Source organism: Patella vulgata, chromosome 4 (genome assembly GCF_932274485.2).
Source record: "Patella vulgata chromosome 4, xgPatVulg1.2, whole genome shotgun sequence".
Classification (NCBI taxonomy): Eukaryota; Metazoa; Mollusca; class Gastropoda; family Patellidae; genus Patella; species Patella vulgata.
Window position 1 is genome coordinate 84,457,985 of NC_065882.2, and position 144,179 is coordinate 84,602,163.

At 37.1% G+C, this 144,179-nt stretch overlaps 3 protein-coding genes and 1 long non-coding RNA gene across 13 annotated transcripts; 2 read left to right on the plus strand and 2 right to left on the minus strand.

Annotated features, from left to right (window-relative positions):
* The first annotated feature begins 17,200 nt into the window (after nucleotides 1-17,200).
* Nucleotides 17,201-20,848, plus strand: LOC126818306 (uncharacterized). Its single transcript, XR_007679191.1, has 3 exons — nucleotides 17,201-17,393; nucleotides 19,440-19,499; nucleotides 20,624-20,848. It is a non-coding gene; the product is annotated as an uncharacterized LOC126818306 (long non-coding RNA).
* A 3,182-nt stretch (nucleotides 20,849-24,030) lies between these two features.
* Nucleotides 24,031-53,969, minus strand: LOC126818286 (putative ankyrin repeat protein RF_0381). 4 transcript variants are annotated; one of them, XR_007679179.1, is made up of 4 exons: nucleotides 53,837-53,969; nucleotides 43,413-43,579; nucleotides 32,243-32,468; nucleotides 24,031-24,167 (listed from the first exon to the last, which is right to left on the minus strand). XR_007679179.1 is itself a non-coding variant. In XM_050545615.1 (4 exons), the coding sequence occupies exons 3-4, from the start codon at nucleotides 32,262-32,264 to the stop codon at nucleotides 28,523-28,525; spliced, it is 2,898 nt and encodes a 965-aa protein (XP_050401572.1). In that variant the 5' UTR covers nucleotides 32,265-32,468; nucleotides 43,413-43,579; nucleotides 53,837-53,969; the 3' UTR covers nucleotides 26,026-28,522. The 4 variants fall into 4 exon arrangements, 3 of the variants coding, with proteins under 3 accessions (XP_050401572.1, XP_050401569.1, XP_050401571.1); XM_050545615.1 differs by lacking the exon at nucleotides 24,031-24,167 and adding an exon at nucleotides 26,026-31,398; XM_050545612.1 differs by lacking the exon at nucleotides 24,031-24,167 and having other exon boundaries at nucleotides 26,026-32,468.
* Nucleotides 53,970-59,450: 5,481 nt separating this feature from the next.
* On the plus strand, nucleotides 59,451-73,904 carry LOC126818292 (fibropellin-1). 3 transcript variants are annotated; one of them, XM_050545626.2, is made up of 15 exons: nucleotides 59,451-59,524; nucleotides 60,063-60,144; nucleotides 60,880-61,011; nucleotides 61,714-61,845; nucleotides 62,242-62,538; nucleotides 63,623-63,736; nucleotides 64,802-64,909; nucleotides 65,044-65,172; nucleotides 65,946-65,960; nucleotides 67,186-67,302; nucleotides 68,361-68,459; nucleotides 68,936-69,043; nucleotides 70,898-71,014; nucleotides 72,790-72,922; nucleotides 73,833-73,904. In XM_050545626.2, exons 1-15 carry the CDS (start codon nucleotides 59,516-59,518, stop codon nucleotides 73,846-73,848), a joined length of 1,608 nt encoding a protein of 535 aa, XP_050401583.1. In that variant the 5' UTR covers nucleotides 59,451-59,515; the 3' UTR covers nucleotides 73,849-73,904. The 3 variants fall into 3 exon arrangements, with proteins under 3 accessions (XP_050401583.1, XP_050401584.1, XP_050401582.1); XM_050545625.2 differs by having other exon boundaries at nucleotides 59,452-59,524; nucleotides 65,943-65,960; XM_050545627.2 differs by lacking the exon at nucleotides 65,946-65,960.
* A 1,582-nt stretch (nucleotides 73,905-75,486) lies between these two features.
* On the minus strand, nucleotides 75,487-104,098 carry LOC126818294 (neurogenic locus notch homolog protein 1). 5 transcript variants are annotated; one of them, XR_008787903.1, is made up of 15 exons: nucleotides 103,961-104,092; nucleotides 103,423-103,510; nucleotides 103,030-103,170; nucleotides 102,613-102,750; nucleotides 102,124-102,282; nucleotides 101,037-101,147; nucleotides 100,530-100,643; nucleotides 100,275-100,382; nucleotides 99,513-99,629; nucleotides 98,360-98,452; nucleotides 97,735-97,833; nucleotides 78,704-78,811; nucleotides 77,587-77,696; nucleotides 76,264-76,390; nucleotides 75,487-75,513 (listed from the first exon to the last, which is right to left on the minus strand). XR_008787903.1 is itself a non-coding variant. In XM_050545630.2 (15 exons), coding segments are annotated over exons 1-15 (1,524 nt in total). In that variant the 5' UTR covers nucleotides 103,964-104,071; the 3' UTR covers nucleotides 88,720-88,737. The 5 variants fall into 5 exon arrangements, 4 of the variants coding, with proteins under 4 accessions (XP_050401592.1, XP_055956461.1, XP_050401587.1 ...); XM_050545630.2 differs by lacking the exons at nucleotides 75,487-75,513; nucleotides 76,264-76,390; nucleotides 77,587-77,696; nucleotides 78,704-78,811 and adding exons at nucleotides 88,720-88,738; nucleotides 93,194-93,320; nucleotides 94,160-94,276; nucleotides 97,016-97,123 and having other exon boundaries at nucleotides 103,961-104,071; XM_050545629.2 differs by lacking the exons at nucleotides 75,487-75,513; nucleotides 76,264-76,390; nucleotides 77,587-77,696; nucleotides 78,704-78,811 and adding exons at nucleotides 92,778-92,814; nucleotides 93,194-93,320; nucleotides 94,160-94,276; nucleotides 97,016-97,123 and having other exon boundaries at nucleotides 103,961-104,070.
* Between the last annotated feature and the right edge of the window lie 40,081 nt (nucleotides 104,099-144,179).

Below are 144,179 nucleotides of genomic sequence, written 5' to 3' on the forward strand. Positions count from 1 at the left end.
AGACCTTATGATACAGCGTGCACGTGCTAACCATTCGGCCATACCTCCCCGTAACGTTTAACGAATAGATATAGTAGACCACTGAATGAATCATTGGCTTGTCATGTGAATAAAAGTGTAATTAATAATTTATATAACATCGGAAGCCGGAACAAGATCTAAATTTAAATAGTCTCATATCTTTCATTTTGTTTACCTAGAATAATAAATTACCGTAGTATGTTTTCATTGCAAAAAAATATAAAAAAAATGAATTGGCTGTCAAATTCTCTTAACACTAGCCATTAATATAACTTACAATAAATATGTTTCCCTGTTTTTTAAATGTTTCATTGGTTAGACAAGATTTTTAACTATTTAGCCTAGATTTACGTAATTCGTCTAGTTGTCTATAAATACTTTACGTCACTAAATCTGGAGTCAGTGGTCGATCTTACCTTTGACGAATTTCAACAACGACAACAGGTAAGTCATTAACTTATTCTATGCACGTGCATTTAAAACTTTGGCAGTAATATACTTTGATCTTTATATATAGAAATGAAATGACCAGTTATCTGCACCTGCTTGTTTCTGCACCGACCGGGATATTGAAGACGGCTATAAGGGACATTTGGACACAACATTGGCACTATGGCTTACTCTTATTTCATATGTGTAACGGGTCCTTGATTTACCGTACCATCCGAAAGACCAGACACTGTATTTGCCTGGTCTCGTCCCGCTACATTGACAAGGGAAACCCGCTCTCCAGAAAATCCCGAGGAACTTTGTCCAACTTTGGAGTTCAAAATCCAAATTTCCATGTGATAACCCAGAGATTATAAGTTAGATTTGAAAATATGAATGGTACTTTTATGTGCAGGCCAATGGGTACACGGGACCACGCCTTTTCCTCCCCCGAGAACGAGGTAAACTTTTTGGGCCAACACCGAGATCGAACTAAACTAAACTAGACTTTAAATTAGTAGAACGATTTTACTAAAATATGGCCAAAATCTTGAGTTTATCTCCAAATCAGTAAACAATGCACACTGATTTGTATATTAGTTATGATATAACATACATATTTGTTTTTCTTATTAATAAGATCTTCTTTAATTCCTGGGTACTGGTAACATATGATTAGACAAAAATTATTGTTTCCTTCATTTGGGTACTTATTAGCATACATTAGAATATTCGATCTCCTAATGAAATTAATTGAGCCATTTAATACGGTATTTTACGGGACATTTCTCAATGAAAACAGTTGGAATCATTGCTTTTGAAATTTGTGTTGAAGAGCTTATTTCACTCGTCTAATGTGGAAACACAAAATAGATGATACAGGTTTCCAACCCATACATAATTGTTGTGTTTAGTTACAGATTTAATAAATCCCACAAGTTATTGACAATGTCATGCGACTTATACCGGTCATACGATAATTATGTGGTATATAAAAAAAACTCCACATATAATAATGATGACCTTGTGTTCTGAGACTCAGTTCCTTATAAGATGTTCGTATCAACTTTCCTCATTGTTGAAAGATATATAACCACGCGTTTGTCGAGAGAGTTAGAGCTTAGAGGAGTGGAGACGATCTAAGGCGAGCTTATGGACATACCCGAGTCCAGTTGCTGCCTTGGCAGAGGGGAGGAATCGTTGTGTTAAAATACTGATGTACCGTGTTTATGTTATTTGTTAAGTTCCTGGGTTTTTTTATGTTCCTGTTTTATGCATGTTCATGTTTAGTTCCCGGTCGAGAGAGAGAGAGAGAGAGAGAGAGAGTTTAACGTCCACTCGGCACAAACTAGGTCATTAAGGGACTAACATAGAGAAAACCGGAGGACCCGGAGAATACCCATGAGGCTGGACAGGCGACCCTACTCCTTGCAACGCACAACCAGGGGATTCGAAAGAATACCTTCCAAAACCTTAAAGATACATTATGGGAGATATTTATAGAGAGTTGGTCATTCTTGCTATAACAGTTCAAAGGTAGATGATGAAAGAAGAATATATTGAAAAATTCAGTCAAATTACTTTATTCTGAACATAGTTATCATCGTTGTAATATTTGCCTAGAAATGGTAGCGAAATGTGTCTTCACCGTCGCCGAACCACACTGATCCGCAGTGAATATTTGCTTGGCCGCGACAATCACTGATAAGGATGACATTGATGCGGCTTAATGAGCTAGAAATATTAACTTTTTTCCTGCGACAAATTAAATTCTAAAACTTTTTTTTGTATATATTGGAAAAATAAATAAAGGCGTTTGACGTAATTGTAGGTAAAAATTATTTCCTATTTAGTATAAATGGGTATTAAAATGACTAAAATGCAGCATTCTCTCCGAAGCAGTTATGTCTTATGTAAACAATGCACGCGTCATTCAGCCAATGATTCACACCGCGTGCTGTGACAGCACGTGTTAAGGCAGTCATCTATGACAGAGGTGTTATACGAGACTCGTAATTCTCTATGAAACAGATTGTCGCCGAACGTTTGATTGACAGGCGTTAACTCCACCTACATATCTCGATTATCAATTTAAGTTTTCAATGGCATACGGAAACGCTTTACAGCGGCCTCGCTAAGTACACTCTATCATTTAGCCTCGATCTAACTGACGTATTTTCATCAGGTTGCCCCTTATCTGATTTAATCAATTAGTGAAATCCTATTTAAATCCGAGCTGTAGCCGAGCCATCCGTGGGTCTACAGAGTTGATTTTGGTCTTGTTGTTTAAATAAAGATCTAATTTATAATTTCTATAACATCTGATTTAGCTCTCATTTAAAATCAGATTTAGCTCTTGCATAATGCATGTTTAAATAACTAAACATCCAATTCGGTCACTACCACTATATTCAGATAGGAGTGTTTCGATACTTGTTTCTCTGTGTATATGATCAAAATATTTAAAAGTCAAATTCATAATAAATATCCGTTTCAAAAGTCTAAAAGTCTAGCATATTTTCATATAAACGCAAATAATTTGTTTAAATGTCAGTCACGTAATTTTCTAGTGGTAGGGGGGGGGGGTCAACATAAACTAGGTTATTTCGGGTAGGTATATTGAGGTCTTTAGCTGTGGGAGGAAACCGTGGGACCCACGAGGTTAGAAAGGTGGAGAATCGAAACTTGACGCATTAGCAGACCGTATATGATCTAAGACGCACGCATTAGACCGTGGAAGAGGCCTAAACCATAAATATTTCAACCACCGATTCCAGACATTGAGCGTTTTCTTTTCTTTTTCAGTATCTAGACAAAGAATGGTGGATAGAAAACTATTGAGTGCGACGATGGTGTTTCTGTTGGTGGCAGTTTTAACCACGGCACCACCAACAGAAGGACAGATTCTGGGATGTTACAAGACATGGAGTAGATGCAGTCGCTGGAGTTCTTTTCTAACTGGAATAGGCTGGCTTAGTTGCAAAGACCGGTGTAAACAACTAGGCAAAAGGAGCGGACGGTGTGTTTTAAGAAATGCGCCTGAGTGCGGATTCACAAAAAAAGCCTTCCAATGTCAGTGTCGTTGAAAGAAGATGGATATTCGCGAAAATATGAATTGATATTAAAATAGAATTGAAAGCACAGAATTGAGTTTGTCTTGTAAAATCTCCAGTAAAATCACGTGACCATTAACGCCGATATTCCGTATCTCCAGTCGTATCGTTCCGTCCAATCATCTTTTTTTTGTTCACGAATTCAAGTTTAAATCTGTCGAACCAATCAAAAATAGTTCACACAACAGTCTTTATAGCGTCATTATTTACGTTTACTGCAATACAACAACTTGAACGCTCGATTATGAGAAGGTTCGCAAGAAATTTAATATCAAAGAAATGTCAAGCACACAAAACAATGTCCTAAAATATTTTCACAAAGTTTTCTACAACGATTCAGCGATCATAGTTGGACTCGGACTACCAATTATTTGCCCATTGACTTCAATGTTAAATGGCTGTAACATCACAGGCTGTAACTTTTTGCTCAACATTCCGTTGGTTCCAATCTTTATAGGAACAATGGGGTCCACATTTTGCAATCTCCTCATCATAATTTTGTAGGGGGTTGACCGTTTAGATTTTTTGCCACGGGGATTTGATGTTGACTGGGGTTAAAATCTCACTTCCGACACAATGATTGCTCTGCAGAAAGACACTTTACACCCCCTATCCCTCCACTGTAAAATCATTTGTATTACCCAAAACTGCTATGAAATTGCAAATTTGATCCCTTTTTTCCAATTCTAGACCAAAAAGTCAACCTAAAAATGCAGGAAGAGGGGAGAAAAACATTAAGGGAAAAATTGTCTATTTATAAATCGCACTCCCTTCACTTGCTATTGATGGAAATTTTTGATCGGTTGATACAAAATAGTACCGTTATCAAGCGTGTCCGAAAATGGTAAATGCTAGGGAAATCGCCGTTTTACGTCATTTGTTCTAAGTTGCATGTAGCATTGGTAATAAATTACTGATTTTAAATCATGTCTATATAAATAATTTTGGTGATTTAAAGGAGCTAAATCGCTAATATTTGGGACCTAGAAATTGACACAAATGGGTCGCAACGCATACAATAATGTAATATGAATGTATATAAATTGATTTACATTCAGTCATTTCTTTTTTTACTGTAATTTCTAATCAGTTAGGTTTGGCGACATACGCCAGTATTCTCAATATATCTAGCTTCTGGTTATTCAAGTCTACGCCGATAGTATTTATTGGGCATGCTCTCCAGATAAGAATATAGCGTCACCGTTTGACATGACTTGTGGAATATGCCTAGCCTCGTTTTTCGAGTCCCTTATTAAAAATAGCGCTGAAACGCATTATGGTACACGATTCGTGTACCAATAGTAAAATGCTTATTTTGTCTTAAATATTGGATATCAGAAGGCCATCTTTTCCCGGTAAGATCACAACATCAATGTTGATTTAAACCGACAAATAAATCGTGTTTTCAATGTCGAAGATTTTGGATGATATTGAGTTAGAGATTTAGCTCCTTTAATGACGATATACTGTGCTGTAGCAGACGATATATTAACCAGCCGACAGCTCTATGCATAAACCAAGCTGCATTGCTGTATAAATGAAATGACATGAAATGGGGTTTAACGTCCGAACTAGGCTAATGAAGACGGGTACACGCCATAGAATGTGCTTTGAGGGAAATTTGGCAATGTGGCGTATTCTTACATGTATATAGAATTCCAACTGCCAAGGGTCTTTTATGTGCGCCAATGTAAACACGGGACCTCGGTTTTTCGGAACCATCCGAACGACTAGGGGTGCGCGCTGTATCATAAGGTCAACTGGCGTGGTTTCGATTTCCCGGTTGCACGTGACAAGGAGTCAGGTCGTCTGTCCAGTCTCGAGGGTTTTCCCCGGGTTCTCCGGTTTCCTCCCACTGCTAAAGTGAATTATTGAAATAAAATTGAACCATATGTTAGTCCGAAATGACCTAGTTTGTGTCGAGTGGATGTTACCCCCCCCCTCTCTCTCCCTCTTTAGCTATGAGAAGGGCTATGAGGGAAATTTTGCCCGGGCGGCGGCGCGCTATGGCCTTCTCTTATATCGAGTTCCAACTGCCAAGGGATCTTTTACGTACGCACCAATGCATACTGTCCTGCATCACTGAAAAGGGGAAACCACGCCGGAAAATCTGGATGAACTTTCTCGGCGAATACAGGGATCGAACACCCGACCTCCAGGCTAGCGAACCAGCGTCTTACTGATCACTTAGCTACCTATAACACTGACAAGAGGAAACCACGTCGGAAAATTCAGATGAACTTTCTCGGCCAATGCAGGGATCGAACACGCGACCTCCAGGCTAGCGAACCAGCGTCTTACCCACGTAGCCACAACATCTCTAATTACAATAATCATTGTTCTGTGTAAAACACAACACCATTGTATGATTCTATTGAATGATGCCATTGTTGATAATGATGGCAGTGTATCTTAATTAACAGTATTTACGAATTCAAATAAAGCTGATAACTATATATATAATTTAATCTTTTAACTTCATCTATAAACCAGAACATCAGTTCATTAAAAAAGAAAAATAAAACCCAAGCAACTAGAAGAGTCTTTATAAATGAAATGGGGTTTAACGTCCTACTGTTCTGCTCCGAACTGGGCTACTGAAGACGGGCATACGCCATACAGTGTGTTATGAGGGAAATTTTTCCCGGGCAGCGGCGCTACGGTCTACTCTTATATCGAATTCCAACTGCCAAGGGATCTTTTACCTGCACGCCAATGTATACACGGAACACCCGACCTCCAGGCTAGCGAGCCAGCGTCTTACCCACTTAGCCACCCATGAGTCGTTATAGACATGCTTACTGGAAAGAAGTTATTAGTACCAATTAAAAATATTGTCTTCCATTCCATTAAGAGAACGTATTATGGATTTACTTGAGATGGTGGTCTCAACACAATCTCTCAAAAAGTTAAAACCCCATCCACTCCCACTGAATTTGTACAATGTGTACTAATGAAGTGGTCGCCTGTCCAACCTCGTGGGTTTTCTTCTGGTCCTCCGGTTTCCCCCCACTGCTAAAGTCCCCTACGCGCAAGCGAATTATTGAAATAAAATTGAACCATATGTTAGTCCCGAAATGACCTAGTTTGTGTCGAGTGGACGTTAAACCCCATTTCTCTCTCTCTCTCTCACTAGAGTGCAATCGGTAAAAAAACGACAATTTGAAATATTCAACGTGCACGGTAATTGCTTGTTACTCTGGTGTTTTAATGACAACATTGACACGCAAAACAATGAATGACATTTTAAACATACATTATGCAAGCGCTAAATCTGCCTATTGCAAGTTTTTATTTAGGCTTCATATGTTCAAGAAATTATTAATTGGACCGTTATTTACACGACAAGCTCAAAATCAACTCACGGATGACTTGCATACAGTTTGGATTTAACGGTCGTCCAAGCAGTAGTAAGAAGTTTTTGCATTATCCTTACTATCGCCGCAGTTTGTCCGTCACCACTACTCACCCGTTCTCTCTTACTACTCTCAGGCCATATCGAACCCAACCCAGGCCCAAATACACAAAACAATAACCGAGTCTCAGTAGTGCATTTGAATGTAAGGTGCCTTAAAAATAAACTTGATTTGATAACTGCAGAATTAACTAGCTATGATATAATAACATTAAGTGAACGTGGCTTAACAAAAACATCACATCTGGGTCTATAGCTTTATCTAACTACTATCTGCTTGTCAGGAAAGATAGAAATAACCGCGGGGGTGGGGTGATTATTTATGTTCGTAATTCCATATCATTCAAACGTAGAAATGACTTAGAAAATGAACCCATTGAATCTATCTGGATAGAAAATAACTCTGATCATAACAAGTTCCGCTTGGTACCTACTACAGACCACCCTCATCAACATCGAATATCAATCAACAGATTTTTAATTCTTTTCAACAAGCTATTACTGATCCAATTGATAAGTGCATAATCTTAGGAGATTTTAATATTGATCTGCATAGAAAAACAACTAGCTTTATCCACGATGCAAAAAACTTATTAGACCTGACTCAGTTAATAAATATATCAAACCATTATAGCAAAACCGGTACACAAAATTCTCTACTAGACCTGATGTTAATAACTTCAACCCTACGCTCAGTTGAATGTGATGTGTTAGATAATTTCTGCAGTGCCATTGCCCAGTCTTTTGTAAGCTCTCTTTTACTGTTCCTAAACAAAAATGCTTCAAACGAATGATATGGAATTACAAAAATACAAACCTTGAGGGTATACCCACAGAAACAATAAACACCAATTGGTACAATCTTGTTGATCGCTCTGATATTGATGCATTCTGTGTCCAATTTACTAGCAAATTGATGAAAATAGCAAGAAATAAGATATACCTAACAAATAAGTAACAATTAGGAAAAACGATAAACTTTGGATGAGAGAAAGAGAGAGAAATGGGGTTTAACGTCTACTCGACACAAACTAGGTTATTTCGGGACTAACATATGGTTTAATTTTATTTCAATAATTCGCTTGCGCATAGGGGTCTTTAGCAGTGGGAGGAAACCGGAGGCCCCGGAGACAACTCACGAGGTTGGAAACTTTGGATGAATAACAGCATTAGAAGAATGAAAAAAATAGACTACATAAGAGAGCAGTAAAAAGAAATTTGGAAACTGATTGGCAAAATTTTCGTAAAATAAGAAATGACTACATAAATCTGATAAGGAAATGCAAAAAAGAATACTTTGAGAAATTTGACACAAAAATTAATGATAAAGAAAATTTTGGCACTAAAAAATGGTGGAATCTAATTAACGCATACACCAAGACACAGGCTGTATCCTCAAACGAGCCCCCACCACTAAATGTTGGACATGATACAATGTTTACGCCCACCGATAAAGCAAATGCCCTTAATAATTATTTCATTCAACAAACTGAACTGTTCAGTAGTAACAAAACTTTTCCACTCCTCCAAATGAATACTAATAGCTTAGACTCATTGTACCAACCCCGGGATAAGTTAAGGACATAATAAATAGCCTAGATACATCAAAAGCTTCAGGTCCAGATGAAACAAGTTCAAAATTCTTAAAATATATCGTTAATGAACTTAGTAATTCCTTATGCCAACTTTTTCGTTTTTCACTAGGTACACACACTGATATTTAACCCCCTCAAGACAGAAATTTTGACCTTCACAACTAAACGCAGTATTGTAAAACCACCCCTTCTAATGAACTCAACAGGAATAAAGGAAGTAACTGAACATAAACACCTCGGACTTATCTTTCAAAGCAATTGTAAATGGAACAGCCACATTGATAGCATAATTAGCAAAGTATCAACATTAGTAAACAGTCTTCGCTCCTTGAAATGTCGTCTAAATAGAAAATCGCTACACACCCAATATTCTTCCTTCATTCTGCCACACTTTGATTATGCCGATGTTATCTTGGACGGATGCACTGACTTCTTATGTAATAATTTTGAATACCTTCAGTTTGACGCACTACGCACTATTTGCGGGGCAGTTAAGGGTACTAGCCATGCTTCCCTCTACGCAGAAACTGGTTTTATTCCACTCAAAAAAAGACGAAATCGACATAAATTAAAACTACTTTACAAAATCATCAATAACCTAACCCCTCCTTATCTTAAGAATCTCATAAATCTAACACCTGCAAACAAATTAAAAGAAACTCGCTGTCGTACTGAAATTTTTGCTAAATCATTTATCCCATCCAGTATAAGGGAGTGGAATAAACTCAGTACCCCTGCGAGGAATTCTAGATCTCTGAAAATTTTCTCCGATCATCTATCGAAATCTGATATCAAAGTTCCTTCGTTTTATTATAACGGTCAGCGGAAACCTCAAATAATCCATTGTAAATTACGACTTCGATGCTCTGACCTGCAGGGTCACAAATTCCTACGACATATTGCCGACAGTCCCGCGTGCCTCTGCGGTCATATATTTGAAGATCCCGATCATTACCTCCTGGTTGGGGGATCACGTGGCTAAGTGGGTAAGACGCTAGCTCGCTAGCTTGGAGGTCGGGTGTTCGATCCCTGCATTGGCCGAGAAAGTTCATCCAGATTTTCCGGCGTGGTTCTCCCTTGTCAGTGATGCAGGACGGAGGGGCTGACAAGGAAAGCTGTCTAGTCGTTCGGATTGGACGAAAAACCGAGGTCCCGTGTACACATTGGCGTGCACGTAAAAAATCCCTTGGCAGTTGGAATTCGATATAAGAGTAGGCCGTAGTGCCGCTGTCCGGGCAAAATTTCCCTCATAGCACACTGTATGGCGTATGCCCGTCTTCATTAGCCCAGGTTAGGAGCAGAACAGTAGGACGTTAAACCCCATTTCATTTCATTTCATTTCATTACCTCCTGCGATGCTCCTTACATTCAATTGCACGAACAGAAACCATAGACAAATTACAACACGATTTTAAAAATATAAACTGTCTTTTATTCGGCTCCACAGTCTACAGTCTTGATGTTAATTCTAATATTTTCAATCAGGTCCATAAATTTATAGATATATCAAACAGATGCTAATCTCATCTCGATCAAATAATGTTTTATTTTCTCTTTTATGTATGTATAGTCTCTCTAATGCTGATTATTATTAAAAGATTCTTACTGTACTTGCATATGTATAAATATTAACTACTATATATACTGTACATTTTCACCCATTTTATTACATCTATATAATATGTATGTGTTTGCCATTTTAACTATGTATATACACCCTTTTTGTATTAATAATATATATGTATATACAAATTATTTAGGGAGAGGGGTCTTACATAGGCTAAGCCTGTTCCTCAATCCCATTCAGTAAACCTGAATAAAAATATGGTTTAAAAAAAAGTGCCTGTGGTTGACGGTTAATAGACTTGAAGGACATTCCAGCAGATGTAAATTATCTGCCCTCGTTGCACCTCTGACTATATCCTTTTCAACATCTTCACAGACAATTAGTCAATGTTCGAAGAGACCGATTTTAAGACTCCGTATATATCCTGTTTAGGTCAGTGTCCATATTTAATTTAAGGCGGGGGTATGGTTTATGTTGTCGGTGCTTGCTGTTGCAACATCGTAGTCAACCATGATTGATGAACCTTTTACATGGAAGATCATTATTATATAAGCCATCTATACTAATATTTGTGAAGTTTGTCTGTTTGTCTGTCTGTTCGGGGTTGGCGGCTACACTAGGTCTTCCCCGAGTCTGAAATTTGGGGTATAGGGGTAGCTCGGACCGGGGAGTAACATAGGCCAGGTGGCGTTAGTCTACCACTTCCGGTTTCGGGGTTATGACCCCCGAGCGAAGCCGGGCATTCTTCTAGTCATTAATATAAATTGAGTTAAACTGATTTACATTCCATCGTTTCCGTTTTTACGCTGATTCAAATCAGTTATGTTCGGCGAAATAAGCCAGAAGTCTCAATCGAATGGCAATCTCTAGCGTATGGTTATTCCAGTCTACACCCATAGTACTTATTGCACATGCTCTGACATGACTTGTGGAATATGTCTAGCCTCGTTCTGCGAGTCCCGTGTGACAAATGTTGCTGAAACACATTATGTATACCTGTGTATACCAATAGTAAAATGTTTATTTTGTCTTAAATATTGGATATCAGAAGCCCATCTTTTCCCGGTAAGATCACAGCATCAATGTTGATTTAAACTGACAAATAATTCGTGTTTTCAATATCGAAGGCTTTGGATGATACTGAGTTAGAGACTGTGCTACTTTAAAATGAAATGACATGAAATGAAATGGGGTTTAACGTCCTACTGTTTTGGTCCTAAACTGGGCTAATGAAGACGGCTGTGCTACTTTAAGAAAAACGCGTTCTGCCTATGACGTCAGCATACTAATACACGTAACCTAATGTAACAATCATAGGTTTTAATAATAAAAGATTTTCATAGGATTTTTTGCCGAGCGCCCTGCCAATCGATCAATGATAAGCTCTGCTTAATTACCGAGACTAATTAACGTCTTCGATATACTACTTGAGATTTCAATTATTTTTGGTATTATTCTTATACAGAGTTGGTTCTGATAAGCTGCGTGCACCACGTCTTGAACACAACTATTGAAAATTACCCGTGATGTTTATGCAGTTGTTTATTATATGTTTTATGGTTCTACAAACAGTCGCCACATTTTTACCAGGCACTGATATAAAATATACCCTCCTGCACCAAGATAAAACAGGATCAACACCATCCAATACATTAACAGTTGATGATGTGCTTTCATGTACTATTATGTGTGAAGATGATCCACTCTGTGTAATTTTCTCTTTTCATGCCGGTAGACAACAATGTTATATTTATCACCGACTAATAACAGATTCAGAACTTCAACCTGATGCTGGGATGAGAATGTTCAAAATAGAAAATATTGGTAAGTTAGCATTAAAATGATTAAAAAAGATATTATTAAATGTTACTTTTTGGGACATTGCTGCTTAGCGACCACTATGCTTGAATTTGTATTAATTTACGCGTATCAGTTCTGTTTGTCCTATAAAATAGCAACAAGTCCAAGCAAACAAGATTCATTTTATCAATAAGATTTTAATCAGGCGCAACGTTAAACACGATTTTGAAAATTGCAACAGTTTAAACTTCGGTGCTACCAGTATTCTGGAATAATATTCATTGTTAACCTCTCCACAAGGTCACTTACATGTACTCTAACCAAATTCAGATATGATAGCCTATTAATTTCTAAACTGGAGTTTTAGCAATGTCGGGATTAAACAGAGATTGAATGAGTTTGTTACTTTGAACACCACTCAGAGCTAATTATTAAAAGTAATTTTGTGTATATCCTATAATTGATCTGGAATTAAGTGTCTCGTCACACCATACACTGGAATCATTAGTCTGTGTTTCGTCTACATGTGCGCTACTGTCAGATAGTCTATCGTCAACAATGGCATTGTTTGTTGTTTATTACAAATTTAACGTCCAATACTTAGTACACTGCATTCTTTAAATTACATCAACTGGATAATATTAAACAGTTCCTATTTACCGATAATCTGAAGCCACTCGTTCAATCCCTAGTCATGTCTAAACTTAGTCTCTATCATCCAGAAAAATATGGACCGGTTGTCAACATTTGAGAAAAATTGGCTAGATAATCCGGTCTTTCACATTATCATAAACAATGTCTAAGGGAGGTAACTCCTCTTAAAACAAGATGTTTACGCCCATGAAATTAATATAAGAATGTCATTTCAAAAAATCCATTTGATTGCATGCGAGTTCAATATCTAACACACTTAAATTTTTATTGTAAAATTTCTCTCTTCATGGGCCATATCTATGCTTTTAAAATTAATCCTAATTCGTCGTCACGATTCATGTTTGTTTATATTAATGCAAGAATTATGGGATTTATTGTGGGAAGGGGCGCAACTCTTACTTGACTTCGCTAAAGAGACTGGATAATCAACCACATTAAAAACCAAACTCCCGGTTACGCATGGGCAATGGACTTTACGTCAAATATTGACAACCTTCCCAGACCCTCCGTATGTTTAAGACTAGGAGGTTCTGGGTGACCGAGACTAGTCTAAACTCGACTACCACAACGCCGTCCTTTCCGGCGTTGCAGACTGCCACCTACCAGACTGCCACCTACCAAAGCTTCAACATCTTCAGAATGCTGCAGCACGGTTGATCAAAGGCACCAGGAAAGGGAATCATATAACTCCAGTATTGCACGAGCTTCACTGGCTTCTAGTTATATTACCAGGGCCGTAACTAGCTCAGAGCAACGAAGGGGGCGGGAAGTGTTCTCGGGGGTGCTGTAATATTGACGGACAATGTATATCTATTTTTTGTATGGTCGAAAATCTTTTCACAGCAGGGGCGAAACTTTTTGCAAAGACACCCCCCCCCCCCGACCCCTAGTTACGGGCCTGATTAATCAAAATCATTATCTATAGTTAGTCTAAACAGACAATGTTAACGATCGAACTCAGTTTCACCACTCTCCATAAGTAAGACTAAAAGTTATCTTGTCCCAAAACATCTACCAATGAAATTGCTTAGCTCTGTTTAGCTGTAGAGGAAAATGTTAACCATTGAACTCAGTAAAGACATTATCCTAATAAACACCTACACTAAGTTTGAACATTCTAGCTCATTTAGAAGGAGAGTCCCAAGTGTGACAGATAGACAGCCAGACGGACCGACCGACGGAGAGACGGGAGAATAGACGGACCTATTTTAATAGTCCCGTGGCGAGGTTCAATAAAATTATTGATATATAAAGGAGTAGTTCGGCGCCGACAAACCGTCTGGGTTGTTAAATATATTCCCAAATATACGCCTTGATAACCGAGTTAGTTTATTTAGGCCTTTGGTGGGGGGGGGCGAATGGTTAGCGCGTTTGTGCTGTATGATAAGGTTTGTCATTGGGTCATCTCACGAGGTTTCGATTCCCCGGTTGTACGTGGCAAGGAGTAGGGTCGCCTGTCTACCATCGTGGGGTTTCTCCGGGTCCCCCGATTTCCTCCCAATCGCAATCGAATTGTTGAAATAAAAAAATGAAATTGAACCATATGTTAATCCCAAAATGACTTCGTTTGTGTCGAGTGAACGTTATCCCCCCCCCTCTCTCCCTCTCTCTCTCTCTCTCTCTCTCTCTTCTGTATGAGTATGATCGAACGCTTAAATATGTTTTTCAGGTTACAACATAGCCTACCAGAAGCCGACTTATAAGAGTTCTATGAATGGAAGATTTGAAAGTAGTTTGGCTGTTGATGGTGACACCATGTCTACATGTTTCATAACAAGAGAGGGTGATTTCAGTCCATACTTAATGGTGGATTTATCCGATATATATCATGTATTATATGTCACCTTACATAATACCCTCGATTCAGATAATTACCGTGAGTAAAACATTATATTATTTACAACTAAACTGGTTTAAAGTAGCTAAGTCTCTAACTCAATATCATCCAAAATCTACAACATTGAAAACACGATTTATTTGTCAAATTAAATCAACTTTCATGTTGTGATCTTACCGGAAAAAGATGGGCTTTTGATATCCAATATTTAAGATAAAATAAACATTTTACCATTGGTACACGAATCATGTACCATAATGCGCTTCAGCCCCAGTTGTATCAAGAGACTCGAGGGAAGAGGCTAGACACATTGCACCAAATCAAACGGCGCATGTAGACTGGAATAACCAGACGCTAGAAATTTGCACTCGCTTGAGACTGCTGGCTTATTTCGCCGAACATAATTGATTTGAAATTGGAGTAAAACGGAAACCATTGAATGTAAATCAGTTTATATACATTCATATTACAGTATTATATGCGTTGCGACCCACTTTTGTCAATTTCTAGGTCCCAAATGTTAGCGATTTAGCTCCTTTAAAACAGAATTAAAATCAAAAGTAAATAAAAGAGATATTGGTTTTTAAACAAACCTATAAAAAAATCACCCGGCCTGTAAATTGCTAGGGGGGATGGGTGGCCGAATGGTTAGCACGTGTGTGCTGTATCATACGACCTGTCATTGAGTCAACTGGCGTGGTTTCGAATCCCCGGTTGTACGTGACAAGGAGTAGGGTCGCCTGTCCAACCTCGTGGGTTTTCTCCGGGTCCTCCGGTTTCCTCCCACTGCTAAAGACCCCTACGCACAAGAGAATTATTGAAATAAAATTAAACCATATGTTAGTCCCGAAATGACATAGTTTGTGTCGAGTGGACGTTAAACCCCATTTCTCTCTCTGTAAATTGCTATAAGGAATACCCTTGTTTTCCGAGGGTTAGCTCTCATATTCTCTGCTAGGTCCTTGCTTTAAGAATCAGATAAGTATTACAGGATCGCTGGTAATTCTGTTTTTCATCATGTGCTAACAATATTGTTTGTGCTTTAAAGAAATAAATCGTATAATCTAGTCATCACGCGGATATCACCAAGATATAGCATAGAATGGACGGATTCAGTTCGAGCTGAACACAAGGCTATAGGAACAAACGAACGAACAGGACATTGACACACTTACTTGTTTGCTACATAAGAACGACTTTCTCATTAGCATCTCTTGTCTGCGATAACACCTCGGTGAAAGCGGACGTTAAATAAAGCAATTTCACACACATTAGTATCCTCGTATTGTTTACAAGTCGACCTAATGTCTTTTTGCTGTATACCATTATGAGGATATCTACCGAAACGTTGTGCTTATATACTACGCCAGTTTATGTGATATCATTTAAACTCTACATTTATTATTTACTAAAAGAATGCCCGGATTCGCTCGGGGGTCATAACCCCGAAACCGGAAGTGGTAGACTAACGCCACCTGGCCTATGTTACTCCCCGGTCCGAGCTACCCCTATACCCCAAATTTCAGACTCGGGGCAGACCTAGTGCAGCCGCCAACCCCGAACAGACAGACAAACGACAGACACAAATATTAGTATAGATTTGTTCTGACGTGTTGGTATGGATACCACAAGTAAACAATGCATTGTTAATGTTTATAATGTTACAGTTGACTTATTTCATTCAAATCGTTCTTAACGAAGTCAACAACATAGCTTCGTTAACTTTTAATTAGATTAACTATTCAAAAGAGTGTGTTTGTAGAATGATCACGCCTGAATGACAAATAATTATAATTGTCCCGCAAGAATCTGTGATTTTTATAATGATGATTTTATCCACGGATATTTAATTATTTTAATTATTTTAATTATTTTATGACACAGAGGAGAGAGAGAGAGAGAGAGAGAGAGAGAGAGAGAGAGAGAGCGAAAGAGAGTTTTAACGTCCACCCAACACAAACTAGGTCATTTCGGGACTAACACATGGTTCGGGCGACCCTACTCCTTGTCACGCACAAACACGTCAGTTGACTCAATGACAGACCTTATGATACAGCGCACACGTGCTAACCATTCGGCCATCCAGCCCCCCAACGTTTAACGAAGATATGGGAGAGAGAGAGAGAGAGAGAGAGAGAGAGAGAGAGAGTACAACCTAGGTCATTTTGGGACTAACATGGCTCAATATTATTTCAATAGTTCAATTGCGCGTAAAATGGGAGAGAACGGGTGCCCATGAAGTAATCCCATGAAAGTCGAACAGGCGACCCTGATCCTTGTCTCATACAAGCTGGAAATCAAAACTACGCCACTCTGGACTCAATACCACCAGACCTTATAATCTCTATAGGGGATCACGTGGCTAAGTGGGTAAGACGCTGGCTCGTTAGCCTGGAAGTCGGGTGTTCAATCCCTGCATTGGCCGGGAAAGTTCATCCGGATTTTCCGGCTTGGTTTTCCCTTGTCAGTGATGCAGGACGGAGGGCCTGACAAGGGCAGCTGTCTAGTCGTTCGGATGGGACGAAAAACCGAGGTCCCGTATATACATTGGTGTGCACGTAAAAGAACCCTTGGCAGTTGGAATTCGATATAAGAGTAGGCCGTAGCGCCACTTCCCGGGCAAAATTTCCCACATAGCACACTGTATGGCGTATGCCCGTCTTCCTTAGCCCAGTTTAGGAGCAGAACAGTAGGACGTTAACCTCCATTACATTCATAATCTCTATAATATTTTTTTTAGCTGAACGTTTACATGATGTGAACATCGAACTGTACAACTATAACCCTTTGATGTATACTGGAGTAGATACTCCTAACTGTTGTGGCTTCATACCTGGACTTCTACCAACCGGACCAACCCTAATCGAATGTCAACATGGGGTTATGGGGCGATTTGTTAAAATTTTTATTGAGAAATCAGAGTTTATGACTTTATGTGAAGTTGAGATAACCGGTCATAAAGGTGGGTAACATTATTTTTATAGATATATTCAACATCATTGAAACAAGCAAAATAGCCATGAAATTATTTTTTAATTCCAGCTACAAAATCATTTTGGTTTGGCCTGTTAGAAGGGAAATAATGAGAAAATAATGCTTCACAAAAAAGCGCTTAAAACATATATGAATGCTCAATCGCTCAATGGACAAAATCAATTTGGTTTTGCCCGTTTGAAATGAAATGGGGTTTAACGTCCTACTGTTCTGCTCCTATACTGGGCTAATGAAGACGGGCATACGCCATACAGTGTGCTATGAGGGAAATTTTGCCCGGGCAGCGGCACTACGACCTACTCTTATATCGAATTTCAACTGCCAGGGGATCTTTTACGTACATTCCAATGTATACACGGGACCTCGGTTTTTCGTCTCATCCGAATGACTAGACAGCTGTCCTTGTCAAGCCCTCCGTTCTGCACCACTGACAAGGGGGAGGGAAAATAAAGAAGTAATAATGATCCACAAAAAAGTGTTTAAAACGACATGAATGATCAGTCACTTAATGGATAAGTTATGTGGTTTGTATGTCACTAAAAACAAACCACAAGATGTGACACTATTGACCCGTTTTGGGCGGCAGTGTGTCACGTCGTCGAACAATTATTATGATACTATGCGGTGTCCTTCGTCACTTTGGGGATCACGGTGGCTAAGTAGGTAAGACGCTGGCTCGCTAGCATGGAGGTCGGGTGTTCGATCCCTGCATTGTCCGAGAAAGTTCATCCAGATTTTCCGTCGGTGGTGTAGGACGGAGTACCTGACAAGGAGCGTTGTTTAGTCATTCGCATGGGACGAAAACCCGAGGTCCCGTGTATACATTGACGTGCACGTAAAAGATCCTTGTCAGTGGTATAGGTAGGAGGACCTGACAAGGACAGCTGTCTAGTCGTTCGGATGGGACGAGAAACCGAGGTCCCGTGTACACATTGGCATGCACGTAAAAGATCCCTTTACAGTTGGAATTCGATATAAGAGTAGGCCTAGGCCGTAGTGCCGCTGTTCGGTCAAAATTTACCTCATAGCACACTCTATGGCGTATGCCCGACTTCATTAGCCCAGTTCGGAGCAGAACAGTAGGACGTTAAACCCGATTTTATTTCATTTCATTTCCCTTCGTCACTTTGGACTTCTCTACGGACTTCACGTTGTTTGGACTTTACTATTTTACTTATCTGACAGGCAAAACTCGGAAAACATGTGCCGGCCTCGGTTTTTCTTTTTCTCGGGTTATTTTCTTCAGTCTTTCTTTCCACAGCATAACCTCAGTCTCGTGCTTTATACTACACATAATCCCCGATACGCATGAATGCTCTGTCTCCAGCAATTACACATGGATTGAATAACCTATCGCCCCCAATAGTGTTATACATGTTTATCACCCAATAATACATCCTACAGTAGATATCGCTTGTGTGATAAATTTCATAATCTACTGCTTTACATGAATTTGATTGGTCAGTTAAAAAAGTACTACCTTTTTGTAGTTTCAAAGAACAGTTCATTTTTTATTAAAAGAAACTCCTTTTTTTTTAAAAAAAAAAATGAATTATTTTTATTTAATTGAATAAAGGACTTTGCAATGGTTGAATTGCTGTCAAAAAATGATGTATCACTACGCCGTAATGTAATCAGGTTCAGTAAAAGTGGAGTCTATAGCAAAGAATTATATTTATTTATTTGTGCACGTAAGAAAGGATTGGGTGATAAATAAAATCTCCTACTCGTATTTCTTGATGTCAAAAAATATCGACACTCGTTGATAAAGTCAAAAACAATCGGCAGAGCCTCGTTTTTTGTTACTTTATCAACTTGTGTTGATATTTTTTGATATCAAAAAAGACTTGTAGGAGTTTCTCTATTTGATATAATTTAACTACAATATCAATAAACATTTTCTCTTATTTATAAATATATTTATAAACACTTGCTCTTATTTATTATCCGACTGTTTTTGTTCATACACCGTGTACAATTTCCACTTCAAAATAACGATTATTTTATCTTTTAGTGGACAACTTATCTGGTCAGCAGAACACGTATAATGTGAACGGATGTAAGAGACTTCCAAGTAAGTTAGGAAATTATGTCACCGGTTTTTATCCATTTAATATTATAATTATAGGGTCGATTCGTATCATTTTCTGTTTTATCACAACTGTAAATACCCCCTTGGTTTCAAAACTATTTCTCACATCTGTGAACACAGACAGGCCCTGTTTGTGAAACATGGGATAATTTTGGTTTTCTGTCTAGAGCATTTACAGTTATGGAGACGTTCTGACGAAGGTGGTATTGCTAGACAAGAATGGAAGTACATCATTTAACGAGAAATTTACAGTAATTTGTATTTGATTAATAAAGTGTGTCACGTGAGGAGTTGTGCCTAGACAACTGCCAATCAACACGTACCCTGCTTGGACTTCCAACTACCTCATGTACCCTTTCAAGTTTTACACCGAACCGCGGTTTGTCGTCTCAACCGAACGTATAGACATAGTTTTCTACAATCACCTTTATGAGAAATATCGAAAATCAGAAATTCACGAGCTGCAACCCTAATTTGCAAATTTTGTTTAAATTGATAGACATTGCAACAGACTATCCTTTAGGTTCAATGCTTATTGTCCATACCCATCTTATCTGTTATACATAAACATAAGACTAGGCTCGGCAAACAGCTTTTGTTAAAGTAGCCTTTAAATTCGACCCATTTTCGTCTACTAAAAGGGTGGGTTGGGTGGCCGAATGGTTAGCGCGTGCGCGCTGTGTCATAAGGTCTGTCACTGAGTCATCTGGCGTGGTTTTGATTCCCCGGTTTTATCCGGGTCCCCCGGTTTCCTCCCAATGCTAAAGACCCGAGTCAACCGGCGTGGTTTTGATTCCCCGGTTGTACGTGCCAAGGAGTAGGATCGCCGACCCAGTCCCATGGGTTTTCTCCGGGTCCCCCGGTTTCCCCCAACGGCTAAAGACCCCTACGCGCAAGCAAATTATTGAAATAAAATTGAACCATGTGTTAGTCCCGAATTGACCTAGTTTGTCTCGAGTGGACGTTAAACCGCATCTCTCTCTCTCTCTCTCTCTCTCTCTACCTCTCTCTCTCTCTCTCTACCTCTCTCTCTCTCTCTCTCTCTCTCTCTCTCGTCTAGTAAAGGTTTCATAGATTATGCAATATATCAATATCTATAATTTCAGATGGACCGAATATTGCCTTGCGTAAACCTACTCTACAAAGTTCAACTTTAGAAAATCCAAATGGGTTGTGGTCATCATCACTGGCTGTCGATGGTAATAGAAATGGCGATTCACACGAGTTAAGCTGCAGCCATACTGGCGGTAACGATGATAACCCATGGTTACAAGTTGATCTTGAACATATATATAACATTACTAGTGTTACCATAGTGAATCGTAGAGATCATCGAGAATGTAAGTTCATCATAATAGTTCTGTGTCCTCAAACCGTTATCAAATTACTGTGGCTAAGTGGGTAAGACGCTGGCTCGTTAGCCTGGAGGTCGGGTGTTCGATCCCTACATTGGCCGAGAAATTTCATCCAGATTTTCCGGCGTGGTTCCCCCTTGTCAGTGATGCAGAACGGAGGGCCTGACAAGGACAGCTGTCTAGTCTTTCGGATGGGACGAAAAATCGAGGTGTGCACGTAAAAGATCCCTTGGCCTCACCATGCAACATCTATATATTCATCCTAAGTTTACTAAATGTCATTGTGCTTGATAACGATAAGAGAGACAGAGAGAGAGAGAGAGAGACATAGAGAGAGAGAGAGAGAAAGAGAGAGAGAGAGAGTAGAGAGAGAGAGAGAGAGAGAGAGAGGGGGAGAGTAGAGAGAAATGGGGTTTAACGTCCACTCGACACAAACCAGGTCATTTCGGGACTAACATATGGTTTAATTTTATTTCAATAATTCGCTTGCGCGTAGGGGTCTTTAGCAGTGGGAGGAAACCGGAGGACCCGGAGAAAACCCACGAGGTTGAACAGGCGACCCTACGCACGATAACGATAAGAAGATACTTGTCGAAACTTTGTGCTTTTAGAATAAACCAGTGATTTTTTCCCATAAAAATTGTGTTCTGTTAATTTGTTATGTCTACTATGTATTTCACAGATATTTATAACAGAATGGTTGATACAAGTATAATGGTTTATAAGTCTGATCCAACTACTCCAACAACCACGCCTATCATCTGTAAATTCATACCGGGAATATTCGGTATGACTTCTCGGACATTTGAATGTGATGACGTCACTATAGGACGTTACGTCAGAGTAACTAAAGATAACATATATTTAGATGTTTGTGAATTGGAAGTGACAGGAAACTTGATGTAGATAAATACATTTAGTTATAGTAATTGCACTGTATTAAACCCTATCTTATAGTAATTGAACTGTATTATAACCACACCTTATAGTAATTGTATTGTATTATAACCCTACCTTATAGTAATTGTATTGTATTAAAATCTCACCTTATAGTAATTGTACTGTATTCACACCTTACCTTATAGTAATTGCACTGTATTAAAACCCCGCCTTATAGTAATTGCACTGTATTAAAACCTTACCTTATAGTAATTGTACTGTATTAAAACCTTACCTTATAGTAATTGCACTGTATTAAAACTTTACCTTATAGTAATTGCACTGTATTAAAACCTTACCTTATAGTAATTGCACTGTATTAAAACCTTACCTTATAGTAATTGCACTGTATTAAAACCTTACCTTATAGTAATTGCACTGTATTAAAACCTTACCTTATAGTAATTATATTGTATTATAGTCATTGTATTGTATTAAACCTTACCTTATAGTAATTGTATTGTATTAAACCCTACCTTATAGTAATTGTATTGTATTATGACCCCACCATATAGTAATTATACTCCATTATAAACCCATCTTTTAGTAATTGTATTGTATTAAACCCTACCTTATAGAAATTGTATTGTATTAAAACATTTCCTTACAGTAATTGTATTGTAATAAAACCCTACCTTATAGTAATTGTATGGTATTATAACCCCACCTTATAGTAATTGCATTGTATTATAACCCCACCGTATAGTAATTGTATTGTATTAAAAACTTACCTTATAGTAATTGTATTGTATTAAACTCCGCCTTATTGTAATTGTATTGTATTAAAATCCCACCTTATAGTAATTGTATTGTATTAAAAACTTACCTTATAGTAATTGTATTGTATTAAACTCCGCCTTATTGTAATTGTATTGTATTAAAATCCCACCTTATAGTAATTGTATGGTATTAAAATCCCACCTTATAGTAATTGTATGGTATTATAACCCCACCTTATAGTAATTGTATTGTATTAAACTCCGCCTTATTGTATTTGTATTGTATTAAAATCCCACCTTATAGTAATTGTATGGTATTAAAATCCCACCTTATAGTAATTGTATGGTATTATAACCCCACCTTATAGTAATTGTATTGTATTAAACCCTACCTTATAGAAATTATACTGCATTATAAACCCACCTTATAGTAATTGTACTGTTGGCTAGTCTGATAACATTACACTGCATTATATATTTCCTACACGTTTCTACCTCCAGTTCCTATGATTCCTTCCTGGATTTTTATTTTCAGGTGGGCCTATTCTTAATTTAACATATATTAATCCCTCTTGAATCCTTTATCCGCTGTTGTTACTATACTATGTGTTATTATAATTAAATCTGAGTATAATTACTTTAGTTTGTGTACTGAGATGAATTTATTTATTTCTTCGAGTTTTAACCATATTAGGGAGCCAAGGTGGGTAAGACGCTGGTTCGCTAACCTGGAGGTCGGGTGTTCAATCCCTGTATTGGCCAAAACATTTATCGGGATTTTCCGACGTGGTTTCCCCTTGTCAGTGGTGCAGGACGAAGGGCCTAACAAGGAGAGTCGTCTAGTCGTTCTGATGGTACGAAAAACCGAGGTCCAGTATACACATTGGCGTGCACGTAAAAGAGCCCTGGACAGTTATAAGAGTAGGCCACAGTGCGATGTTTAGGTGCGGCAAGGAACACAAAAGGTTGGAGACCACTGGCTTGGTTACAACGACCGATGTAAACAGCTGGGCAAGAAGGCGGATGGTATGTTGTAAGAAATGCTCCCGAGACCCGAGTGCCGATTCACAAAAACGCCTACGAATGTCCGTGTTGTTGGAAGAAGACGGATTCAGTAACGTCTTATGTAAACAATGCACGCGCCATTCAGCCAATGATTGACGTCGCGTGTTGTGATGTCACGTGTTGAAGGCAGTCATCTTTTACAGAGATATTAGAAGACTTTCGTAATCCTCTGTGAAACAGATGGGTGATATCTGTGTTACACAATGGTACAGGGAGATAACTACAGTTATCATTAGGATACAGACCACCATTAATTTCCCCATTGACTTCAATGTTAATTCTGGTCTTTTTGCACACCTCCAATTTTTCCCCAAATTTTCGTTGTGCTGATTGCTTTTCACTACAGACAGAGGAACAAATGGTCATGTCTTTCCACTAAAAATTTTATGAGGTTGACCACCCAAATTTTGAGACACACAAACTTGAAGAGGCATACTAAAAACATGTAACTATTTGCCGTACATATCACCGTAGCCAACCTGGTAACCCCGTTATGCTTACGTATCAAAATCATGAATATTTACCAAGACCTGGCAGAAATTCAAACCCTCTTCGTCCATTCTAGACCAAAACTGAAACAAAAATGGGCATGCATAAGGGGAGAAAAGAGACAGAGAGAGAATTGCTATAAATAGACGAACTACAATTTAATGGTGGTCTGCCTCCATTAGGGGCTACAGACCATAATTAATTTACATAGACTTTATCCCTGGCCTTTCTTGTCCCATTAACGCTGTCTTGGTAGTTGTAGGAAATCAATTTGATCCGAAGAAGACCCACGAAGTTCGGGAGGCGACCCTAATCTTTGTCACGTACAAGTGTGAGTTCAAATCCAGACAACTTGACGCAGTAACAGACCTTACGACTTCAAAGCCACGTGTTAGACCCCACCCACCCCCTTTTCTTTTATATTATTATTGAAGCACATGTGTGCGTCACTATGCTGTGTAACCTTTTCTTATATTACTTATATAATATAAATAACCTATTTGTATTTAATACAGGAGTAATTGTTACTCCTTAAAACTAGTTGCCTTTCTTTCTGGTCAGAGATAAATGGTTATAACCGGATTAACCGTACCTACTAATCCTATTGTTAGATTTAATCCCTTAATTCTCATCTTCGTTTTTCGGTTTTAGACCTTATCGGCATCCCAAGCGATATTGTTTCGTTCTATACAACAAACACAGAATGATACCACTGGGATATCGAGGATGGGTTTTACACTACGACTTCAAGCGAAATAACTAAATCATATATTTGACGGCAATTATCAACACGGTGTGTAGTAAACACGCAGACTAGAACTTTAATCGGATCACGCATTCACGCGCAACTATAATTAAACACTGTATGTTATTAAAGATACAGTATGTAAGATTTAGATAAAGACCTGATCTGATATAATAGTTCACATAAAGATAATGTAAAATGGATAATTATTATTTAAAATGTCATTCAAATTCTTATTGTAGGTGAAAGTAGTCGTCGTTGTTTTAGTAATTAGGCTATTCAGATTTTATATTACTCAAATGACAACGCAGTTTCTTCCCTTATATGGTCGCTCTCTTAAAATGTACACAGTTGGCATGTGTTCATAGGCATGTGTTGGAAGGTGCCGCCTTAGTACTGGCCTTGGTGTCTTCGTTTTCAAAATTGCCAATGTTTATACTGAGAATTAAAACAGTTCCTAAACCGTATACTGTATTATACGTTACCACCACCCTCTACCATTACACACATGACCATAGTAAACTGTGTTTACATTATCCCCCGGCCCCCTACCATTGCACACATGACCATAGTAAACATAGTTTACATTATCTTCCCGCCCCCTACCATTGCACACATGACCATAGTAAACATAGTTTACATTATCCCTTGGCCCCCTACCAATGCACACATGACCATAGTAAACATAGATTACAATACCCCCCTCCACCATTACACACATGATCATAGTAAACAGGACTGTAGACAGATAAATTAGAAGGAGTGGTTGGATATTTCGAAATAATAATTACTGAGGTCAGGAGAAAGAACTCTGAGTGCCCCCCAAGTCGGCGCTGTGGTTGGGTTTATGCGGAATCTGACTTAAGTGAAATCAAGGCCTATTTTGCATATCTTAAAAAAGAATAGTAATCAAGACGAACAAGAATCACCATATGACCTTTAATACTAAATACAAATTTGACGGCATTTTGTCCAGATCAATATTCGTGTTAGTTGAAGGGGAGACAATCTGGGCTAGAGTGCTAGACTATTTCCTTTCCCTAGCTGGTCCATAGAGTCATGTAGTTGGAATTCTTGGCTTGTCACACTTGTCAATTGGTCAATGTGTTTACTGGACGTCAACCATAGACGTTTCTGTTCTTTAATTTACATACATAGATCAGGTATATAGAAACTAAAATTATAAACAAACACAATTCAAACTTTCTATTGTTTTAATTTACATACATGCATTACAAGGTAGATGTTTATATACTATAATTTGCGGGAAAACCAACAATAGACGTTTCTATTCTTTAATATACATACATAGATCAGATATATAGAACTAGAATTTATATATATATAAACAAATACAATTACAACTTTCTATTCTTTAATCTAGACATACAATAGATATACACTGTATCCATTACAATAGACAATAGATAATAGGTATACATTGTATCCATTACAATAGACAATAGATATAGCTTGTATCCATTACAATAGACAATATATATACCTTGTATCCATTACAATAGACAACAGACAATAGATATACATTGTATCCATTACAATAGACAACAGACAATATGTATACATTGTATCCATTACAATAAATCATGCAGTGACTTTACAAGGTAGATGTTATTATCACAATTTACATATAATTAAAAATTATTATTCTTAAATTTACGCACACGTACACTAGGTATATAGTATAATGTATCCATTACAAGGTAGCTGTTATTATAATTTACATACATACATCAGGTATATAGTTTAACCATTTAGGATATAAACACTTCCTATTTTGCATTTAGAGAGGTGTTGTTGTGCATTAGAACCCAAGACGCGGGTTATAATGAAAAATACCCCTCTAAATGCGAAACAGGACGTGTTTATTGGCATTGTAACATGCTATTATTTAGAATTATAAAAGAACTTATTTTATTATGTAAACTTCAAACTTCGTCATCAAACTGCAAATCGGTTCCTAGCGCGAGCTGGCCGCCCTTCTACAACCAAAGCATCGCAACGTCGATCGCGACTCCGTGACCAGGTCCTTTTCGATTGCGGATAAACAGATAATAACTCAATTTGAAAACAAAAACAAAAAGATAGACTGGCACTGCCAGGCAGGATACGCCCACATTTTCGAGAGATGGATAGAGAACAATTAATACTGAAATTGATTTTTCCTACAATCAAAGGCAATAATTCATTAAGTTACAATTTGATATGGGCAAATATCGATAGGAACCAAGATCTTTGGGTTATAAACACGCATGTCAAGTTTCATCAATATCGGTTCAACATTGTGACCTCTATAGGGTCCACAAGCCTAAAAACGTGATTTTTCGTACAATCAGGGGCCATAATCCATGAAGTTTCGCTCCGATACATGCCAATATCGAAAGCAGCCGAGATCTTTTGGGGATAAACCTATATTTTTAAGTTTCGTCAAAATCGGATAACAATTGTGACCTGTAGAGAGTCCACAAACATTGTGGACGGACGAACGGACGGACAGGGGCGACGGCATAATACGTCCACATGAAAATGTGGGCGTATAACAACACCAAGGTGGTAACATTTGATCCGACAACAGATCCGATTGATACTATCATAGAAATAATATGTACATGAAACTCATGGAATATTTAGTAAATATATATATAAACAAATAACACGACACACTCGAATAGTAGTGGTCTGAATTATCAGCGGGTAACATATATACATGTGGTCAGTCATGTCAGTTTCAGACCCTCAACACAATTTTGTTGCTAGTTCTTTGTCTGACAAGAACAATTCGTGCTTAAACATCCCAAAATAACCAAAAAAACTACGTGATGCCTAGGATTCTAGCGGTTGCTATGTATATCGTTATGACGTGTTGTTAATCAGTGTCAATTTAAGCATAATTCTGGTTTATTTCAGCTGCTATGTCTACTCCCTTATCATAATGTACATACAAGCATAACATATATATTAGATTATGTATATAGTGTATCCATTACAAGGTAGATGCTTATATACTAGAATTGAAATACAACCAATCCCCTTTTGGTTATGTTAGTTAGTATAAATATACATACAAGACGTTACTTTGTGTATATAGACATACAAACATGCATTAGGTATACATTGCATCCATTACAAGGTAGATGTTACTATACTATAATTTACATACAAGAATATTAGGTATATAGTGCATATGTATATCCATTACTATACTATAATACTATATATTAGACCATAATTTACATACAGGAATATTATTTACGATGTTATTATAATATAATTTATTTGTATATAAACAAATGGTTTCAATACACATATTGTTTCTTTTTAATACTGTATTATATAGTTAGTTATACTGTGTATAAATCTGCTATAACAGCTGTCATACATTACATTAATCAACAATATATTAATGAACTGAAACACACATACTTATCTATTTGGACATCAAGATGATACAGTAATACACAAATATGTAGAAAACCCTTCAAAACTCCCCCACCCCTCAAAAAAACAAAAATAAATAAATAACTGCTTTCATTAGTTATAGTGTATTGCTCTATGCAGTAATTTCTACATGAAATCAACATTATGGTGACTTTAAAAACAATTCGCGCTTTAGCGTGTACTCGGAAATATGAACGGGCGACAACATATTCAGATACAGACGAAATATCCTGGTTTCTACGAAATCACCACCTGTTCACCATTAGGAAATTTCTGGGTTTTTAGGAAATCTTGTCTTAGTTCATAATCTGTATTGAGAGTAAAATACTGGTAGTTATATTGCCTATATCCAAAATCTCTATCTCTATCTATATCATAACCATCATAATCATCATCATCATCAAAATCATTACAACCATCATCAATATTATCTATGTAGTAATCTTGTGGATGAAGAACATCTTTTAGTAGAAGAAAATCATTTAATCCATATGGTAATTCTAGATCATTAACCTGTTCCTTTATTCCCAATCCCAACTTCTGTCTAATGATTCTTCTACACATGGACATGAGAGATATATTACTACAGAATCTAATAAATTTTTCTGTGCCCCGCGAGTGAAAGGTGCCTTTGTCTTCTTCATATGGTTTATTTTCCTCATCCAAATTTAATGTTGTCATTATTTCATGCCCTTCGGCGCCACTAAGATATAACAGTTTCCTCAGTTTATCTCTTTCTGGAAGACTTAACTCAATAAGATCAAATTGGTTATAGTTACTTTTAGCTGAAGATGTTACGAGATTCTTAATACAACAGTTTTCAGCAATTAGATATCTAATGAAACAAATGACGTGACGTGGTTCCCAGAAGAAGGGGAAACATAAGACCGTTTGGATAATCGTGTTACCACCCAGACAGGGTAAATTGAGAAGACCAGTATTACCATTAGATAGAAGTAATTTAAAACAAGTCAAATCAAATACACTATGATAAATATTAAGATATTGTAGAGCAGATCTTCCCGAATAGTCTAACATGGTAACTATGGCACCAGCTTGGAGTAGTTTCCTTATAAGAACTCTGTCGTTTTTCATTGCAGCCATCATTAAACTAGTTCTACCGACATTATCAGGAATATTTACATCTATTCCATCAACACCAAGTAAAATATCAATACAGGCCATGTATATTGGATATATCTGTCTACAATAATTCTTAACAACATCATTTACCTGTCTCTTGTTCAAACCATCTTTAAACATAGTAAATCCAAGGATGCATAGATGAAGGGCTGTATGGCCCTGGTTATTCTGTGCATTGATCTCTAGTCTAGGATGAAGTGTCAACAGTTCTAAATATTTACTGTTTAATAAAAAGGCAGCTATCATAGTAGGTGTGTTGGTTTTAGAACATTGATGGTTGATGTCTAGTTCGTTATTTAACAACCATTTAAACTTGTTTAGGGAATAATCATAGTTAACACCAGCTAAAAGATGGAGCATATTTTCTCCTTCAGCTGTAAGACCTTTAACAATCAACCTTCGCCCAATATAGTAATTGAACAACTCTAATCTCTTACAATTCAAAATCTTATGATATAACTTAACTCCGTTGTTAGGTGATATCAGATCTGAACCCGAATCTACAAAAAGTTTAAAGATGTTTGTAGAATTAATCATGTGATATTGAACACAATAACATAAAGCTGTATAACCATAAATATCAGCCAAACTTAGATCAGAATGTTGAATCAACAGTTTCAATATACTGGCATCAGCTTGTTGTTCTAAATGATGCATTAAAGCCGTTCGGCCCTTCTTGTTTCGATGGTTTACATTACAATCGGCTCCTAATAAACTGTTAATCAACTTACATTTCAATTGAACATGTGTGTCCTTTCCTCTCTGTAGTTTGAATTTTATTCCGTAAAGTTTAGACATATGGAACGGGGGCTTATCGTCAAGGGGAGGTCCGTTTACATGGAAATAGAACAACGGGGTGTTACCTTCATAGTTAGGTTGGTTTACATTTATTCCCAGGTTAATTAAGGTATTAACGAGCTGTATATATTTCTCTTCATATTTTAGGCAAGGATACATAAAACATAAAACATAGTGAAGGATGTTGCATTTATATATATCAACATAATGTACATCAACACCGTGTTCTAACAGATATATCCCAGCCTCATACAACCCTCCTCCTACGGCTATTAATATAGGTGTATATTTATGTGCATCCAACTTGTTTACGTCTACACCTGCATCAACTATTTTAACTACACATTTTAATAACAAATCATGTCTACCTGTATTGCCATGTCTGTTATAGCTATCCAAAACTATGTGTAACACATTTTTATGGCGCTCATCAACATAATGTTTATTAAACCCATGTTCTAACATATATAACACAACTTCATACAACCCTTTTATGGCAGCTCTACATATAGGTGTCTCTTTCACTGCATTCAACTGGTTGACGTCCACACCAGTATCAACTACCTTAACCAAACATTGTAGTAACATATCACGTTTACCTGTACCGTCATGGCTCTCATAGCTATCTAAAAGTATGTGTAGTAGATTGTTATGGCGCTCATCAACATAACGTTTATTAAACCCATATTCTAACATATATAACACAGCTTCATACAACCCTTTTCTGGTATCTCTACGTATAGGTGTCTCTTTCACTAAAGCCAACTTGTTGACGTCCGCACCATTATCAACTACGTCAACCAAACATTCTAGTAACACATCACGTCTACCCGTATTGTCCTGCCTCTCATAGTTATCTAAAAGTATGCGTAGTAGACTGTCATGGTGCTCATCAACATAATGTTTATTAAAACCATGTTCTAACATATATAACACCTCTTCATACCACCCTCTTCTAGCCGCTAAGTTTATATGCTCCTTTTCCATGTTGATGTCTAGATCAGCATCAATTACTTTAACCAAACATTGTAATAACAAATCACGTCTATCTGTATTGTCATAGATCTCATAGCTATTTAACAGTATGTGTAGTAGATTATTGTGGCGCCCACCTATAACATAATGTATATTATACCAATGTTCTAACATATATAACACAGCTTCGTATACATCTGCAAATAATAAGGTATATAATAAAGTAATTCCAATATTCATAACGTTTAGTTTGTGTGTTATTAGAATCTGTCCACCCATCTATAGCTGGTGCACACAATATACAGAAATGAAATGAAATGAAATGGGGTTGTTCTGCTCCGACTGGGCTAACGAAGACGAGAAAACGCCATGCAGTGTGTTATGGCCTACTCTTATATCGAATTCTAACTGCCAAGATATATATTGCTTTTTTTCCTATTTTATTTTTAAAAAAAAAAAACCTTTTTAACAATAACCATTCGTATACAATACAGTTCAGCAGGAATATATACCGAAAACGTACAAATAATGATGATAGTTTTCTTCTATTGAACAGAACTTGCACAGATTACTATCGCTAATCTTCCATTTGCATCTAAATATTTTTAGGTCAAATTTCCGTTGCACGCCAATGTATACATGGGACCTCGGTTTTTCGTCCCATCCGAACGACTAGACAGTTCTCCTTTTCAGACATCCCGTACTACACCATTGACAAGGGGAAAATACGTCTGGAAATCCCCATGAACTTTCTCGGCCAATGCAGGGATCTAGAAAGAGAGAGAGAGAGAGAGAGAGAGAGAGAGAGAGAGAGAGAGAGAGATGGGGTTTAACGTCCACTCGACACAAACTAAGGTCATTTCGGGACTAACGCATGGATCAATTTTTCCTTAATAATTCGCATGCGCATAGGGGTCTTTAGCAGTGGGAGGACCCGGAGAAAACCCACGAGGTTGCAGGGATCGAACACGCGACCTGATTGATAGCGAGTCCGCCCGCGTCTTACCCACTTAGCCAGAATAGCCTATTTAACATACGAACCTGTCACCGTGTGGCGACTCATCAACCATCCTGTTTATCTGTTATCTTTATGTAATATGTTTGCTTGTTGCCTATTCTCCATGCAGCATAACAAGTATTCCTCTTGTTAAACTGTTTTCTTTATGCGCATTAACTTCCTTTTTCCTTAGGTAATAGGTTTACGTGTTGGTTCAACCTCCATGTAGTTGCAGTATTCGTATCTGTTATGTAGGTGTGATTTTATTGCCTATAAATAAATAGTAAATACATATCACTAAAATGTTTCATTATAGGAGTGCTGTATGGAAAAATCATTTAATCCTTCCATTTTACTTATACCAAGGTCATTGTCGATTGATTTTGTACCGAGCCAAACAGCATCTCCAGAAAAGGATAACCAAGAACGATGTGCTTTGAAGACGTTTGACTATGCAGTTACATGAGGAATGTTGGATAACCAAGAATTAAACGCTCATACATCGTGCCGGTTAGATTGTATCCAAAATCTGAGAAATGAAATGAAATGGGGTTTAACGTCCTACTGCTCTGCTCCTATCCTGGACTAATGAAGACGGGCATGCGCCATACGGTGTGCTATGAGGGAAATTTTGCCCGGGCAGCGGCGCTACGACCTACTCTTATATCGAATTCAAACTGCCAAGGGATCTTTTACGTGCACACCAATGTTTACACGGGGCCTCGTTTTTTCGTCCCATCCGAACGACTAGACAATTGTCCTTGTCGGGCCCTCTTTCTTGCATCATTGACATGGGGAAACCACGCCGGAAAATCTGGATGAACTTTCTCGACCAATGCAGGGTTCCAACACCCGACCTCCAGGCTAGCGAGCCAGCGTCTTAACCACTTTGCCTCATCGTGATCCCCAAAAAATCTGAGAGAGAGAGAGATAGAGAGAAATGGGGTTTAACGTCCACTCGACACAAACTAGGTCATTTCGGGACTAACATGGTTTAATTTTATTTCAATAATTCGCTTCCGCGTAGGGGTCTTTAGCAGTGGGAGGAAATCGGAGAAAACCCACGAGGTTGGACAGGCGACCCTACTCCTTGTCACGTACAACCGGGGATTCGAAACCACGTGAGTTGACTCAATCACAGGCTTTATGATACAGCGCGCACGTGCTAACCATCCAACCCCCCACCCCCACAAAAAAAAATCTGAGACAAATGTGTCAAACTATTGATATGAAATGAAACGGGGTTTAACGTTCTACTGATCTGCACCGAAAGGATTATAAAAGACGGGCATACTCTATACAGTGTCCTACACGAGAAATTTTGTCCGCACAACGGCATTACAACCTACTCTCGTTTCGAATTGAAACTGTCAAGGATTATTTTACGTGCTTGCCAAGGGGCCTCTAGATCAACTATATACCATTCCTTGACATGGAATGCCCCATTTAAGTAATTATCACAATTCATTGGAATTTGTTTGGATTCTAGTTCTCCCTACACCAACGGAGACATATTTAAAGAAGCTAAGTCTCAATATCATCCAAAATCTTCGATATTGAAAACACAAATTATTTGTCAATTTAAATCAACATTGATGTTGTGATCTTACAGGGAAAAGATGTGCTTGTAATATCCAATATTTAAGACAAAATAAACATTTTACCATTGGTACACGAATCGTGTACCATAATGCGTTTCAGCGTCATTTGGAACAAGGGACTCAAAGAACGAGGCTAGACATATTCCACAAGTCATGTCAAATGGTGACGTTATATTCTTATCTGGAGAGCATGCGCAATAAATACCATCGGTGTAGACTGGAATAACCAGGCGCTAAAGATTACCATTCAACTGAGACTTCTGGCGTATTTCGCCGAACATAACTGATTAGAAATTACAGTAAAAACGGCAACGAATGAATGTAAATCAGTTTATATAAATTCATATTACATTATTATATGTGTTGCGACCCATTTGTGCCAATTTCTAGGTCCCAAATATTAGCGATTTAGCTCCTTTAATATCAAGAACCATAACTCCGAAAATCGTTGACAATCACAGCCCTCTTCGTCTCATGATCTTTAAAGTCAATCGGATATTATCTTTAGCCTCTATGGCGATCACGGGCCATAACTCCTTCAGTGATAATCGGAAATCGTTAATAATAAATAGGAATCCTCATCTCAGGATATTCGGTCGGTGTAGCCGCTAGAGCGGACGCAGGATATTTCATAACTTTGGCAGTAATTATCGGAAATAATTGAAAATGAATAGGATTCTTTGTGTAAAGATCTTAAACACTGTGTATTTAAATTTAAAGCTAATCGGATATTAACTTTAACCTCTAAAAGCAAGACCGACGGGTGGACCGACAGACGGGGGCGACAACAATATTCGACCCCATTTTAATGTGGGAATATAAAAAATTCAATTATCCCGAAAACAAATAGAGGTCCGTCCTTGACATAATAAATCTCCCCTACGTTTCAGAAAAGTCCGATAAGCAGGTAAATGTCATCTAATAAAGAAGGATAATTGGAAAGATAGAATAATACAAGCCAACAGTGAGGCCTATACCTTCCCCCACCCCCCACACAATATAGATGACACGTGTATCTTTTTGTAAAGCATGGAGAAAACAAACTTAACCTAAACAGAATGGTGATAATATAGTACAAACACTGTCGTTTAAAATCACAGGTGCTTGGCTTCCGTGTCATCTCCACCAGGTATAACTTTTGATGTCAGGAAGTCGCGGTGGTGATTTGTTTGTACGATGACAGTCACAAATTTAAATCGATTATTAAAACGAGTGTTGAGATTTAAGCCTCTACGTGGTCTACTGTCGACACAAAAAGCCACAAATTAAACTAGAATTAGTAAACAAAATGATTCTAGCCTAAATATGCATTATGTAAGAGTTTTATCTGCCTATCGTCGGTCTTTTGCATGTCTTCATTCATAATCAACTTGGCAACAAGAAATTTTTGCGCTCGAATACCTGCGTACGTTTAACCCAGTGATTCTCAACCAGTGTGCCGCGAAATTTTGAGCGGCACACTAAGAAAATATGAGAAAACACGTGATCCCAATAGAGTAGTCAATGGTGTCTACTGCTAAGTTCATAGCTGTGTTTTTATTCATTTAGTTTGATTCATTCTATATGTCTATGACTAGGGTTGTATTCCGTCTGACTTCCCATGTTTTTATTTTGCAAAATTCAGACATTTTTCATACATATTTAGTCAGGTGTACCACTATTTTTCGTGTGTTCCAAGGTGTGCCGTTATCAAAAAAAGGTTGAGAACCGCTGGCTTAACCGAAAATTCAGGAATTTGTAAATCCATAACTCTGTTCTATCGTTCAAATATGAAGGTGTTGACTAGTGGTTTGTTTGGCATATAAAACCAAGGTCTTCCCGTGTTTATATTACCCCCACCCATATTACCATTACACACATGACCATAGTAAACGGCTGTTTACATTACCCTCCCTACCATTACACACGTGACCGTGTTTACATTATCCCCCCTCTACCATTACACACATGACCGTGTTTACATTACCCCCCCACCATTACACACATGACCGTGTTTACATTACCCCCCCCCCCCACACACACACACACCATTACACACATGACCATAGTAAACAGTTTACATTATCCCCCTTACCATTTCACACATGACCGTGTTTAACTTACCCCCTCCTCCCCTACCGTTATACAAATGACCGTGTTTACATCCACCACCCCCCACCATTACACACATGACTGTATTTACATTACTCCCCCCCTACCATTACACACATGACCATAATAAACCTGACAGTAGAAGATCAATTAGAAGGAGAGGTGGTATATTTCGAGATGGGATATTGCCAGGTCTTGAAAAAGGCAGCTGTCTCCCAGTTGGGTTAGGCGGTATTAAACTTATGTAAACTGTTGACTCATTTTGCATATTTTTAAAAAGAATAGTAATGCATGTTGTAAGCCATTTGTCATGTTGCGTAGTTGAGGCATTGATTCCTTTATTTATTTTGTGTCTGTTAGTTTAGAATTTCGCCTCGCCTTATGTGACTAGGTTTATTAATAAGTCTCATTACATCCATACATCTCGTAGACTGGATATTTTTTTATTCTGGCTCAAGAAGTGTTTTTGTCAGCGTTTGTACGAAATGTTTTACTTTTACTTAGCCTTTACGTAGAATGGATATTTTTATCCTGGCTCAAGAAACGTTTCCGAAGAAAATGTTTTTAGCAGCGTTTTGAGAAAGTGTTTTGTAAGTGTTTATTATTACATAGTTAGAGACGACCACAAATCATTCCGGGACCACGTAAATCCGGATACCTGAATTTGACTTAGCCATCCCCAACCAAAAATTATATGTATCATAAATGTCTTTCCATTCTTATTAAAGCCTTTTTAACTTCCTGATATTATAGTTTTGTTTAATTTATTTAACTAACAGTGTGCGGGTAACATTATTAACTTTACCCTCTAAAAGCATGTGGACGCAAGACCGACGGACAAAAGGACGGACGGATGGACCGACCGACGGGGGCGACAACAGTATTCGACCCCATTTTAATGTGGGCGTATAATATTATTATTATTATTGTAAACAAATAATAATAAATGTTCCCGAAACGTCCGATAGAAACTGTGGGCATTCTTGCAGGAGGCGAAAAGAAATACCGATCCGCGTCGCCTCAGAATAGTTTACTAAATGTTTGAGAAAACTCCGATGACAAAGTGTGGACGGACCGACGGAACGAAGAAAAAGGTGATTACAATATACGTCCACATTAAAATGTAGGCGTATAGAAACCCGTTTTCATAATGATTCTGTATTCTAGTGGTACATTTTGTTCCTCAGTTTACAATATTAACTTGTGAAAGATGTAATATTTTGAAACTTAATTTATAGTGTAAATGATATGCGATTGATATATTTCTGGTTTTGCAAAGTCCTTAATCAAGAGTATGTCATTTTAAATAAAATGAAATCGGGTTTAACGTCCTACACTGATACTCGGCTAATGAAGACGGGCATACGCCATACAGTGTGCTATGAGGGAAATTTTGCCCGGACAGGGCCACTAAGGCCTACTCGTATATCGAATTCCAACTATCAAGGGTTCTTTTACGAATCCCCCGTTGTACGCGACAAGGATTAGGGTTGCCTGTCCAACCTCGTGGGTTTTCTCCGGGTCCTCCGGTTTCCTCCCACTGCTAAAGACCCTTACGCGCAAGCGAATTATTGAAATAAAATTAAACCATATGTTAGTCCCGAAATGACCTAGTCTGAGTCGAGTGAACGTTAAACTCCATTTCTCTCTCTCTCTCTCTTTACCTTCATACGTAAGACAAGTAATTCCATTTTATTCCATACTAACATGAAGTTCTCACAAGCCATGTTTCCGATAGATGGATGCCCCCACCCCCCAACGGCAAGAATTCACTGAAAGGCCCTAAAATAGGCACGGCAGTTTAAAGAAGCGGATATGGCCGAATACATTAAACTCAATAGCCTACATGAGTACACCTCCCCCCCCCCCAATCTTCCAAACACGATAAAATATAAAAAACACTCTACAATGCACAATATTGAAGCAAAATTTATCCATTCTGAACCAAAAAGCAAACAATAATTGTCATGTAAAAGGGGAAATATGGCCGAATACATTAAACTCAATAGCCTACATGAGTACCCCCCCCCCCCCCAATCTTCCAAACACGATAAAATATAAAAAACACTCTACAATGCACAATATTGAAGCAAAATTTATCCATTCTGAACCAAAAAGCAAACAATAATTGTCATGTAAAAGGGGAAAATGCTACACTGAAAAAAAACTCTTGTGTTGGATCTAAACACAAGGACTTGTGACAGTGTTACATAATGACAGATGTTATACACGCTTCGTGCCATCTTGACACGTGAAAGCGGAACTGATTTTATATCAACCTGTCTGCTATCGTCACCCATGGTGGTCCTGATGGCATTCAGTAGTCATTTCCATAATATAAGCTTATGGTTGGTCTGTTTTATTTAATTTCCTTTGACTTTTAAGCAAACTATACTGAATGTTAAATCTGATATGACGCAGTAGCCAGATGTGTAATGGGATCCTTTGTCTAGAAGGGTTTATAAACCCAGAGATGAGACGAGACGGAGGGCAGACTAGGCGAGGGCGTCTAGAAGTTAACCTTGGACCAGACAGCGGCCATGTAAGTTAGTCGGGAATTGGCACCCAAGGGACCATGGCTCTCTCAACACCAGCTAATTACGGAGTCTTAAGTTTTGTACATGATACGTTTGAGAGAGAGAGAAATGGGGTTTAACGTCCACTCGGAACAAACTAGGTCATTTCGGGACCAATATATGGTTTAATTTTTTTCAATAATTCGCTTGCGCGAAGGGGTGTTTAGCAGTGGGAGGAAACTGGAGGACCCGGAGAAAACCCACGAGGTTGGACAGGCGACCCCACTCCTTGTCACGTACAACCGGGGATTCGAAACCACGACAGTTGACTCAATGGCAGGCCTTATGATACAGCACGCACGTGCTAACCATTCGGCCATCCAACCCCCCTGATACGTTTGAAGAAGGATAAAAGTAGTATAAGATGTTAAGCCAGTGTTGTCCCCAAGAACATGAATTGACAAAATACTGTAACATCTCGTATTAAAATTATTCTACACAAGCTTGTCTAGATTTATAAAAAAAAAATTCATGTAACTAATTACGTCGAATTTTAAGATAACATTTATTCTGTTACATTATTATCCGTGACAATATGATTTCTTTTTTAAAAACAAACATTATTTTAATTGAGAAAATCGGAATAGGGTTGGGGAACTGGCTTAACCTATGTAAAACCTTTCTTCCTGAATTTGAATGTTGAGGAATTCATTCCAAACGTCAGGTACAGATCTCCATGCTACTTATCAGTGTATGTATAGTGCTATACCTGCAATATCTCCTACAACAACGTATTTTATAATAGTATACTGATATATTTATTTAATTAGACATAAAAGATTATTCTGATTATAATAATAATAATTGATTTATATAGTGCCAATAATTCAACTCAGTGAGCTGCTCTCGGGCACTTTACATAAGTACAACTAATATAAAATTACAACAATCACACGATATTAATCTATAAAAAAAGACAAACAAAAACAGGAAAAATCTGACACAAACTCAGCTAGAACCGTATTCCTTTGTTTATTTTTACATCTTGTCTCATGCAAATTATTACAATGTCTGCACTTGTAAAAGACTGATTGATATTCACCCAATAAACTTGATACATCAACGAAAATTCTCGGATGATGTAAAAATTAGAACAATAGTGTTATATTTAGGTTTAGAAAATGTCTGAATGGGCATGGAAAAAGCTGAGTTAATCTTTTCATTTAATTTTATTGGTACATTAATCGAAATTGGAAATTTATTGCTTACCTGTAAAAAAAAAACCAATCAAAATAAATTACTCTAAAACAAAAGTAAGAAATATTTATTTCAGTATTTTGCGATATCACTGTGGAAGCGAGCATTAACCCCTACTGTACTACAACAAGCCAACCGTGTCCTTAAGCAATGCTGGATTAGTATGGATTAATTACATAGCCCAGCGACACTGTTAGAACCAACCCCAACAGTGATATATTTTTGAACAAAGTATACAGAGAAAACAAGAATATCAGGTTTGTGATTTGTTGTTAATGCCATGTATTTGTAATGCAAATTTAGGAGTAATATTTTTCTTTTCGGTTAAAACCCCAAGCAGCTACACTAATTTTAATTTGCCGAAGGGCGTATGGCTTTGGCGGGCAAACTGATGATCAAACAGTATATTTCCAGGTATATAAGGTAGGCTAATTCAATATTCTATCATATCCTAATATTCATAATTGTTTTTCATTATGATTAATTATTCAAATAATCATTCTTAGGATGCACCCTCGACTCCAGGCAGTCCTAAATTGCAATGTTTGTTTTGTGTTCTGTTGTTTTCTGGGCGCCATTTTGAAAAACAGACATGATATACATACACGTAGATAGTTGATAAAAAACTGATTGACTTCCATTTTTCAGATTGCAGAAGATTTTAGTAATATAATTCAGTAGTAGTGCAGTCTAATTGCTTTAAAAGTAAATTTGAATTCGGACAAGGATCTGCAATAAAATTCAGTTGAATTGCATAATAATAAAAACTTATTTCTTCAGACCAAGAACATGCCAAATTGGTTATTGCCTTGTATCACTGCAACTATAAGGTACAGACAGTCCTGAGCAAAAATAATAATAAAATATATTATAGAAGAAGTGCACGTATAGGTTTAATATGGTTCTCAGATATGTAACTATGTAAAGACGGTGGAAACACTTGCTATTGGGCTATCTTTCTCACAGTGAAGCGGGTGTGTAATCATCACAAACTTCAAATGCGCATAGCTATTTGGACAATTGGCATATAATGCCACCAAAGTGCTCATTTGGTTCAATGTGCAAATTGGTGATGCATGTAAAAGATTACACAGCACTTTCAGTTTGAAGGGGGAGTAAGCAGTAATGTATTTAGTAAATACGAAAGAAAGATATCAACCCTACATTCCCATCAAATTCTCTTATAGATATATTGGCGGAAACCCAACAGTTATTTTGTCACAATTTGTTCTTAATGTCACATACCACACCCTCTTTAAATATTGTTTGTATATAGACTGCAGTGTAATCCTAAACACTAAGTATTGTGCTTGAAAACTTATTTTTCTTTTCAAAACTACAATTAATTTTCCTGTACCTTATCTATTCTCTTTTATGTACTGTATAATTATTTTTGTTAAATGTATACTCTTTTAAAGGGAATATTTCTTTTACTATCTTCCTTGTGTTACTATCTTCTTAAAGTGCATGTATGAGCAGAACAGTGTCGTAATTCCTGGAAATCTTGATGACTCTACTCTCAATTCAAACATAATGTTTACTCTTTGGTATTTACTTTTTAACGCTTTTAATCACTGAACCAATGTCGTCTCATCCCGTTGCTTAAGATTTGTATTTAAATATTTTGTAGATATTATTCAATGAGCGCCCCTTTTATGTACAAATGTTTTATTTTATGACAAAAGAGTTCTATACCCTTTTATAACTTCTGCATATATCTTTGGTTAGTTGTTCTGTGTATGCCTTTCAACACTATAAATATGTTGTAAATTTCTCTTATATTCCCTTTCAGTTTTGAAAGTATTTCAATTTAGTGCATACATAATCTTAATAGTGCATGCTTGGTTATTATTAACGATATTTAAATTATTTCTCTCTGGGGGTTGAAGTAGGGATATTGTATATACATCTATTGTATTTCCAGTGCTTGTTTTAGGGGTACTTAAATCCCTGTCTTTGTGATTGGGATGGTGGGGGGTCATTATATAACACAAGTTTATTAATATTGGAATTAACTTTGTTTATTAACATTCCACGTGTCTATTTAGTGTTGATTTCGCAGTATTATGTTCATTTTCTTATAATTAAATTGATAAATACTAATTCAACAAACAAATTTATTATTATGTCATTTATCAAACATTACAGTTTAAACAGAACAAAAGGAAGGGAGCTGCAGGAAAGGTTGCTATACTGGAAATAAATTGAGAAAATACAACACAAATTTTTGTTTGTGGCTATATATGAAACAACGCATGTTTCATAAATTACAACACAAGTTTCATAAATTTTAACACAGGTTTGATCAATTATAACACAAGTGATGTGTAGATTTTCACACAAGTTTCAACACAAGTCTGTGTTGTTTGATAAATTTTAACACAAGTTTTGTGTTGTTTAAAAAATTAACACAAGTTTTGTGTTGTTTCAACACAAGTTTGTGTTGATAAAAAGGAACACCTAACACAAGGTTTTTTTCCGCGTACATAACGGTTTCATGTTGACACATCGATCAATTGGGAAAACCCGGAAACATACCCCCGTCCACACACCCATCCGAAAAACAAAATAAAAACCAAAACAAACGTTAATAAAAAACACAAATACCCCAAAAACAAACGAAGATCTATAAAATATAAAATGATAAAAGATATAAAAAAAGAGAACAGAATCAATTAATAGTGCGGCAATTCGCGACAAATTACAATAACAACTGTACCTGCAATATCGATTAAAGATAACTTCAGTTTACATTACAATAACTTTACCTTGAATAACTGCACCTTAAATTATTTGTTTCGACAAGCTCTGATTACAAAGTGAATTGATACAATGTACATGTACAGAAATAAAGGACTTGATAGCTTAAAGGGCAATTCCCGATTATAATTTGGTGAAAAAAACTGCTTAATTTTGTGTTAAAAACCCATAATGCTCTACCTAGAGCCGAACAACTAACTCAATATATGTGATACATTTTCAAACACCTTAAACCTAAGCTGTATTATACTGTGTCTGGATAAAACAGGCTTTTAATTTTAAAAATAAGGTGTAGGTGAAATTTACAGTTCGTTATCAAATACAGCACATGGCCACCCAACGAAAAAAATGACCCGAAATCTTAAAATGGTTAGGTGTCCGTATAAGCGGTTTTCACGTTCACGTCCAAACGACTAAATATTTTTAGCTGAAATTTTGAGACAAGGTACATACACCATTTCTCTATATTTTGGCGGTTAAATTTCATATGTACACGGAATTTCATTTTTGAGCCTCTGTTCAAATCGGTATAGTCCCTTTAACAGTTAGTTTTCCCGTTACGATGAATAGGTATTGAGTCACGCGTCAGGAGTTCCAAGCGGTATAAAGATAGCTTGATTGATACGAATCTAGTGTCCAATGAATGTAGAATTTACCTGTTCAACCCGTTTTACACGTGTATAACGTTTCGAGTTCTTGTTGTAGTGTCACAATGATGGGATCGATATAGAAACTGTTCTAGTAGTTATTTAGGTTATATTTACCCCAGTTGCCATCGTCTTCTGTATGAGACAGAGCAGGTGCCCTGTTTGAATTACCCCTGGTACCACTTCTCATTTGGACTCACATGGCAGATAATTTGTTTTTACTTTAGTTGATAGAAAACAAGTTGTATTGGTATGTTTTAATTAAACGATACGAATGTATCAATATACCTTGATATTCTGTTTGACGTCACTACAGACTTTTAACATAACATAACAACTCACCTATATACTTGAACAATCCTGTAGTTGCCTGATGAAATATTTCTTTCCCTCTTTTAATGGCGATTTCAGAAGCAAATTGTCTTCCGTGTTTGGTTTATGCAAGGCAGATTATTCTATTTGAATGCTCGTGCACCCAGACTAGCAATTGTGTTCCCATTGACGTAAATCTGTTTTAAGAAATGAAAATGAAAATTAAATAGGGCTTAAAGTCGTAATGTTATGTTCTGGCTGGGTTAATGAAGACGATAATACGTCATACAGTGTGCTATGGGGTCATGTTACCCAGGTAGCGACACTATGGCCTACCGTTATTTCGATGATCTTATTCGTTATAAACACAAAGACCGCAACATAACAATCATTTAATCTATAGGCTGTTTACTTACTGATCCTTCCACATCTAAATCTCGAATATCCATCAAATCCTGACAGAAAAAGTAAATTCAAACACTCTTCTGTTGTATTTCAACTTAAGTTACTACGTAGATCGGAGAATATAATAACATATTGGTAAAGTATATGATTATTGTATTATTGTTATCCATGTAACATAATATCATATGCGTATAGTATATATTCAATTAAATACGTGAATATCTGCGTCATGCCCAACTAATTTAACACAAGTATAGGCCTATACAAGTCAAGAGGGTATTTTATTACATAATATATATTATAATTATGGTCCTTGTCAAACCAACAGTTAAAGGACAATGTTGGTGTCAGCCATTATTAAATATTTGATAGAACTGGTTAAACACGTTCCAAATATAATTTTAACACAGCGATCATTGCTACCATAGATGGGTAACGAAGATTTGAAGAAACGGAAGTGAAGAAAGCAGACGGAAAACACGAGTTATCCTTCTGACTGAAGTAACGAGTGATAACATGGGGGAATTTCTGCCGACTGATGATTCGGTTGAAGAGGAAAGATTGTTATATGAGACTGTGAGGATATCTGACATGAGAGTCGTTTAATCTGGGGTCTTCCCTGAAACTTTGGACAGTGATTTAAAGTATTAAAAACGGTGGAAAGTATGTTCGACTCCAAACAGTATTGTTTACATTGTATCCGTTTTGATAGCCTCGTTTGTCACGCAATCAGTTTTTCTACAATATTCTGCTATGCGCTGGTTAATTGGGCGTAAATTTCGTGAGTCATGGCATAACGTTATGTAAACATATTTGGTCCAATTTGGAGCTCTGTTTAAAGCCTAATGAAATTGTTACGAAGTTAGCTATTGGTTGTTAATCGACCAGTCATAATTTGGAACAGATACTTGCTTCCATTACAGCAGTGTTAAATAGGATTAGGTCTAATAAAACGAAACACTGCGAGTATGATTCACTCTATACTTAATAAAAACATGGTAATGTACGGACTTTTTCTATTTGTTTCGTTTTCTCTTATTAGTGACAGTTAATTCATTTTATAAATTGTCAAATATCCTCTCACAGTCTCATATAACAACTTCTGGTCTTCGAAGGAATTATTAGTGAACAGAAATTCGCGCGTGTATCTGTTATCGCTCGTTACTTCTGTGATGATCCGAAATTTCTGTTCTACGACTGTCTGTTGCAAGAAATCCCCGGCTCTAAAATTCCTAACCATTTCTTCAGCTTTTGAATTAAACGGCCAAAACTTGGTGACATACCTGAAATGTCACTCGTTGCTTTTGTCGTCGAGCCTTAACGCCTAGAAGTTCGATAAAATTCACTATTCCCTTGTAAATTTCACATTTTTTGACATTGTTTTATTCTCAGAACGTAAACATTACGAGTGCGTCTGCGTAAAATGGGAAACCAGCATTTCGCGTAAAGGGTAAACCGGAATCTCCAAATCGGGTACATTCGATTAAAAATGTTTAGTGAAATAAAATTCTCCGGTTTGTTTTGCGGTAGTAATACTTATTAGCGTTTGACTTGTTGGTCGGATTAATATTATGTTGTGTTTCAACTTGCTTATTTCGTAGAAATTCTCATTTACCCGTTTGGTTTTGGAGAGCGTGGTCTGGAAATGTGAATTTGTATAAACCGTTTATTAATTTTCCAAAGTATATAGGTTCTGATCAGCTGTAAATAAATATTACAAAATATTTATCGAGTTATCTCCCTTTGGCGATACAGTTTTTAGCGTATAAAATAATTATTCGATTGAGACAGAATCAACGGCATAATATACACGATGACGATAGGTATAAACATTATTAATACCTGATATTATTTTATCTCAATTTAGCTGATATATATCTGGATAGCTCTCGTAAATAAGCTGAGCAAATCGGGAATCGATTGTCGTACCCCGTTTTCCCGCAATTGTTATTTAACTTTTTCATATTTTAATATTTGTATTCTAAACATTTATATATACACGTAACGAAAATCCGTGTATCATTTTGAATTTTTGCCATTTCCAAGACTGACTAGCGGTACCATACCATAGAGCACGGTCGGGTTAATTCAAAGATGACTGATAAGACTGATACGTGAGTAGATTTGTATGAAAACTATTAACATATTGCCGATTGCCATTTCACCATGGACCGTCCATTTTATAGGGCCAGGTTAAATAAGCTAAATCGGTAATATGTGTGACCTAGAAATGGAAACAAATGGGTAGCAACGCATATAAAAATAATAGACCGCAAAATTTTGCTATTGAAAAGTTTGGTCTGGTTTTGTGCCCCCAGCACTGAGCCTCCAGACTATAATGTAATAGGAATGTATATAAACTGGATTACATTCATTCGTCTTTTATTTTACTATAATTTCTAATCAGTTATGTTTGGCGAAATGCGCCAGAAGTCTCAATCGAATGGCAATCTCTAGGGCAGTGGTTCTCAACTTTTTTTTGCCAACGGCACACCTTAGAACCAATGAAAATATAGCGGCACACCGGGCCAAATATATATGAAAACATATTTGAATTTTTCAAAATTAAAACATGGTAAGTCAGACGACATACAACTGTAGACAGAGATTAGTCATAGACACATAGAAAGTCTCAAACTAAATAGCGAAAAATAAACCCCACAGCTATGAACATCAGTGAATACTCAATTGGGAACACACGGTTTTTCGCATTTTCTTAGTGTGCTGTTCAAAATTTCGCGGCACACTTTGGAAGATCTCACGGCACACCTGTGTGCCACGGCACACTGGTTGAGAATCACTGCTCTAGGGCCTTGTTATTCCAGTCTACTCCGATAGTATTTATTAAGCATGCTCTCCAGGTAAGATTATAGCGTCACCTTTTGACATGACTTGTGAAAATATGTCTAGCCTCGTTCGTCTAGTCTCTTATTACAATGTTTATTTTGTCTTAAATATTGGATATCAGAAGCTAAACTTTTCCCGGTAAGATCACAACATCAGTGTTGATTTAAATTGACAACTCATTCGTGTTTCAATGTAGAAGACTTTGGATGATATTTTAACACCAAATAGGTAGTGAATGAGAGTTGGGGTATGAATGAGAACAACTTTGATTTTTTTCGTATTTTCTTGATAAATTTGACAGATTGTAGTAATATGGATGGCAGGAATTTGTGTTAAAAAACACATGTAGAATAATATTATGGTTTTGATTAATTATTCTCCATTGCCAAAATATTAGCTATGGTATAGGTTTATTTTGAAACGCAAATTAAATTGTTTATGAAATATTGTGAAAATAACAGGACATGGGGGCTAAAGATTAGGAATAGAGAAGAAATATGATGGCTGAAACAATATCGTTATCTTTAAAAATTATTGATTCTAAGTTCATAACCCAAAATATAGAAAGTATGCTGGTTATATAGATACGGTAACGCAGCCATAGTTTACTAAACAAGTCGGTCATTTGCATTTTTCAAGGATAAATTAGTATTGTTTGAAATACACGTGAGTGGAAAATTACTAATTAGCCCACACCATTCGGCACCTATAAGAGAGAGCGGGACTAGAATAGTTTTTTTTAGATTCGAATTGGATTCTTTAAAGATCAGACACGCATTGGGTTTTTTAAACGACCATTTTACGATGTAGTGGTTTCCTGAGTCTAGCCACGCTGGTTAGACTTTTACAGGAGTGGGGTTGAGAGAAAGAGATGTTAATTTTAAATATTGTAAGGCAGACTACTGTGTTACTGTTGTGACATTAAAAACACTATCGTTGTTCCTGTTACTTATTTGATTTCGGAATCGTAAGAAAAAGCAACGGTGAAGTCCTACAAGAAGAAAGATGCAACAGTAGCCAGGCCAGAGCCAAGCAACACCTAGACGATCAAGGGCTGTTCGTAAATATGTAGTACGAAACGATGCATGGGTTATACGTCGGATGTAGCAACCGGGTTTAGCGTCGACCTCTCTCCACGTCTGACAGACGACCCATGGTGTTACATATTTGATTTGGTAGCCGTAAGAGGATTCGACCTGGGTAAATACATTTTTTCAAAAAATTGAACATGTTTAAATTTGTTTAACAGACCAAATAATGCGCAGTAAAATTTTAATTATTAAATAAGGGTTATAACTTTATGCGTAGGAATATGATATATAATGAAGCGTGACCTGCAGGTTAATATAATTTCTGTAATATGATTACCTGTAGGAATGTCATATTGGAGTTATCTTAACTTAAAGTGGGCCTATAGGGAGTAGGTTACTAAATTTTAAGGGAAACGGAATAGGAATTAAAATAAAGAATTAATGGTGTCTCCGTATCAGAGAGAGAGAGAGATGGGGTTAAACGTCCACTCGACACAAACTAGGTCATTTCGGGACTAACATATGGTTCAAGTTTATTTCATTAATTCACTTGTGCGTAGGGGTCTTTAGCAGTGGGATTGGAAACCAGAGGACCCGGAGAAACCCCACGAGGTTGGACAGGCGACCCTACTCCTTGTCACGTACAACCGGGGAATCGAAACCCCGCCAGTTGACCCAATGACAGACCGCATGATACAGCGCGCACATGCTAACCATTCGGCCATCCAACCCCCCGTATCAGAGTAGAAAGACGGCAGAGTGGATGATAGAGTTGGCTGTGTTTCTGCTTTGATTCGTTAACATCTCTGTGTGTCTTGTTCATTATAATATGTATTTGGCTAATTAATTATAACTAAGATGATTTTGAGACCCTAGTCTAAGTCCAAAATCATGATGGTAGCCAGGTACGGCGAAAAATAAGTACAATGTAATTTAATCTTTGAGATTATCGAGCGAGTCAGTGGTTTAGTCTATAATGAGTTCGTATATTGTTGCTTTAAAATGTATAATCCTATACAACTGCAAGCGTTATGTATGTTATTTTGTGTCATTAAGTTTTGCTTTAAATAGTTCACGCGAGGTGATTAAAAATATGCAATTCATAGTATGTTGTCTGCTCTTCAGGGTGTGCAAGTCACGTGATGAAAAATCTGATAAGAAATTTATTAATGGGTGGTTGGAATAAATAATGAGTTAAAACTTAACACATGTTTGGGTTTAGATAAATATATAGACTGTTGTTCGGGTGAATAAAACTGCAACCATTCGCTTGGGACATATTTCTAGTTAAATTGAATAAAACGGGATGTCATTCAGATAGTGGCCATGTTTGCGTGGCATTCTTGCACATGTAACATTAAGATGGAATAGGTAACCGTGGGCCCGTTTCATGCATTGGTGTCGTATTTGTATTTGTTTTAGCTCACATACAAAATTAATGAAGGTAGGTCAAAAAGGTGAGATTACCGGTAGTAGATGTTTGTGTAACATGGATAATGTTTATACAAATTTGGATAACGTAATCCTGATGTTGAAATGTTAAAATAACATTGTAATTGCTTTGGCGGAATTATAAAGCAAATGAAATGAAATGAAATGGGGTTTAACGTCCTACTGTTCTGCTCCTATAATGGGCTAATGAAGACGGGCATACGCCATACAGTGTGCTATGAGGGAAATTTTGCCCGGGCAGCGGCACTATCGCCTACTCTTATATCGAATTCCAACTGCCAAGGGATCTTTAACGTGCTTTCCAATGTTTACACGGGACCTCGGTTTTTCGTCTCATCCGAAAGACTAGACAGCTGTCCTGGTCAGGCCCTACGTCCTGCATCACTGACAAGGGGAAACCACGTCGGAAAATCGGGATGAACTTTCTCGGCCAATGCAGGGATCGAACACCCGACCTCCAGGCTGGCGAGCCAGCGCCTTACCCACCAAGCCACCGTGGCTCCCGAATTATAAAGCAAAAACGAAATTATAAAATTGTAGATTACTGAGTTAAAGTCAAGACGTCAAACATAGTTTGTAGATTTATAATTTAATACTTTGTTAGCATTCTGATGATTAAAGAGACACATCAGAGTTTATTAATAATTGAATGAAGGTTTACTTTTAAGTTAACAGTATGAGTAAATAATAAGATTTAAGAATAATAATGTTAGGATAATATTAAAATTACGTTTAAAATTAAGAATAATTAATTCTTGATCGTATGGCAATGACATGTTTTGATTTGACAGATGAAATGTCCTAACCATTCATCACAAAAAAGTGAAGAATGTTCTTGGAAGTCTGAAGACTTGTGTCTAACGAGATAACTTCTGCTTCAAGAAAAGAAAAGACTCATTGTTGAGAAATGTGATAGCTGAAATAGACCAATAGAAATCCAAGAAGAAGAATGGTTTACCAATTTATCAAATTGAGATTTTCTGTGACAGAAGTCAAAGTGAAACTGAACTTTATAAATATTAAGCGTAAAGTTATAATGTTTTGGAATTGGGACATATCAAAAGAACCAAGAAACCTTTTAGTTATGTTTTTCTGTGTTTAATTAAAGATAATTATTATAGGACTCTGGAATTGCGGTGATGAACTTTTGGAGAGCGATTGCATGCGACTTTTGATTTTTGATATAATTGTTGGCCATATTTAATATTGGGTGTTAATCGTATATATATGCATGTTTGCATGAATAATTATATAATTATATGGATGCTGGGTTAGAAGAATGGAAAGTTTTCAAGGGTTTTCCTAACTAATAAGTAGCACAAATCCTAAAGCAGGGGAGGTAATGTAGTAACATGGATGGTAGGAATTTGTGCTAAAGAACACATATGTTGAATCATATTATGGTTTTGATTAATTATTCTCCATTGCCAAAATATTAGCTATGGTATAAGTTTATTTTGAAATGCAAATTAAATTGTTTATGAAATATTGTGACAATAACAGGACATGGGGGCTAAAGATTAGGAATAGAGAAGAAATATGGTGCCTGAAACAATATCATTAACTTTACAAATTATTGATTCTAAGTTTATAACCAAAAATATAGAAAGTATGCTGGTTATTTAGATACGGTAACCCAGTTATAGTTTAGTAAACATGTTGGCCATTTGCATTTTTCAAGGATAAATTGTTCCTGTTTAAAATACACGTGAGTGGAAAATTACTTATTAGCCCACGAGAAAAGGCGCGCCTCGTAATGGATCAGCCATAGTAGGTCAGATCACGTGTGCGCTGATTATATATTCGTATTTTATCAATAAACCAGTATCGCATACATCGAAATGTTCGTACAAAACTTGTCAAAAGCTTAGAAAGGAATAGTACATACATCAGTTTTATCATGGACAGTTATGTCACAAGATCGTTAAAATTAACGTTTTATTGTCAAAATAACAAGACAGGAAGATATTGATATGCATAAAGATATTGTTAATGAACAGAGAAACGGTGATAAAAAATATGATCCAAAGGTACATTGAGATTATTGACAGATTTAAACAGCTTGTCTCAACAAGTAAATATTCCCTTTGTCAATCATCTTTATAATGTCGACATCACGACACATATCACGAGTGCGAGGACTTCGATGTGGCTATCAGGTATTTTCCAGTCACCAGTTTACAGATTTTTTTCAGAATGTTGTCAAGAAAATTAAAAAGGTAGTTTATATTCAATATGAGTAGCATTGGGTACAGTAATGGCGTTATTTCATTAAATTTCTCAACATTTAGAATTTAGTTGCAGATTAAAACAACTACCTGGAATTAAATGAAATAGGGCTAAACGTTCTACTGGTTTAAAGGACAATATTGGTGCCAGTCATTATCACATATGTGATAGAACTGGTTAAAAACGTTCCAAATATTATTTTATCCCAGTGATCATTGCTACGGATAGATGTGTAATCAAAGCCTCAACAATCGGAAGTGACGAACACAAAAGTTATCCCTCTATATAACTGACTCATGTGACGAGTGATAACAGATACATGGGCGAATTTCTGCTCAATAATTCTTTCGAAGACCAAAAGTTGTTATATGAGACTGTAAGAGTATATCTGACAATTCAAAATAGTAATTGAATGTCATTAGATAAGAGAACACGAGAAAAATAGAAGCAATCCGTACATTCACATGTGTTTATTCATTCTATCCTTATAAAAACATGGTAATGCATGGACTTTATCTAGTGACATTCCATTTTTTTTATGAATTGTCAGATATCCTTTCACAGTCTCACACAACAACTTTTGGTCTTCGAAGGAATTATTAGTGAGCAGAAATTCGCCCATGTATCTGGGCTAACCAATGCTATCACATATGTGACAATGACTGGCACCAATATTGTCCTTTAATGATTACGGGCGTACAGTGTGCTACTAGGGAAATTTTGACCGGATATCAGCACTTCTGTCTAGCCTACTACATGCACACCAATGTGTAAGGGGTTTGGATGGCCGAATGGTACACGCTGTATCATAAGGTCTGTCATTGAGTCAACTGGTGTGGTTTCGATTCATCGATTGTACGTGACAAGGAGTAGGGTCGCCTGTCCACCCTCGTCGGTTTTCTCCGGGCCCTCCAGTTTTTTCCCACTGCTAAAGACCCCTACGCCAATCAAATTGCTTATCGCTCTGCTTACCCTGAGCAGAAAATGCTCATTATCGAACTTAGTCAAGGTATTGATGTAATGAAACGATACACCAAGTTTCATCACTCTGACTTAATTAGAACTAAAGTTATCGTGTCCCAAATCATCAACCAATCAAATTGCTTATCTCTGCTTACCCTAAGCCGAAAATGCTCATCTTCGAACTCCATCAAGGCATTGACCTAATAAACACCTACACCAAGTTTGAACATTCTAGCTCAATTAGAAGGAGAGTTATTGTGTCCCAAAAAGTGTGATGGACAGACAGACGGACGCACAGACAGACAGACGGACGAACCCATTTTAATAATCCCCTGCTTTCTTTGAAAGGCGGTGGACAAAAAACAAAACAGAAAATAAAATTAATAGTGTGGCCATTCGCCCCTCCCAGAACCCCGCCAAGGCCACGCCAATACCACACACCTTGTAAGAAAGCGTATGACAATAAAAGTTGTATGACAATAAAAGCTGTATCTGATGACCCAAGCAAATCAATAAATACATGTGTAATCATTTCATTAAAATATATTTAAAGCACATATATTGATATCGTGTCTGAATAACTGTGGGTTAAATTACATTGTTTACACAAGCGATATTATCTGAATTACAATACCTGTAATAGTTGCAGTTTAAATTACTTGTATCGGTGGGTTATTGGATGGCCGAATGGTCAATGGTCAACGGTCTGGCGGGGTTTCGATTCCCCGGTTGTACGTGACAAGGAGAAGGGTCGCCTGTCCTACCTCGTGGGTTTTCTAAGGGTCCTCCGGTTTCCTCCCGCTGCTAAAGCCCCCCACGCGCAAGCGATTTATTGAAATAAAATTGAACCATGTGTTAGCCCCGAAATGACCTAGTTTGTGTCGAGTGGACGTTAAACCCCATTTTTCTCTCTCTCTCACTTGTATCGGTATAAACATAATGTTTCTACAAGTCCCTACCCGCATATACACATGTACACAGATAAAGGTCTTGATAATGATAGCTTAACAACAGGTTTTCCACTTACCATAAATAGATATTGAGTCACACACCAGGCGTTTCATTCGATATAAAGGGAAACTGATTGATACGAATCTAATAGATATAAAATGTACGTATTTAAACTGTTTAGTTTAACAATCAGAATAGACTTTAGAGTCTGTCCTCAAACCACATCATCTGTTTTACACGTGTATAACGTTTCGAGTTCCTGTTGTAGTGTCACAATGATGGGATCGATATAGAAACTGGTCTACTAGTTATTTAGGTTATATTTACCCCAGTTGCCATCGTCTTCTGTATCAGACAGAGCAGGTGCCCTGTTTGAATAACATCTGGTACCACTTCTCAATTGGACTCACATGGCAGATAATTTGCTTTTACTTTAGTTGATAGAAAACGAGTTGTATTGGTATGTTTTAATTAAACGATTCGAATGTGTAAGTTCTAGGTCATATCAGAAACATACAACAATATATTAATACATTCTGTTTGACGTCTCTACAGACTTTTATCATAAGAACTCACCTATTTACTTGAATAATCTTTTAGTTGTCTGGTGAAATATTTCTTCTTCTCTATAAATAAATGGCGATTTCTTCCTTGTTTCGGTTTATGCAAGGGAGATAAATCTATTCCAATGCATGTGGTCTCAGGCCAGTTATTCTTCCCTTTTAATCTACAAGAAAGCCAACATATCGCAATCATCGAATCAAAATAATGTATCGTTGACAATCGATCACACCTAAAGCATGAATATTTTAAGCTTCATTAAAATCAGATACAAATTTGTGACTTCTAGAGTACCCACAACGTGGGTAGCCTATTACGTGCTTATTATACTATTTGAATAAATGAGTCGGTCATTATGGTGTAAAGGTTATATTGTTGAAGAGTTTTTAAAATCAAATAAACAATGTGACATCCAGAGGCCCACAAGCTAACAACGTGATTTTTCGAACGATCAGGGGTCATAAGCCAGGACATTGCAATCCGATATGCGCTAATATAGACAGAAACCGAGTTTTGGAGAGTATTTTTAAATTTTAAAAAACCCGGAAACAATTGTGACCTCTAGAGTGTCCACAACCGTGACATTCCAAGAATTATATGCTTCAACACCACTTGCGTAAATAATGCTAGAGTCATATAATTTGCAATTTTAAATAAGTCTGTATGTACTATAACATATTTTTTTTGATAGTTTTCTGAGGTGGTCACCTGACAACATTCTGAGTATTTGGTCCACTTGACATGGAATGCCCCATTTAAGTAATTATCACAAATCATTGGAATTTGTTTGGATTCTAGTGCTCCCTACACTAACGGAGACAAATATTTAATATCAAGCACCATAACTCCGAAAATCGTTAACAATCACAGGCCTCTTCGTCTAATGATCTTTAAAGTCAATCGGATATTATCTTTAGCCTCTAGGGCGATCATGGGCCATAACTCTGGCAGTAATAATCGGAAATCGTTAAAGGGGAAGACCAACGATTTTCAATAAGGTTTCCATAAATAATAAATATATATTTAGAAATAATCCCTCCTATAACATATGCAAAAAATAATTTGTAAGCGAGAAATTAATTTTTATTAATACTGGAAGTGACGTAGTTGGTTCGACACGCTCACTGGTCACTATAGTAAACATACAAATTTGGAGCAAGTTTAGCGCTGTATTTTGTGATCGTTTCGCCGTTTGGCAGAAAATCTGATGAAAGGTAATCTTTATTAGGATATTAAGAACAAGAACTTACGGTGTTTTGAAGGTATAATATACAACGCGTTTGTGTAAATTAAGTTTCTAAACTGGACACTGTGACACAATTTAAACCACATGGCTAATTGTTTACATCACGTGATAGCTGGCACGTGACAGATATTAACCGAACACAAATTGGCGACCTATTCGGCTAGCGACCTATTCGACCGATCCAGCTGGCAACCTGTTCGTTGGCAACCTATTCAGAATGAGAGCGCACCCCTTTAATATGATTGTTCCACCTTTTACTAATAATATTTCGAAAGCTTATTTAATCAGCTTTCGGAATATATTTAGTTGGATGTCCAGAATTTTGTAAGATAATGCGAAATTACATCTCTATTCTGAGCTAAAGGAATGGATAAATGATAATATATTCTACTTTCATTTGATAGACGTTACGTTGGATTTTATTGGTTGATAAAAATAGATGAGTATGGTAGCTATTGTATGGCAGCTTGATCTCGGCGATTTCTTCCTTGTTTCGGTTTATGCAAGGGAGATAATTCTATTTCAACGCACATGGTCTCAGGCCAGTAATTCTTCCCTTTTAATCTGCAAGAAAGCCAACATATCGCAATCATCTAATCAAAATATTGACGGGGTGGGTTAGATTTCGATTTTTTTTGCAAGTCTTATCAAAATAATCTATCGTTGACAATCGATCACACCTAAAGCATGAATATTTGCTCAAACCTGGCAGGAAATGTAAATTTTGAACACTCTTATTATAATTTATACTCAGAATCAACAAGAATTGAAATGCAAGGAACATCATGTAGTCCGGGGAAACACTTAGTAGTCTAGTTCTAATCCATAATTCAAATACATATCACATGAACGGCCACTTATGTGTCCAGGGGGCGGGCACTCTACATTGTAATATAACTCCAAATGCCTTTCCTACAATTTTAAAGGGGTTGGTTGGCCCTAATGGTTAACGCGTGCTTGTGAAATCACAAGGTCTGTCATTGAGTCAAGTGACGTTGTCTCGATTCCCTGCTTGTACGTGACAAGCAGTAGGACAGCCTGTCTAACCTCGTGGGTTTTCTCGTGTCTTCTGATTTTCGTCCACAGATAAAGACCCCTGCGCGCAAGTGAATTATTGAAAGAAACTTGAACGATGTGTTAGTCCCGAAATAACATAGTTTATGTTGAGTGGACGTTAACCCCCCCCCCCCCTCTCCCTCTCTCGCTCCCACTCCCTCTCTCTGTTACCAAGCTCATAAGTATGTGGTATGGTTTAAGCCTGGGCAATTACTAAATTCCTCTCAACGTAAACGATTACAACGTATATTTGAAATTCATATTAGCGACGTCGATAACAATTTCACATTCATTTGGTTGTTTTGATAGGAAGTCTATTACTGTAGGTGTATTGTTGACTTACTTGAATTTATTTCTTGGTTATGGTATTTATTAGAATAGAAATTAAAATTAAAGCACTTTTAAATAGGCACGGATATGTAAATGGCGGATCAAGGCCTTCATGGATTACTCAGGTTTTTTTTTAATGAAAACTGTCATATACGTTGCCAGACGAAAATGGTAATTTTACCAGATAGTTATCTGATGGATGCAATCTTAAAATAGTTTTAATTCAATAAGTTGCAAGTGAACTTTGCCTCTGTCCAGACTATAACGGTCTAGATAATAGCAATTTTCACCAAATAATACATTCTACATGTACAACAGTTCATTTCTTATTAAAAGTAACTTTTTTAAAATTAAAATGAACTATTGTTATTCAATTGACCGTGATGGAAACACTCGGTCAATATAAAGGTCTTTGAAATGTTTGATACAAAAAAAGACTGGTAGGAGATTCTCTATTTATGCACGTAATTGCTGTGTGTGAAATAGCTTTATTTAACGTCCGCTTCCATCGAGGTGATATTGAGTCAAACGTAAATGCTGTTTATTTGGGGTAGATATACCGTGTGTGTGTGTGTGGGGGGGGGTAGAATATAGAAAACAATCTTAATCCTGCCAAACACCAGTGACAAAACTGTTTAACAACTTATACATATCCATTCTACATCTAACTGATTCCTGACTGATGTTTATTTTATATCAAGACAGGGTTTAGTTGCTTGTCCAATTGACGATGTTACGACATATACACTGTACAACGTAATGTGAGCCTCGCACGCGTTAAACTATTCGCCCCGCCCCCTGTTTATTACACTGTGATTGTTTGTGCTGACATGTATAAACGTGATTGTGATTGGTTGGACTTCTTTCGAGAAGAGGTGCGCCTTGAAATAGATCCACCATAGTAGGTTAGATCACGTGTGCGCTGATTATATATTGTTATTTTATCAATAATCCAGTTTCACATATATCAGAATGGTCGTGAAAAATTATACATACATGCATATTTACTCCTAGCAAGCGATCAGTTTTATCATGGACAGTTATGTCACAAGATCGTTAAAATTAACGTTTTATTGTCAAAATAACAAGACAGGAAGATATTGATATGCATAAAGATATTGTTAATGAACAGAGAAACGTTGATAAAAATATAATCCAAAGGTACATTGAGATTATTGACTGATTAAAACAGCTTGTCTCAACAAATAAATACTCCCTTTGTCAATCATCACGACATATTACGAGTGCGAGAATTTCGATTAGGCTATCATGTATATATTTTACAGAGTTTTTCAGAATGTTGCAAAGAAAATTAAAATATTAGTTTATATTCAATATGGCGTTATTTCATTAAATGACTCACCATTTAGAATTTAGTTGGAGATTAAAACAATTACCTGGGGCCTGTTTCACGAAATTTTAACTAAGATAGAAACCAGCTTTTAGTATTTGATTGGATAATATTAGATTGATTTTAGTGCTTAGTCAATCAAAACTGAAGTATCTACTAAAATTTGGATTTTATCTTTTGTTAAAATTTCGTGAAACGGGGCCCTGGAATTAAATGAAATGAAATCGGGTTAGACGTTCTACTGGGTTAATGAAGATGGGCGTACATGAGCTATTAGGGACTTTTTGACCGGATATCAGCACTTCTGCCTACCTTACTTGTCAAGGTTTTTTGGTTTTGTTTTACATGCACACCAATGTGTAAAGGGGTTGGATGACCGAATGGTTAGCGCGTGTGCGCTGTATCATAATGTCTGTCATTGAGTCAACAGGCGTGGTTTCGATTCCTCGGTTGTACGTGACAAGGGGTAGTGTCGCTTGTCCACTCTCTTGGGTTTTCTTCTGGTCCTCCAGTTTCCCCACCACTACCGAAGACCCCTACGCACAAGCAAATTATTGAAATAAAATTGAACCATGTGTTAATCCCGAAATGACCTAGTTTATGTCGAGTGGACGCTAAACTCCATTTCGCACTCCCTCTCTCTCTACACCAATGTGTACTCGAGACCTCGTTTTTTTGTCCCATCTGACAGCTATATGTTATCCATTGCCAGGTCCCCTGTCCTGCACCACGGGACCTCTAGATTAGCAAACATCGTCTTACTCACTGGGCCATTGCGTATCCTATAACCTAGTGGATTTACATTTCTAAGATGAACCGTTATGTCAGATCTTATACATAATATGATGCCGACTTGTCTATAAGCAAATTGATGACATCTTAAATACTGCTATATCGCCACTTAAACATGTATTATATAAGATCCAGATAAGCAGTTGGTCATTCTTATTTACTATAATGATATAAACATAGATAATGAAAATAAATATATTAAAAATTTTACTCAAATAACTTTATTCTGAGAGAAGTTATGGGTGTTAGATTGTTTATTATCGTAGCAATAGTACTGGACATTCGAAACATAATTTTGTTAATCCATTTTATCTTCAAATTTTAAATTTCTCTGGCATCCTAATCCATTGAAATTTCTGCCATATAATATAATAGTTTATAGAACATTTGAAACCACAATATAGACATGCAACAGGCAGATACATACGCTTGAATGTGATAGTCAGTTACTAGGATAGTGATTATATTTCAGGAAGTGGCCCGATTTTCCTTGTTATAGTTATAGGATTTTTAAATTTTGGTTACCCCCCCTCCCTCCCCTTTTAGAATCTTTAACCCACCGAGTTTTACTAGACCCTGATTATTTTACACATGGTCGTTAATGTACATTTAGTTAACAATTAGAGCCGAGTCCAATGGTCTGCCAAATCGTGGAACGGGAAGGGGATTTGTTATAAGAAAGGATGAGTTACCAGGTGTTTCAGAAAGGTCATGTCAAATATTTATAGTGTTCATATCAAACTGGCATTAGACAGCCTGTCAGTTAAACAACATATTATTTCAGGTTTTCATAAACTTTGAACATGTCAAGAGACAGATGTTGTTATCAAAATATACTATAAATAATCTAGGCCTGGATAGCCATATTCATTCCTGTCTGATCACCAGTATTTTATACTTACAGCATTTCTGATCAGTGATGAAAATGGTCTGTTATTTTATTATTTCTAATATCTTATACAGACAGCATTTGCAAGTCTAGTAATTTAAATACTTTAGGTGCCACGGTGGCTAAGTGAGTAAGACGCTGACTCGCTAGAGGTCGCGGGTTTGATCCCGGTGTTGGGTGAGGAAGTTCACTGGGAATTTCCAGCGTGGTTTTCCCTTGTCAGTGGTGCAGGACGGATAGTCTGGCAAGGACAGCAGTCTAGTCTTTCTAATGGGACGAAAAATCGAGGTCCCGTGTACACATTGGCATGCACGTAAAAGAACCCTCGGCAGTTAGAATTCGATATAAGAGAAGGTCGTAGCGTGGTTACCTGACCAAATTGCTCTCATAGTACACTGTATGCCCGTATTTGTCTTATTTGTAACAGTTTTAATGTTGTTTCAGGCACGTTTAATATGGCGACTTATGGGTCTTCGCCCTATGGGTAACAGGTTTAATTTTGTTTCAGTTAGTGTCTGGTATTAACACTGCGTTGTTGGTCTTCGCCCTATGGGTAACTGTTTTAATCTTGTTTCAGGTCGCACCTGGTATTAGCACTGCGTTGTTGGTCTTCGTCCTATGGGTAAATGTTTCACATGGAGTGGAAGTTGTTGTTGAAAGTAAGTCTTACGGATCATTTTCACAATATATCAAAGAAAGACATGAAATATTGTGGCAAATGTCTTCAGCTCAATCCGAAGCAATATTTGTGTTCATTTCGCGAAGCATTTCTCGCACGAAGCTTTTATAGAATCTAATTGTGTTAACAAAGTTGTCAAAAGAGTCAATTTCAGTTTTGTAAAAGTTAATTGTCTTCTCCCAATACATCTAAAACGAGAAACCAAACTATATAATTTATAAATATTAATTGCCGTCTCCCTATACATCTGAAAGGGGAAGTTTGTTGGCTATAGGAAACCAAATGGTATAATTTATAATAATAATTGTACAATAACTTCATATCAACCAGTTTTTACTAGGAATTCCATGATACTATTTATATTGTAATTGATGCAGTATTTCATGATACTGTTTATTGTCTAATTTTTGATGTTAGAAGGAAAGAGGTAAACTCTAAAGACTTATTTGTCATCCGTACAACACCAGGTAACGTACAACACCAGGTAACGTACAGCCACGGGTAACGTACAACACCAGGTAACGTATAGCCCCAGGTAACGTACAACATCAGGTAACGTACAACACCAGGTAACGTACAGCCCCAGGTAACGTACTACACCAGGTGACGTACATCCCCAGGTAACGTACAGCACCAGGTGACGTACAGACCCAGGTAACGTACAGCTAATAAAGAAAGACACGGTTTATCAAAATCAAGAATTATTTTATTTCAGTAACATGTAATAAAGCTTGTCTAAACGGTGGTCAGTGTGTGTTATTACCGGATCCATATTCAGGTTTTAAACAAACATGTACCTGTCCACTCTATTATACTGGTGTATTCTGTGAAAAGTTCGCACTCAGAGGTAAGCTACATGTGTCATGGTACCCACGGTCTGAATTATTGGAAAAAATTTCGTAATCGGATTATCTTGATTGTTTTTCCACACTTACTTGTATTTTCAAAAGAAAGTTCCCCTTGAAATATTTTAATATAAACGAATTCTGGGGGAATATTCCTGGATGATTATAAAATAGGAACTCAAAGATATTGATTACACTACATAAACCGATAGCCGCGTAATGTTTCCAAACACAAATTTTATAGTTTAAAAATTGTCCAAATAATACACGCTATCAACCCAATTATATACTTTATTCTTGCTTATATATCCCGGAAGGTTTGAATCTTTAATGGTTCAGTTCCTCGGAATTTTATGGCGCGTGGTGGAGGGCAGAGGGCTTCTTCACAAGTACAGTGTTTTGTCGTTGGAATGGGACGAAAAACCCAGTATCCGTGTACACATTGGCATGCACCTAAATGAAGAATTGAAAGTTGGAATTCGAAATTCGACTTTACCCGGATTAAATTTTCCTATTAGCACACTTTGTGTTATATTCCCGTCGTCATTATTTGACTGGATTCAGATAGGTAGGGAGTCAAACCCCAATTAATTTTATTTGCCCTAGGCCATAGTGACAACGATAAATATTCTATAATTTCGAAATGATCATAGGTTATATACATTCCATTAAATGTCATATTATTTCACGTTTTTACATTACAGTTAATTGTGATAAAGCTTGTGAGAATGGCGGTCAGTGTGTTGTCAACGTAACGGAAAATACCTATACACTTGTTAACAATACCTGTGTCTGCCTACAAAACTATCATGGAGATTTGTGTCAAACATTTGTCCGTAAGTGTTTACTGACATATTGATGAGCTACAATTTAAAGTGTCAGTGAATAAATATCACAATCGTTTGTATCTGAAGAGTTTAGAAATATTGCAACATTTTCATTATATGTCACAGGATAGCGTTGTGCTTGGTTCGCAAGGATTAACAAATCACTTAAATAACGTCCAGAGTTTTTAATGATCACCTGAAAAGGTTACAATAGGTTCGCTTTTTTTCAGCAATATGACCATCATATCAACTTATAAAATCAGATACGTGTGAATTGGTAAATCCCATCATTTCGTATTGGAAATTGTGTATAGATTGCAGTATATGGCGCCATATACGTCATTACAGTATACGTTTTCATTATCATATATAACACAAGACAACTATTGCTCAATTTGTTTTTAGCGTCAACAACTACAACTTCTACGGCGTCAACAACTACAACGTCTACGGCGTCAACAACTATGGCTTCTACAGCGTCATCAAGTATAGCTCCGTCACCAAATGTAAATTCTATGACGTCTACAGCTATGGCTTCTACGGCTGTATGTGATCCTCCGTGTACAGCGGGTCATGGTGAGTGTGTTGTCCTACGAAATTCACAGTTAGCACCTCACTTGACTGACCAAGCCTACTGCAACTGCTCAACGTCAGCAACAGGATATTACTATGGGAAACAATGCGAACATTACCAACAAAATAGTAAGTTGTAATTGAACATTGATTTATTGTACTGTATTTATAGTACTGACTTTACATATCTATTTGTAGATTTTAAATAGAGCTAACCTTTAAAGCTGCTTGAGCAATGCACTTTTCCGGTAACACGAGGGGTGTAACGAAACCAAATACACTGTGAAATGCTAATGTCATCTTAGTCAGAAATTAATTTTCGCAAAATTCTTAAAAATAATTATTATACAATTTAAGTCAAAAACTGTAGTGTAATATGTGGCACATATTTAGTAGTTTTACAGTAAGTGCTTCAAACTTGCCTTTAAAGTCACTTGATTTTGCATTCCTGTCTTGTCACATTCTGTAACTGATCTCAGATATTCTCTAATAAAATTCATATTTGTCTTACCATAAACTCTTTGTTTTATGAGCAATACACCACAAAATCAATTTGGAATTTCGAATGAAACGAAATTATTTAATATTGTTTGATATATTACAAAATTGTTTCTCGTTATCTCTAAAAGGATGATTAAAGTAGAATTGGTGAGATTAAAGTAGAATTCGTTGATTAGATGAATAGAAATGGTACAATGATGCTTAAAGACACGTTATGCGAGATACGATAAAGAGCTGGCAGGCCTCACTATAATAGTTAAAATAGTTAAAGGCAAAAAACCTAGATAGTTGAAAGGCAATTTGCTGAAAATTTCAGTCAAATTGATCCACTATGGATAGAGAATTAAGCGATTGAAATTTCGGCCTAGTCTCGATCATCATTACTAAAGTCTGTACGATAAAAAACCATAGTCTCGATCATCCATTTCATGATTAAAGTCGAGCAGCAGATGGGATCATAATCCAATAAATATCGTAGGCGAGCGATACCATCGAGGGTTGATTATGGTCTGGATAAGTTAATTACTGTCTAATTAATAATTTAGATAACATTTCATGCCTAAAGAAAGACCTGCAATAAGCAGATTTAGCTCTTGCATAATGTATGTATATTGTATATTTTAGTTTTTATATTTTGTATAGGCCTATTTTTTAGGTAAAGGTTTATACAAAACTCAGTTTAATTTTGCTGTTTGATATATTTTGTCAACAGTAACCTGTGAACCATCATGTAAAAATGGCGGTGAGTGTAGTGTTACTGGTCGGTGTAATTGTATAGGAACCGCTAATGGGTACGATCCAGGTGATTGCAGTAGGTTTTCCGCAGGTAAGTTAGATTATTCTACGATCACATTTCTGTTCCCGACCTCTGTCCTTTAAGTGAAAGGGTGGCTAATTGAACAAGACGCTGACTCTCAAACCTGGGGGGCGCCGGTTCGCTCCCGGTATTGGTCTTGAAGGTTCAGGGGATTTTCCAGCGTGGTTTCCCCTTGTCATTGGTGCAGGATGGAGGGCCTGGCAAGGATGGGACTGGGACGAAAAACCGAGGTCCCATGTACAAATTGGCGCACAGTAAAAGATCCCCTGACAGTTGAACTTCGATATAGGAGTATCATTTATTTTCGTCACCTGAGTCCTTTCACTGGAGGAGCGTCACTTTGTATCATTTTTGTTCGTCATCTGTGTCCTATCATTGGAGGGGGGTCAATCAACCCAGTTAGTATGGCGTTGGCTGACATCCGGTGGTGACTGATAAATTCCTGTAGAAGTTTCCTGCTTGGTTTCGCCTTGTTTGGCAAGGGAATGCCATTATTTTAAAAGTGGGCAATCTAGACATTGCATATTATCGTAACAATGGTCCTACACAATGCATTATTAAGGAAAATGCTTAGTGATTTTTCGGGGATGGGGCTATTCTGAAGTATTCAGTTTGGATCTAAAATGTTAGAAAAGTGTGACCTTGGAGCTGGTCTGTTTGAGCTATTCAGTCTCTAGACCCCCCGCCACCCCAGCCCAACGCCCACCCCAACTATAGTCATTCTCTCAATTTACATCGGAGCCACGGTGGCTCAATGAGTATGATGCTGTCTTGCTAACCTGGAAGTCCCGTCCCGTGTTCGATTCCGGTGTTAGTTCATTCGGCGTAGTTCCTCCTTGTCAGTGGCTTAGAAAGGGGACATGGCGGGACAGGTGGGACGAAAAACCGGGGTCCCATGTACACATTGTCGTGCAGGACAAAAAACCTGGACAAAGTAAGCCATAGCAACGATTTCCCTAATAACACACTACACGAAGTTTACCCGTTTTCATTGGCCCAGTCGTAGAAGAAGCATTGGAAGTTAAACGCCATTTCATTTAGTTTATTACTTTCTAGTGTCATCTTGTATTTTAGAGCCATGTAATCCTGCTTGTGAGAATGGTGGATCCTGTCTGGGTGGCGTCTGTCAATGTAAATCCACGAACGAATGGGATTACAGCGGTTCGCATTGTGAACAGGCTGGTGAGTCATTAATTAAATTCATTTTTCTTTGTGAATTTTAAAAGGATGCTAAAAGATGCAAAACGAAAAACCTTAAGTTTTCAAACCTCAAGAAAGGATATGTTTATTTTATATTTTCATCTCACTATTTATAGTTCAATGTATCCCAGCTTGTGTTGATGGAGAGTGTCGTAGCTTTGGTTATAACTCTACTTATTGCAGCTGTAATTCAAATTCAACAGGATATTATGAAGGACCGACTTGTGATACCTTTACACCTTATAGTGAGTTATCAAATTTAATTATATTCACACAGAAACTAAAATGGAGATTTATTTCGATTTTGCGCACCCGACTGTGTGGTGTGTGTTTAATCGAACCATGGGCTGCATGAAAAAGTTACCATGAGCGATCATGCAATGGTGGCATCGGGTTGTACTCAACATGCGTCCCCTTAAGGTTCCAGTTGTAAGTAGGTGCATGTACTAAATGACGGCACACGCGGTTGGAATCGGTTTCACAGAGACAATGCGAAAGCCTTCTAACTTGTGTAAGATGGCTGACATTTATAAAATATAACACCTTCTACACGAGACGTCACATCGCATGACATCGATAATGGCTCTATGGCGCATGTCTTGTTTTACAGAAGACGTCGTCGCGTAAACTGGTCCTGGCAAGAATGCTACCTTTTACTCATAGTGTATATCCATTTACACTAAATAGGAATTATTTCTTATCCTGATATACTCCAAACACCTTTATTTATTTTTCTAGTACAGTACTTAAAAATATGTTCTAAAATATAATTTACAGAAGGAAAAATGTTAATATCGTAAACTTATTAACCCACAACGATGCCACCCCCTCTCGGCGATTGTAGCGTCCCAGGATATAGGTAATTGTAGCGGCCTAGGAAATATATACTGCTGATAAATATAAAGCGGCCGCACACAATCAAATCGCAAGGGCGACAATTATTATATGTAACATCTTTATTTTACAAAATGATATCTCTGTATAACTTATCCAAATTGGTGTTATAATTTTTTAGCAGTTAATGACGTCACAGGTAAGCCGTTTATCAGTAATATCTTGGAATAGATTGTATTTCCGAGAACCTTGGTTACGGTCATAATCAAAACAATATATAACGCTATTTCCTAGTTACTTTATAAGCTGGTTTGAGATCGGGAAATAATAATAATAATAAAACTGTACATTTTTAAGAGCGCCAAATCAGTGAGAAAATAGTTATATACATGGTGAACAGAAAGTCTAATTCTCATAACGTTCCCGAAGTAACTGAGTCTTCAACTGTAATTTGAAAGTAGTCAAAGTTTCACAGTTTCTAAATTTCATAATTTAAGACCAACTAGCCTGAAACTTGTCAACAATTTCGACTCTGGAACGACATGAGTGTTCTGGTAATAACATAGCTAGGCACAAGATTTTATAGACACTAGTATATGTGAGGCACGGGACCTTTAAGTCAATGCGAGCGGGAATTGGGAGCAAATGTAAATATTTTAGAATAGGTGTTATGTGAGACGATGCTTTGGATTGTGATATTTGTATGGCTGCAGTATTGTGTATTCTCTGTAGCTTGTAGAGACTGGTCTGATTAATCTCGATAATGACGTCACCGCCCACGTCATAGATCCACTGACGTGGGAAATGGTGTTCTCTTTATATCTGTTTTATCGATAAATTTTTTAAATCTCGCGTGTTTGCCAATCCATTTAAATCTCAGCAATCCGATGGTCTAGATGGATGATTTGAGGTTTGACATGTAAATAAATGCTTAAATGTTATTTTATATAATACATTTAAATCCAAAATAAAGACCCGCAAAGGACAAATTTAACTCATATATAAAGCATATTTAATAGTATAATGTTTAGGTCAAATATTTAAGGACAGCTGTCCAGTCGTTCGGAAGGGAGGAAAAACCGAGGTCCCGTGTACACATTGGCGTGTACGTAAAAGATTCCTTGCCGGTTGGAATGGCACACTGTATGGCGTATGCCCGTCTTCATTAGCCCAGTTGGAGCAGAACAGTAGGACGTTAAACCCCATTTCATTTCATTTCTGTATGTCCGTCTTCATTAGACCAGTTGGAGCAGAACAGTAGGACGTTAAACCCCATTTCATTTCATTTCAAATATTTCAATAAGAGTATTAACCTATTATTTAACGTTCTTGATATTAATATAGTATAATGTTTAGATCAAATATTTCAATAAGGTATTAACCTTTGCTTTAACGTTGCTGACCTATTTAACATAACGTTTTAGATACATGTAGTGAGCCTTGTGAAAATGGCGGGACGTGTGGAGTATATAGTAATAAGTGTCGGTGTAAATCCAATGGAACCCATTATACCTCGGGACCGACTTGTTCACAGGTGCAAGGTACTAGTATGATATTCATTAAAAGGGTCGAGCAAGATGTTAAATAATTATTATCGATTTCCAGTGATTTTGTTAACTGTAATATTTGAGATTAATTACGTGCTACAGTCTGAAATAACGTTGAAGGACTTTCGTGGGAACTGTGCTGCTCTAAATTGGCCAGGACGGAAATTAGTGGTTCACTTAAATCTCAGCGTAAGGTCCACTCTCGGCGTTTCCACGACCGTTTGTAATGCAAATGCAATTGGACCGTTTCTATGTAATTGGCGATAACGTGTACCAAAAGGCGGTAAAACGCGTATATGGATAACAGACTTCAGACTTAAGTGCATACATACATTGTCACACGTAAGATAAGTGTTCTTATGTGTTGGTAAGCATTTATTGCCACTTTCACCATAGGCTGGAAAGATTGTTGCGTGCGTCAACTTGTATCTATGAGGAGCCAATGTCTCCCCTTTTTACTAGGCGTAGGGCCTACCTAGTTGTTCGGATGGGACATAAAAACGAGGTCTTCATTAGACCGGTCAGTGCAGAAAAGTATGACGTTAAATTTCATTTCATTTGCATCAACGGTATTTCAGTATGTGCTTTGTGATACTCGGATATGAGTGAACAATACAATCTGTTTCACGGAGGTACTGTGAAAGCCTTCTTATACCCCCCACCCCCTGCTTAGCTACATAATTGTTTTTGTTAAACAACCTTTTTTATGAGAAAAGTGTCATAATTGTGCTTTATCCTTTATCGTCAGATGGTGCGACAGGATGGGTACTCAAAGCGCGAGATAATGATATAGACATATGTGATATCACAATTAATGCTTTGCATCAATAAAATTGAATCACAATGTCATCGTATTAATTCATAATAAAAATTGACGCCAAACAGCATGTTGGATATCTCTGTTTAAAAAGCTCAATGTGTATGTATATACGCCAAAATGACGATAGAGACCATGTATTTCTCAAAAAATTTCAAACCCCCTCCTGCAAAAATTCCTGGATCCGCCCCTGCGAATGTAACTTATATCATTGTTATTATTTATAATTTATTAGAATGTATCGGTGGTTGTTTAAATGGGGGTGTTTGTGGAAATGGAAGTACGTGTCTATGTACCCAAGAATACACTGGAGCATACTGTGAAACATACATAGGTAACGTATGGAATTTTCTTCTTGATCCGAGTATGCTGTCATGATTTCGATCCAAGGCTTCTACCTGACATGGAGTAAGGTCACCTGCCTTACCACGTTGCGTTTGTGTTGTTTCTCTATTAAAACTCTATTTCATGATCCGTCTACATTAGCATAGCCAGATCAGAACAGTAGGCCGTTAAACCCCATTTCATTTCCTGGCATTTAGTCAAATACACCTGCTCGTGTGAGCCAGTAAGATACCCAGTCAGCAGTAAGAATTCCTACTGAGAGAATCTCGATATTAAATCAACCACTCACTCCCTCAGCACAACATAAAGTCATATACAAACACAAACCGAAACCGAAGGTTAGAAATGTTACCTCTCTCTCTCTCTCTCTCCCGTCACAAAGGCGTGCCGCGCACGACACTTGGACACCCAACATTAAACTGATATAATTTTTATTTTATATAACATTTGCATTCATTCATATAGGTTGTCCTTGCCAGAATAACGGAACGTGTTTTGGTAAATACTGTGGTTGTCCATCAAACAGCACGGGACATTACTATGGACAAATATGTGAGCAATTCGCATTTGAACGTAAGTATAGTTCAGGTCAATCTAAAAATAGCAGATGATAGATGGCACCACGTTAAAGACCGAAACTTTCAATAGAATTGAACACGTCTTCATTATCTCAGTCGGAGCAGAACAGTAGGACGTTAAACCCTATTTCATTTCATTTCATAAAATTGAAAACTGTCCATCATTTGATGATCCTTGACGAAATCCCGCATCAATCAACAAGTCGTTATCGTGAAATGTATACTACATAGGCTGGTGGCTCAAGATATAACTAATGTCTTTTTCAAACAGGGGGGTTGGATGGACGAATGGTTAGCACGCGCGCGCTGTATCATAAGGCCTGTCATTGATCAACTGGCGTTGTTTCGAATCCCCGGTTGTACGTGACAAGGAGTAGGGTCGCCTGCCCAACCTCGTGGGTTTTCTCCGGCCTCGGCTTCTTCACACTGCTAAAGACCTCTACGCGCAACCGAATTGTTGAAATAAAAATTTAAACCATATGTTAGTCCCATAGTTTGTGTCAAGTGGACATTAAACCCCATCTCTCTCTCTCTCGCTCTCTCTCTCTCTCTCAAACATACGTGTCATGTGATCTTGAGGACATGTAGGAGCGATGCGGACTGAATGATAAGTATGACATGCAACTATAGAGCAGGTATTACATTAGCTTTAATATATAAAATATATGTGCGATATGATGATGTGCTAATAACGTATACACAGGTGTGTATCTGTTTAACAAGTATAGCCACCCGATAAGAGAATGTGTGAAACCAAGTTTTTGTAAAGTATTTTTGCGGAGGTTTCGGCTTTGGGTGGTGATCACTTGTGGGGGGGGGGGGAGGACTTTTCTGAGATACCTAATGCCTACAATTTGGTGGAAATGTGTTATTGTTGATATCGATCTTCTTTTGGATTAGTGTAACATTAATATATATATATACTACCACTGGCCCATCGGGCTTCATTCGAGTAGCAACAAAGTGAAATGAACTTCATGAAATGAAATATTGTTTAATGGAACGTCAACTCCAACCGGGCTATATTGAGCCAAACATATGATGATGTTACTTGAGACAAACTAGACACGAATAATCAATATATATATATATATATATATATATATATATATATATATATATATATACATAAATAAAAACAAATATCACAAACTTTATGTGTAAATATTTAAAATATGAAATAGAAAATGAAATATATACAATTAACAATTTTTCCTTTTTAAAAACATCTACCACTTTACAATTTTGACCCGTCTGGGCAAACACTTGATGTGGGGACTAGCAACGATAATATCTAAGGCACCTGAATGTCAACACTGTCAAATCAACATGACAGTGTTCACATTTTGGCTGAGGCTCTCGAGTTAAGATAAAAATGTGTGTTAAAAACGTATGACCTGTGCGAGAGTGACACAAAACAACCCCATTCTTTCTGTTGGACCTATAGGAGTTTGACCACCTTCCTAAGAGAGGCTTAATATGATGAAGTTTGTTTTTGCCTGCAAAGTCCCATGACCGTTGCCAGCGGACATACATAAATGTGTTTATGATGGAGTTAAAAATTCGGATATGGAAAGATCTAAAGCAGACTTGCAGTCGAGCCAGTTCTATCATTAATATGACTGGGGAGCCAGCAAAGGACAATGTCCATGCTGATGAACTCGTATGATAGTAGGAGACAATAAACATCTGCTATATGGGTGATCAGACTGTGTGTTATTTATTGTTTGTAATGAGGACAAAGAATCAGTAAAAATTATATATTTTAAATTAGATGATGATTGTTCGGTACAGAACAGTAGGATGTTAAACCCCATTTGATTAACCTACTGATTCGTTTTCTCCACAGCGCCATGTTACCCGTCGGTTCTCAATGGTGGATTGTGTTTTCATCAAAGTTCTGCTTGCCCATATGACGACATAGGTTATTTCCATGGTGACCAATGTGAGCAGTACAGTAAACACAGTTAGTAATATATATTATTGAAAAGGCCATAGTTAGGCAGTTTAGCAATTAATGTGGACATTCTGGACAAAGTCACCACTTTCTTCTCAAATTCTACAAATTACCCTAGCTTATCAAATTTTGCTAAATTAATATGCACAAATTCCTCCAAATATATTATGGTGGCCATTTTGGATTTTTAAGGCTTCTGATATGCAAAAACCCATGTCTGCCAAAATCTCATCTTCTAAACATTTAATACCGTTATATCATCTAGAAAAGCACCACTTCCCTCAAAATTAAGATTGTGACCCTGAGTTTTTTAGAAGCTGAAATACAGACATCTTAAAGATACAAGATGGCCGTCATACCATATTTGGAAGAAGTGGTGTCTATCAACGTAGTAGATAGCCTTTAATGGCCGCCATACCATATTTGAAGGAATTAGTGCCTATCAACGGAGTGGGTAGCATTTATGGCAAAAATTTGGCGCTTTTGTCCGTAACGTTCATATCAATTCTCAAATCTGCTCTATTACTGCTTGATTACCAGATATTGCTCTAGGTCTGTAGATAATTCGAACCTAGATATGTATGTTTTATGTGTTAAGGATCAAAAGATCGTGGATGAGTTCAATTGTTTTTGTGCGCACTGTACCTTCTGAACCGTAGTTATGCCCCCTGCCTTTTCCGCAAAATGTGAAATATGTGGACCCTTCAGAGGCGACGATTTTTTTCCGATTCGGATGAAACTTGAAATATATGTTAAGGATCATTGGGTCTTGGCTTACTTCGATTTTGGTACGCATCAAAACTCAACTCTAATTATGTGTGAAGCATTGTGACAATGAGAGGACGAATGATGTTGGATTTCCAGGGGGTTGGATGGCCGAATGGTTAGCACGTGCGTGCTGTATCATAAGGCCTGCCATTGAGTCAATTGGCGTGGTTTCGAATCCTCGGTTGTACGTGACAAGGAGTAGGGTCGCCTGTCCAACCTCGTGGGTTTACTCCGGGTCCTCCGGTTTCCTCCCACTGCTAAAGACCCCTATGCGCAAGCGAATTGTGGAAATAAAATTGAACCATATGTTAGTCCCGAAATGACCTAGTTTATGTCGAGTGGACGTTAAACCCCATTTCTCTCTCCCTCTCTCTCTCTCCCTCCCTCTCTATCTCCCTCTTTCTCCCTCTCTCTCTCCCTCTCTCTCTCTCTCCCTCTCTCTCCCTCCCTCTCTCTCTCTCCCTCTCTCTCCCTCCCTCTCTGGATTTTCCTGTTCCTCATCTCTTACAAAATGTAAGCATGGCAACTCCTTGTTTAAATTTTGTCGAAGAAATATTCGAAGTAACATGGGGACTGGCGGTATAAGAATATTTCTCAAGGGATGGCCCGTGACAGTGTGTATTTTATGTAACTGCTTGTTGCAGAATAGTTAGATATTTAAACCCATTTCAGGTCATATTACTGTCGAGATTTATTGAAGGGGAGTAACTCGGCTAGTTGACCGCCCTTGTTTAAAGCTTCGCGTGAGCCCCCAAACAACATCAAATTGTGGGCCACGATTCGATAACCATTGCAATGTTTTAACTGTTAGCATTCTCAATGGTTATGTTTTATCGTCACACGGTGACTCAGTGAGTAAGACGTTAGCTCGCTTACCTGGAGGTTCCGTGTTCGATCCCTGTGTTGGCCGAGAAATATTTTCCAGCTACCACGACCCACACATCCATTTCGGGGTTATTTAACAAGAAATGCAATGTTATAGTGGGATACATTGGTATGTGTTTTGTATTATGTAGATTGCAGCAGTATTTGTGTAGAGCCCTACGTGTGTGTAGCGAAGTATTGTACGTGTCCATATAATCTGGCAGAAGGTTATTCGTATTATGATGTCTTTGGTTCTGTTGAAAAATGCAGTGGTAAATATTATCTGTAAGTATGAATTTGTTAGCATTTTGAAGGGATAAAACAAAATTATATAAGTGAAAGCATCGGGTAGTAATATAGTTCCTGTTCGGGGTATATATTTGGAAATATAGAAATATAATGAAAGTCACAACAGGGAAACTACACTGTACAATCGTGTCGGGCAATGTTACCCCTTTTCTTATATTGGAGTTAGTGTTTGCTTGTTCTAGAAGTTTTTTCATATTATTGTCACTTTAATTCTGTATGTAATCATATAGAACGTGGATGACGTCTTTAAGGGTTGTTAGCCATATGTTGGTGTATTATAAATACCGATTTGTACATTCATAAAGCATTCAGGATTTCCTCCCGTTTCCAGCACAGTTACTCTGCTTGTCGTCACGATTTAATCTTTTACTGTAATAAATAGTTTAGTTACCGAATATTATCACTTCTACATAGAGTGGGAGCCCAGGGGGTTAACCTAGCTGTACCAATTTTCTCCTATATGGTATCAATGTATGTATATCACTACAAATATCTGGTAATTACATAGCTCTGTCAGGGGTACCCCACCACTAGAAATGTCTGTCAGAGTGTTTTTGTAATACCTGAAGATGTACGACACCTTGCTGTGCGATTTTCATGTGGTACACTTTTGACCTAATCTAGCCTAGTCGGGGGTCACGGCATTTAGGGCGTGGAATACCACACCCACCACCAGAAACCCGACAGACTTACATTCTGATGATACCAGATATACATACATTGATACCATATAGGAGAAAATTGGCACACTTTTCAGCTAGGCTGACCCCCTGGGCTCCCGGTCTATACAACCGCTTGGATAAACTATAGATTCATATATGATAATCACTGCATTTCATCATGTATTTACTCTGTATTTTCTAAATTTTGTAATTTATTTTTTCAGGTGGTACGAAATCTAAAGTAAAAGACGAGAAATTCGTGGAGTTTTCAAAATAAATATTAATTGACCAAACAATTGGTTGTGTTTTCTTATTTTTATTGAATTGAAACAAAGATTATCCACGCTTGATCATAAACACATACTCAATGTTAATCCAAATAGCAGGAAAACTGAAGTCAGTATAGTTTACCTTTATCAAGGGGGGTTGATATGGAATGACGATTGTAACAAAGTGCTCTATAACTTTCATCAAATTGAACGATCAATTAGGTGCATAGAACTTCTGGATTGGTTTTTGATAATATATGATATTGACTTTTCAACTCTGTATATACTTCTGTTAAGGCACGAATTGGCTATGTTATAATCAAACATGTAATTAATGCCATATGTCATTTACAAGCTACACGTGACCTGTGTACAAGCTCCGCGTGCCGTCAAAAGAAATAAGCATCGGTCAGTTAATCATACCATGTTTTGGTAATAGAAAATTCCATGTATGATCATGACTCTTATCTATGGCGAAAGTCTGCATGGTACATGAAGTTTGGGAACTTTTTCGATCCCAAGGTCAAAGGTCAGATCAAAGGTCAAGGTCTCATTTGAAAGGTGAGTGAGGTGTCCATGTAAGGTCATGACTTTTGACTTTCTGCGTGGCCCAGGGCCCTTGACCCTTTCAGATGACCTTGATTGTAACTTAAAATTTGACCTTAACTTAAGATAAGTCATATTCACCAAACTCATTTTCCAAAGATTTTAAGTTATAATCGATTTTAAGTTAAGTCACCTAATACCCTGTCTTAACTTAAAATCACAACAAAATGGCTGCCAACTTCATCAGACGCCATTTTGTTCCTGGGCCTGAAAGAATTATAAGAGACAAAACAAACCCATTATAATTACTAAATCCTGTAGAAATTCGCTTCCGCTATCGTTTTTTTCCCGAAACCATCTTTAATTAGACCAACCATCGGTCGTCGCCCCTGCCGGTGTTACTACAACTTTTGGTTGCCCTGAGATTTGTTGCTACTGGCAGCTATCAGGTAGTTATTTCCGACACACTAAATATATCAAAACCCACTGTAAGCCGGACTGTCCGCAGGGTCAGGGTGACAATTGCCCTTAAACAAATTTCCAACTGGGTAATACAATTTCCAACCGAACGAGAAGAAGCAGACGTTTCTCGGCGTTTTTTCAACATTGCAGGTAAGTTGTGAAGTCATAAAGTCAAATAAACTTTATAAGTTTTAGATATCTCTTATTAGTATTCAGATTTGAGGATTGATATGAACGTTACGGACAAAAGCACCAAATTTGCCATAAATGCTACTTACCATCTTGATAAGCACCGCGGTCGGGCCATAATATACCCCATAGATCACAATATATCGATAGGAGTAAATTACCAACGCAACAGAAAGTCGGATGTGGGATGGGATAAAAACAAAAGCTCTGAGGATTCCCCACCCCTTTTAAATATACGTATTGATTAGCCAGTCCCTTTATACAACCAATACTGATTACCCAGGATCCCTGCCCCTTTAAACAGACGCCCAGTACAGATTATTATCCAAATCATCCAGGCTGGTGTGTTGGCGGGACCACAGAGTCTGTTAATCGCCATCAATAAAAAATCAGACAACACAGTGAATATTTGGTCGTTTGATTTTAATTTTGGTTTCAGCTGAAATGTTAAGAAATAAAACAATTAGGCAATTTAGTTATAAAATGGCGTCTATTTAAATCTAGTTCTATGTACACAGAAAAAAGGCCTGACAGTTTGGATTGGATTAGATATCTCGAGTAGCATATCGTTTTTCATTAGTCCAGTTGGTGCAGAAATATAAACCTCATTTCATTTAATTAGCCCAGTTGGTTCAAAACAAGTAGCATGTTTCTTTTCATAAGGCTAACAGCACGGCATTGTATGCATCCCTGACCCTAGGTCGGACAGGCGGCGGACCCTAAGGCCCAACTAACGGTCAACCCTAAATTTAACTACCATACCTAATATTGTAGCATTTATGTTAAAGCAGGCCAGACTGCGCACCCATTCTTTCTTTGGATGACATTCGCCTTAGGCGCTTCCCTACAAAGACATTTTGTTTTACCCCAAAAAGATGCATCAAGCCTATTTTGTGTCTTCCTCTGGCAAGTTCTTAGGAAACACTTGTCTACGATATCACCCTTGGTGGAAGTTGACATAAAACCCAGGAACGAACGAAGAAAATCTCATTGGAATTTATTTATTCCGACTTGGGGCTTATCTGCGTTGTGAGCACGATTGAAGTCATGAAGACCAATTTCTCAAAAGGTACGGATACTGATTTTCGTTTTCGCATACCTCTTGTTTAGCACACCATTAAAAAGTCACTAATATCCTGGAGTTAGGTTCGTTGTCCGAAAAATGCTATAAATACCCATTTTCACCTACAGATATCGTGTTCCATTACATCTGCCATTTTCATTTGTATAGGTGAGGTAACGCTCTGTTGTGTTGTACGGACAGCTACAACCCTCCTCTAAACACACTTCTGGCTCTAGACAACTACTGCCACAGTCTACATAATATAATTTGATACAGGTGTTAAATGGTATACCGTCTAGGTGTTTATTAGAATACAGTACAGGTGTTAAATAGAATGCAGTACAGGTGTTAATTAGAATACAGTATAGGTGTTAACTGATTTGTGAAAAACATGTAAATACAAGCTATAATATTTGCAACGACTGATGTATCCAGTTAATAAATTGCTCTAATTGTGTCGGCGATGAACGCCATTTCTCTCCCGGAAGTTAAAGTACTATGCCTAAGTAAAACACAAATAAAAATAATCTGCTACGTGTCTTGTTAAAATACACACCATGTGTAATTGTTTCAGTGGTAGAAGCCACGGTGGCTAAGTGGGTAAGTCGCTGGCTCACAAAGCTTGAGGTCGCGTGTTCGATCCCACAATTGGTCGGGAACGTTAATGGGGATTTCGCGACGTGGTTTCCCGTTGGCAGTGGTGTAGGGCAGAGGGCCTGGAATTTGCAGTTGGAATTCGATATAAGAGTAGGCCATAGTCAAGAGCAGAACAGTAGGACGTTAAATCCCATTTCATTTCTGTTTCGGGGGATGAAAGCAATTTCTCAGAAGGGAGGTAACTCGCATTTTATTGCTACTAAGATTATTGGGGTGAAACCCCTGGAGTTGAGCCCCTAAGAAATTCTGAAAAATGGCCATTATTTGGTGTATTTTGGCACATATCTGAGAAGATGGCGAGACAAACTTGTTTTACTGTACTTTTGAAATCATTGATCACATCACTTTTTTGTCACAGCTGGTCTATCGTTATATAAGCCTCTCACGTGACGTTCTGGACTACACCCACACCTTGTAGCCTCGTGTCATTAATTTGCTCATCCCGCTGCTAAAAAAATCCCACTATGTAACGTAGTTTACTAGTTAAATGGAGCCGTGGGTGAACGTAAACAATGACACTAAGGCTGGTATGTAAACTGGTTTTGATTGGTTCGTTGAATCAAGTTACCATCAAGGACAGGTAATTTGAATTTGAGAAAACCCCGTGGATGGACCCAGAGGTTAGATCAGTAGAACGGAACGACACCACTGGAGTTGCCGAGAATGCTGTAGATTGTGCCGCCGTATGCGCACGGAAGACATTTCATATCAACTATTGACGACATTGAACTCTGTCCATGATAATTTACAGGGTTATCCCCCTTTAATATCGACTGTATTTATTACAATTACCTTTTAAACTGTACTTCTCACATTGATCACCATGGAAATACCGTCGTAGGGATAGTAAATAGTACCCGCTGAACACAATTCACCATTCAGAACTGACGGGTAACACGGATCTGTGGATAAAATTAAACAACATCTGAACTATTAAATAGAACAACGAAGATTTCAGATCGAATATATCAGAATATAATTTTGAGAAGTCTTCTCATTGCCGCTTAAACACTGTGTCTGAGATGATCCCAATTTAAAAACTTGATAGAAAATTAATATCTGAAACTGCCCAAGAACCGAGTATGAGATTAAGATATTTGTATATTTGATTATGGACTTTCCTTGGCGTCCTGCTCTGACGGTGAAGATATTAATCAATGCTACATTGTTAAATATGTTGAGTGTCGCTGTGGCGTACAACAGGGGTATATTTTAAGCTCAATGTTTTTTCTGTTTGAGTATAAAAAAATTGTGATAAACAGTATGTAAAAAGCTAATACGATCAGAATGTAGACGACACTAATCGTTACTACATGTTATCATCAGAGAAAAGAATGAATGAATGAATGAAATGGGGTTTAACGTCCTACTGTTCTGCTACTAAACTGGGCTAATGAAGACAGGCATACATCATACAGTGTGCTGTGAGGGAAATTTTGCCCGGGCAGCGGCGCTACGGCCTACTCTTATATCGAATTCCAACTGCCAAGGGATCTTTTACGTGCACGCCAATGTGTACACGGGACCTCGGTTTTTCGTCCCATCCGAACGACTAGACAGCTGTCCTTGTCAGGCCCTCCGTCCTGCAACACTGACAAGGGGAAACCACGCCGGAAACATCAGAGAAACATCAAATGTTATTCAGAATCTAATTTAATATATCAAAAATTGTCTGTACGTTAACAAATTTGGTACTTTTAAATGTTGAAACATTTTACAAATAACCTGGGACCTGTTTCAAGAAATTTTAACTAAGATAAAATCCAATTTTTAGTAATTTGATTGGATAATATTAGATTGATTTTGGTGCTTAGCCAATCAAAATTGAAGTAATTACTAAATTTTGGATTTTATCTTTAGTTAAAATTTCGTGAAACAGGGCCCTGATACATAGAATAAGATAACTTACAATAAAAGGTGAAGTTACTACAAAGGTTTCCCATGAATTTTCCAGTTTCATTTGTCGCACATTGACACTCGTCATCAACGCACCGTCCGTTATTTAGACATGGACACTCTGTATGAAACCAATTTGTATAATTTGAATGTGTTACTATAACAAGTCCGTTATTTATATTATTTGTATCATTCTCGTGTGTTATCATGTTTGTGATTGTTGGTTTACACTGTAATAAACCATGTGTTAACACGCTTGTGATTGTTGTTATACACTGTAATAAATCATATGTTACCATGTTTATGATTGTTGTTTCACAATGTAATAAACCATGTGTTACCATGTTTGTCATCATTGTTTTACACAGTAATAAATTATGTTATTAATTGTTCATTGGCGTTTTCTATAATTGCTGCTGTTCCGGCGAATTGTATATTGATATAAAAGACACAATAACGCTAATTAAATTCTGGATTTGACCAAATAGATAATTTACCTGTATATGTTTCACAATTGACACCTGTGTATTCCATTAGGCATTTACATTTACCTCTATAATCACATGTACCTCCATTTAAACAGCCACCCACGCATTCTGGTAAAATGTAATTACAACATGAGTTACATTATGCTTTGGATTCTGTACTCCTTTAATCTAAGCAGTAATCCGTTCTGCCGCCTGTATAGGTCCACATGATATAAATTCTTGGGGAACAGTCTAGCATTAATAGATAAACTCTGTTTAGCTGACCGACTAGTCAAACTTACGATTATTTCACGAAACGCTATTAATACACCCTTTTGGGGTGCGGGGGGGGGGGGAATAGCGGTTACGTTTCAGATCACAAGGTCTGTCAATGAGTCAAGTGGTGAGGTTCCGATTCCCAGCGTGTACGTTATAAGGAGTGGGGTCGCCTATCCCACCGCGTAGGTTTTCGCCGGGTCCTCCGGTTTCCCCCCACAACGCGCAAACGAATTATTGAATAAAAATTTAACCATATATATATATGGTCCGAAATTACTTAATTGTGTTGAGTGGACGTTATACCCCAGTTCTCTATCCATATTATGACGTCATCAACTAAGCTGAATCTACATAGATTAGGATAATATAAAATAAATCATACCTTCCACGGTAAAACAATTCGAACCATTTACATTACATTGACAGGAACCATCTAGACACACACTGCCATTTTCACCTGGGGGACTACATACACCTATAATTGAAAATACACAAATAATATGAAAAACCTGACTCAAAATTACACATCCGGACCCACTCACAATAATGTAGTTAATCCCGAAAGAGAAACATTTAATTTCCATTTAATATCCCGGCGATCCGAGAGACTGTTATTTGAATAAATGGCTAAATAATACTTCATATAACATTTGAAGCCCGACAAAAAACCTGAATCAGGCAGATTTAGCCAAATGCGTCTTTAAAATTAGAATGTGTTTGCTAGCACTTCACACGATATAACCGTAAACTGTAATTAAATAAGTAGATTAAAGTGGGAGATATACGGTAAAGATACCTGGCGTATGTCTGTTGATCCATGTAGTAATGTCGCGTGGACCAACAGATATGTACTGGTAGTAATAAGTCTAAGGTTTAAACCGCTATTAAAATACATTTACAATATTTATAGGGCAGTTACATTCAAACATGTATGTCAAATTTGGTATGAAAACTAGAGGCACCCAGTTTTACTAGAAAATACTGGAGTCCATGAAAAATACCCACTAGGCGCGTATAGGAGAAAACTGTAAGAGGGTCACCAACTGACAGACTGTTCACTGTCCGTTTGCTTGAATAACAAAAATGAGATACCTCTGACTAAAGTCCGGTACCTAAGGTACAAAGCTATGATAGCTGAAAAAATTTCCATTCAAATCAATAGACTTCCTCCAACAGTTGCCGCGGCCGAGCAGCATGCTCACCGCGTTCATGTTCAGGTTAGAATTTGGGATGAACTAGACGATGGCGTCGATCCTGTGAATTGGGGTTGGCAAGTGATAGAGAATAGATACGTTCTCATCGCGACTGTTCTTCCATCAGCACCAGACAACGTTCTGAATTTCATCCGGTGTAAATCGTTGAAAAAACAATGCTCGCCATGTTCTTGTACACAGAATGGTTTGAAATGTGTTGAAGGATGTGGAGGATGTCACAGGGAGGGTTGTCTGAATAGCGAACAAATCAGCATTGATTTAGAAGATGAATTTGGTACGGGGTAGAACAAATCAGAACTGAAGAATATTTTGATTATTTTATTGCTGATGATCCGAATGAATATTTTATGGTGTCCAGAATGTTCCTCATGTCTATTTGCTTGCTGTTGTTGCTTTATTCACAACACGTCTCCGCCATTTTGAATTTTGACACCACAGTGACGTCATAGTTCCGCCATTTTGTATTCTGACGTCATGGTGACGTTGGACGTTACTTTTGACTTCATTTCGGGATTGCTTGGTATCACTTTCCTATATGTAGATAATACATTTCTAGGCTGTAAAATTGATATTTTTGAAGTTATAAATGGTTTTCAGTTTCATTATGTTGACCCAGGGGGGGCAAAATTTCAAAATGCTGTAAAAAAATTTGCTCAACTCTGATCGGCGGGGAAAATTTTTCTGGAACTCTAGGGACATAGTTGTTTCAGAAAATGAAGAAATCTTTTGGGTAGGAATTTCTTCCCACAAAGCTGGATTTGTCACCTTCTCCAACCAACCTAGTTCTACATTTGAAAGGCGCGGCATTTTCTAACAAAGATGAAAATAACAAATTTAATTTCTTTTTCCAGTTCAAGTTACGTGTGCGTGTTCAGTTTAAGCAAACTTGCATCGATTGACCTCACGCGTTTTTCAGGTTTTTCATCTTTATACGTCAAAAGTCACGTGATGCACGTGACTTTACAATTTTATGAAATTAAGGGCTTCTTACTACTTACTATCGTTAGAAACACTTTAACTTTAAAATTTATTTGATTTACCAGAAAAAAAAATTTGTTGAAATTCATCAATGTCAAGTTTTTAATTTGGCTGAGTATATAAAGTAAAAGTCTCTTTTAAAATTTATAGTAAAAGTCTATTTTAAAATTTATAGTAAAAGTCTATTTTAGAAAGTCTAGCAGTTTGTCATATAAACCCGGTTGTTCAAAGATTGGCAACGGTAATGTATTTCGAATATCCTTAAAATACTCGTACTCGGATTAAAATGGGCTTAACATCCCCAGTCCTTCTGTTCGACCTACAGGAGTTTGGCCGGCGCACGTGTATAAAATGATTGATTGAAGATTTAAAATCAGAAAATGGTAATAGAAAGTTTGGTATTGGAAGATCTAAAGCAGACTTGGCAGCTAAGTCTTTCTGGTCTTTCCATTTAATATCAACATGACTGGGGCGCCAGCAAACGACAGTGTTCTTGCCGTCAACTGGTGTGATAGTAGGAGACAATAAACATCTGCTGTGTTTTGCTTATTGCTCGAAGTCAGGACAAAGGATCGGTAAATATGGCCTGTTTTAAATATGGAGAGGATTCAATGAACTCCAATGGTCTGGAGCTCAGCACTAAATATGGAAGCAGCAGTTGGACGTCTGACAGTGGCTGAAGCTACTCGATCCCCATCTTTGGAACCATATGTGTAAATGGGAGCATAATCACCATAATTAGACCTTAAATCGCGAAGGGGAGACTGAAAATCGTGGAACTAGTATCATTTTTTGGTAGATCTAAATCGATCTTGGGGGTACATATAGCCCATGGCGGTGTCCCAAAGAAAGGGGTATTCGCAATACTTTCATGACTGATGCCAGCCTCAGACAAAAGGGGTTGAGCGCGAATACCGAATGATGGAACAACGTTAGTTTTCAGCAATAATGAGAATGATGCGCCTCGACGTATAAACCATGCACTGGATATGTACGGAATGCTCCTAAACTGATTCCAAGTCCTTGGTTGTGTATGGTGTCAAATTCTTTGTGATAAGTTTCGAGGGCCAACCAATACACAATACACCCATAATCAAGTTTTAATCTTGTTAATGCCCGATATAATCTGAGCAAGACCTTACGGTCTGCTCCACAGTCAGTATTTGACAGGACTCTCAATATGTTGATGACTTTCAGACATTTCTGCTTGAGGGTTTTTATATGGGGGGGGGGGGTAATTTATTATTAAATATCAAACCAAGAATTGCGTTTCATCTACAACTGGAATGGGATTACCATTCAGTGTAAGCTCCGGATCAGGATGCAAACCTTTCTATCGCCAAACAGACTTATATTTCGAAAATCGAAATCCATTGTCAGCTGCTTATCGTTGAATAGCATTCAACCAAAGTTGCAACTGACATTCGATTGTTTGCATACTTGTCGATGTGTAAAACATCTGAAAGTCATCAACTTAAAGAGAACCGTCGACCACACGTCGCACATGATACCATATTTCCGTGTGGTATCATAAACTTTCTCCAGATCGAACAATATAGCAACTAAATGTTGTTTCTGGATGAAAGCATCCCTGACAAACGTTTCAAATCTAACGAGAGGGATCCTTTGTAACCGAAATCCACACTGGAAGGTTGCAATGAGGTTGTTGGACCCAAGGTACCAAAGAAGCCTTCGATCAAACTCTCCATGGTTTTACACATGTAGCTAGATAAAGCGGTCGGACGCTAATTGGTAGGATCCGTAGGGAGAGTTTGGATAACGTCGCCACTACCACAATACTGTAAGGGCGTGATCTTTATCATACTATTAGTAAGAACTGAAAGAAATGATTTTTATAGCACTACGTTTGAATGTCAAATATTAGCACGTGAGATCGGACTTGAAGATGCCTTTCCACATACAAACCGTGTGATTTGATGATGTATTTGGACTAGAACATATACATACATATTTAATAGGGTGCTTAAAATCCCCCTCAAAACATTTTATTCGCTAGAAAACTACCCCATGATGTACAAATCTATTTTAAGAAGCCGTGATTCATTGTCACGTGACGTGATTGAGAGGATGGTACAATTTGAACTTGTATTTGTCGTTTTCGCTGTTCATTTAAGATAAAAAAATCGAAGCCTAATATTTATCCTCTGTCAACAGTTAGTGACCCACTTATACAATTTTTTCTTGTGCGAAACCCATGGGTATTTTTCATGGAATCCAGTATTTTCCCTTCTTTCATATATACCAAATGTGCCCTACTTTTCGGAAGTAAGTACTTTCTTTGGAATGTTGCACCATTATAATAAATGTCAATTTCTATAGCGCCACAATTCCACAAAAAATATGCATGTAGCACTTGATATAACATATTTACTGGAAGTGTCTGGCTCTCAGAGGTCACGATGGCTAAGTGTTCGATCCCTGCATTGCCCGAGAAAGTTCATCCACATTTTCCGGCGTGCTTTCCCCTTGTCAGTGATGCAAGACGGGGCTTGACAAGGACAGCTGTCTAGTCGTTCGGATGGGGCGAAAAATCGAGGTCCCTTGTACACATTGGCGTGGACGTAAAAAATCTCTTGACAGTTGGAATTCAATATAAGAGTAGACCGTAGTGACGAAGTCCGGGCCAAATTTCCCTCATAGCACACTGTATGGCGTATGCCCGTAATCATTAGTCCAGTTCGGAGCAGAACAGTAGGACGTTAAACCTCATTTCATTTCTTTGACTCTCAGCTAGAACTTCATTTTTTAAATGAGTTTTTAAATGTTTCTTGAATGAGGATAAAGATGTGCATTGACGTTTTAGTAGTAGCTATACTTCAACCGGACGATAACCAAAAGACAACCTGTAGTTTGATATAATCAGAGATTCCGATCGCAGATCGTTTGATGTAAGGTGCGATTCTACAAGATCACAAAAATATCTAGGAGGGGTATGATTTACACATTTGAAAGTCAGGGTAAGGAATTTAAAATCCATTGGGGCAGAAACAATGACCCAGTGGAAAGCGTTTGGATGGAGCTGTAATGTGGATTGATTTAGGTGATTGCGTCACCATCCTGGCAGACGCTGAAGTTGGCTTTGCGGATGATCTAAAAGAAGACCGTTGCAGTAGTCTAGACGAGACAGAATTAAGGATCGGTCCAGGAATGAATTCCAAGTTAGGTAGTTTCTGATGTTACAGATTTTTCTCAAATGGAACAAACAATTTTTTTTTATTTGACAATCGAAACTACCTACACCAAATCTTTTCTAATTCTCAAACACTCATAACTTTGCCAAGAATAAAGTAATTTGATGAAAAGTTTCAATATATTCACTTTCATTATCTATTTTCAAACTATTATAGTAAGAATTGTCAACTCTGTATCTAAACAAAAATGATGCTTCTAAAGTGGTGGACACCTTAGCCGAATGATTCGGTCGAATCAATCGGCGTCGGATTTCTATTCGGCCGAATAATTATCTCGAATCAAACATGTTTGATATATTCGGCCGTATAATATTCGCCTAAATTGACCGCTTCGCCGAAGCATTCGCCCGAATGTAGAATTCATTAGCCAATCACTACTCATCATCCACTCATATCGAGAAGTCACGTGATTGTGTGAAGTCTTGGTTGCCGCGATGTTTAATCATGAGACGTGGAAGGTGATACAATCGACTGGTGAATGGGGCGAAGCATTCGCCTAGCGAGTCAACCCATTAGACAGAATAACATTCGGCGCCGATTAATTCGGCCTTACAATTCGGCCGAATGATTCGGCTAATGTGTCCAAGGCTTTAAAGAAGGCCAAATATATTTAATTCGTGTTGTTGGTGGTGTCGGGGTGAAGAAAATGTTGAGCTTTCAGGATTAACGACATTCTTCTGGCTTAGCGTCAAGATTTGTAAAATTGGGTAAAAATTAGGTTATTCTTAATAGTTGGGGTATTTACAATTATAGGTATATGTAGGCCACCCTGTGAAGATGGCAGTGTTTGTCGATATAGAAGTTCCTGTCAATGCATCTCAAATGCTACCCAGTATAAATCTGGTTCCGGTTGTTCTAAAGTGACAGGTATTGTATACCCTATATTTTCTGTTGATAAGTTGATGACGTCATGATAATGATAATGTGTATTAGTAGAGAGAGCAAGAAATGAGGTTTAACGTCCACTGGACACAAACTAGGTAATATCGGGACTACTATAGGGTTCAATTGTATTCATTAATTCGCTTGAGCGTAGGGGTCTTTAGCAGTGTGTGTGTGTGTGTGGGGGGGGGGGGGTCCGAACAAAACCCACGAGGTTTAACAGGCGAACCTACCCGTTGTCAATTACAGCTGTGAGTTGAAACTACGCCGCTTAGCTCAATGACAGATCTTATGAGCTATAGCGCACGGGTTAACCTCTCTCCCCCACCAAGCCCAATTTTCGTGAAATAATCGTAGGTTTGACTAGTCAGCCTCTTATTGTAGATATAACAGATTTTATCTATTTACGTTGGACTGTTCTCTAAGATCTTATATCATGGATACAGGCGACAGAACGGATTACCGCTTAGATTCAAGTACATAATTAACAGATATCGTAATATATGCTAATGTTTAAATTACATTTCATTTTACCAGAATGCGTGGGTGGCTGTTTAAATGGAGGTACATGTGATTATAGAGGTAAATGTAGATGCCTAAAGGAATACACAGGTGTCAACTGTGAAACATATACAGGTAAGTCATGTGTTTGGTCAAATCCAGTATTTAATTAGCTTTATTGCATCTTCTATATCAATATACAATACACCGGGGCAGCAGAACTTGTAGAAAACGTCAATCACAAACATGATAGCATTAATTAATCATATGGTTTATTACAGTGTAAAACAACAAACATGGTAACACACGAGAATGATACAAATAACATAAATAACGGACTTGTTATAATAACACATTCAAATTATACAAATTGGTTTTATACAGGGTGTCCATGTCTGAATAACGGACGATGCGTTAATGACGAATGTCAATGTGCAACAAATGAAACTGGAAAATTCATTGGAAACCTTTGTAGAAAATTCTCCTTTTATTGTAAGTTATCTTATTCTATGTATCAGGTTATTTGTAAAGTGTTTCAAAATTATTAACATACAACCAATTGTTGATTATTAAATTAGATTCTGAATAATATTTGTTTAATAATATGCTGATGTTTCTCTGACGATAAGCAACGTAGTAACATGTAGTAACACTAGGTTGACGATAAGCAACGTAGTAACAATAGACGTCTTCTACATTCTGATCGTATTAGTATCCTACATACTGATTATCACTACTGATTTATAATCAGACAGAATAACAATGAGTTTAAAACATACCCCAGCTGTACGCCACAGCGACACTCAAAATATTTAACTATGTATCATTGATTAATATCTTCACCTTCAGACAATTCCTGTGATCTACAGAACTATACATTTTAGCCAGGTAATCTAGGAGGGCAATTCATATGGTTTGGAGCAGCCCAAGGAAAGTCCATAATCAAATATACAAATATCCTAACCTCAGACTCTGTAATTGAACAGTTTCAGATATTAATTTTCTATTAAGTTATAAAATCGTCGTCTCAGACCCAGTGTTAATTAAATTGCTTCATTCCCACCTAACGAAAAGTCAAAGAGACAATGACTTAAGATTCCTTTAAAATATATTCTGATATATTCTATTGTGAAATCTTCGTTGTTCTGTTTAATAGGTCAGATGTTGTTTAATTTTATCCACAGATCCGTGTTACCCGTCAGTTCTGAATGGTGGGTTGTGTTCAGTGGGTACTATTTACTGTCCCTACGACGATATAGGGTATTTCCATGGTGACCAATGTGAGAAGTATAGACTAAAAGGTAATTGTAGTAAATACATTTGATATTAAAGGGGAATAACCCTATAAACTATCATGGACATGGTTCAATTTCGCCAATAGTTGATATGAAATGTCTGTCACGCGCATGCGGCGCAATCTACAGCATTCTCGGCATTCCCAGTGGTATCGTTCCGTTTTACTCCACCGAAACAAGTACCTTTAAAGTCTGGGAGAGAAGTTGCGTTCATTGCCGACACGGTTAGAGCCACTATTTTGTTAACTAAATACATCAGTCGTTGCAATTATACTCTTCAAAAAAGTAGGGGATATTGAAATGCAAATACCTATGCAGGTTGTGATATGATAAATAGTCATGGACACTTGACATGCTTTGAGAGTATGTTCACAGGTGAAGAACTTATCGCCCCAACACTGCCACTGAGCTGCACACGCGACACGCAATATAGCGCCATACACGTGGGAGGGGTGCATTGCCAAATTTGACAGTTCACGGAAGGGTTGGTGAAAACTGCCCCTTGCTGGTTTATCCTATCCATGTTTGCTTTCCTATCGGTTCTTGCATAAGATTTACTGTTTGGCATATCTTTGCTTTAGTGTATTACGTTTAATTTGATCGGGATATGTGTTCGTCGACGTCAACCTCAACCGACAACACTGCAAGAATTAGCCGTGGCACTGCAAGAGGAGTGGGTCAGATTGCCTCAAATCGTGATTGGACGGTTGATTAGGAGCATGTCACGACGAATTGCTGAATATCTGAGGATTGGTGAAGCAATTACTCATTATTAAGACAAAAATCAAAAACGTCCATTTTCACTTTTAACAGTGTATCTCTTTGCGAGTCAAATGGGGCCGTCAGATAAGCCGCCCATATGAACTGTTTATGTTCATTTGTAGGCAATTGGCCTGTTATTAACATACACTGGTAACCTCTAATAAAACCAGCAGTGCGTTTCCGCAGTTTTGTATTGTTTCTGAATATCCCCTACCTTTTTTTAAGAGTATATCACAGCTTGTATTAGGACATCATTAACAAATCACTGAACAAGTTAAAACCTGTACTGCATTCTATTTAACACCTGTACTGTATTCTAATTAACACCTAGACGGTATACCATTTAACACCTGTATCAAATTATATTATGTAGACTGTGGCAGTAGTTGTGTAGAGCCAGAAGTGTGTGTAGAGGAGGGTTGTAGCTGTCCGTACAACGCAACAGAGCGTTACTCCACCTATACAAATGAAAATGGCAGATGTAAAGGAAAACGGTATCTGTAAGTGAAAATGGGTATTTATAGCATTTTTCGGACAAAGAACCGAGCTCCGGGATATTAGTGACTTTTTAATGGTGTGTTAAACAAGAGGTATGCGAAAACGAAAATCAGAAATTGGTCTTCATGACTTCAATGTGCTCAGAACGCAGATAAGCCCCGATTCGGAATAAATCAATTCAAATGAGATTTCCTTTGTTCGTTCCTGGGTTTTATGTCAACTTCCACCAAGGGTGATATCGTAGACAAGTGTTTCCTAAGACACTTGCCAGAGGAAGGCACAAAATAGGCTTGATGCAGCTCTCTTGGGTAAGACCCAGCGTCTATGTAGGGAAGCGCCTGAGATGAATATAACCCAAAGGAGAATATCCGGGTGTAAGAAAAGAAAGAATGGGTGAGCAGTCTGACCCGCTTTACCTATAAATGCTACGATCTCAGGTATAGTAGGTAAATTTAGGTTTGACTGTCAGTCGGGCCCTAGGGTCCGCCGCCTGTCCGATCTAGGGTCAGGGATGCAAGCAATGTGGTGCTGTTAGCCTTATGAAAAGAAACACGCTACTGGTTTTGAACCAACTGGGCTAATTAAATGAAATGAGGTTTATATTTCTGCACCAACTGGACTAATGAAAAACGATATGCTACTGGAGATATCTAATCCAATCCAAAATGTCATTGCCTTTTTATGTGTACATGGAACCTCAGTTTCTAGTAATATTCATAGAACTGTATTTTAATAGACCCATGTTATAACTAAATTGTCTAATTGTTTAATATCTTAATATTTCAGCTGAAACCAAAATTAAAATCAAACGACCAAATATTCATTTTGTTGTCTTATTTTTAATTGATGGCGATGGGTAACCAGTATTCGTTGTATAAAGGGACTGGGTAATCAGTACTAGTTTTATATTTAAAGGGGTTGGGGGTCCTCAGAGATTTTGTTTTTATCCTATCTGACATCTGACTTTCTGTTGATTGGTAATTTACTCATGTCGATATATTGTGATTTATGGGGTATATTACGGCCAGACCGCGGTGCTTCAGCCTACTCCTCCACGTCGGTTTTCAAAGAATCGGCAGATAAGATTACATTAATCTAAGCTACAAAATACATATAACAAAATAAAAACAACCGCATGCATTAATTATTTAATGTATGATAAATGTTCAGTCTATGTATTCTACTGTCCTAAAACAATTCATTCAAACTAGACACGGAAAACATAAAAGATGGTGATTGTCGGTAATTATTAATGACAGTTTAAAAATGACATTGGATACGTAATATAAGTCTAGATGTCGCTAACGTTGTGGCCTGGATACAGGACTGCTAATGAACTGACTTGAACCGAATATGGAAAACACAAATCATTGCGGAACAACTAAAAGACGACATGAATCAATATAATCTACTAGAAACATATCAGTCTATTTGCAGAAATCGGCACAGTACAGTGACAGTCCTAACAAAGTTTCAAAGTGATATTCTTTGTGGACAAAAAAATATTATTCTATTGTATTATTGGACTTATCTGCCGCATTTGACACCATAGATCACCAACGTCTCCTGCAGCGCTTAAATCAAAGGATAAATATATCAGAATCGTCATTGGAACATATAAGATCCTAATGAAATTGTAGACCGCAATTATAGTTTGTGTTGCGGGTGAAAAATGACAACCAACAGTATCACAGTATGGAATTCCCCACGGATCAGACCTCGCTCCAATTCTTTCGATAATTTTCACGCTTGTTTTGGTGATGTTATCAGGGGATGTGATGCGAACTTTCACCTCTTTACTAACGATACGCCGTTGTATCCCAGTGACCCAACTAGTGTCGCCCAGAGAATACAACTCCAAGTGGATTGAAAAATTCGGCGTGTGGATACATGAAAAAAAAACCCAAAAAACTTGAAACTTATTTCAAAAATTTCTTTCAATCTTTAGACCGACCATACAAATCTCCGTAGCAGATTCAAATATAAGTCAAATATCTATTGGAGATTGTGTAATCCTTGTTGTCAATCAGCTAGAAATCTAGGTCTTATTTTCGAACTTTTAATTAACACATTTCTTCTATAACTTAATTCTGTTTCCTTGAGCTGCGCCAAATAAGTAAAATTTTAAAAATATCTTGATGTGGATTCAACCCAAACTCTTGTCAATGCCTCCATAACTTCTCGTCTGGACTATTATAACTCGTTACTATTATAACTCGTCTCCCAACAACTTCTTTAAATCGTCTACGGAAGATTCAAAACACAGCCGCGCGAATTATTACTAAAACGAAACTTCAAGATATATTTCATCCATTCTAAGACAGCTTGATTTGGCTACCCGTGAGGAAAGTGTAAAATATAAGATTTTTCTATTGACGTACAAGTCTCTTCATGCCGCAGCTACGAGCTATCTTCGGAGCTTAATTCCAGTAACAACCAGATCGTCAAATAAACAATATCCATTAAATATTTAGTAATTAGTACAGTGGTCAGCAAATTGGGCGCTTGCCTTTTTAAAGAGACGGCGGGACTATCAGGGAAGACATATCGAAGCCGGATACCATTCTTGATAGCGGGGGAGAATTGTGGCTAACATTCGGTCTTAACCTACGAATGCATTTCGAAGGAACCTGAATTATAGTAGTTTGTGTTGTGGTAGGTCACAGGAAGACTATCCATTATATTAACATGGCCAGATGAAGCTCAAGAGAACTGAAAATGTTAGATAAAAACATGTTTATTTCTTTTTCCACGTAGAAGTTACGATTGATTCACTAGTAACGCCTAATAAAGAATATGTTCCTGACAATAACAGCCAGAAACATTGACACAGAGAATCCAGTTATCAGGTGGGCGCATGCGTTGATTTAACTGAACAAGAAAATAAGATATCAGCCTTACTAGATATACTGTTCCTGTTTCTTCTACATAGAAAACTCTAGAGAGAGATGGGGGGGGGGGCACCCGCGACACAATCTAACTCATTTCGGGACTAACACATGGTTCAAATTTAATAGGGGTCTTTAACTGTGAGAGGAGAGGTCCCGGAAGAAGCTCACGAGATTAGACAATGGACAAGCGACCCTACTCCTTGCCACGTACAAGCGGGGAATCGAAATCACACCACTTGACTCAATAACAGTACTTATGATTTCACTACACCACCCAACCTCTGGAATAAAACAAAACTAAATTTTTATGGGATTACCCTAACGTTTCGACAATTATCCTCGGATCAGTATCAACCACAATTATGACGATCCGTTAATGATGACAATTTTGATGAGTTACTTCTTGAAAGGGAAGAACATATATAATATGCACATCTGGATTGGGAAGAATTATTGCCGCTTTAATCCTATAGCCGCTGTTTACTTTCTTACGTTATAAAAGGGGACATGATGACATAGCTAGACATAGACGGGTTTTTGTCAGGAACAGCGTCTAGTCGTTAGTATGGAACGAAAACACGCAGGATCCGCACCCCTTTAGATACAAAACCAATACACATAAGTTAGATATGATTAAGGAAGAAATTACCCACGACATAAAAACACATGGTCTATACACTCAGTACTGATTGCCCAACGTACCCAGGGGTCCCCACCCCTTGAATATACAATTAGTACTGTTTTCCCCAACGTACCCAGGAGTCCCCACCCCTTAAATATACAATCAGTATTGATTACCCAACGTACACAGAGGCCCCCACCCCTTAAATATACAAACAGTACTGGTTAGCCAGGATAATCAGGATTCCCAACCCTTTACATATATAGCCGGTACTGATTACTCGGGGTAATCAGGGTCCCCACTCCTTAAATATACAAACGGTACTGATTACCCACGGTAAACAGGACCCCCCCCCCCCCCTTTAAATATACAGCTGGTACTGCTTATCACGGATACCCAGACTGGGCTGTTAAAGAATATAATGCTGGCAAGGTAAAAGAATCTATGTATCTTCATTAATAAAAAAAAACAAATTAAACAATAAAATGGATGTTTGATCATTTATCTTTAATTTTGGTTTCAGCTGAAATAAAAAGATATTAAACAATAAGACATTTAAATCATGAAATGTGTCTATTAAAATCTAGCGGTTCATATATGGCGAAAAACGTTGACGTGTACATAAAACACAACCTTGCCAGTTTGGATTCGATGAGATTTCCCTCGTAGCATAACCAGTTGATACAGAAACAAAGGGTGTCAAACCTCATTTTATTTCATTTGTCCCGAATTGAGATCATCAATGTCACTCAGTCAATTTCTCAAAATGAACAGATTACTGCTCCGCGCTGTTGTCTTTGTTTTCACACATCTCTTATAAAGCGCACCATTACAACAGTCAGTAATATTCTGGAACTCTCGTCAACGCCCCAATAATTTTATAGATACCGATGTTTACTTACTAATAAAGTGTTCCCTGGCATCTGCCATTTGCATTTGTAAAGGTAAAGGAACGCTCTGTCAAATTGTACGGACAGGTACAACCGTAACTTGAACACACTTCTGGCTCTATACAACTACCGTTACAACCTACATAATACAGTACAGGTGATAATTAGAACATGTGTTAATTAGAATACAATACAGGTGTTAAATAGAATAAAATACGGGTGTTAATTAGAACACTGTACTGGTGTTAATTAGAAAACAGCACAGGTGTTAATTAGAATACAGCACAGGTGTTAATTAGAATACAGTACAGGTGTTAATTAGAATACAGTACGGGTGTTAATTAGAATATAGCACATGTGTTCATTAGAATACAGATGTTAATTAGAATACCGTACCTGTCTTAATTAGAATACAATACGGGTGTTAATTAGAATGCAATACAGGTGTTAATTAGAATACCGTACTTGTGTTAATTAGAATACAGTACAGGTGTTAATTAGAATACAATACGGGTGTTAATTTGAATACTTGGACATCGCAGGTCTAAGCATCACGCAACATTCAAAATCGTTTGAGAGAGAGGGGGATATCATACCGATTTTAAACACTACACATATGTTGCCTAGTGTGGTTAATTTGTTCATCGCCCTGTAAACTAGTAAAAGTTCAAAGAGGCCCCGTGTGAACGTAAAAAATGACACTAAGGCTGGTATGTAAACTGATTTTGATTGGTTCGTAGAATCAAGTTAGATCAAGAACAGGTAATTTGAATTTGAGAAAACCCCGTGGATGGACCCAGAGGTAAATGGAGTACAACGGAACGACACCACTGGGAATGCCAAGAATACTGTAGATTGCGCCGCATGCGCGTGAAAGACATTTCATACCATCTACCAACTATTGACGACATTGAACTCTGTCCATGGCAATTTACAGGGTTATGCCCCTTTAATATCGACTGTAGTTACTACAATTACTTTTTAAACTGTACTTCTCACATTGGTCACCATGGAAATATCCCACATCGTCGTAGGGGCATAAAGTAGTACCCGCTACACACCATCCACCATTCAGAACTGACGGGTAACACGGATCTGTTGATAAAATTAAACAACTTCTGAGCTATCAAAACGAACAACGAAGATTTCACGATCGAAAATATCAGAATATAATTTTGAGAAGTCTTCTTATCTCAGAACAAGAAAACCAGGAAGATCCTAGAAGCTATTCACCTGAACTTAATAGGGACTTGGGGCTTTACATCCCCAGGGCATATGATGATGTTATTAATCTGCATAACCGTGGTAATTTAGCATCCTTGGTCGAATTAAAATCCCCCCCCCCCTTTTTGATTAAGTTTTCGCTATTATAGATTATCCCAAACCTGACCATGATGTGTGTATTGTTATATTTGTATTTATAAATCCATGTCATATTTAATTCCATGCATATATGGCCTCACTATCTGTGTCTAATCAGCTTTACCCTGTTTATTCATAGCCCCCTTTGAAGGGCTTCATACTAGTTAATTGTATTAGAGTTTATTCAGTCGGCTAATTAGCTTGTTGTGCTTGTTAAATATCCTTTACCTCTTATATTCTTTTTGTTGCTGTTATTTTAATCCATGTTGATGGTTTCACTATGAATTTTGTATATATTGACCTCAAGTTTACTAAATGTCATTGTGCTTGAAAACAATAAGAGTATACTTGTCGAAACGTCGTGCTTTTAGAATAAAACTAGTGATTGTATCCCATAAAAACTGTGTTCTGTTCTTATCTCATTGCCGATTTAGGTTTTAGTCGGGTAGGAAGCAACATGTATTATAGCTGAATCTGAGATCGTCCAACATGACTCTTTAATAACTTTATAGAAAATTAATATTTGAAACTGCCCAATTCCAGTGTCTGGAGTTAGGTTTATGATATAATAATAATTTATTTGTATATTTAATTATTTACAATTTACATTTAAAAAACTAGCTGGATGTGAGATGATCAAAGACAATGATTTAATACCTTGATAGACAGTTTATTGTTACTGTATGTGTCCATATGTCTGAGTTGGTTGTCGTCAGCGAAAAATCAACATATTAATTATTACCCAAATGCTATTCAGGATCTTCTCAATAATGACAAATTTCACAAATAACCCGATACATATTAGATATTTTACAAAATCAATATACTTTCAACAGGAGTAAAGATATAAAAGAAAATGTCAAAATAGATGCACTACCTTACATTTATTCTATACCTAAATTCCATAAAAACATAATATCCTCCAGCATCTGTCAAACAAAACCTTTAGTTAAAACTATTGCCAAAGGACGCAACATGTAATTTGTTGCAGAACATTCCGTAGCTATACTGGAATTAATAGTTTTTTCATAATTGATAAAAAATAAACCCATAGTAGATACCTTAGATAAAAGTAATTTCGAAACTTCCGTTTCTTCAACATACCAAGTTTGACATTTCTTATAAGTATGTAACGGACTACATATTGGATAATGATCCAATTTAATATTTATTTTAAATTTTCTGTAGTTACCTAATCCTATCTGGATTATCGCTCTTATATTATGCCTTTATAAATACACTTACATAGTACGATTTCTTCAGCATACCTGTTTTGTATATCTTATGTGGGGTAATACGTATTATATTTTGTGCAATTACATAACTTAATAATTCCGATTAGTTGCAAAATTGATAGGTTTTTTAAACCTTTTGGCGTTATTTTATCTGGATTATCGCCCTTTTTATTGTGGTGTTTTTATCACCAAAACATTCTGACGTCATTAGCAACTGCCTTTTTTACGTCATGTCATTCAGTCAGCAGACGGCTGTCTATCGAGACGGTCTACATTTTCTCATTTGCTTCTTTGTATTCAGTTTTGTTTGTTTTTTGCGCTGTTTTTGTGGTGGGTGGATGTACCCTAACTGTATATTCAATATGCCTGATTCTATTTAGGAGATAAACACCTCCTGTTTCGCATTTAGAGGGGTGTTATTGTCCAATAGACATGTCCTGAGATCATTAGGACCCAAGACACAAAAAAAACCTAAAATTCTCACTTCATTTTTTAAAAAGTACTTTTTGAAATAAAATTTATGTTTTTGTAATAGATTTTTGAATATTTTGTTGTTTGTAGCTATTACCTGACAAGGGGGTGGCGTTTCAAGTTCACCTTCGGACATATCTCCAAATATTTCATCTAATGTACCGAGATCAAAATTGAGTGTCTCCATTGTAGTTATTTCCATTAAAGTAGTACGCATAATATTAATACGCCGTGATTTTTCTAATTTAGAGGGGTGTTATTGTCCAATAGACGGTGTCTAATCGACCAATCAAAACGCAAGATTCACCCTTAAGCATATTACAATGAATACTAAAACATCGAGCATTTAGTTTTAGACTACCTTTTTTTTTATACATTTCACAGATGTGGTTACTTGTATAGTTAAAATTTACTACAATATGTTTACATTTATATTTCTTGTAACATATAGCAGATCCTGATGGTTTTCTCTGGGTTATATTCAAGATTATTTTCAAATTTGTATAGTTAAATTTTACTACAATATGCTTACATTCATATTTCTTGTAACATATAGCAGATCGTGACTCATGCTGGTATTACACAATGGTTTCTCTGGGTTTTATTCATGATTGTTTTCAAATTTGAGTGAAGTCTGTGTCACTAAAGGCCCGGGACTGTACAGGTCAGTGGAAGCTTACGGCTAGCCCCCGGATCTGTCTTGTTTTTGTGTAAATTATGTGTGGTGCAGTCCCCCTGCACGTACTAATAGAATAAGGTTACTTACAAAGAAAGGTGAACTCTGTACAAAGGTCTCCGGTGAATGCTCCTGTTTCATTTATTGTACATTGACACACGTCATCAGAGCACCGTCCGTTATTCAGACATGGACACCCTATACAAAAATGAAATAAAATGGAGTTTAACGTCCCACTTTTCCACTCTGACAGGCCATACGATGTCCTATGTGTGTAATTTAGACAAGACAGCGTCGCTACTCTTATATCAAATTCTAACTGTCCATGGTACATGCAATCTCGGTTTTTTGTACCATCCGAACGACGAAGCACTATCCTGTCCGGAGCCAGCGTCTTATCCAGTGAGCCATCGCTACTCCACCATGTAAAAAACCAATCTGCATAATTTTCAGGTGTTACTATGTGTTAATATAGCAAGCCCATTTATTTATGTTATTTGTATGATTCTGGTGTGTTACCATGTTTGTGATTGTTGTTTTACAATGTAATAAACCATGTGTTACCATGTGTGTGATGTTGTTTTACATTGTAATAAACCATGTGTTACCATGTTTGTGATTGTTGTTTTACACTGTAATAAACCATGTGCTACCATATTTGTGATTGTTGTTTTACACTGTAATAAATCATGTTATTAATTGTACATTGACTTTTTCTATAATTTCTGCTGTCCCGGCGTATTGTATATTGATATAGCAGATGCAATAAAGCTAATTAAATACTAGATTTGACCAAATAGATAATTTACCTGTATATGTTTCACAGTTGACACCTGTGTATTCCATTAGGCATTTACATTTACCTCTATAATCACATGTACCTCCATTTAAACAGCCACCCACGCATTCTGGTAAAATGTAATTACAACATGAGTTACACTATGCTTTGGATTCTGTACTCCTTTAATCTAAGCAGTAATCCGTTCTGCCGCCTGTATAGGTCCACATGATATAAATTCTTGGGGAACAGTCTAGCATTAATAGATAAACTCTGTTTAGCTGACCGACTAGTCAAATTTACGATTATTTCACGAAACGCTATTAATACACCCTTTTGGGGTGCGGGGGGGGGGGGAATAGCGGTTACGTTTCAGATCACAAGGTCTGTCAATGAGTCAAGTGGTGAGGTTCCGATTCCCAGCGTGTACGTTATAAGGAGTGGGGTCGCCTATCCCACCGCGTAGGTTTTCGCCGGGTCCTCCGGTTTCCTCCCACTACGCGCAAGCGAATTATTGAATAAAAATTTAACCATATATATATATGGTCCGAAATTACTTAATTGTGTTGAGTGGACGTTATACCCCAGTTCTCTTTCCATATTATGACGTCATCAACTAACCTGAATCAACATAGATAATATAAAATATAACATACCTTCCACGGTAGAACAATTCGAACCATTTACATTGCATTGACAAGTACCATCTCGACACACACTGCCATTTTCACAAGGGGGACTACATCCTCCTATAATTGAAATGCACAAATAATATGAAAAACCTACTAATTTTGACTCAAAATTACACATCCGGACTCACTCACAATAATGTAGTGAATCCCGAAAGAGAAACATTTAATTTCCATTTAATATCCCGGCGATCCGAGAGACTGTTATTTGAATAAATGGCTAAATAATACTTCATATAACATTTGAAGGCAGACAAAAAACCTGAATCAGGCAGATTTAGCCAAATGCGTCTTTAAAATTAGAATGTGTTTACTAGCACTTCACACGATATAACCGTAACTAAAGCAATGAAAACTGTAGTTAAATAAGTAGAATAAAGTGGGAGATATACGGTAACGATACCTGGCGTATGTGTGTTGATCCATGTAGTAATGTCGCGAGGACCAACAGATATGTACTGGTAGTAATAAGTCTAAGGTTTAAACCGCTATTAAAATACATTTAGAATATTTATAGGGCAGTTACATCCCAACATGTATGTCAAATTTGGTATGAACACTAGAGGCATCCAGTCTTACTAGAAAATACTTGAGTCCATGAAAAATACCTACTAGGCGCGTATGGGACAAAACTGTAAGAGGGTCACCAACTGACAGACTGTTCACTGTCCGTTTGCTTGAATAACGTGAGGACGTAATTTTTTTAGTGGGATTTGAGGCACACGTAATGTTGTGGAAGTTGTGATTTTATTTCCAGTCTACAGAAGACACACCCACTAGCTGTGTCGACGTCCGCGGGTTATGATGTTTAATCACAGCAAGTTCACACTCGTCACAATGTTTCGTTTTATTAGACCTAATCCTACTCAAACACTGCTGGATTGACTGATGATTCCTGTCGCAGATTATGATTGGTTGATGGTCAGATTAACAACCAGTCGAATGCAATGGCTAGAGAGTGATTTCTCGTACCATTGCTTCAGAAATAAATGGTGCTCTGTTCTGCTCCGACTGGGCTAATGAAGACGGCCATTGCTTCAGGAATTTGCAACAAGTTTTACTGTCGATGGCATGAATATGTGGTTATATACATCAAATTTTAATAGAGATAACAACATACTTAGTAAGATTTTAAACTTTTCACATGCAGAGCCGTAATAATACCCCTGAGCTGTAATTGTACATTGACAGTAACCTCTATAACATTTTCCACCATTCTGACAGGCAGGTTTACATACTATGTAAAAATAAAATATATTAAACTTTTATTGTTACTTTACTGTTAAGACTGCACCCGCGAGGGGACCAGAAAAACATAGGGAAAGGTGCAAAGTTGGGGGATGGAGGTTTTGAATCTGACAATAATATGTCGGCCATACTTATTTTTATTCTAATGGTTATAGGATTTCTAAATAATAACATGGGTAAATAGAGGTTTTATATTGTAGATACTGGATACAGATATTATATATTACATGTATCAAACCTGATTACTAGGATAGTAAGTGATCTATTATTGGTGTTGGTTTGTGCTCGGGGGGAGCGAGGGGGGGTGGGTGATTAGTGGATCTTACCATAACAGATTAGTAGGATAATCAGTGGTATATTATTTACCATAACAGATTACTACTAGGGTAGTCAATGGTATATTATTTACCATAACAGATTACTATGATAGACAGTGGTATATTATTATACCATAACAGATTACTAGGATAGTTAGTGGTGTATTATTTACCATAACAGATTACTGGGATAGTTAGTGGTATGTTATTTACCATAACAGATTACTAGGATAGTTAGTGGTATATTATTTACCATAACAGATTACTAGGGTAGTGTCTGTATAAATACAAATAAATACATTTAAATTAGTACTTACAGTCAACATGTTCACATGCAGAGCCGTAATAATACCCTTGATCTGTAGGTGTACATTGACAAGAACCTCTGTTACACGTTCCACCATTCTGACAGGCAGGATTACATACTGTATAAAAAAACTATCACTGTAAACTTCTACAGGAACGACAACAATGCTTCACATCCTTCAAAATTGAAATTTATTTTTCGAATTCCAATAAATTTGAAGATTTTTGATGACACGAATATGTAGTTGTATAAAAAATATACTTACTGTTGCTTTGAAACTGTTCACATGCGGAGCCGTTATAATACCCTTGATCTGTACTTGTACATCCACAAGAACCGTAATAACATGTTCCACCATTCTGACAGGCAGGATTACATACTATAAAACAAACACATCACAATAAATTTACAGGTAAAGGTTGACAACAATGCTGTCAGTACATCGTATACCATTTCCAATTTCAGATGTCTCATACCTAACAAACGTTTAGAAAATCATTTCGATCGAAATTTGTAGAATGAAGCAAGCGATAAATGAAACATCCAACTTCAGGGATGTAATGGATATAGTTTAAATACTAACACAACATAATTTCTGTTTCAGAAACCATAAATCTATGCACAAGCAGAGGTTAATCCTAAAGATGCGAAGGTAATTGGTTATGTGTGGTGCGGTCCTCCTGCATTTACTAATAATATTCAATAACTATGTTTCCCTGGTGACCATTGGGGACCAGCACATATTGTGAACATGACATTATAGTATACGAACCTGGGTCAAATTCCCTGCAATCCCTTGAATATCCTTTTGGGTCTTGTGGACAAATACACATACCCCTGTAATTACATTCCCCTCCATTGCGACATGGCGGGTTACACAATCCTGTTGTAATAAATACAATAATTACATTTTAAACATATATGAGAGAAGAAATGAAGTTGGATCACTGGGTTATAGGTTTCCTCCACGATAAGAATTATCTACTGTTTAGTCTAGATGGTATTTTAACCTAATACCCCATTATTATAATGATGGTAGATATTCTTAGGACACACAAGAATCGAGAATTTTAATACGTCCAAAAAATTAATTTGAATCGTGTGTAATTGGCCAGATTTTACTGAACAATGAAGCAAAACTTTGATCTTGACCCCAGGCGAAATATCGACCCCTTCTTGGACCTGATGCTAGCTAAAACTTGTTTATATTCTTGCTGTAACCTTATTATATATGTACTTTAATACTCCATATACATGTATATTGATAATTATAATATATGTTTATATCATGTATGTTGATTATATTCTTCCTGTAATCTTATTATATATGTACTTCAATACTCCATATACATGTATATTGATAATTATAATATATGTTTATATCATGTATGTTGATTATATTCTTCCTGTAATCTTATTATATATGTACTTTAATACTCCATATACATGTATATTGATAATTATAATATATGTTTATATCATGTATGTATCTTGCTTTTGGGAAGCCGATTTATACAACTTTGGAGATGTCTGATACATAGACTTAACCTAATGTAGCTGAATATTTCTGTTAATCTAAATAAAATTTTGGAAGTTATTCGATTTTTATTGATGAACGTTTTTTTTTGTGTCACCCTGTATAAGCCTTTGGCTTGTTTCGGTAACCCGTGAATAAAATATTGTTTTTTAAAAAAATATAATTATTGGCGATACTCGTAGATAACCAATACTAATAATCAGAAAAGGAATTATAAATGAAATCGGAAGGTTCAGACGAATTTGATCATATCCACGAGACAAAAACATTCAGTCAGCTCAAGCACCTGAAACTTTGGCGCGTTTAATATGGAAACACTTACCTTTTTCTTGATAATGTTGACATTGGTTTCCATAGTAATATCCGGTAGCCGACATTGAACAGTTACAGTAGGCTCGATCAGTCAAGTGAGGTGCTAACTGTGAATTTCGTAGGACAACACATTCGCCCTGACCTGCTGTGCATGGAGGATCACATATAGCTGTAAAAAGGTGACAATTGAATGTCAGTTTCTTTTAAAACAATTTAAACTATATCAAACATTAGCACATCTCCAATCAGCAATTGTATTCAAGGGGACATTTTAGTTCCTCCCCCTGATCTGTTCACAAGATAACTGACTAGAGCGACTGATACCAACATTGACCAGATTACTACTAGATACAGGGTTTGAAGAATCTCGATGGTGTTTTATATACATATATAGGCCTGTATTGGGAAGATTGGTGGTAACACAGCGTGTATGTTTAATGTATAGTGCTGCATTTGGCCGTCAATTAGTAAATTGTTAAGATTCCCATCATATACTTACGATCAGTTCTAAAAATGTCGCACAAATCTCCATAATAGTATTTGGGGCACACGCAAGATGAGTAAGCAGTTGTACATCCGTCATATTTAAAATTAACCACACATCGACCGCCATTCTGACAAAGTTTATCACATTCCACTGTAATTAATAAAAGATATAGTGTATTACTATATTACTTCGTTGACGGGGTGGATTCTTTAGCAGTGGCAGTCATACTAACAGGGAATCCTGAAGGAAAGAACACAACGAAAAAGCGCGGTTACAAAGTCGACCCAAGTCTATGCGTCGCTGACACATCTTGTGATTTGCGTTAGAATCGTCACCTTCAACCCATTCTAAATTCCAGATTGTCTCTGGAGTGTATGCACAAGACAACCAACAGTGCAGTAACGCGTGGTCAAATGTAATTCAACTCACCTTTGATGAGGACATTCTCACAGAATTCTCCTGTGTAAGATGATGGACAGTTACATATTTGTTTATAACCCGAACCTGAACACGTTGGATCTGGAGTTATATCACACCGACCGCCGTGTAAACACGTTTTATTGCATGGTACTGAAATATGTACACAGACTTTATTACATGTTACTAATAAAATAAAACCAAGTACGAACAATCCAAACCACTGGACAACCGCTATTTATTACATGGAACTAAAATATAAACAATATTTATTACATGGAACTACGTGTAAACCCGCTTTATTACACGATACGGGAATATAAACGATACATAATACATACATCCTAAGAAAAACAATTTTACATAATATTATCATTTACATAATAGTTTTAAGTTTTCACTTACTCGCTAGTTGAACTTCAACTCCATCTAAAACTGATATCCACCCAGGTATGATAAATAACACCACTACAATATTACACGTGACCTGAAACTGCATGTATAATATAAGGTAAAATAACACCACTATAATACTAGTAACCTGAAACTGTACAATACAAGGTAAAATAACACCACTATAATATTACACGTGACCTGAAACTGCATGCACAATACAAGGTATAATAACACCACTATACAACAACAGGTACTATACTAAAACGGTAACATACAACACAAAGGCACTGTACAAGAAAAACAATAGACACACTCTACAACAATTGATATAATATAATAGTGAATTACTCAGAAATAAATATTACCTACCAGAATCTGTGATATTGCCGTATCAAATACACATGATAGAGTCAAACAGTATTCACAGAAATAAATCTTTATAATAACTATAGGGACCACCACAATAATAATATATCTTTATACCAATATTTACAGTGATGACAGCCACCATGCGATGAAATATAGCATGGCTTTGGAACAAACTTACCATTTTGAAAACTTCTTGTCAAAAGCTGAAAACTGATTTCCAGGGTTGTATTATATACAAAAATATTTTGCATTAAAGGTACTCTTCCTATATTTGTTGCCAGATAAATTATAACGATTGTTCTTTGTTGTTACCTGGTTCAGATTTTTGAAACTGTTAAATATACCTTTAACTTGTTTATAGCTATGACGTCCGCTGTTCAATAAATGAATTTTACACTAAAATCGACTACACGTGTTGCAAAATGATACCTTAACTTGTTTATTTCCGTGACAACCACACGTGTTGCAAAATGATACCTTAACTTGTTTATTTCTGTGACAACTACGCGTGTTGCAAAATGTGGTTATAGTTGATAAATATTCTGATATGCATGAACTAAGTCATCCATAATCTGGAAGTCACGCTGTTCTTTACACGGATCAGACATTTGTTCAGGATGCGATTGGTAGAGAACAGACCACGAACAAACTGATACTGTATCCATCAACAATAATAGTTAATAACGTAACATGAACGGATAGTCAAGTCCCCTTATGTTCAAGGCCCCATATGTTACATTGCCAGCACGTTAAAGCTCCCCGACATGGGGGGTCGACTATGGTGCAGAAAGGTATAGCTTTAAACATCATTTCATTTCTTTTATCATTGGACCACTACCACAATGCACTAGTTACCGTCGGCCGAATGTTTCACACATTTTTCATATTTAAACAATACTCCATTGTCATGTATTAATAGATTTATTTCAAGAACTCTGGGAAGCAAATTGCAGACATGTGATCTAATTCATCTACCTACAGTGCATTGGATTGCAGGCATAGAGTAATGTATTTAAAAAGGTATCAGGGCTAGGGGGGCAGCATTACCCTCTTGGTCGGATGAGCTAAGAATAATATCGATTTTAAATATGACAATGATTAATTGCACGGCAATAAGACTTGGAAAATATGCACCATGAAATAACACTTGTTGGGTTATTTATGAGTTATGTCGTCGTGATTGCCTATCATATATGTAATAGAGTTGGTTATTTATAAGCAATGTCGCCCTGATTGCCATTTCTCATAGTTAAATATATCTACGTCAAGAATTAGTAAGATAGGAAATTATTTAAGAAAAGATTAGCACTGAATTAGTCAAAGGCTGATAAATTATATGGTGGATGCATTGAACTTAACAGGGAAAGACAACCCATAGAGAACAATATGCTCGTCTCAGATATTCTGTCGCAGCAAACCAAAATAATTGTCAAAATGTTTGTCCAACTTTGTAAAAATATGGAAAATTATTTTACTAAATAACTTATTTGGTTGTAATTGTTCAACTTTGTAAAAATGTGGAAAATTATTTTCCTAACTGGAAGAATCGTTCAAATATGAAAGTTTACTAATTAACATATTTGGGTGTAATTGTTCTAAGAAGAACAAATGTTCACAGTCAAGTAGGGACATTATGTACAAGAAAGTTAGCATCGTTTGAATTATTTCATTAAGTTTTTAACAATTAAATTATTTATTGAAAAGGGTGTTTAAATGAAATGAAATGGGGTTTAAAGTCCTACTGTTCTGCTCCTACTGGGCTAATGTAGACGGACATACGCCTTACAGTGTGCTATAAGGGGACATTTTGCCCGGGTAGAGGCACTGTGCTCTACTCTTATATCGACCTCCAGGCTAGCGAGCCAGCGTCTTACTCACTTATCCACCGTGGCTCCCTGAAACAGATGCTTAAAGATGCGTTCTTGGTTCAAATATTAGAATAACCCTTGTGTTGTCTTTAGTTTGTGTGAAAACACCGTAAAAAAATATGATATGTTATTACGTCATTTTGTTCAAACTTCATAATCTTTAAACCACGACTGATCTCAATACGCTAAAGTTTATTTAATGTCTAAAGGCCGGTATTAATTACTTATTAATATTATGTAATTAAGTAACTGTATTGTGTTTTGATCACCGGAAGGCCTCACACAAAGCATTTCTGTCAGATCCGTCTTTTAAAAGTATTTTTGATTTCAGTTTTTGTACAACAAATCTGACCAGTATTTCATGTCTTTTCTTAGATTGCGGTTTAGAGTACATATTTCATATAAAATTTTAATGTGTCTATTTAACCAAAAATAAAATGGATTTTTTTATTTATAGAATATATTTGATTGGGGGGGGGGATTTTTTGGTTATTTCACTGGGGATAACCATATAAACATCTACAGTTAGGACATATTTCACCAAAAATAAAATTCATATGTTTACTTATAGAAAATATTTGATTGGTGTGTGTGTGTGGGTGGGTGGGGTTCTTTACACTAATTCAATAATAACTGTTTCAGTCACTTAAAGAAGTTTATTGACAGAGAGACAGAGAGGTGGCGGAAATGGGTTTAACATCGACTCGACACCAACTGGGTCATTTCGGGATTAACAAATGGTTCAAGTTTATTTCAATAATTCGCTTGCGCGTGTAGGGTCTTCGGCAGTGGGAGGAAACCGGAGGCCCGGAGAAAACCCAAGAGGTTGGACAAGCGACCATACTGCTTGTCACGTACAACCAGGGAATGGACACCACGTCACTTGACTCAATGACAGACCGTATGATCTAACGCACATGCGTTAAACTATTCAGTAACCCCTCCCCCATTTTTTCTCGTGTTTATCTTTAGTCAGTAATTGTAATTTCATAATGAATTCATCTCGTCGCCCGTCTTAGCCTTTAAACCCGTATTACTGATTCCTTATGTGGTTTCCGAGATGAAATGGAGGTTAAAGTCCAACTGTTCTGCCCCGACTGGGATAATTAATACGGGCATATGCCATACCTTGTGCTATGGGGGAAATTGTGCCCAATCGCCCACTCTTATACCGAATTCTAACTGCCACGTGTTATTTTACGTGCACGTCAATGTCCTCACGGTACTTCGGTTTTTCGTACGATCCGAAAGACTATACGTTGTCTCTTTCCACCCCCACCCCCCGTCTTCTACCTCTGATAAGGGGAGACCACGCCGGAAAAGCCGAACACTTCCTGTCGACACACGGATCACCAGGTTAGCGATCCACCGTTTACTCACGGAGCCAACATGACCCTCTTTGACGCAATACATATCGGCAATTGATCTGTAGTTTATAGTTACAATATAAATAATCAACTTATTAGTACAAACAATTCACGTATTTATGACTGTGTAATATCATATAAACATATACATTTAAGGTGTATTTCATTGGATAATACCATATAAACATGTACAATTGGGGTGTATTTCATTGGGGATTACCATATAAACATCTACAGTTAGGACATATTGCATTGTGTAATACCATATACACATGCGTAGCATTATTACAGTCCTCTAGACAGGAGCGCAGATCGCCAAAAATTATTGGTGGGGACAGTCCATGTGCGGGCGACTAATGGTAAAGAGGGGGGTGGGGGGTCCTCCCCCGAAATTTTTTGAAAACTAGACGCTCTCAAACGCACTCAGTGGGTATTTTCAGCATCATTTTCTGGCATCAAATGATACAAAATATAACCGAACGCCACTGGCGTGAGCTGCTAGGGGTTGGGGAGGGGGGCTTTTACATTTTTTTAAATTTTTGTTACAAAATGGTATCTATATATGCATTCTCAGCTATTCTGAGGCGTTTTTACCAATAACAAAATAGTTCAGAGAGCAATTTTTTAATCGAAAAAAAATTCCAATAAAGTGTTTAATATATTTAATGCTAAAGAACAGTACACCTTTATCCACTCTGCCCGTTTATTTTCCCTTTGTCTTCTTTCTGGACGGCCCATGACAGGTTTTAAAAAATGCCTTTCCGATATATGTATTTCCTAAATTTCTAAACCATCTTCAAAACAGCAAAATGTAATAATAAGTACACGATTCTTGGCTCAGCTTACTGTACTCCAACAAATAGAGGGCTCGAGTCTTAAATTTTAGATTTAATTGCCTATATTCCACAGAGATAGATGGAAACCAGTCTTTACAAATACGTTTATTTAGTATGGCAGCAAATCTAGCACTGAAGGGTTCCCCTGATATACAAACTAAATCCTTTAGTTAGGTGATTTATCATCCAGTATACCAGATAAAAAAAAATCTCAGTTACCCAGCGTATCAGATATGCACACCTCCATGGAATATTTCAATTATTTACTGTTATAATATGAATTTACTGTTATAATATGAATTATCACTTATTCCCTGTTAAATAAAAATCGGTCACCGGGTTCAGCTGTACAACTTCAAGGACCCTGGCCTCAAGTGCCTGGGGCCAACTCTACACTTTCTGAAATGTCAATAAAAGCTCTGGAATGATTTCAATTTAAAAAAATAAACAGTAAAAAAAACATCGGAAATAAGTGGTGGGGACACAGTATATCATGTCCCCACCACTAAAAATTGGTGGGGACGCGTCCCGGTGTCCCCACCGGGATCTTCGCCCATGCCTCTAGAGAAGTCCCCTCTCCTAGTAAAGCTATTATTGAAATTGAGATATGTCGACCATAGTTACAACGAAAGTATATAGATCATGTGATGAACACGTGACGTGACACGTGTTATTTAATTATTCAAGATGAATAGCGTTTTTGTTGAATAATTTGTTTAACAGTTGATGGCGGAACATCCGTGTTATGTCTCCAACACTGTCACTGAGATAAACAATTTTTGTTTTGAATAATGGTGGTAAAATATTTATTTTCAATGATTTTCTTTTTTTATTCTATTCTATTTGGGAAGATATTTGGGACGAATTGTGACTCAAGGTGAATAGCTTTAACACCCTACTGCCATTTGGCACAAAACCTTACATGATCAGCCTGCACCTGCATACCATTACTTTATCTAAGGTGCTTGCACCTTAATATGGATCAGCCCTCTCTAGATCGAAGCTAGGATGGCAACGCGGGTCAAGCGGCACCGAATACAACCGCGTTCTTACCTTTAATGCGCCGGTAGCCTGGGTTAACGCGTGTGTAGTGGTTTATAAATGTTTTTTTAACAGCAACACTGGACAGGGTATCTCAAATATGATTCCGCCAGTATACAAGGAAATGGGGTCGTTATTAAAGTTTTAAACTCTCCCACCTATGCTAGACTGGCATCTAATTTAGGACCTGCTCTTCGTTCATTTCATTTTCCCAGGAAACCATTGCCTGCCTTAAAAGCCTCGGTGGAAGCGATCGTAAACCCCATGAAAGTTGAATAATGCACAAAGGTCTGAACTAATTTGCATCCTTGAAGTGGCGATTCATTCTACCTATGCGCAAGCAATTCAAAGAGTTACGTTCCTCTTCGAATTAGTGTAGATGCCGGGAAACAAGTTCCTAGAGTTTAGACTCCAACCAGGCTATACGGTGTTACACGGCGGCCATTTGGGATGCTAAAATTAGGAGAAATAAGCAACTGCGCCGAGTGACGCATCTGTTTTCGAGGAAATGACATGAATCTGAAATCCCGGGACTTGGAACAGCAAAACCATAAATTAAACGTTAATTTTAACGATCTTGTGACAGTCAGTCGATGATAAAATAGATTGTGAGTCAGAGGTACATACAGCTGTAAATATTTGTATGATATATGTATGATATATTGTTTTCTATACATTTCAATTTTCTGGAGATCATAAATCACTATAATTGTGTTTGGAGTTTGATTTATTCTTGTTTATTTTTAAATGAATGTTCGGTTCAATTTAGAATCAAATTTAGAATGAAAACAGGACGAAACGGTAGACAAAATACACAGCTATACCCATTCGCTATTTCTGTCTGAATTCCAACTGCAAAGTGTTATTTTACGTGCACGCCAATGTCCACACCGTACTTCGGTTTTTCGTACGATCCGAAAGACTATACGTTGTCTCTTTCCAGCGCACCCCCCCCCCCCCCGTCTTCTACCTCTGATAAGGGAAGACCACGCCGGAAAAGCCGAAGACTTCCGGTCGACACACAGATCACCAGGTTAGCGATCCACTGTTTACTCACGGAGCCAACATGACTCTCTTTGATCTGTAGTTGAGTTACAATATAAATAATTAACTTATTAGTACAAACAATTCACGTATTTATGACTGTGTAATACCATATAAACATGCACATTTAAGGTGTATTTCATTGGATAATACCATATAAACATGTACATTTGGGGGTGTATTACATTGGGGATTACCATATAAACATCTACAGTTTGCAGGCGCGGATCCCTGCTCAGCTACATTGCATTATGTTCGCCCACCTGTATGCATGTATTAAAATATTATGTTAGACCATATGTATACATGTATTGAAATATGTTAGACCACCTCTATACATGTATTGAACTTTTCTGTTCACGGATTAAATGGTTTCAAGTATAACTCTAGCGTGTATTTATTACTTGAGAATATCAATTCTACAGTTGGTGGAGTTCCTTGCAGGGTAAAATCTCGAAACATCTTGCACACGAGTTACAAGAATGGGTCAGAAGGAACGATTCGTTTCTTTTTTTTTCAGTTTTTAGTTTTATACGCCCAAATTGTTATGTGAACGCATTGTGTTGTAGCCCCTGTCCGCCGGTTCGTTGATCTGTCCGTTCAAATTTAATTGTTTTATCTGATTTTGACGAAACTTCCAATAATAAAAGTTTGTATCTCAAAGATCTCGGTTCTTGTTGATATTGGTACGCATTGAAATGAATGAATGAAATGGAGTTTTATGGCACGTCAGCTCCAACCGGACTATATGGTGCCAAACACATGTTAATTCGGCCGTAACTGCATGGGTGATTGTCTCTGATTGTACGAAATATCGCGTTTGTAGCTTGCGAGCATTATACAGGTCACAATTTATATTTGTTAATATCCCAACGATCTCTTGCAAATTGTCACCCAGTTATCCAGGACAACTTATCTTGGCAGCCATGTTCATTTAAAGACCTAATCAATATGAAATAAAATGAGTTTTAACATCCTACTCTTCGGCTCCGACGATTAGGAGTGTCTGCACGCGTGACGTCAAAGGTCGCACGCGGAGATTGAGCGCTTGATGTACATGTTGATAAACTTTATGAAGAGTTAGACGGACAACCACGGGGAAAAACGTGGGCAGTGGATAATACGAGAATTTAATTAGGTTTCGATATTTGTAATAAATAGTTAGCTATTAAATATTGTGTGCAATGAAATCTGAGAGAGTAAGTCACGTGACACAAACATGACTTCTTTTGATAGATTTTTTTATAGTAAGAGTATTCTTTGGCAATTGCAATACCACTTTTCAGCCAAATTAAGGTCAAATTAATACGATGGACGTATTTGTCCGGGAGGCCATTCAGAAGTGCCTTGGTTCGATGTGACTCCGATCGTTTTTACATGAAATTGATTGTTCCACAGAAAGCTTATACAATTTGCTACCAGATGGCGCCATTAACTGGGGTTCGTTAAAAAAGTGACTTAGATCATTCTTCCTCGGGGCTCTTCATATGTAAATTACGTTTTAATTATTATTTTTTCTGTCTATATAAATTACCTTTTATTCATCTATATATAAATCCGAACGACAAACCCTGTACACATTGGCGTGCACGTGCTATATCCCTTGGCAGTTGGAATTCGATATAAGAGTAGGCGTATGCCCGTCTTCATTAATCCAGTCGGAGCAGAACAGTAGGACGTTAAACCCCATTTCATTTCATTTTTTTGTTGTTATAGGCTGTAGTCGAAAGGTGATGTTTTTATCGAAGAATCTATTTTAGCTATAGAGATGGTATCTAAGCAGGGATAAGCTGTGATCGAAAGATGATGTTTTTATGGAAGGATTTATTTTAGCTATAGAGTGGTATATAAGTAGGGATACTACATCACTATATATTTACAGGTAAAGTTTGACAACCATGCTGTCAGAACATCGTATACCATTTTCCATTCCAGGTGTCACATAGCTAACAAACTTATATGAAGAAAATCATTTCGATTTATTCAATTTGTAGAATGAAGCAATCCATAAATGAAACATCCAACTCCAGAGAAGTAATGGATATAGTTTAAACACTAACACAAAGTTAAGACAACATAAGTTCTGTTTCAGAAACCATAAATCTATGCACAAGCAGAGGTTAATCCAAAAGATGCGACGGTAATTGGTTATGTGTGGTGCGGTCCTCCTGCATTTACTAATAATGTACACTAACTATCTTTCCCTGGTAACCAGCACATATTGTGAACATATCTTTATAATATACGGACCTGGATCATATTCACTGCAATCTTTGCTATAGATTTTTGGGTCTTGTGGACAAATACACGTAACGAATAGCAACACAACTATAATACCATTTACTTGAAACAATAATATATAATACTAGGAACTAGTACACGATAACAAATAGAACAGAATCTCGCTATCTGTAATACTGCCCTATCAAATACACATTATAGTAGCGACTGGCAGCTATTTTTTGAATATTAAAGTTTGTTCATATAAAATATTACCTACAAGAGTCCGTGATTTTGTCGTATTCAATACCCGATACAGTGGTCACCGAAATAAATGTTTATTATAACTATAGGGACCACCACAATAATAATATATCTTTATACCAATACATATTTACAATCAGATGACAACCACCATGCCAGGAAATGTAGCATGGCTTCCGGACAAACGAAAATTCTTGTCAAAAGCTGAAAACTGATTCCCAGGGTTGCATTATATACACCAATGCTTTGCATTAAAGGTACTCTTCCAATATTTGTGGCGAGATAAATTATAGCGTCCTACCGTTCTGCTCCTAAACTGGGCTAATGAAGACGGGCATACGCCATACAGTGTGCTATGAGGGGAGTTTTACCCGGGCAGCGTCGCTACGGCCTACTCTTATATCGAATTCCAACTGGCAAGGGATCTTTTACCTGCAAGCCAATATGTACACGGGACCTCGGTTTTTCGTCCCATCCGAACGACTAGACACCTGTCCTTGTCAGGCCCTCCGTCCTACCATCACAGACAAGGGGAAACCACGCCGGAAAATCTGGATGAACTTTCTCGGCAAATGCAGGGATCGAACACCCGACCTCCAGGCTAGCGAGCCAGCGTCTTGCCCAATTATAATTTATCCCCTGAGATAAATTATAATGATGATTTTTACATATATCCTTGGTGATTCCTGGTTCAGATATTTGAAACCGTTGGATATATACTATCTTTAACTTGTTTATTTCTATGACGTTCGTGACCACTAAACGTGTTGCTTTAAATCCTCTTAGTGCAAAAACGGAAAATTTGACCTTTTGGCCTCTGGGGTCACAAAGAACAAAGGTGAATTTAGCAAGTTAACATTTTTATTGAAAGGTTGATTACTTTCGATCATTTTCAACATGTTTTCATGATACAAGAATGGCTGCGCATTCACTTCCCGTGGAAATGACCTCATTTGACCTTTGACACCGAATATCTCGAAAACGCCCCAACGGCTGACTGATTACAATTCGGCATCGTATTCTACGCAAAATTTTATTCTAGAAAAGTTGTGTCTAGTTTTGTGCCCATTTGATGGACACCCCTCCGCACTGAGCCTCCAGACTACTATTAATAACCAGCCCCGGCATCTATTTTAAATTGAGTATGTCTTGTATTAACAATCTAAGGAAGCTAAACTCAGAATTCAATATGGTAATCTTTCAACTTATTTCAGTTTAGATCGCAGAGAAAATAGTTTTATCAACAATTCTTTTCTATAGTTTCCCTGATTGATTCTCTATCCACTAATAATGCATTGTCTCTATTTCTTCATTATTTTCACCTCTACTTGAGCTGTCCTTATACAATTAGTTCTTTTTATTATTTAAAACCTCGTTATAGGACATCATGGTCTACTTTGAGAAGTATGGGATTGAGGGAGTATCCGTTTTTTGAGGGGGTGGGATCCACGATCACCTTGTATTTGTCGTTAGTCACTGTCTATTTATCATACATATCAAAGCGTAATTAAATTCCCGGGATATCCTCTACCAAATTCGTTTTCCGCAGTCAACTGGAAGTTTAATTCTTTCACCTTTCTTATAAACGTTAGCCATTAGATGAACGCATAAGAAGTGCTCATTAGGTGACTTGAAGATACATGATGGCTTGTAGGGACACAGGATGGCTTGGAGGGACGCGGGGTGGTTTGCAGGGACGGCTTGTGGGGACACAGGAAGGTTTGCAAGGACACACTATACAGGGTGGCTTATAGGGACACAGGATGGCTTGTAGGGACACGGAGTGGTTTGCAGGGAAGGCTTGTTGGGACACTGGTTGGCTTGTAGGGACACGGGGTGGTTTGCAGGGACGGCTTGTAGGGACACAAGATGGCTTGTAGGGACACAGGATGGTTTGCAGGGACGTCTTGTAGGGACACAGGGTGGCTTGCAGGGACTGCTTGTAGGAACACAGGATGGCTTGTAGGGACTCTGGATGGTTTGCAGGGACGGTTTGTAGGGACACAGGATGGCTTGTAGGGACACGGGATGGCTTGCAGGAACACACTATACAGGATGGCTTGTAGGGACACGGGATGGCTTGCAGGGACACACTTATATTTTATATTTTTGTCTTGTGAGCGCCCTATTATTGGTTTTCGGGAAATCAAGTATTTTCTGTAATACGACTGGCAGTCTCTATCTTCTATATATACCAAATTTCCATACTTCTGTTGGACATAACTACCTGATTAATAATAATTGCGTCGGAATTTATCTTTAACTGTCAAAAAGATGAGATAAATGTCGAGACATATTCCCATATTGTGCTTTACCTACTAGTGAAGCTTTAGGTTTAATTGCAGTAAATTGTACCATTGAATGAAAAACTGAGAATAAAATAAGAAATAAATAACAAATTAAGTTTCAGATTTTTTTCAAAGTGAATGTTTAGTTAATGTAGATGAGCCCCATGCCCACTGCAAGAGCTAAATCTGCCTATTTCGGGCCTTTTTCATGCAATTCATGGCCATGATTCGATACATATCAATTTCGAAAGGAACCGAGATCTTCGTCAAAATCTGATAAAATGTAGTTTGGATCTGGTTAAAGGCTCAATACCACTCTTGTTGTAACTGAATAATATGTCCCAGTCTTTATTCTGGTCAACAAATTGTACTATTTTACAATATTCCAATTAATTTCATCTTAACACACCTAATTTAAAAAATTGGAAAAATTCAACTATTTGAAAAGCCTGACGTAAAGCTTTTCAAATGTGACTTGGATTTAAAAATATTTTTGAACCCTCTGGACAAATAAAATAGGATTTAATGGATAATTTACACAATAAGTAGGACACTAACACATCTAGTACTTAGAATAAGGCTATTTTTTTTATTTCCTGGAGCTGTCAAGCCAGCAAGAGTGTTATTGTCCCATTAATGGATTGGAACATTTGAATTAGATAAGAAAAGAAAGTGATTTGAGATTACTCATGTCCCATTTGGAAAGTATTCCTTTGTGTGGTGAAATAAATAGGAAAAGGATGTCACATCACAGACCTTTAACAATAGTAATCAGGTCTTCACGTCTAAAAAAAAAAAAAAAAAAGCTCTCCTGGGATTGGTAAAAACTGAAAATCGCTGTTTATTTGAAGAATAAAACACTGTATTGCTATTATTTTCTTTCCTTTTTATTTTGATTAGAATAAAAAAAAACACTTTAATTAAACAAACATAAAAGCGAAGGACTTGGTAAACATCGATTAAAATAACGGCACTAATGAAAAGGTCATGCGAGCATGATACGGGAAAAAGCGCTTTGTCTGGGCAGAAGTATCTTTTGTCTTCATAGCCAAGACCAAACATTTACTTCAATTTCTTAGCCTTTAAAATGCGTGGATAATCGAGACTAGATCGTGTGAACGATTATAATACCAAGTTGCTGATTGGCTATGTATGTGTAGATATATAATTATTATCCAATGAAATTACTCGGTACGGAGCTAATAAATAGGAAACGTTTAAAAAGTAAACATGAATGACACTCGCCGAGGCCGACCGATTTTTGTCAATTTCTGACGATTTTTTTCTTTGTGGAAAGTAAAATGGAAATTGTATGTAGTCTTCATAGTACCCCATAATGCCTTGAGGCAATTGACCTAATTGCAATATGCCCCGTTTTGATGCATTACGCTGCTACATTTGCCTGAACGACTGACAATACATACGTTGTCCATTGACAGATCATTGTGGAAATAAAATACGCAGCTGGGAAGAGCGATTATGAAGGACTGAGGAGAGCAATAAAAAACGCACCTGGATTGGGATTTAGGTGAGCGATGGAGCGCGAGAGCAACAGCGCGCCTCAAACTTGAAGGCCTGTTAAGTAAACCTGCCACAATATTTTAACGATTGGTATTTAATGGTTTAACAAATAGATTGGATAGATTTGATTTAGGAGTAATATTAATGTTTATCGATCGGTTTTCTCAATTTATTCTTCGTCAAACATCCTGTGAAATATATCATAGAGAGAGAGAGAGAGAGAGCCAAGATCTGAGATCATCAGAAACCGACAATCATGGTGTCCGGTAATGTAATCCTACTGAATCTTCTCTTCCTTCTGTACTGCTGTGTCCAGAATATAATCTGCGAACAATTCCACGAAAACTTCATCCGTCCAGATATCTGCGCAGATAAGGTTCTGACTAGTCTTGAAAGTTATTTAACTCTTGAAGCAGGAAGTGTAATACAGTGTGCGGCAATATGTTCCTTAGATAACAACTGTTTATCAGTTTCTTACAGAAAAACGGATAAAACTTGCTTTTTAAATTTTGGACTTTTAACCGATGATTGTGAAAATGGAATTACTTTGACAAATACAGTTTATTACCAGAGGAAACACGCCGTAAAGGTGGGTGTTTTGAAATGTTTCATGGTATTAATCTGGTGTTCTTAAAGGACAATGTATAGTCGTTCGGATAGGACAAAAACAAAGGTCCGTGTACACATAAGTGCGCACGTAAAAGATCACTTGGCAGTTGGACTTCAATATAAAAGTAGGCCGTAGCGCCACTGTCCCTGTAACAATTCCAATACAGCATACTGCATGGCGTATGCCCGTCTTCATTAGTCCAGTCGGTGATAAAATAAATAAAGCAACAATCGGTTTTCTTTAAACTTCTAGACAGAGTTTGAACGATGCTACAATTCATATAAACTTCCTATTCAGCCCAGTTAACGAGTTGTCTTAAATTTTATTTGGCAGAAAACGTTGCTCAAGGGATATAAATTTAATACGGCATTGACATTTCCAATATTTTCAATTATGGCTTTCCTGGGGGGGGGGGGATATTCGGGCAGCCGACAAATGTTGTCAGTCATAAACAGACACACTACAACAACCCGGTCATCGTCTGTTACAAGATAGACTAAGTGTCAAGATCAGATATCATGGTCAAGGGTCGTGGGGGAGACACGGTGGCTCCGTGAGTAAGTTCATCGGGTTTTTGCGATGTGATTCCTTCTTGTCAGTGGTGCTTGGCCATGGGCCTGGCAAGGGACAAACGTAATAGTGGTTCGGATGGGAGGAAAACCCGAGGTCCCGTGTACACATTGGCGTGCACGCAAAATAACCCTTGACAGCAGGAGCTGTCCTAGTCAAAGAAAATTTTGAAGATTACATCGCCGGAGTACTTTCCTGCCGATTTAGATAGTCGTTCGGATGGAAAGAAAAAAACCGGGGTCTCGTGTACACTTTACTATGCACATAAAAGATCCCTTGACAGTTGGAATTCGATATAAGAGTAGGTTGCATCGCCGCTCTCCGGGCAAATTTGCCCTCATAGCACACTGTATGGTGTATGCCCGTCTTCATTAGCCCAGTTCGGAGCAGAACAGTACGACGTTAAATCCCAGTTCAATTAATTTAGTTAATAATGATTATTTATTACGATATAGGAATATATGAATAATACATTGGTTAATAATGATTATTTATTACGATATAGAAATATATGAATAATAATACATTGGTTAATAATGATTATTTATTACGATATAGAAATGTATGAATAATGGTACATTGGTTAATAATGGTACATTAGTTAATTACTGTTTGTGTTATGGTGGATATGTTGGAACATACTGTGAAAGACTAATGACTGGTAAATATCATTTTATATTACTTTCTATCTCTGATCGACATTGATACGGGAGTTTTGCACAACCAGGCCCCGAGTTCACAAAGCATTCTCAGATTTAAGTTAAGAATTTACTCAATTTTCAATCACTGTTTATGAGAAATATCTTTGATCCTGAAACACAAAACTTTGCACATAGTTTCTTATTGGTGTATTTGCTACATTAGAACAACAAACGTTTTATAAAGGGCTATAAGGCGAACAGTTTTGAGTAAATTCTTAAGTTTTATAAAGAGCTATATTTTAGTTAAAATAAGGCGAACATTTTTGAGTAAATTCTTTAGTTAAGTCTGAGAATGCTTTGAGAACTCGGGGCGTGCACGCAATATAACCCTTGACAGCAGGGGCGGTCCCAGGCAAAGCAAATTTTGAAAATTACATCGCCGGAGTACTTTCCTGCCGATATAGATAGTCGTATAGTCGTTCCGATGGAAAGAAAAACCGAGGTCTCGTGTAGTCGTGTACACTTTGGTATGTACATAAACGATCCCTTGGCAGTTGGAATTCAATATAAGAGTAGGTCCGCTGCACAACCAGGACTGTTAATTACTGGTACTTGATAAAGGGATGAACTGATATTGAATAGTCTTTCCATCCAGTAGCGGAGTCTGTGTGACTGTTATCTTCTCCCGTGTGATCGTTCTTTGGCAGATGAAACGAAAAACGCGGAATTAATTGGAATTAATTAAAAACGCTATATTATTTCCAATTCAATAATTAAGACGCCCAGCTATAGTACAGCAGCTATGCATGTTATATAAAGGGGCATTGGAGCTTACGATACCTTATTTGGCATGAATTATACGAAAATGTGAGAATGAAAGTAATTACTACTACATAGGAATATATTAATACATTAGTTAATGTATACACGGGACCTCGGGTTTTCGTCCCATCTGAACGACTAGGCAGCTGTCCGTATACTGCATCACTGACAAGGGGAAACCACGCCGGAATGTCCCAATGAACTTCCTAAACCAACACCGGGATCGAACCCGCAATAGCCAGGCTTGCGAGCCAGCGTCTTGCTCACTTAGCCACCGTGGATCCCTAGATGTTTGGAACTATGTATATAAGTGATCTTTTACGTGCATCATATTGTCGCTTTAAAGGGGGACTTATGTCGACCTTGCAACTGAAAGCAACTGGCGTTTCGGCACCTGAAAGCTATTGAAAAATTCGACCTGAGCGCCTCTTAAATCTCAAAGCAACTAATTTCAGTCATTTGCAAATGTTCAACTTTCTGCAATTGGCTGCAACTAGTTGCAGTCGACATGAGCGTTCTTGCAACTGGAGTTATCACGTGATAAGAGACATGTGTCATGTGACTATATAAATAAGCAAATGGAAGCGAACGAAGACACCCACTTGATGATGTCGACAATAATAAACTAACAGAATTGTTGATGATGTCGACAATAATAAACTAACAGAATTGTAGCAAGACTGATCATACCTTTGGGTGGCTTCTTCTAAGTTATTCGCCATTTTGTTGATCACATGATGAATAAATTAACAGTCACGTGTTAAGTGTGATCGCTATCAGTTCCGAGTCGACATAAGCGCTCTGAATTCAGTTGCCCTCAGTTGCTGATATGATCGACATAACTACTCTTGCAACTGACTGCAACTATAGTTGCTTGGGTTGCAAAGTCGACATAAGCCCCGCTTAACACACTTCCTTAATCTATTCCAAATTGCAACCATTTTGTTTGGCTTAATACCCGATCATAAATTTGCCCTTGGGGGTTGGATGGTTCAGTGGTTAGCACGTGCGCGCTGTACCATAAAGTCTGTCATTGAGTCAACTGGTGTGGTTTCGATCCCCCGGTTGTACGTGACAAGGAGTAGGGCTGCCTTTCAACCTCGTGGGTTTTCTCCGGGTGTTCAGGTTTCCTCCCACTGCTAAAGACCCCTACGCGCAAGGGAATTATTGAAATAAAATTAAACCATATGTTAGTCCCGAAATGACCATGTTTGTGTCGAGTGGACGTTAAACCCAATTTCTCTCTCTCAATTTGCCCATGGTATTAATTTCATAACAGTGCATTATGATTAAAGCCTTCAAGGAAACCTTGTCAACAAAATAGAGGGTTGTCTCCCCTTCATGAAAACCGTGTCAACAATCTACAGTGTTCTGTCTCGACTTTCATGAAAATTTTATCAAAAATATACACATTACAGGGGTTTTTTATGTACAGAAATAGAGGAGGGGGGGATCGAGTGTATGTATGATGGGTTGTCACCAGAAAACTAATTTTAAATTTGTATCTTGTAGATTGTAGTGAAGGCTACAGAGAAATGTATCAAGATGGACAATTGAGATTGTATAAAGTCCTACCACCTGGTGCCCCGGAATCGTTTACCGTGACTTGTAAAATGAGGTGGGGTGGACGCACCATCATACTGTACCATTTTGATCCCTCAGAAACCCTGAATCGGGCCTGGACGGAACTTCGAGATGGTTTTTACAATGGTGTTGAGGCTACTTGGATTGGGCTTGAGAAACTGTATTGGTTAAGTCGTAGCAAGAATTTTGATTTATATGTTGAATTTAAGAAGACATCAGACCCTGATACCTATGTTCAGATCATATATGAAAATTTTGAAATAGGTGATTCATCAACAAACTACCAACTTCTAAGTGCCCAGCTGAATTATGCCAGATCCCAGATAAACGTAACTGATTGTCTATCCGATCTGATCGGATCGGCTTTCTCCTCGTATGATATGGATAACAACCAGGTACAGGGCTTGCACTGTCCTCATACCTATGGTGGTGGATGGTGGTATAACAGAGCGTGCGCACAATGTAATCCTCTGGGTGACTTGGGAGGAAATGGCAAAGCTGGTCTTTTTTGGACATCGTTATGGTGGAGGCCAGAAGCTATATCTATTTGGTTTCAAAACTAAATATTTGTATTCGTCAGAAGATGCTTGAATATGTGATATAAGCAGCAAGTGTTGTCTCTCTAGTGCACAGTCGATGTGTTTTAATTCTGTTAATCTTATGGCTGTTACTTAAACGATCACTGGTTAAGCTTTTTGAAAATTTGTTAATTCTTTTCATACCTCATCTATTTAAAATTATAAAAATTAAAATTCTTCTCTCATTCATTTAATATTTGCCTCATCCATTCATCCAATTATAGGCAATAGTATTGTTTCTTTCCATTTTTTTTATCTTTGGAGGTCCGGTGTTCGATCGCTGTATTGGTCGATAAAGTTCATCGGGATTTTCTGGCGTGGTCCCCCCTTGTCAGTGGTGCAAGGGCATGTCAACGGACAACGTATGTATTGTCAGTCGTTCAGGCAAATGTCAGCAGCGTGATGCATCAAAACGGGGCATATTGCAATTGGGTCAATTGCCTCGAAGCATTATAGGGTACCATGAAAGCGACAGACTACATATAGGTTTCATTTTACTTTTCATTTGTTTTAACTTTCATTTGGGGGTTGGATGGCCGAATGGTTTTCACGTGCGCGCTGTAACATAAGGTCTGTCATCGAGTCAACTGGCTCGTTACGATTCCCCGGTTGTACGTGACAAGAAGTAAGGTCGCCCGTCCAACCTCGTGGGTTTTCTCCGGGTCCTCCGGTTTTCTCCCACTGCTAAAGATCTAGTATGTGTCGAGTGGACGTTAAATCCCATTTCTCTCTTAACTTTCATTTAATTCCATAGTACCCCAAAATGTATTTTGTAACACAACCGTGTGTAAAGAGGGGGACACTCTCGCCGAATCATTCGATCGAATCAATCGCCACCGAAATTCCCCTATAGTTTCCAGTGGTCCGAATCATTCGCTCTTTTAGCGTGTCCGCTTCGCTGACGGATTCGTCCGTTTGTACAATTCATTAGACACTGATGTCATGATAAATATGATTTTTTGAAGACAAAATGGCGACTATCACGGCTTCGTAACCGCCAGCGTCTTCCTCGGCCAATTCTCTAAATTTATGTGTCCAGCGTCACATTCTAGTATGTATTAATATGGATGGCGGGATTTGTGCTAAAGAGCACCTATGTAGAATTATATTATGGTCTTGATTAATTATTCCCCATTGTCAAAATATTAGCTATGGTATAAGTTTATTCTGAAACGCAATAACAGGACATGGGTTCTAAAGACAAGGAATGGAGAAATATGATGGCTGAAACAATATTGTTATCTTTGATAGAATTGTTTCTAACTTCATAACCAAAAATACAGAAAGTATATGCTGGTTATTTTGATACGTTAACTGAGCTAAAGATTAATGAACATGTTGGTCATTTACATTTTTCTTTGTTATAAAACATATATCATATTTGTTGACCAAATTAGGTAACAATCCCTGTCAATATACAGGTTGGGATGCATGTCCATTCCATATTAGGAATTTAGCTGTTGTCTTTTACGTAGACACCACAAACAAAAGAATAGGCACCTATAAAAGAGGGCGCGGGGGCTTTAATAGACAGACGCGCATTGTATTCTTTAGAGATCAGAGACGCATTGGGTTCTTTAGACGACCATTTCACGATGTAGTGGTTTCCTGAGTTTAGCCACGCTGGTTAATTAGAGATGTTAATTTTAAATATTGTAATGTAGACTAATGTGTAACTGTTTTGACATAAAAACGTATAGAAAAACTATCATTGTTCTTGTTAATTTTTTGAGTCGGTATCTTGAGAAAACACAATGGTGAAGTCCTAAAGAAGAGCGATACAACAGTAGCTAGTCCAGAGCCAACCAACCCCTATTCCTAAATATGTAGTAAGAAACGATGCATGGGTTATACGCCGGATGTGGCGACCGGTTTAGCATCCATGGTGCTACAAGTATTTGCCCATCCAGTCCTATTCTCCCATCTCTTTGTGCTCTGACGCATACGGCGTAAAATGTTTTAAAAATCTCACCGCTGCGGCTATTAGTATTTGTTTTATTGGTCGCTGCGATGTTTAGTCATGTGACATGATAGTGTGTCATGAATTCGGCTGCCATTTGACGCCGGTTGATTCGGGCAGAACCCCCCCCCCCCCGAAATAAAAAGTATAGGGAGCAATGTCTTTTGTCGCGACTGCCAATTCTTTGCTTCACGTTGTGTTTTAATAGTGGACATTCTTTATGGTTTTATATTAAGCAGGATACAAGGTTGTTTACAGCAGCTACGTCTAGCTGTAACTCCAAAATAAAATGAATTTTTGTCTACCTTAACTCCGCTCTAGCCATATCGGTTAACTACTAAAAAGGCTACATAGAGTCCTATTGGTAACATCGAATAGTTTGTGATTACTAAACGCTACATTTTGTCCCGATAGAACACCGAATGGTTTGTGATTACTAAACGCTACATGTTGTCCCGATAGAACACCGAATGGTTTGTGATTACTAAACGCTACATTTTGTCCCGATAGAACACCGAATGGTTTGTGATTACTAAACGCTACATGTTGTCCCGATAGAACACCGAATGGTTTGTGATTACTAAACGCTACATTTTGTCCCGATAGAACACCGGATGGTTTGTGATTACTGAACGCTACATGTCGTCCCGATAGAACACCGAATGGTTTGTGATTACTAAACGCTACATTTTGTCCCGATAGAACACCGGATGGTTTGTGATTACTGAACGCTACATGTCGTCCCGATAGAACACCGAATGGTTTGTGATTACTAAACGCTACATTTTGTCCAGATAGAACACCGAATGGTTTGTGATTACTAAACGCTTTAGTAACACCGAATGGTTTGTGATTACTAAACGCTGCATGTTGTCCAGATAGCCCACCGAATGGTTTGTGATTACTAAACGCCAAATGTCGTTTAGATAGCCCACCGAATGGTTTGTGATTACTAAACACCAAATGTCGTTTAGATAGCCCACCGAATGGTTTGTGATTACTAAATGCTACATGTTGTCTCGATAGAGCACGGACTGGTTTGTGATTACTAAACTCTACATGTTGTCCCGATAGAATACCGAATGGTTAGTGATTACTAAACGCTACATGTTGTACCGATACAACACCGAATGTAGTACTAAACGATCTTTAAGCTTCACGTTGCTTTCACTTCCGTGATGAAAATTATAACTACAGTTAGGGTGACTCGTGCACTCCACAGAAAGTTGGTCTCGACACAGCTCATGTGCACGCTTCAGTGGTTGTGTCTCGAACTATCAGCGGTGGAGTGTATGATACTATAAATAGCAATGGGAGAGAGAGAGAGAGAGAGAAATCGGGTTTAACGTCCACTCGACTCAAACTAGGTCATTTCGGGACTAACATATGGTTTAATTTTATTTCATTAATTCGCTTGCGCGTAGGAGTCTTTAGCAGTGGGAGGAAACCGGAGGACCCGGGAGAAAACCCACGAGGTTGGACAGGCGAAAATAGCAATGGCACGTGCAATTCTTTACAAATCTATCAACTATTACAGCCGTAAAAAATAAATCTATTGTTGACGATTTTGAAAAGCAGTAAAATTTAGCCTCTTGGTTATTTCAGCAGCTTTAGAAATTACGTTCGTTTTATTTTTTAAATTGCTTTATCATTAACTGTACCGTTAAGAGCGGCATCTTCTGGTTTAGTACAAATAATATCTCTGAATCACTTTCGTAAGCAGGAACATGATTCTAGCAGTAGTTTCATTTTATTTTTTCAAGTTTCTTCAAGGACAATATTGGTGTCAGTCTTTATAAAATCCCGTGCATTCCCTCGTTTTATTCATTCTGTTCTTAATAAGAACATGGTAACGCACGGACTTTTTCTAATTTGTTCGTTATCTTTTATCTACTGACAGCCAATTCTTTTTTTGAATTGTCAGATATCCTCTCATCGTCTCATATAACAACTTTTCATCTTCAACTGAATTATCAGTGAAATGAAATTCGATCGTTTGTCTGTTACCGCTCGTTACTTCAGTCTGTTATGTAGAAGGACAACTCGTGTTTGTCATGTTTGTCGTCACTTCCCGTTTCTTCACGTGCTTGTTACTCAGCTATCGTAGCAATGATCTCTGTGTTAAAATTATATTTGGGATGTATTTAACGAGCTCTATAACATATTTTATAATGACTGACACCAATATTGTCCTTTAAAACAGTTGTTGAGCTGGCTAACGTGCGTGTTTCTAAATTCAATTTCTTGTTCCAGCTTTTTGTTATGTTTCGTAAAAAGGTAGTCTTGGTTATCCCGACCTGTCAATCAGACGTTCAATGGTCGGTACACTGGTTAAGCGAGACTAATTTCAAAACAAGGGGACGTAACCTATCTTTTACTCAAAAGTGTCTGGATGTTATGGACGACGCTTGGAACCAGTTTCAGTCTATTATTCATAGATGATTAAATGGTCATAGCTTATTAAGTACAACATGATCGTTTATTTAGTGACTATAATTGTGTGAAACTGATTTAAGGCTTGGTATATATAAATATTGTGGCGTAATTGTCGTGATATTTTGAGATATTTATTTATGGTGGGTCACCCTACTACAGTTCAGGTTTTGTTTCTTTCTGTTTTTTATTTATATAAAAAAAACTTTTAGCATTTGTCAGAAATCTTCTGCGCTCTCAAATAAGTAAAGGGCTGTTATGTTATTGGTTTACGTCATAGACTGACCACGGTTCCAGTTGACAAATATGGAATAGGCATACACCCTACACTGCACTCTGGGAAGGACGTATTACTAAATTTGGTCAATAGACACATTCCGTTCCTGAACATTAAGATGACATATGACAAATGTGTTTATTAACCTTTGGTTCAATTCATATAGACTTCTATTATTTCAGGTGTCATTTTGCTTGACCAAGAATCTAAAAACAACTATTAGTCAAGGCTATAATATTATTACACGAATAGTCTGTGATTTCTCTAAAAATGCATCCCTCCATCTTAAAGGCTAATACAATACAAATGAAATGAAATGGGGTTTAACATCCTACTGTTCTGCTCCTACTGGACTTATGAAATGAAATGACATGAAATGGGGTTTAACGTACTACTGTTCTGCTGCGACTTACATGCACCATGCAGTGTGCTATAAAGGCAATTTTGCCCGAACAGCGTCGCTACGGCCTGCTCTTATATCCAATGCCAACTGCTAAGGTATCTTTAACGTGCACGCCAATGTATACACTGGACCTTGGTTGTTCGTCCCACACGAACGACTATACGATGCCCCTGTCAGGCTCTAGAACTCGCACCACTGACAAGGAGGACTAATACAATGCCATAAACACCAAAATGAGTCACTTAATACTAATTACTTAATTCGTCAACTGTATACCAGATATATTGAATACTAATTAACTATGTAAACAATATATATCTCCATACTAGTAAAACTAGCTCGAACATCATATCTGGTAAATTCCCCCTTAATTTATTTAAGGCGGGGTTGAAAAGGTGTTTCTTGATAATTGCATGGATAGGAACCTAGCCGTACACCTAGTACTTTTGGACCTCAGTGCTGCTTTTGATACTATAGATCATAGTATTTTATTTCAAAGGCTGGAATGTTCGGTTGGGATCTGTGGTGCCGCACTGTCATGGATAAAGTCATATCTTCAAGATAGAACACAGAAGGTGCAAATAAACAGGTCTGTGTCTCAACCCTGTGCTGTTAGGATAGGTGTCCCACAAGGATCTGTATTGGGACCTTTACTTTTTCTTCTATACATTCTTCCGATTGGTCAAATCATAAGAAGACATGGAGTACAAAACCACGGCTTTGCTGATGACACCCAAATAATGACTATTTTCATTACAACAACTACTTGCTTCCAAGGATTCTATCAGTAGACTAGAGTCTTGTCTTAATGACATTCGAGGATGGATGACCAGAAATAGGCTAAAACTTAACGATGACAAATCCGAATTTCTTGTCATATCATCAAAATCACAATCCAGTAAATTCTTTAAAGCGGATTACATTCAGATCGGTGATTGTTCTATATCTCCCAAGAAGCACTCTAAAAAGCTGGGCTATGTTACCGATGAATTTATGTCCCCAGTTCCACAAATCAATAGTATCATACGAAAAATGCATCATCAAATGAGAGCTATTTCGAGAATACGCTCTAATCTTAATACTGATGCTTGCCAGAGTGTTGTTAGAGCATTAGTAACATCCCACATGGACTATGCAAATTCTCTTCTATTAGGAGCACCAGAAACAGCTTTAAACAGACTACAAATAGCGGAAAACAATGCTGCACGTCTCATAACTGAAACACGAAAATTTGATCATATATCAGCTAAGTTGCAGAAACTCCATTGGCTTCCAGTTCGAGCGAGGGTTCAATTTAAAGCTCTTGTGAATGTGTTTAAATCTATTTATTCTGACACCGCACCCGGTTATTTAAAAGAACTCTTTGATTTCTATACTCCCCGGCGATCCAACCTTCGTTCTTCAAGTGATCGTAGCATATTGAGGATCCCCAAATATAATAAGCGTTCTGGTGAATATGCTTTCTCCGTTAGAGCAGCTAAAATGTGGAATGCTCTTCCAAAAACTCTTCGAGAATCCTCTTCCATCCAGAGTTTTAAGACTAACTTAAAAACATACTTATTTCAAAAATGTTTTGTTGTGAATGCGCTTAGAAACACTCATGTGTAATGAAGCGCTATATAAATCGAACAATAATAATAATAATATCTATTTCCGTGGCTTTTCTTATTTGACAAAAGGGGGGGGGGGCCGAATGGTTAGCACGTGCCTGCTGTATCATAAGGCCTGTCATTGAGTCAACTGGCGTGGTTCCGAATTCCCGGTTGTACGTGACAAGGAGTAGGGTCGCCTGTCCAGCATCATGGGTTTTCTCCTGGTCCTCCGGTTTCCTCACACTGCTAAAGGCCCCTGCGCGTAAACGAATTATTGAAATAAAATTGAACCATATGTTAGTCCCGAAATGACAGAGTTTGTGTCGAGTGGACGTTAAATCCCATTTCTCTCTCTCTCTCTCTCACTATATTTGACAAAACATTTTTACGAGTTAGAAACCGATATATCTCCGTATTTGTAAAACTAGCTCGAACATCAAATCTGGGAGTTGAAAATGTGTTCTTTCTTAACAAATTAATGAATGTAATATCTATTTTTGTTAGCCTTCCCTTTTTGACAAAACATGTTTGTGAGTTAGAAACCGATGTTACACCGGTACCATAATATTGCTTCAATTTATAATTATATACCTATTGTTGAATCAAAATCCCGTTTTGGGCCTCTCTAAACATTGCAATAACTCTAAAAGAACATTGCCGTTGTCATCACTCATAATACATAAGAGTTTAATGCCGCTGTATATTATTACATAACAGGGTGGGTATAGATCTACCTCTTATTAAAACTTAAAACTATCGATTTTTAAAAAGCGTTTATAAAGTGGACAATATTTAATATCCGTATAGCCTGTTATTGTATGTAGAATTGGATAAACTTATGGAGGTCACAGACAATGAAATATGCATTAGGAAATTAAATGTCTTAGAGCTACAACACAAAGAATCAATTGAACCACAACAGATGCGTGTTTTTAGAACGTGATAATTCTATGGAGATGACAAACAATAGCATATCCATTATATCCGCATTCAAAGTAAAAACCATTGAAATATACTATTCAAAAAAAGTAGGGGATATTTGATTTTTAAGTGTTATTAAAGTCACCTAATGAAACTGACGAAGAAACAAATGACAAAATGAAATGAAGTTCACATTCATCGATTTATTCCAAATGATCGTTAGACTAAGTAAGGCACAGACTGACCATTATAAGGGTAAAATGATACCCGGGGTCAAACAGCAAAGTTACCACAGCATCACAACCAAGTCAGTAACGGGTAAATCCTCCTCTGTTTGCCAAACAAGCATAGATCCGATGTAGCATACTCCTAATGAGACGTCTAAGGTCATTTTGGTCCAGATTGTCCCATTCCTGTTGCAACACAGCAGCAAGTTCTTGGACATTGGCAGGACGTTGTTGACGTTGACGTAACCTCTGTCCAAGCATGTCCCAGACATGCTCGGTGGGGGAGAGGTCGGGACTCAGTGCTGGCCAAGGTAATGTGGTGATGTTCTGTTGTTGGAGGTAACCTGTAACGACCCTGGCCCTGTGACATCTTGCGTTGTCATCCTGGAAGATGAAACGGCGGCCATGACGTCGTGCGAACGGCACAACATGGACTGCCAAGATGTTGTCCCGGTAGTACTGGCCTGTAACACGCCCTGCAACAACATGTAAAGCCGTTCTTCCAGCAACAGTGATGCCTCCCCACACCATAACAGAACCACCCCCAAATCGATCATGTCTGATGACGTTAACGTCTTGGAAGCGCTCGTTTCGACGACGCCACACCCTCCTACGTCTGTCCAAAAAATCAACAGTGAACCTTGACTCATCTGAAAACATCACATTGCTCCAGCGTCGATTATCCCAGTGTTGACGATCCCTACACTAACGACGTCTTGCCCGAATGTGATGATCTCTCAAACAAGGGATCACGCGAGGACGTCGGGCGCGAAGGTGACCCCTATGCAGTCGATTCCGAATCGTCTGGTCACTCACTCTCACACCAGTGTCTGTTTGAAGACGAGCGCTGATCTGATTTGCTGTGATGACACGATTTCTCAAGGCCAAGGTACGGATAAATCGATCCTGGGCTTGAGTTGTCGCCCTTGGTCGACCTGAGCGTGGTCTGTCCTGTACATATTGTGTATCACGGTATCTGGACCATAGCCTGCTTATGACAGACTGAGAAACATTCATCGTCCGCGCCACAACCGCCTGTGTTGTGCCGATCTGTAGCATGCCAAGGGCACGTAACCTTTCATTTTGGGTAAGCCGACGCATATCAAAATTTGTTTTCTGGTCACTAAAACAATTAAACTGATGTTTCCACCCTGGAATTCAATGCCACAATGACTGTAACATTCAAAGTCAGAGTCGTGCAAATCTTGGGTTGGACCCCCATGATGATCCCAAGCATCACCTGCATTCCATGCGGTAGCTATTGGTGCGTTTGGGCGTCACATGTAACTGGAAATGTTTCTTCTGTTAGGTTCTATAGTGACTTTTTTCGTAGTCATTTGCATATTTTAGTATTATGCCCCCAAAATCAAATATCCCCTACTTTTTTTGAATAGTATATATATGTGTCATTGTTTAAGTTGACTCGTCAAAAAATTACCGTATGCTTGCCACCATATAGCCTGGTTGGAGCTGATGTGCCATAAAAACTCCATTTCAATTCTTAAATCCCATAAAAAAAACTTATTTTAGTTCCCGATTGGGTTCTTGTTTATATTAAGTTAAACAATCTCTAACACAGAGGACATAACATCCCGACGACAGATTTTAATTATAAATATATATAAATTTCAAAATATGTCAACTTTAGTATCGATAGACACATAAATCCAGATGGTCAACTGTTAACACATGAATAATGATGGTGATGATTATTTATTTATTTATTTATTTGTCAATGTAAATATACTTTTGAAATTTGTTTGTACATATTAGTAATTGTATTGAAAGGTATAAGTTACATGGAGATGAATTTATATAAGATTCGGCTTGTTGTCAAATCCATTATATCAGTATTATATACTAATACACTGTGCATTTTGTCCTGCTTCAAACAAAGTCGTTTTTCTATTGTTTGCGGTATTTGGGTACAATGTCCATTTGTTTTGCCTTTTATTTGCTTAGAAATATTGAGTTTGGATGCATGGGACATGTTCAGTGTAGTTTTATTACATTTTTGTTGATTTAAACAAAACTTGGTCAAATTTTTAGTGTGTATACTTTCTTTTGGACATTAGTATAAATACTCATTTGAAACCAGAGATAGGACGTAATAAGAATATGTCCAGTTTTGCGAGCATGATTTTCCACGAGCGTTTGAAAGCAGAGATAGGAAGTAATACAAAATACAAAATGATATTTACCAGTCATTAGTCTTTCACAGTATTTTCCAACATATCCACCATAACACACACAGTCATTATTAACTAATGTACCATTCTTCATACATTTCTATATCGTAATAAATAATCATTATTAACTAATGTACCATTATTCATACATGTCTATATCGTAATAAATAATCATTATTAACTAATGTATCATTATTCATACATGTCTATATCGTAATAAATAATCATTATTAACTCATGTATTATTATTCATACATGTCTATATCGTAATAAATAATCATTATTAAATAATGTTCCATTATTCATACGTCCCTAGATCGTAATAAATAATCATTATTAACTAATGTACCATTATTCATACATTTCTATCACGTAACAAATAATCATTATTAACGAATGCACCATTATTCATACATTCCTATATCGTAATAAATATTTATTATTAACTAATGTATCATTATTCATACGTCCCTAGAATCATTATTAATTAATGCACCATTATTCATACACTCCTATATCGTAATAAATAATCATTATTAACTAATTATTCATATATTTCTATATCGTAATAAATATTCAATATTAACTAATGTACCATTATTCGTACATTTGTATATCGTAATAAATAATTATTATTAACTAATGTATCGTTTATTCATACGTCTCTAGGTCGTAATAAATAATAATTCTTCAAGGTGCATTATGCAAGAGCTAAATCTGCCTATTGCAGGTGTTTATTTTGGCTTCAAATGTTACCATTATTTAGATATGTATTGACATGACAAGTCTCTAGACTATCCGATGGCGCAGATTTAAATGGGTTTTTGAAAGCCACCGTATGATTTACAAATTTAACTATAAAATGGATAATCGAGAGTAAGTCCCGTTTGTATAGTTCTACTGTTGCTACGATAATAAACAGTCTGCATCTTCCAACACTCATAATATCGCTCCGAATAAACTTATTTGAATGAAATTTCCCATATATTGTATTTTTGAAATAGTATAGCAAGCAGTTAAAGCTCTTTATCTAAATCAAACATCAACTGTAACACTATTTAATGTTATATTTTAAATTGATCATTTCGTAGTTTTCAAGCAAACACTAAATTTAAAAATAAAATCAAAAATATCTCTCTGGACCCTACAGCCCTTCAAATCAGAATAATTTGTATTTTTAATAATATACCGTTCTTTGTTTTACAACACTTACTTTTATTGCGTATTTCTTTCGGTAATAAACTGTATTTGTCAAATTAATTCCATTTCCACAATCATTGCCTAAAAGTCCAAAATTTAAAAAGCAAGTTCTGTCCGTTTTCCTGTAAGAAACTGATAAACAGTTGTTATCTATGGAACATCTGGCAGTGCAATGTATTACACTTCTTGATTCAAGAGTTAAATAAATTTCAAGGCTAGTTAGAACCTGATCGCCACAGAAATCTGGACGGATGAAATCTTCATATAAAGAGTCACAAATTATATTCTGAAAACAGCAGTACAAGACTGATAGAAATTTAAGTGTATTTATTTGTTTTAAATCGTATTGTTTATCATTGTCCATCAACACCAAGAATCTTGGTGGCGTAGTCAAATGAGCCGTTAGCAGAGATAGTTAGGACTGCAAGGGAAGACAACTCTGTTTGCGAGATTGGACTGAAATATTGGACTCGCCTGGCGATTTCAATGAAATACTCGTGCGGGTTAGTGTCTGTATTTTAAGTTGTTTAAAGGTCTCGTAGGTCTCGTACAAGATATTTCTTATTATATTGAAAAAAGGGTATCAATATATACTGAATGGCTCATAATTACTGGATACTATTTGTGGCGTCCAAACAGATAAATAGGAATGTGTTAGAATGTTATTTTATTGTGGTCTGAAACCTTTTCATTAGGGGAGTCATGGTGACTCAGTGAGTAAGGCGTTAGCTCGCTATCCTGGGAGTCCCGTGTTCGACCCCTGCGAGGTACCCTCTTGTCAGTGATGCAGAACAGAAGCAACGGCAAGGGACAGCGTGTAGTCGTTTGGATGTGACGAATCGAAGATTCCTTGGTAGTTGAAATTCGATATAAGTGTAGGCTGTCCTTAAAGCCATAAAGCACACTGTATGGCGTATGCCCGTCTTCATTAGCCAAGTCAGAGCCGACGAGTAGGATGTTAACACCCATTTTATTTCATATTGATTAGATCTTTAAATGAACATGGCTGCAAAGATAATTTCTCCTGTATAAGTGGGTGACAATTTGCAAGAGATCGTTGGGGTATTAACGGATATAAATTGTGACCTGTAGAAGGCTCGCAAGCTACAAACGCGATATTTAGTACAATCAGGGAAAATCACCCATGCAGTTACGACCCAATTACCACGTGTTTAGCACCATATAGCCCGGTTCCAAATCGTACCAATATCAACAAGAACCGAGATCTTTGAGATACAAACTTATATTATTGAAGTTTCGTCAAAATCAGATACAAAAATAAAATTTGAACGGACAGATCAACGAGCCGGCGGACACGGGCTACAACACAATGCGTTCACATGAACATTTGGGCGTATAAAACTAAAAACTGTGAAAAAAAGAAAGGAATCGTTCCTTCTGACCCACTCTTGTTACTCGCGTGCAAGATGTTTCGAGATTTTACCCTGCAAGGAACTATACCAACTGTAGAAGTGATATTCTGAAGTAATAAATACACGCTAAAGTTATCCTTGAAACCATTTAATTCGTGAATAGAATTATTTCAATACATGTATAGAGGTCGTCTAACATATTTCAATACATGTATATAGATGGTCTAACATGTACTATATTTTTCAATACATATATGTGGGCTAACAAAATATAGTATTTCAATACATGTATACAGGTGGGCGAACAGAATGCAATATATAAATATATGTATACATATGGTCTAACATCATAAAATGTATAAATACATGTATATGGGTGGACTAACATAATGTAATATTTCAATACATGTATAAAGATGGTCTAAGGTAATGTAATATGTAAATACTTGTCCACGTGTGGGTTAACATAATGTAATATGTAAGTAAAGCACGGTTAACATAATGTAATATGTAAATACACGTAATATGAAACTAAAGAACGGTTAACATAATGATTACTAGAAACGATGTAAAACAAAGATTACTCTATAAATGTACAAATAAACATCAACGTTACTAACAACAATAAAACAAATACAGGATATGTAGAATATCATGTGTAACGTACACAATCATCAACATTGATTTCATCTTATCAATGACAAAGAGGGGGTGTAGTGGGAGGGGTTCGTGGGGCGTAGATGTCACTGGCTCTAAATCAAGAATACAAACATTTGGAATTATATGTTATTGCTCTCTATTATGGCTTGGATATTGTATTGTAAAGTATGTGTGTGTGTGTGTGAGAGAGAGAGAGAGAAAGAGGAAGAGAGAGAGAGGGGGGGGCTTAAGGGGATGGGATGTGCTTTGTAATGGAAATCCTGGCCTGGGCAGCGTCTAAAGAGACCCCGTGTACATGTTAGTGTGAACGTAAACAAAAGAGTAAGCCTAAGTGAATCTGAAAAAGACGCAATTCCTTACAATTAATGACTTTAAAATCAAAGGCGAGTGCAATTTAATCAACAACTAACTAGCTGAATCAAAAATGTGTCCAAATTGAAACAGACACTCTCAATTCTCCAGGAATTGGTCATCTGATGCTTCAGTACAACTCCTACAACGGACCAGGAGTGTAGCTGTGGAGCGTGCGCCTTGATCCAATACAACTCCTACAACGGACCAGGAATGTAGCTGTGCAGAGTGTGCCTTGATCCAATACAACTCCTACAACGGACCAGGAGTGTAGCTGTGCAGAGTGTGCCTTGATCCAATACAACTCCTACAACGGACCAGGAGTGTAGCTGTGCAGAGTGTGCCTTGATCCAATACAACTCCTACAACGGACCAGGAGTGTAGCTGTGCAGAGTGTGCCTTGATCCAATACAACTCCTACAAGGGACCAGGGGTGTAGCTGTGCAGAGTGTGCCTTGATCCAATACACATCAAACATATTTAGTTCTGAAACCACATAAAAACGCTTACTGGGGTCCAATCAAGGGGCTCCCAAAATATCTCGTCATCCGCTCATGTTCTATTACCACCGGGAGTGACATATAGATTGCCAGTTGGGTTGCATTGTGCGCATGCTCCGTTATACCACCAGGCACCACCGTAAGTAAGAGGACAGCCCAAACCCGGTACCTGATTGTTATCCATATCATATGAGGAGAAAGCCGAACCGATCAGATCGGACAGACAATCCGTTATGTTTACTGGGGATTTGGCATAATTCAGCTGGGCACTTAGAAGTTGGTAGTTTGTTGAAGAATTACCTATTTCAAAATTTTCATACACGATCCTAACATATTCAGGAGGTACGTACTTCTTCTGAAGCTGTACATGTAAATCTAAAGTCTTGCTTCGGCTTAACCAGTGCAGTTTCTCAAGTCCAATCCATGAAGCACCATGGTCGAAACCATCTCGATATTGTTCCCACGTTTTATTCAATGTGTAGGAAGGGTTAAAATATCGCATTGTTAGGCTCCGCCCCCTCCATTTCATCAGGCAAGTCACGTTAAAAGATTGTGGGGCACCAGGTGGTAAGACGTCATACAATCCAAGATTTCCATCTTTATACATTTCTCTGAAGCCTTCACTACAATCTGCAAGATACAAATTAAAATGAGTTTCCGGATTATTGATAAGGTTTTCATTAAGGGGCGATAACTCTGTAAATAATTGATATACGACTCGCAATTTCAATATATTCTATCCAATAAACATTCTCAGCAAGTATGAAGATTTGGTGTTTATGACTGGATCCATAAAATCCCAATAGTTATCTTCCTTTCACAGTTAAGAACATTTTGATTGAGTGCAATCATCTCAAGAATATGCTTGCCACCATATAGGCCGATCGGAGCTGATGTGCCATAAAACTCCATTTCAGCCAATTTGGACCCATAAAAACTGATTTTGGTTCCCGATTGGGTTCTTGTTTATATTTAGTTAAACAATCACCAGCACGCGGGACATAACATCCCGACGACAAATTTTAATTATAAATATATATAAATTTCAAAATATCTCAATTTTAGTATCGATAGCACATAAATCCAGGTGGTCAACTGTTAACACATGATGGTGATGATTATCTATTTATTTATTTGTAAATGTAAATTTACTGTTTGTACATATTAGTAATTGTATTGAAAGGTATAAGTTACATGGAGATGAATTTATATAAGATTCGGTTTGCTTTCAAATCCATTATATCAGTATTATAAATACTCATTTGAAACCAGAGATAGGAAGTAATACAAAATACAACTTGATATTTACCAGTCATTAGTCTTTCACAGTATTTTCCAACATATCCACCATAACACACACAGTCATTATTAACTAATGTACCATTCTTCATACATTTCTATATCGTAATAAATAATCATTATTGACTAATGTACAATTATCATACATTTCTATATCGTAATAAATAATCATTATTAACTAATGTACCATTATTCATACATTTCTATATCGTAATAAATAATCATTATTAACTAATGTTCCATTATTCATATATTCCTATATCGTATTAAATAATCATTATTAACCAATGTATCATTATTCATACATTTCTATATCGTAATAAATAATCATTATAAACTAATGTATCATCATTAATACGTCCCTAGGTCGTAAAAAATAATAATTATTCAAGGTGTATTATTTAGACATGACAAGGATCTAGACTATCGGATGGTACAGATTTAAATGGATTTGAAAGCCCGTTTGATTTACAAATTTAACTATAAAATGGATAATCGAGTGTTAGTCCCGTTTGTACAGTTCTTTTGTTGCTACGATAATAAACAGTCCGCATCTTCCAACACTCAAGCAGTTAAAGCTCTTAATAATAATAATAATAATAATAATAACTTTATTTCAAAGGGTTGAAAATTAGGCCTTTCTTACATTTTGCCCTTTAATCAGTGGGAACATATGAACATTAATAGATAGAGAAGATATAGAAATTTATACATTAAAAAATATATATATTATAAATATAACATATATATATATATATAAATCTTAAATAATGTATCAAATGTAATACTATTTTAAATTCACCATTTCATATTTTTCAAGCACACACTAAATTTAACAATAAAATATCTATTTATTTATTTATTTAGTTAGTTATTTTTCCAAGGGGCATGATAATAAGATGAGAAATTAATAAGATCCTACAGCCCTTCAAATCCGAATAATTTATATGTTTAAATACATCTTATTACTTTTAAAATACTTACTTTTACGGCGTGCTTCTTTTGGTAGTAAACAGTATTTGTCAAAGTAATTCCATTTCCACAATCATTGGCTAAAAGTCCAAAATTTAAAAAGCAAGTTCTGTCCGTTTTCCTGTAAGAAACTGATAAACAGTTGTTATCTAAGGAACATATGGCCGTGCAATGTATTACACTTCTTGATTCAAGAGTTAAATAACTTTCAAGGCTAGTCAGAACCTGGTCGTCACAGAAATCTGGACGGATGAAATCTTCATAAAAAGAGTCACAAATTATATTCTGAAAACAGCAGTACAAGACTGATAGAAATTTAAGTGTATTTATTTGTTTTAAATCGTATTGTTTATCATTGTCCATCAACACCAAGAATCTTGGTGGCTTAGTCAAATGAGCCGTTAGCAGAGATAGTTAGGACTGCAAGGGAAGACAACTCTGTTTGCGAGATTGGACTGAAATATTGGACTCGCCTGGCGATTTCAATGAAATACTCGTGCGGGATAGTGTCTGAATTTTAAGTTGTTTAAAGGTCTCGTAGGTCTCGTACAAGACATTTCTTATTATATTGAAAAAAGGGTATCAATATATACTGAATGGCTCATAATTACCGGATACTATTTGTGGGGTCCAAACAGATAAATATGAATGTGTTAGAATGTTATTTTATTGTGGTCTGAAACCTTTTCATTAGGGGAGTCATGGTGACTCAGTGAGTAAGGCGTTAGCGAGGTACCCTCTTGTCAGTGATGCAGAACAGAAGCAACGGCAAGGGACAGCGTGTAGTCGTTTGGATGTGACGAATCGAAGATTCCTTGGTAGTTGAAATTCGATATAAGTGTAGGCTGTCCTTAAAGCCTTTAAAGCACACTGTATGGCGTATGCCCGTCTTCATTAGCCAAGTCAGAGCCGACGAGTAGGATGTTAACACCCATTTTATTTCATATTGATTAGATCTTTAAATGAACATGGCTGCAAAGATAATTTCTCCTGTATAAGTGGGTGACAATTTGCAAGAGATCGTTGGGGTATTAACGGATACAAATTGTGACCTGTAGAAGGCTCGCAAGCTACAAACGCGATATTTAGTACAATCAGGGAAAATCACCCATGCAGTTACGACCCAATTACCACGTGTTTAGCACCATATAGCCCGGTTCCAAATCGTACCAATATCAACAAGAACCGAGATCTTTGAGATACAAACTTATATTATTGAAGTTTCGTCAAAATCAGATACAAAAATAAAATTTGAACGGACAGATCAACGAGCCGGCGGACACGGGCTACAACACAATGCGTCCACATGAACATTTGGGCGTATAAAACTAAAAACTGTGAAAAAAAGAAAGGAATCGTTCCTTCTGACCCACTTTTGTTACTCGCGTGCAAGATGTTTCGAGATTTTACCCTGCAAGGAACTACACCAACTGTAGAAGTGATATTCTCAAGTAATAAATACACGCTAAAGTTATCCTTGAAACCATTTAATTCGTGAATATAATTATTTCAATACATGTATAGAGGTCGTCTAACATATTTCAATACATGTATATAGATGGTCTAACATGTAATATATTTTTCAATACATATATGTGGGCTAACAAAATATAGTATTTCAATACATGTATACAGGTGGGCGAACAGAATGCAATATATAAATATATGTATACATATGGTCTAACATCATAAAATGTATAAATACATGTATATGGGTGGACTAACATAATGTAATATTTCAATACATGTATAAAGATGGTCTAAGGTAATGTTATATGTAAATACTTGTCCACGTGTGGGTTAACATAATGTAATATGTAAATACATGCATATAGGTGGGTTAACATAATGTAATATGTAACTAAAGCACGGTTAACATAATGTAATATGTAAATACATGTAATATGTAACTAAAGAACGGTTAACATAATGATTACTAGAAACGATGTAAAACAAAGATTACTCTATAAATGTACAAATAAATATCAACGTTACTAACAACAATAAAACAAATACAGGATTTGTAGAATATCATGTGTAACGTACACAATCATCAACATTGATTTCATCTTATCAATGACAAAGAGGGGGTGTAGATGTCACTGGCTTTAAATCAAGAATACAAACATTTGGAATTATATGTTATTGCTCTCTATTACTATTACGCGTGGATGGCTTGGATATTGTATTGTAAAGTATGTGTGTGTGTGTGAGAGAGATAGAGAGAGAGAGGAAGAGAAAGAGAGGGGGGCTTAAGGGGATGGGATGTGCTTTGTAATGGAAATCCTGGCGTGGGCAGCGTCTAAAGAGACCCCGTGTACATGTTAGTGTGAACGTAAACAAAAGAGTAAGCCTAAGTGAATCTGAAAAAGACGCAATTCCTTACAATTAATGACTTTAAAATGAAAGGCGAGTGCAATTTAATCAACAACTACCTAGCTGAATCAAAAATATGTCCAAATTGAAACAGACCTTTCAATTCTCCAGGAATTGGTCATCTGATGCTTCAGTACAACTCCTACAAGGGACCAGGAGTGTAGCTGTGCAGAGTGTGCCTTGATCCAATACAACTCCTACAAGGGACCAGGAGTGTAGCTGTGCAGAGTGTGCCTTGATCCAATACAACTCCTACTCGGGACCAGGAGTGTAGCTGTGCAGAGTGTGCCTTGATCCAATACAACTCCTACAAGGGACCAGGAGTGTAGCTGTGCAGAGTGTGCCTTGATCCAATACAACTCCTACAAGGGACCAGGAGTGTAGCTGTGCAGAGTGTGCCTTGATCCAATACACATCAAACATATTTAGTTCTGAAACCACATAAAAACGCTTACTGGGGTCCAATCAAGGGGCTCCCAAAATATCTCGTCATCCGCCCATGTTCTATTACCACCGGGAGTGACATATAGATTGCCAGTTGGGTTGCATTGTGCGCATGCTCCGTTATACCACCAGGCACCACCGTAAGTAAGAGGACAGCCCAAACCCGGTACCTGATTGTTATCCATATCATATGAGGAGAAAGCCGAACCGATCAGATCGGACAGACAATCCGTTATGTTTACTGGGGATTTGGATTTGGCATAATTCAGCTGGGCACTTAGAAGTTGGTAGTTTGTTGAAGAATTACCTATTTCAAAATTTTCATACACGATCCTAACATATTCAGGAGGTACGTACTTCTTCCGAAGCTGTATATGTAAATCTAAAGTCTTGCTTCGGCTTAACCAGTGCAGTTTCTCAAGTCCAATCCATGAAGCACCATGGTCGAAACCATCTCGATATTGTTCCCACGTTTTATTCAATGTGTAGGAAGGGTTAAAATATCGCATTATTAGGCTCCGCCCCCTCCATTTCATCAGGCAAGTCACGTTAAAAGATTGTGGGGCACCAGGTGGTAAGACGTCATACAATCCAAGATTTCCATCTTTATACATTTCTCTGAAGCCTTCACTACAATCTGCAAGATACAAATTAAAATGAGTTTCCGGGCTGTAGATTATTGATAAGGTTTTCATTAAGGGGCGATAACTCTGTAAATAATTGATATACGACTCGCAATTTCAATATATTCTATCCAATAAACATTCTCAGCAAGTATGAAGATTTAGTGTTTATGACTGGATCCATAAAATCCCAATAGTTATCTTCCTTTCACAGTTAAGAACATTTTGATTGAGTGCAATCATCTCAAGAATATAAAATCCATTGTTTAAGTTGTTTCGTCAAAAAATTACCGTATGCTTGCCACCATATAGGCCGGTCGGAGCTGATGTGCCATAAAACTCCATTTCAGCCAATTTGGACCCATAAAAACTGATTTTGGTTCCCGATTGGGTTCTTGTTTATATTTAGTTAAACAATCACCAGCACGCAGGACATAACATCCCGACGACAAATTTTAATTATAAATATATATAAATTTCAAAATATCTCAATTTTAGTATCGATAGGCACATAAATCCAGGTGGTCAACTGTTAACACATGATGGTGATGATTATCTATTTATTTATTTGTAAATGTAAATTTACTGTTTGTACATATTAGTAATTGTATTGAAAGGTATAAGTTACATGGCGATGAATTTATATAAGATTCGGTTTGCTTTCAAATCCATTATATCAGTATTATAAATACTCATTTGAAACCAGAGATAGGAAGTAATACAAAATACAACTTGATATTTACCAGTCATTAGTCTTTCACAGTATTTTCCAACATATCCACCATAACACACACAGTCATTATTAACTAATGTACCATTCTTCATACATTTCTATATCGTAATAAATAATCATTATTAACTAATGTACCATTATTCATACATTTCTATATCGTAATAAATAATCATTATTAACTAATGTTCCATTATTCATATATTCCTATATCGTAATATATAATCATTATTAACCAATGTATCATTATTCATACATTTCTATATCGTAATAAATAATCATTATTAACTAATGTATCATCATTAATACGTCCCTAGGTCGTAAAAAATAATAATTATTCAAGGTGTATTATTTAGACATGACAAGGATCTAGACTATCGGATGGTACAGATTTAAATGGATTTGAAAGCCCGTTTGATTTACAAATTTAACTATAAAATGGATAATCGAGTGTTAGTCCCGTTTGTACAGTTCTGTTGTTGCTACGATAATAAACAGTCTGCATCTTCCAACACTCAAGCAGTTAAAGCTCTTAATAATAATAATAATAATAATAACTTTATTTCAAAGGGTTGAAAATTAGGCCTTTCTTACATTTTGCCCTTTAATCAGTGGGAACATATGTACATTAATAGATAGAGAAGATATAGAAATTTATACATTAAAAAATATATATTTTATAAATATAACATATATATATATATAAATCTTACATAATGCATCAAATGTATTACTATTTAATGTTATATTTTAAATTCACCATTTCATATTTTTCAAGCACACACTAAATTTAACAATAAACTATCTATTTATTTATTTATTTATTTAGTTATTTTTCCAAGGGACATATCAAACAGGACAATATAGATGATATTATGAAGTTACATGATAATAAGATGAGAAATTAATAAGATCCTACAGCCCTTCAAATCCGAATAATTTATATGTTTAAATACATCTTATTACTTTTAAAATACTTACTTTTACGGCGTGCTTCTTTTGGTAATAAACAGTATTTGTCAAAGTAATTCCATTTCCACAATCATTGGCTAAAAGTCCAAAATTTAAAAAGCAAGTTCTGTCCGTTTTCCTGTAAGAAACTGACAAACAGTTGTTATCTAAGGAACATATGGCCGTGCAATGTATTACACTTCTTGCTTTAAGAGTTAAATAACTTTCATGGTTAGTCAGAACCTGGTCGTCACAGAAATCTGGACGGATGAAATCTTCATAAAAAGAGTCACAAATTATGTTCTGAAAACAGCAGTACAAGACTGATAGAAATTTAAGTGTATTCATTGTTAACATAATTGTCTGTTAATTACTTTACTCCGAAGAATTGAGTCGATCGTGACTGACGCTAGTGTAGTATTTTAATGAGAAGCTTGATAAAAAAACCCACATCATTAAATCATTCGATATAATATATCGATTTATCAATATCAGTAAGATAAAGGCGATCACTTATCAATTAGATTAAGTCTCAGTAGATCTATTTATTAAATATAAATTTGGTCATTCTTGACCAACAGAAAGTGTTTTACCGGTGGGACAAAATATAATCTTAGATTGCCCATATCTCGATTATTCTCAACGGATCTTCTTCGGATTTTCATTTTTGGATTCTTTGAACGGATCCCATAATTTTTTTATGGGTTCTGAATGGCGTTTTTTTTTAAATTTGGAAGTTCGCTCGATTAGTTTTAGCATCAAAAATTTGTGAAAGTTTTCTTCATCATTTGTTTCGACATTCAAGATGGCGTATCTCCATCACTATTTGAGGTATCAAGTTGAAACTTGATTGGAATAAGGAGCACACATTGGTGCCTCCCAAATGGCATATTAAAACGGTTTGTGAAGGCGTCCGGAAATTTCAAAGGCCGTCCGATTTTTTCCGAACGTGAATAATTCTCTCCATTTTAAAAATAGACTAAAAATGACATATGGTGGTGTTAGCCCCAGATATTGTCTTTCATTTTCAAAGACCTTTGTTTGATAACATTTTCAACCGCTTGGCCGCTATATTCGATTTTCAAAAAAAACCCTTCAACTCGATATTTAGCCGCTATTTTGATTCCAATTTCAAAAACTTTTGTTTTGTTTTGAATCTAGTCCAAATAGCAACAATTCGAAGCCGATTTTTGAAATTCGATTTCGTTTACTTCCGGTTTCATTTTTTGTTCGACTTTTGACTTTCTCTCTGGTGACCTAACCTTTCAATGACCCTTGACCTTTGTATATATGATGACCCTGATGTCAACTAACAGTTAATATCAAAACCTTCGGTTTGGAAGTATAACTTCGGGTTTTATTAAGAGTACAAAATGACATGTTTTTCCACTTTAATAGGTATTGGATGTTACTATACTCAATAATGCAGAGTGTAACTTGATTGTTGGCGGGACAAGGCTTGTCCTGATATACCGAAACACGTCAGTACTGCTTTGGAGTTCTAGTTTATGTACGAATAAATTATTATTATAATGGTTAATAATTACACGGAAGTATTAAAGTAGTTTACACAGTTGATAAATAGCGACCAGGCCTCCTCGTAGATGATATTAGGTTTTAAAATCGATTATAGATTATAATTGATAGATTTATCAATATAAT

What these genes read in the sequence shown, in the direction of transcription:
- LOC126818286 (XM_050545612.1), bottom strand. Translation starts at nt 31,480, where the DNA reads ATGGGTGGACAGATTCTAATAACACACAAACTAAACGTTATGAATATT.
- LOC126818292 (XM_050545625.2), top strand. An exon ending in GACTTGTTCACAGGTGCAAG is followed by an intron (nt 67,303 to 68,360) that starts GTACTAGTATGA and finishes ATAATTTATTAG; the next exon opens with AATGTATCGGTGGTTGTTTA. An exon ending in TGAGCAGTACAGTAAACACA is followed by an intron (nt 71,015 to 72,789) that starts GTTAGTAATATA and finishes TGTATTATGTAG; the next exon opens with ATTGCAGCAGTATTTGTGTA.
- LOC126818294 (XM_050545629.2), bottom strand. An exon ending in TGAACAGTTTCAAAGCAACA is followed by an intron (nt 100,383 to 100,529) that starts GTAAGTATATTT and finishes TTTTTTATACAG; the next exon opens with TATGTAATCCTGCCTGTCAG. An exon ending in AAAGTTTAAAATCTTACTAA is followed by an intron (nt 98,453 to 99,512) that starts GTATGTTGTTAT and finishes TTTCAATTATAG; the next exon opens with GAGGATGTAGTCCCCCTTGT.